The 127,151-nt window shown below is 41.0% G+C and overlaps 1 protein-coding gene across 2 annotated transcripts; it reads left to right on the top strand.

Moving 5' to 3' along the window:
* The first annotated feature begins 39,063 nt into the window (after nt 1-39,063).
* On the top strand, nt 39,064-107,068 carry FAM149A (family with sequence similarity 149 member A). 2 transcript variants are annotated; one of them, XM_063458093.1, is made up of 14 exons: nt 39,064-40,037; nt 88,748-88,858; nt 90,147-90,279; nt 90,635-90,777; nt 91,691-91,816; nt 93,452-93,625; nt 94,201-94,388; nt 94,843-94,997; nt 95,438-95,532; nt 98,598-98,825; nt 103,754-103,874; nt 104,879-105,007; nt 105,126-105,204; nt 106,688-107,068. In XM_063458093.1, exons 1-14 carry the CDS (start codon nt 39,421-39,423, stop codon nt 106,759-106,761), a joined length of 2,373 nt encoding a protein of 790 aa, XP_063314163.1. In that variant the 5' UTR covers nt 39,064-39,420; the 3' UTR covers nt 106,762-107,068. The 2 variants fall into 2 exon arrangements, with proteins under 2 accessions (XP_063314163.1, XP_063314164.1); XM_063458094.1 differs by lacking the exon at nt 39,064-40,037 and adding an exon at nt 79,942-80,206.
* Nucleotides 107,069-127,151: the final 20,083 nt, after the last annotated feature.

Here is a 127,151-nt window from a genome sequence, read left to right as displayed (position 1 = left end):
AATGCTTGAAATCTCTCTGAGCAGTGTAAGTGCTTGCAAGCTCGCCTCATCAAAACAACCTAAAGCTAGGAACTTAAAAAAAAAAAGGAAAAATCTAACAATCTGTAAATGGATTCAATGGAAACACATTTTTTATTTTTTTTGTATTTTTTTTTCCAAATAAAAATTTGTGTTTTAACAGAAACATTTTAAAGGAACTCTTCATTGAAAATGTTTAAACAGTTTACTAGATATACCGCAAATGAAACCATGCAAGCAATTATTTATCCAGATTTTAATTGGGGGTCACAGGCTGTTGTGGGTATAGTTCTTGGCGTGTTCCTTTAAACGTAACACCTGAAAAAATTATATTTGGCGATTTTATTAAACATATTGTTACTACACAATATGATTTTTAGGTTTTTATTTAATATTTTTGGAAAAACTTTTTAAATTGAATATTTTAGATAGATATTTAAAATGTTTAAACTATAGTGTGTGTGTGTATATATATATATATATATATATATATATATATATATAATGTCAAAGTATTTAATATCTTCAAATTATTAAACCATTTTAAAATTGTATCCATAAATATTAAATCATTTGAAAAGCTTATACAAAAATATTAAATCAAAGCCTAAATCATATAGACGTCCATCAAATCTCAGTCTATATTGAAATATTCATTTTTTTTTATTTTAACAGTGAATGTAAAGGAACATATGCAGATAATGATAATGCTATGACATTGATAGATAATGCTACAAAATAGTTTGCATGTACATAACAGGTCACGTTGAGACTTGCACTTTTTATATAAATCAATCAATAGGCAAGAAATCCTTACATGAGCCAGACATTGAACAAATATAATAGTAAGCGTGTGTTATGCCTGTCACGTGGGGTACACATTTTGATAGTATAGTATACTAAACCAGGCTTAATTGTGGCTTAGACTGAGGTCATCATAAGGGAATTACATGGTAATCTAAGAAATACTACAAGATCACCAATGGCCTGGCTAGGGATGTTGTCCATATGACTGTATATTGACATGTGCTTATATCTATGTTAGGCCTGCAACTTAGCTAGATAATAATAGGCGAAAACTGAGGTAATCAGACCTGAATGTTTTAAAATTTATTTTAAAACAGCGAATAATAATGGACTGTAAGCAGTATGGTAGCTGTTAAAAGGGACTAAATAGCCAAAATATACAGCTACCATCGTTTAACGTTCTACTTTTAAGTTTTTTACATTTGTATACTATATTTATTTGAGGTATCCTATGTGGGGTAGGATATATGGGAGAATAAGATGTGAGTGTCAGTAGATGACTTGTTATTTGTATCAGCCTTGTGTTTTGGCCCTGGTTTATGGGTAATAGTGATGACACAGTAGCAAGATTGGCTTGGACTGACTCTAGCTTTTAGTAAGGTTGTCATGGGAGAGGGGTTGGTTAGTTGTAAAGCCATACCCCTATCATATGGAGCATTGCCGTTCATTTCAAGGCCTCATATTGAGGACCTCTATCTTTCAGCTCCTGCCTAAGAAGCCAATTACCGCCTCTGCTCTTCGGGATCTGAGATTGTCATTTCTTGGTGCTCGAGGACAGCTGGTCCCATGGGGTGAAGGGGACTACAGTTGTTGGGTGCCAAGTGTGTGTTCCTCTTTGGTCTCTTGTCACCTTGCCAAGGATGGGCAAGACCTATTGTAGGTTACCATGAGGAGCAGTCCATCGGTAAGTTATTCCTGCATTTCTCAGTTGGCTTGTTGTTGGAAGAAGCATTCCATTGCAAGATGGACCTCGATAGGTCTTGGTAAATGGTACCTTTAAATGAGTAAGGTGTTTGGTTTTGTAGAGCTGAGAGGAGTATCCTTTAACTTGAGCGAGGAAGCAGCGTACTATATCACTCACAGCATTCGATGAAGCCCTAGGTGATTTTGGCAGGCGGAACATGCCATCAAAAGCAAGCTTTTTTAGTCTTGTGTCGGTGGCAGTAGCGATGCCACTAGTCACCTCAGGTAGTGGGGCAATTCTTCCATAGTGATGGACTCAAATACTCATCTTTTTTTCAGATTATTATGTCTGGACCGGTCCTCCAGCTTAGCAAGGTGCGTGGAGAATGCTTGTTGTATTTTTTTGGACATTTTGCAGGCAGTCCTTTACATTGGACTCTTCCCTCCTCACATCAATGATGTCCTCTTCAGCAACTCTCACCATGTCTGTTATCACCTGTAAGTCAACCTGGATAGCTGCTCTGTCTGTAGCTAGTGTTTGGCGGAACTCAGTTAGGAGATTTTTAATATCATGCTTGATGTCCAGAGTTGATCAATCAGGGAAGCCTGAAGCTGCTTGTTCTGGTGCCTGTGGCAGGGTGTGAGGGTGTGAGCATGAGGGTAGTCAGGTGTGTGGGTCTAAGGTGTGGGTTGCCATTTTGGGCAAAGCCTGGCTTTGTAATTGTCATACCTCGATATGCTACGCGGCACATGTGGCTTCCAGAGGTTGCCACGCAGCAGTCATGAAGTCTCTGGTCCCACGCTGTCCTGTCCACAGTGAATGCCATGCGTTTGGTTGCTCCTCATGCAGAGCAGCCCCTGAACGATCTGTCTTCTATCAAGGCTTCCTGATCATTTTGGCAGCCTTGAGCCACCTACAGGAGTCCTTGGAAATTACAGGACCCTGTAGGTGCAGGCTTTTATAGCATTAAAGTGACAGGTCATATTGTTGGGACACATCATCTGCCCTTCGCACATCACACCCCGTTGTGGGTGATCTTCGTTATCTACCTTTTGTTACCAACCTGCTCCATTACCATTCTGAACTGCTTTACAACCCTGCTTTATCCAGCCAACCTGCTCCAAACCAGCCTAACCGACGCTACCATCCTGCTTTATCCTGCCATCCTGATTCATACCAACCTGCATAACACCAATCTGGACTTTGCCTCTCAGTAACATTGCAAGATCTTATTTTCATACTCTATCAGTACTCCTTTCAAGAGGGAGCTGATTCACAAAAAGTACTGCTTTTCCTATAATCCTGAAACCTTATTGTTCTATCATGTTTTACATATCCCTCTATATTCAACCTATACTTCTATCTATAGGTTCTCTTTTTATCTACCTCCATCCTGTTTATAATCTATATAGCGCGCATTGCCTAAACCTCTGTTTCTCTTATTCTCCTTCTCCCTATAATTTCATTTTATAGGATTCCCTGTTTCTTTATGTCTAAAATCACAAATACAGCCTCTAATGTTAACTCTGGCCAAAGTCTCTTAACTGACCTGCTCAAGATCGTGACAGTATTACTCTTATAATGTGAAAAATAAAAGCTTTGGCCTCCTTGGATTGCATGTTTTATGCTCCTGTAAAATATAATTGCCTTGTAGATATGCCAGTGAAACTTGAAGAATCTTTAAACACAGTTGTCATGTACTTAAAAATACATTTTCAAGGAAGTAACGGAAAAGGAAATTAGAGTGGGTAACGTTAGTAAAGAGAACAGAAAGAGTGCCACTTCTCTTAACAGACGTGCTTGATTTGATGTAAGAACCTTACATAGCAGAACTAACCACTTTCATTTTATAGGCTAGATCATGTGGCAAAAATATAGAATGCTGAATAAGGGTAACAACTAGTGATGTCCCGAACGGTTCGCTGGCGAATAGTTCCTGGCGAACATAGCTTGTCCGCAATCGCCACGGATGGCGAACATATGCGATGTTCGGCCCGCCCCCTATTCATCATCATTGAGTAAACTTTGACCCTGTACCTCACAGTCAGCAGACACATTCCAGCCAATCGGCAGCAGACCCTCCCTCCTAGACCCTCCCACCTCCTAGACAGCATACAATTTAGATTAATTCTGAAGCTGCATTCTTTTTATTTTTTTTTTATTTTTTTTGTATTTATTTTTTTTAGACAGAAGTGTGTTATATTTGAGCATGCTAGGCTGAACGTGCGTATATCATGGCTAGTTGCACTGAGGGTATGAGTATATAGCAGTACATTGTTGTGAAAGATGGCTGTCATGTTTAGGGTGTAGCTTGCACGGCACTTTATCAACTGTGTATTTATATCAGCAGCTCCACCACTAGTTATAAATCAAGTGTGAGTCGCCCCATGAGATGAGACTAGTGAATAACATAATACATGAACGGTTAAGCTAAAGGCATGTAAGGAACTAAGACAATAAACTGTTTAGGAGGTGAAATAATGACATGTTTAAACGCTTGCTACTTTACGATTAGTTAATGTGCAGAGAGCAGTTCATGTGATCAAAGGCATGGTGTGGAGGATCGGCAATAGTGGGACATGCTTGGCAGGCTGCTGTTTACTGCTTGTACTCATCCGATCCCTTCTGGGCGCCAGGTGCAGACCCTGGGAGTCCCTGATACCTGGAACAACAAAGGCAAGTCTCTTGCTGAGTGCCGGGTTCGCGGCTTGAGGTGGTGGAAGCTTGTTTTGTCGGGTGGTCGGATCTGTCCCGGTGGTGCTTCACGTCCGCTGCGGGATTGTGGTGGCTTAAGGTGGAGGCGAGTCCTTGACGTGGGGCAGGCTCTGCATTTCTGTTTGTGCCTCCGGTTCCGTCTTCGACACCTTTTGCGTTGGTGGATTTTAATGGGGACTGCTTCGCTCAGGTGTGGTGGAGCTTGTTGGGGCTGTGGTGGAGTTTGTTGGGGCTTCCTGCTTGTTATTTGCTTCCAAAATTGATTAAAGAGTCTGTCCAGCTTAGACTCAATATCCAGCCATGCTTTGCTGGTACCAGGCGGACACACGGCTGCCGCCATATTGGGAGAGTCGCAGATGAGTATGTCAGCCTGGGCGGCTGTGCTCTGTGCGTCCATTAGCTCCAGATAGCCTCTTAGGGGTGGACCGGGATAACCCCCACCGGTCCGAGGGGGCGGGGGGGGGTAACGTAGCTCCTGCCGGGAAGTAGCTGCTCCTGGGCATCCCAGTATCGGGAGATCGGCCACCTCTCCCGCCCGGTGAGCACCAGGCCACACTTGCCACGCAGAGGTAAGTAAGACTCTGTCGAGTTGCTGACCGCTATTAAGCATGTCGGGTCGGTCAGGTAGGAGCAACCTTGCTGGGTCATCCCCTTCTGGGGTGAAATTCGCTTGTTGATAGCTGCTTAAAGTGAGATATTGAGGGAGCTCACACGAAGTGCGTCTTTCCTCCATGACAGCTAGGCCCCACCCCCCGGAAGCTGCATTCTTAGTGAGAGGAGGGACAGTGTAGCTGCTGCTGATTTAATAGGGAAATCGATAGCTAGGCTAGTGTATTCAGTGTACACTACAGTCCTGAAGGACTCATCTGATCTCTGCTGTAAGGACAGCACCATAAAAAGCCCTTTTTAGGGCTAGAACATCAGTCTGCTTTTTTTTTTGTTTTTCCTGTGTAATCTAATTGCAGTTGCCCGCCTGCCAGCGTGTGTGTCAGGCTCACAGCGTATACTGTGCCCACTTTCCCAGTGCCACCACTCATATCTGGTGTCACCAGGGGCGTACCTGGAGTATTTGGCACCCGGGGCGGAACCTTTATTTGGCACCCCCCTCCCCCCCACTTTGAAATGTAGAAAACAACTGCAATTTTTTTTATGTATTTGGCACTGAACACCGAAACAGACACACACACAGACACACACAAACAAACACACAGACACACAGACAGACACACACACACACAGACAGAAAGACATACAGACAGACATACAAACAGACACACATACAGACACACAGATACACATGTATAAGTGTGTGTTTGCGTAGTGAATGCAGTGTGTTTGTGTAGTGGATGCAGTATGTGTATAGTGTATGCAGTGTGTGTGTATGCAGTGTGTGTGTATAGTGTATGCAGTGTGTGTATAGTGTGTGCAGTGGATAATGTATGCAGTGTGTGTGTATAGTGTGTGCAGTGTATAGTGTATGCAGTGTGTGTGTATAGTGTATGCAGTGTATAGTGTGTATAGTGTGTGCAGTGTGTGTGTGTGTGTATAGTGTATATTGTGTGCAGTGTATAGGGTATGCAGTGTGTGTGTATAGTTTATGCAGTGTATAGTGTATGCAGTGTGTGTATAGTGTGTGCAGTGTATAGTGTGTGCAGTGTATGAATGCAGTGTGTGTGTATAGTGTATTCAGTGTGTGTGTATAGTGTATGCAGTGTATAGTGTGTGCAGTGTGTGTATAGTGTATGCAGTGTATAGTGTTTGCAGTGTGTGTATAGTGTGTGCAGTGTGCATGTTGTGTGGAATAAGTGCTGCCACTTACCTGCCTGTCCTGTCCTCCTCGACTGGTGGTCCGGTGGCAGTGAAGAGGGGCCCAGTACTTTGCATCCTCGTTTCCCATACAGCAGCAGCAGCAGGGTCCTCTGTTCTCGCGATCCGCGAGAGCGTTGCCGCGGGTTGCTAAGGCAACGCTGTCGCGGATCGCGAGAACAGGACCTACTGCTGCTTGATGGGAAATCGCGTTGATACACGAACTCGCGGCACACCAGTCCCTTTTCATAAGACACAGGGGTGGCGAAATGCCGCCCCTGTGAAAGTGCGTCCCGGGCACCCCCTTAGTGAGTGGTACCCGGGGCGGACCGCCCCCCCCCCCCCCCCCTTAGTACGCCACTGGGTGTCACAATAGCTTGCATTTAAAAAAAAACAAAAAACTTTTTTGACTGTAATATAATAGCAGTCAGTTTCCTTCACACGTGTGCGTTTCAGGGCCTGCCAGGGCACCGTGTCACAGCAGTGCAACTCATATCTGGTGTTACATTAGTGTACATTAAAAAAATAACTAAAAATTTGACAGTGAAATAATAGCAGTCAGTTTCCTTCACACGTGTGCGTTTCAGGGCCTGCCAGGGCACAGTGTCACACCAGTGCAACTCATATCTGGTGTAACAGTAGTGTACGTTTAAAAAAAAATACAGGGGGCTTGTTGTCACCTTTCGGGGACCCTTGGTGTTGTACGTGGCTGGGTGGAGGAAGAGACCTTCAATGACATCAGTGAGGACAAGGAACGGGACATGGCTATCTTAGTATCCAACCTTGTGCAAATGGGGAGTTTGCGGTTGTGCAAATGGACGGTTTGATGTTGTTTGCGGTGCGTTAAACTGGAAGTTTGGTCTGTCACTGTGAAGCGGGCGTAACCCTTACACTACCTGATCGATACAACATCATACCTGATGTTTTAAAGCACGTTATTCCAAACAATTTAGGAATGTTAGGTGATGTATGCCCTTTATGGAATAAAACCAGACTCTGCATCAACTATGTAATTTTCCATGGGAGTTTTGCCATGGACCCCCCTCCGGCATGCCACAGTCCAGGTGTTAGTCCCCTTGAAACAACTTTTCCATCACTATTGTGGCCAGAAAGAGTCCCTGTGGGTTTTAAAATTCGCCTGCCTATTGAAGTAGAAAACCATAGAAACATAGAATGTGACGGCAGATAAGAACCATTCGGCCCATCTAGTCTGCCCAAGTCTATGGCGGTTCGCCCGGTTCGCCCGTTCGCGAACATTTGCGGAAGTTCGCGTTCGCCGATTGCGAACGGAAAATTTTATGTTCGCAACATCACTAGTAACAACTGTTTGTAATCTTAATGGACACTCACACTTGAAACAAGGTAGCAGCTGCCAGTTTACTGAAAATTATATGTTTAAAGTTTTCCAATATTTATTTTATTTTAATGCATATTTAGTATCCGGGTGATAGCAGTGTTTGTAGTTTTAGTGACCATTTCACTGCACATTGCTCAGCACTCAGTAGCAGTTGGATTTAAATAACCTTGGAATGCAACATAATCCTAGTCAGGTATAGAAGTTGCAGCTCAGCTATATTAAAAGAGTATAAAAATAAAATGTAAATTGCAATGCATTAAATATTCAAATTTAATGTTAGTAAAATATTTCAATAAAACAATTTATATTGGCAATTAGATCAATTCAATACTTTAATGTATTTGAATATATATCTAGCCCTTTTTAGAGATAAAATAAATTAGAATATCAGAATTTGCATAAAGCATGCACACGTTTCCAAATTTCAACTGGACCTTGTTACGAGATTGTCCTAATGAAGTCGAAAAATACTGACAATCACCTTGCTGTGGCTCTTGTCTTCCCCTAGAAGAAACTACCAGACCAAGCACTCTGAAAGCTGACCACCCGATAACCTATATGTGCAGGATAAGTTCTCCAGAGTAACCAACTCAGGCCCATTGCATGGCTCAGAACTCAGCCATGGGCAGTCAAACATCTAACCGGGTGGCAATCCTACATCGTGTTATGGATCAGGGCACCATTCAAAACTGTATACAGCTGTCAGGGATACCTTACAAGTGGGTTTACTGAAAGAGAAAAATCACTGAATAAGCAATTAGTCATTAATAAATAAAGTGACCATTAAAGAATTGACATAGGCAAAAAGGGCCTAACCTAAATCAGTTCCCAAACCAGTCCTCAAGGCTGTGACAAACGCTCCTTCCCATGAACGTTTGCCGCGGACTCCTGGAGGAGTGTGGAAGCCAGCATTCTGCCTAGCGACTATGGTCCAGGTCTGAGACACCGTTTGCAATTTACCATGCCCAGCCCCCATTAGCAGCCTTCCCTGGGTGCCCCTGGTTCGACACCTTCCGTTCTTACGAATGGAACCAAACGCTAGCTCCCTGGCAGCCTTTCGCAGGAACCAAACCCACGAATGGCCCTCAACTGTACTTAACCGCGACCGCTATGGAACTAATTTCAGCATGAGGACTTTGTGGGTCCCCAATCACCTCAGCGTTACTTAACTGCGAATGTTAAGTGAACTGTTTTCGACATGAGGTGACCGTGTGGTTCCCGGACAACCTGATCTAGGATTTTGAACCACTTTGAAATCCGCCAGGAGAGCACTGTTTGGAGGGAAGGTACCTGAGACTAAGGGGAACAAATGCTACCTAAGAGCAAGGCAGAGATGCCCATATTGCGGCTGCAGGAGCTCCCAAAAGTTGACCGGCAAAAGCACCAAATGCCCTGGAACTATTTTTGGCATAGGACCACGTGTGCAGCCAATCAGAACATGGTGGCATTTCCCCTACACTGCATGGATCTGAGTGTTTTTTGGAGAACTTGGGTGCTCAGATCAGGGCTATTTTGGGATGTATAATATGTGTGTTATTATTTGTTTTATGATGTTTTGGGGTATTTTTATGTTTTATGTGTTTGCCTCTCTGTTCCTGGGAGATAATTAACCAGTCTTTAACACAATTATTTCTAAGGCCCAGAGATTCCTTGGAGGGGCTTGTGTTCAGTATAGTGGAGATCCCCTGCTGGGATCTGTGCATAAAAGGAGAGTTTGGCTTATTAAAATCAGATGTACTCCGAGAACTATGTGTCATCTAGTTACTGGGAGGAGAAAGGGCTAATCACTGCTCAGCACCTTGTTCCAGCTCGTAGAGGATTCAGCGGGGAAAGTCCTTTTATGGTCCAGTCCCTGGGAGGAAATAGAGCTAGTCCTGCTCCCAGACAGAAAAGCTCCAGGAGGACCATAGTCAAGTAACGGCGACTCGGGGACAAAAGCGCTGAGGTTTTTCCCCAGGTTCCAGCTAGGAAGCGATCCTTGGCAGAGGTATCTAACTGGGGTACAGGGAGCTCAGCTAAAAGTTGTGCTCCCAGAACTGTGTGTCGTCCAGTTATTGGGGGGAATAGAGCTATTCACATTTCAGCACCTTGTTCCAGAGTTCCTATCTTCATGGATCCAACGGAGGAAAAGTCCTTGTCAAGGCTAGCGTTCCACTACAAAGGCACCCCCACCAGTCCAAGATTTAGGGATTACCCAGTTGTGTTTATGTAGTTTTTAGAAAAACAAAAAAACACCTTAGGCACAGCTGGGTAAGCCCTATATCCTGGACTGGAATAAAACTACAAAAAGTTGCCTTTAAAGTATAATCTTTTTTGAGAATAACCTATAAAAACATCCACCAAAGCACAAAGATAAATATATGCAAAATGAGTGTGATGTGCTGACTGACATTTAGGAGATATTTACATGAGGAGGGGGGGATTAGTTTTTCTATTAAGACAGCTCCAGTATAGTATATGGAGTGTACATGCATGTCTACAGGCTTTGCAGCAATAAAGCCATGCTAGGGCTTGTAACGGATCACCTGGCACCCCGACTGGGTACCTCCGTTGAAGGATGCTCCTAGCGCTTCCTGGGGACTCCAAGCACTGCAGCAGACACCACAACCACCGAACCGGAGAAGCAAACGAATGCTCTCAAGCATATGAATGCTGTAAACAGCTGAACAGGAAAAGCATACAATCAGCTTACACTCCTGGCAATCAGCATACAATCCAATTCCCCCTATAACGAGACAACACTTCGTTTTGAGGTCAAGCAGAACAGATTTACTGGGACTACCTGCCCGGCTTTTATGCAGGTCTCCCACCTGGGGGACACTCCCCTAGGGGACCAGATGGAAAACTGGGAAACATATTGGACACTAACCAATCACAAGCTTACAATCCCACAATGCATCACAATCCCTCTATGTCCAGGAGATAATTGGGAAGTAATCCAATTATCTCCAAGGACAGAGGCAAAACTCCATTAACCACATGGCAGACAAAGGACAATAAAAGACATAAAAATACATACTGTTACATTTATCACATAGAACATACACATTCTACCTATCCCCAGATAGCTTAGATCTGAGCGCACATTATTACCAGATGGCACTCAGATCACATACATACAGTTCAATCGCCATGGAGCCAAAGTCTTTCATACAGTCTTTCAGTATACAGCTGGGCTCCATGGCATTGCTATCTGGGGTAGCATGGCTTTAACAGTCCGCAGAAAGGCACGAACCACCCTTTCTGCAGGGAAAAAGAACAGTGTTAAACATGGGGCCATAGTCCAGTGGCAGGAGGCGGGTGACCAGGCTCCTCCAGTGGCCAGTGGCGAGGTTGGTTCCGCCACAGTGCTTATACAGAAAGCTCTGCTTTATTGTTTGTATATGCTCAATTGAATTCCTAATTAGAGGATGTGAAAACCTCCAACATATAAAGCTAAGATACAGCTGCAGAGTTTGAAAGTGAGTTCCCAACAATAGGGGTCCCTGCCTCAGAAGAAACTACGGAACTCTATAGAGAGGAAATAGTGGTCTACAACTTAACTGCAAAATGTATGATATAACCTTCTCATGTAGTAAACTAAAAGATTATTATACGTGCAATAGCAGAGCAGGCAAACAGTGATCTGCAACTTAATTGCAGAGGTAAAGTATAATATTTTCACATAGTGAGACTGCTATATGAAAATTGTTGATTGCAACCTGAACTCAGGTTATGCAGTAAATAATCATCAAGTAATAAATACCAAGCACAATCCAGAGGGCATGCTGAGAGTGGAGAAAACTTGTCATTAGTATTAGTAATTAATCTTCACTGATTGAAAGATATGTCCCTTCTCGGTCTCTCCGCTCTGCCGGTGACCTTCTCCTGTCCGCTGCTCGAACCCTTACTGTTAAATCGCACTTGCAGGACTTCTTGTGGGTGTCTCCCTTCCTTTGGAAAAGCCTGCCTAACCCCATCAGACTCTCCCCCAGTCTTCAATTGTTTAAGAAGTCCCGATACTCCCCTGGGTTATAATCACTTGCTTGTAAGCGCACCCTGCTCTACTCTCTGGCTTAGGAGAGGTCTACCCACTGGAAGCTGGATCCTGGTCTTGGGTCCAGGGTGGGTGGAAGACAGCGAGACCTCAACCAAGCTGTAACATTGAAAGTGGGGACTACGGTGCCGATGGTGTCTGGTGGAGTGCTTAGGAGTACACGCAGGTACAGCAATTGGAAGAGGCACCAGGTTGGGGTGCCAGGCGGTCTGCCACATCCCTCAAAACACATCTTTCCAGAAATGCTTATGGACTCCCAGAGTAACTTCTTTATACTTATCCATAACTTATCTCTCTCCTAAAGAGCCAAACTCAACTCTGCTACTTTTCCACCTTGTTTGGTGGCTTTCACCCTTGCTGCGTATAGGCTGTAAGTTCGTTTGAGCAGGGCCCTCATCTACCTATTGTTCCTGTGTCACTTTGTAAATGTATAATTTATTGTAAATTCCCCCCCTTTCATAATATTGTAAAGCGCTGCGGAATTAGTTGGCGCTATATAAGTACTACCTCCAAATACCGCCCACAGGAATACACACACAGACACAAACACACACACTGATACAAAAGGACACAGATACATACTAACAGACACACATACTGAAACAGACATACACACATACTGAGACGTACACACAAGCATACATAGTGACAGACAGACACATACATACAGACACACATGCATGAGGACATAAAGACACATACATACAGACACCGACATACATACATACATACATACATACAGACACTGACATCCATACACACATACATTCATAATGGCATACAGACATACACAGACATACACACATACATATATACATTCAGACTGACATACATGCATACAGACATCCATACACACAGACATACGTTCGTAATGATATGCAGACATACATTCATACTGACATACACACATACATAAATAATGACATACAGACATACATATATACATACATAGACATACATGCAAACATACATACATACAGATATACACATACATACATACACAGACATACATACAGACAGACATACAGGCATGCATGCATACAGACAGATATACATACATACATAGACAGACATACAGACAGACAGACATACAGACAGACTTACAGGCATACACATACATACATACACAGACATACATACGTGCATGCATACAGACATACACATACATACATAGACATACATGCATGCATACAGTCAGACAGACAGACATACATACATACATACATGCATACAGACAGACATACATATACATACATACATACATAGACAGACATACAGACAGACTTACAGGCATACACATACATACATACACAGACATACATACGTGCATGCATACAGACATACACATACATACATATATATATACAGACATATATGCATGCAGACATACATACATGCAGACGTACATGCAGACATAGACAGACATGCAGACAGACAGACATGCAGACAGACAGACAGACATACATGCAGACATAGACAGACATGCAGACAGACAGACAGACATGCAGACAGACAGACATGCATACATACATGCATACATACAGACAGACATACATGCATGCATACAGACATACACATACAGACAGACAGACACACACAAACAGCTCATTTTCCAGCCACCCTCCTGTCTCTTACATTTTCTTTGCAGGAGGGTGGCTGGGGATGATGGGAGAAGGTGTGGCTCCCTCTTCACTGCCTGGCTCTCCCTCTTCACTGGCGTGCGCGCTCCTCCCGCGCGGAGTGAGCTGGGAGGAAGTGACCACTTCCTCCCAGCAGCACTTGCGGCTGCTTTTTTTTTTTTTAAAGGGGCCCGCTAGCGCTATACCACAGCCACAGCGCTGACCGGGCCCCTGAAGATATAGGGCACATAGGGTGGCCCTAAGTGTGTGGGCCACCCGATGGGCCCCACATGTGGGGCCCGGGCGGCCGGGCCCCCCAGGGCCGCCGGGCCCGTGACAACCGTTATGGTTGTCACCCCCTGATGGCGGCCCTAAGTACTACTACTACTAATAATAATAATCTTATTTCCTTTTTTCCTGTCCTGATCTCTCCTGTTTCCTCTGACCTTTGGCTTCATTCAGATTGGTCATATGTATTACATTATTATGGTGAAGGCCAACCAATACTTCATTTGACTTCTATGTTTACAGAATTTTGGCAATTTTTAGCATAACTGTCTTTAAATTTTTAGGCAATTTTTAGCATAACTGTCTTTAAATTTTTAGGAAATTTTTAGCATAACTGTTTTTAACACAGTAAAGAAATTAAATCTTGCAGTAGAATATTTCTGTGTGAATCAGCACACTCACTTTACACAACCAAATCCTAACTCCCCTATTTCCTAACTTTATTAAGTGTGAAGGTATAGACAGCTTGCTTCTGGGACCCTGAGAGCTGCTCAGCCAGCCAGTGACAATGAATACTGTTGTCTGGCTGAGTATTGTGAGAGTTGGGTAGCCTAACTGGTTGCCTGAGAGTTAGTAAGGCCTATTAGTTTTCACCTCCCTGTTTTTTTGTGCTTCTTTTTTAAAACTCTCAGCCAGCCATGGATACCTTGGCTAAGTGTTCGGGAGTTGGGGTGGTTCTTCATAACAGCTGGAGTATCCTATGTTACTCAGCACTGACCGATTGGCAAAGGTTACTCATAATTAATTATTGTGGTTATTAATGAGCAACATGAGGTATGTTGATAATATTTATTTATTTGATTGTTTTTGGTATAAGCAGAGCGTGCTTTTCCTGTGTAAAAAAGAAAATACGCTATAATACACGTAAACGAAGCAGTAAATAATAAAATACGCTAAAATACACTTTTACCCCGAAATGTACAATACTGATATGGCAGACTGCTGCCATCTACCATATAATAATTGCTGATTCTTTCTCTGTAGAGTCAGAACTTATCCTGGGCACTCGCTTCCTGTGTGCATTCGTTCCATGTACTCAGGCACACTGAGAGGAGTTTCTGACAGTTGGACTGTTAGATGAACAATTGAGGTCAATGGGAGCAGCCGTGATGAGTCGTTTAGGGTGTGTTTCCGCTTCTCTATAAGTAGTCTTAATATTATTAGACAGTGAAATCAATTATGTACGCTCGCTTCACCAATCCAATGAAAAACATGTATGTTATATCACTTCTTTAAAGGACTTAAAATGATTTACAAGACTCAGTCACCAAGTCGAGTGGTTGCCAAACATGGCATAATAACCTACAAGTATGAGAACAGGAAATGTGAATAATAGATAGATAGAGAGAGAGAGAGAGAGAGAGAGAGAGAGAGAGAGAGAGATAGATAGATAGAAAAAGTAATTTAAAGGAACACTATAGTCACCCAGTCACACTTCTCAATGAAGTGGTTTGGGTGCAGTGTTCCTGTCCTTTTAACTCTGCAATTTAAAACAATTACATACTTCAGTATTAATATTGCAGGTCTAAGTCCACCTTCAGTGGCTCTCAGTAATATTATTATATTATTATTAATAAACATATTGGGCAGCACTGTACACTGTACAAGTATTTGTAATGATTGACTAGAGGCACTTTTGTGGCACTGAAAGAATGAAACTCGGTCACATGATGTGGAGGCCCCTATAGGGAAGTATTGATTCAATACCTTTCCTATGGGGAACCTTGGATGCACTCGCCTCACATACACATTGGCTCTCAATGCTCCTCTATAAGGATCATTGGATTGGACCATCGGCGGAGGAGGCCATGCCGACTCCTTGACTTCCCTTGGTAAGGAGAGCTTGCAAAAAGGTAAGTAAAAAAGGGTTTTAACCCTTTATATGCTGAATTGAGGGGACCTAATACCTCTCAGATTTGTATTCCTCGCTCTATAATGTTCCTTTAACAATGCCGTACTCTATGCCCCATCATGTTTAGTACTTTTTCTATGGTCCTTTCTCTTAATGCATTAATAGTGGAAAACCTCAACCTTTTCCTTATGACCCATTAATGCCTTACTAAAGACTAATCTTTTTTTAGAGTCTTCTTGTGGAGTGTTGATTGCAAAGTCTCACTTCTTGTTGTGGTTTCGGGTAGAGTTGGAAGCCACCGTCTTCATTTCCTTATTTTTGAAACATGGGAAGGGGAAAGAGAGCTTCTGCAGACTAATTAATAAATTTACTCTAATCTGTCACATGCAGCAATACATTCTTTTATGTTTCAAATATCTTTTATTGAGGAATTTGCAATAAAGACTTAGTATAACGTAATGTAAGGAGTATGGAGCATATGTAACATCATATATAGCGGTAGCATGTGTTATACCTCGCTTCAAGATACAAATTAGGTCCTTAGGTTATAAGTGCAACTCATATAATAACAGAGATATTAGCATTTGGTTATCTTTTTCTTCCTTTTCCCCCCTCTCTTTAGTGTATGTGTTTCGGTTATTTTTGAGGGTGGGGCGTATAGATCCCGCGTTATCAGGTGTTTTCAGTCGTTGTGCATCAGTTGTTTGCAGTGGGTGGTTATGTAAGCCATTTAGAGATTGTTAACTTAAGCTAGTTCGACTTTGTCCCAATTGTGTATCTCATGTGTCTGTCGTTGTTCCCCTGAGTCCTTACAGCTTCTGTTGGCGTTAAGCGTGTATGTTAATCAGTGGGTGCCCAGGGGTCCCGATTTTATGGGGGTGGTTGGTGCTGTTAAGAATATCTTCTAGTGTCTAGGAGTTCCTGTCATGAGGAGCTGGAGCATCAGTGTGCCTTATAATGTTGGTATCGGGTAGGTGTTTATCGTGAGTTCCAGTCAGTGACTAGAGTCGGGGGTGGTGGATCATCGGTCGTCCTATGTGAACGGTCTAGATGTAAGCGTCTAATCACTTACATCGTTCTGAGTGTGGTTCATGGGAGGGCAGAAGAGGTAGGGTGTAGGAGGGGGGGGGGGGGGGTGGTTTGGGAAGGGAGGGGGAGGGGGGAGGGAGGGTGAGGTTAGGAGGCTGTGGAGGGGTGGGCCCGGCCATCAGGTTGTAGCCCTCGGAGTCCAGTGATTCTCCAGGGTGCGTTTTTCTGGTTGCTATGGCATATCTGTTGTTATGATCATGAGTGTCTTCCTGTCTGTGCAGATTGTTCTGCCACGTATACCAGCCACGGGCGCCACCTCTCTGTATGTTTTTCTACGGTGCCCAGGAGGGATGCCTGTATTGATTCTGTCATGTATATTTCCTCAATTCTTTCCAGCCATTGTCTTATTGTAGGTATTGCAGCTTGTTTCCAGTATACTGGGATTAGGGCTTTGGCTGCGTTTAGGAGGTGTCGGAGGATCGATTTCCTGTAGGTTCCGATGGGGGCTGGCGTGGAGTGTAGTATGGCTAGTTCCTTATCGAAGGTCCCTTCGTCCCCCAGTATCTCCTTAGTTTTTTGTTGTATCTCGTTCCAGAATGTTGCGATGTGTGGGCAGTCCCACCAGATATGTAGCAGCGTTCCCTGGTTTGCGCCACATCTCCAACACTTATCAGGTACCTCTGGGAATATGCTATGCAGTTGGTCTGGCGTCTTGTACCAGGATGCCAGTATTTTGTAGCTGGCCTCCTGGTATTTAGAGCTCGATGAGCATTTATGATGTAAAATGAGTATTTTTTCCCATTGGGAATCAGTGAATGTTTTGGCGAGCATCTGTTCCCATCTGCGTCTGTAGGCGTGCTTGGTGTTGAGATGTCCCACTAGGAGATGTTGGTATAGCAGGGAGATGGCCTGATCTATGGATGTTTTGTTATCGCAGAGGCCTTCGTACCATGTTAGGTCTCGGTGTATAGCGTCTCTATTTGGGAGTGATCGATAGAAGTGCTTGAGTTGTGTGTATCGAAGCATTTGCAGACTTGTCGGTGGTCTGCCTTCGGTCATTTCCCGTAGCGGTTTTAGGTCCGCGTTCCGGAGTTTTTTTGTGTATGGGGAGGATATCTCCCTCACCTACGAAGGACCAGCTTTTTGGGGGCGCTCCGCAATACATTCTTTTAGCATATTTTGAGCTCTACAATTTTCATCTCAATGATCCAGGTAAACACAGGTTAAGTGTGTAGCGGTTTTTGTCAATCTCTTTTCTTCCATATGTAAAGAAGAGGATGTGCAACCAAAATGTCAATAGGTGAATTCTGCGTGAAGCCAGAACTGCAAAGAGCTGTATGTTAATAGCGAGTGGTAAAAGAGGTGAATTGCTTGTTGTAAGAATAATATAGAAAAGTAAAATGTACATAGAGAAAAAAAAGTCTGCCTGCTACACAATTGCAAAATTAAAGGGACACTGTAGGCACCCGGACCACTTCAGCTCATTGTAAAACATTGCAGTTCCAGAGACCTACAATATTTGCAGCTCTAAGTCTGCCCTCAGTGGCTGTCTAATAGACAGCCACTGGGGGCACTTCTGGAATCGGAACAGACTTTTTGTCCGTTATCTGATGCTGCACGTCCTCATGCCGTCCAGCATCAGATTTTTCCCCATAGGAAAGCATTGATTTAATGCTTTCTTATAGGGAGGTCTAATGTGAGTGCGGCGTTTGATTAGACCCTGCTCGTTGCGGGATGTAGGAGGGGGCTCAGCTTCGACCCAGCACTGAGGGAAAACAGCTCTGGGATAAGGTAAGTAAATAAAGGATTTTTCATTACTGGGGATGGGGGGCGCGAGGGAGGGGGGAGGCAGAGGGATTGGTAGTGCCAGTTTTGTATTCCTGGCACTACAGTACCCCTTTAAGATTTCTATCTTATATAATACATTAATAACAATACTTAAATGGACACAAAATGTTAGTGGTAGAGGCTACTGAATTATATGGATAACTGTAAAACACAGATAAAAATTGTGCGTGGCATCCTGCATCACTGGGCGGCATTGCTATGATACTAGTAAACACATGCTCATTTTATATGGACATTTATTAAAGTGGTTAATGCTGTAAATTAGCAAAAGTTTAAACAGCAGCATATCACAAATAATTAGAGTGTACAACATTTAACTATACATTAAGGAAGTATGGAGTAATACAGTAAAGAGCAGAACTGCATTTTGAACATTCTTCAAGGGGGACTAGCACTTACAATTCTGGCACATGATACCATGAAGACAGAATCAGTAAGGACCAATTACAGTATATTGAAGGGGGAGAAAACTAGAAAATAAAAGAGACTAAATAATCAGTGCATAAGGTGATAGGAAATATAACACATTAAGATGCTAGATACAGCCCCATCCATACCTTGTCAGGTAAGCAGGGTTTAATGAATACCACGAGTACTGGGGGTTTCAGTTGTCCTTACTTTCTGTATGGACAACTCTAAGTGGTGGTTTCAAATCCTCACCAATTGTACTTTGGACCTCAACATTTTTTGCAGTATGGTGAGGTGCACGTTCCTGCTAAAAGAAGCTACTGCAACGTGGGAACAGCATAGCAATGAAGGAGTGTATGCGGTCTGCAACAATCTCAAGGTAGGTGGTATGTGTCAAAGTAACATCCACATGAATACCAGGACTCAAGGTTTCCCAGCAGAACATTTCCCAGAGCATAACACTACCTCCACCGGCCTGCCTTCTTCTCATCCTGCTACCATCTCTTCCCCAAGACGCACATGTACCTATCCATCTACCTGATATAAAAGAAAACATGATTCATCAGACCAGGCAACCTTCCTCCATTGCTCAATGGTCCAGGTCTGATGCTCATATCCCCATTTAAGGCGCATTCGGCGATGGACAGGAGTCATCATGGACACTCTGACTGGTCTGCAGCTACACAGCCCCATACACAGGAAACTGTGATGTACTGTGTAACGGATCACCTGGCACCCCGACTTGGTACCTCCGTTAAAGGATGCTCCTAGTGCTTCCTGAGGACTCCAAGCACTCTGGCAGACACCATAATCACCGAATCCAAGAAACCTTTAAATTCTCCCAAGCGTATGAATGCTGTAGACCATTGAATAGGAACCATACGAATAGGCTTGTACCCCTAGCAGTCAACTGGAACAGCATACAATAAATCCTTCCCCCAATAATGAGACGACACATCACTTTGAGGTTAAAACAGGAACTCTCGACTGGCTCATCCAGCCTGGCTTTTATTACACTAATCCACATACAGGCCACACCCAGGGGGAGGCATAAAATAACCAATCACATACATGGTTCAGCCCACACATCCCCTCCCCTCAGATAACATTAAACTCAATTATCCGGTACACTTTTTCAGCCAAGTTCTGGATGTACCCCAAAACCCGGGGGTACACCTTTAAATCCAGCATCGCTGGATAGCCCTTATTCAGGGGGACAACATATCCAAAATTCAAGTCATTCGGATGAATGGTTCGTGAGATATGGGGTTCCAAAGATTTGACCGACCGCATGGGTAAAGTATCCGAAAACAGTTCCATGCATTTTGGCCCTGCGGTCGGTCACAAACAAGGGAATGAAAACAGGCGAATTGCCTGTGTTATAGAGCCTGGAGAGGGTTTGAATGAATTCCCTTGTTTATGGGGTTCTTTCTACCGAACGGCGGGTCATTCGGTAGTTTCCATACGAATTTCTGGAAGTATGGAGGTCTCAGCGGTGTTTGCCTAGTCAAGTGTCCGATTTTAGTTCCAGACACTCGACGGCAAAACACCGCTGTTCGGTAGTTTAAGATGGCCGCCGCCACGTGTTTGTTTCCCGAATGGCGGCCACCCAGAGGACAAAGAATACATTACACTGATTGCCAATTACCCGTTTGCAACATTGTTGCAAACTGTAATTGGAGGCACACTTATTCCTGGGTGGTCTGGTTGTTCGGTAGTTTCACTCAATATAATAAATGGAGTGATTCTACCGAACAATCAGTTGAATGCTGCATACATATCCCAGGTTAAACTTAATACACATATAATATTACAGGCAGTACACTAGAATATGTATCACAGTCTTAAAGGGACAGTAGTCCCAAAAGTCCCAATATGTCCATAGATGCTGTTAAAAGGGCCAGTAGCAGCAATATACAGTACAATATGCCCCAAATAACCCAGGGGCCATAGTCAGCAGGTAGGAGGCTAGCAAACAGGCTTCTCCAGGGCCCAGTGGCGAGGTTGGTTTCGCCACATTTCTCCCCTTTTCCAAACAGACTAACAGGGTACCTGACCTCTTGCCGGTCAGTGCCCTTGTTAGTCCAGAAGCCCACCCACAAAACAGAAACAGCAGTACAGCCCACCCACAATAAATGGTTACTACACCTGAGTAAGAGAAAAACTTGTCCAGGTCCAGGTGCCTCACCATGGCTGTGTGGGGGACTGGTAGGCTGTTTTGGTGGGTTGCTGAGTGGGCAGAGACCAGCGGTACTCTGCCCTGGTGCCAGCACTACTACAGGAGTAGTCTGGTTGGAGCCTGGTTGCTGGAGACCGACTGTCTCCCCTTTAGCTGCGCAGCTCTGCTGCTGGAGACCGACTGTCTCCCCTTGAGTTACACCGCTCTGCTGCTGGAGACCGACTGTCTCCCCTTGAGTTACACAGCTCTGCTGCTGGAGACCGACTGTCTCCCCTTTAGTTACACAGCTCTGCTGCTGGAGACAGACTGTCTCCCCTTTGGCTAAACAGCCCTGTTGTGGGGGGGCAGGACCGACCGTCCCTACCCCCTGTGCTGGAAGTGCAGAGACCACGGTCCCATCTGCACAGGTGTGGGGCTTACAGTCTCCCCCTGGTACATTAAGCTGCCGCTGGGGAGAGGTGGTAACCAGCTCCTCTCCCATTAGAACACTCTGCCCATTGATGATCTGCCGCTGGGGAGAGGTGGTAACAATCTCCTCTCCCATTAGAACACTCTGCCCATTGATGATCTGCCGCTGGGGAGAGGAGGTAACAATCTCCTCTCCCATGCCTACTTTCAGTCTTTGTGGAGGGAGACCGACTGTCTCTCCTCCCAATTCAGTGTCCTGCTGCTGGGGAATAGAGACTGGGCTCTCTATTCCCAAAAAATCACGCTGCTGCTGGGGGGTAGGACCAACTACCTCTGCCCCCTGTAACTCAGCCTTCCGCTGGGGAGGGAGGACGCTGCTCTCCTCTCCCTGCACTTCACACTGCCTTCCCGGCATATCACTCTGCTGCTGGGGGGTAGGACCAACTACCTCTGCCCCCTGTAACTCAGCCTGCCGCTGGGGAATGGAGACTGGGCTCCCAATTCCCAACAAATCACACTGCCGCTGGGGAGGGAGGACGGCCCCTTCAGCTCCCTGTAGCTTGGGCGCAGAGACCACGGTCCCATCTGCGCTGGTGTGGGGCTTACTGTCTCCCCTTGGTGTGCTAAGCTGCCGCTGGGGAGAGGGGGTAACAAACTCCTCTCCCTTACACACTTTCAGCCGCTGGGGAGCAGGGCTGACCCTCTGTACTCCCTGTAGGCAGGGCGCAGAGACCACGGTCCCATCTGCGCTGGTGAGGGGCTTACTGTCTCCCCTTGGTGAGCTGTGCTGCCGCTGGGGAGAGGGAATAACAAACTCCTCTCCCTTACACACCTTCAACCGCTGGGGAGAGGGAATAACAGGCTCCTCTCCCTGCACCGTAGACTGCCGCTGGGGAGCAAGAACGGCACCTTCAGCTCCCTGTAACGCACACTGCCGCTGGGGATCTGGGCCGACTGCCCAGCATCCCTGTAGGGCCGGTAGAGAGACCGCAGTCCCATCTCCACCTGCCATCGGTGGGTCTTCCCAGGACCAATCCGTGAGGCCCCTCAACATTTGTGAGTAAGGGCCACCTGCTTCCCCACCTGGCAACTCTGGCTGCTGCTGGGGATCTGGGCCGGCTGCCCAGCATCCCGGTGGAGTGACCTTGGTCCCATCTCTACCTGCCTGTTGTGGTTCCTCACATGACCAGTCTATGAGGACCCCCACTTCAGGTTCCTCCCGCCGCCTCAGGGAAAGACGGCTAACCTCCTCGGATGCAGCCTCTACCCGGCTGCTGTAACGCTCCTGCTGCTGAGCATACTTCCTCTCTTTTGTCAACCGGAATTCTCGGTCCAGCCTTGTGTTTCGCTCGGCCATGACCTGGTTCCAGATCACCCGGCGTGTCTCCATGGGTATATCATCCCCATACTCAGCCACTCGCTGCCTCACCTCGGCCAGCCAATCATCTCCAGAGCCAGAACCTTCCATACTTGTCTGCTCCCAGGGGCGCTGCACGACTGCTAGCGTTGCCCTCAATTTGTAAATCCAAACGAACTGTGTCTCCGAGCTGCTTTACCTCACACTAGGACGCCATCCCACCGCTGCCACCAATGTAACGGATCACCTGGCACCCCGACTTGGTACCTCCGTTAAAGGATGCTCCTAGTGCTTCCTGAGGACTCCAAGCACTCTGGCAGACACCATAATCACCGAATCCAAGAAACCTTTAAATTCTCCCAAGCGTATGAATGCTGTAGACCATTGAATAGGAACCATACGAATAGGCTTGTACCCCTAGCAGTCAACTGGAACAGCATACAATAAATCCTTCCCCCAATAATGAGACGACACATCACTTTGAGGTTAAAACAGGAACTCTCGACTGGCTCATCCAGCCTGGCTTTTATTACACTAATCCACATACAGGCCACACCCAGGGGGAGGCATAAAATAACCAATCACATACATGGTTCAGCCCACACATCCCCTCCCCTCAGATAACATTAAACTCAATTATCCGGTACACTTTTTCAGCCAAGTTCTGGATGTACCCCAAAACCCGGGGGTACACCTTTAAATCCAGCATCGCTGGATAGCCCTTATTCAGGGGGACAACATATCCAAAATTCAAGTCATTCGGATGAATGGTTCGTGAGATATGGGGTTCCAAAGATTTGACCGACCGCATGGGTAAAGTATCCGAAAACAGTTCCATGCATTTTGGCCCTGCGGTCGGTCACAAACAAGGGAATGAAAACAGGCGAATTGCCTGTGTTATAGAGCCTGGAGAGGGTTTGAATGAATTCCCTTGTTTATGGGGTTCTTTCTACCGAACGGCGGGTCATTCGGTAGTTTCCATACGAATTTCTGGAAGTATGGAGGTCTCAGCGGTGTTTGCCTAGTCAAGTGTCCGATTTTAGTTCCAGACACTCGACGGCAAAACACCGCTGTTCGGTAGTTTAAGATGGCCGCCGCCACGTGTTTGTTTCCCGAATGGCGGCCACCCAGAGGACAAAGAATACATTACACTGATTGCCAATTACCCGTTTGCAACATTGTTGCAAACTGTAATTGGAGGCACACTTATTCCTGGGTGGTCTGGTTGTTCGGTAGTTTCACTCAATATAATAAATGGAGTGATTCTACCGAACAATCAGTTGAATGCTGCATACATATCCCAGGTTAAACTTAATACACATATAATATTACAGGCAGTACACTAGAATATGTATCACAGTCTTAAAGGGACAGTAGTCCCAAAAGTCCCAATATGTCCATAGATGCTGTTAAAAGGGCCAGTAGCAGCAATATACAGTACAATATGCCCCAAATAACCCAGGGGCCATAGTCAGCAGGTAGGAGGCTAGCAAACAGGCTTCTCCAGGGCCCAGTGGCGAGGTTGGTTTCGCCACATACTGTGTGTTTTGACATCTTTCTATCATGGCCAGCATTACGTTTTTCACCAATTTGAGATACAGAGGGGAAGCCTGAAGTCTATTTTTACTGTTATAATAAACTCTAAGGTTAAATATATACTTATTATTTATTGTTGGAGTGTTCCTTTAATGAATAACCAGTTGTGTTATCCTGCCTTATTAATTGCTTTTCACCAGCCGTGTCCTCACTTTACTTGTGTATTTGATTACAGATAATCTGCTTTGACACTGGTTTTAATTACTGATGAGTTAATATGTGATGATTTTCCAATTAGTGGGATTGGATTAACCTTTATCTGATACCCTGATATCATATTTCCTTTATATCTTGGTGGAATTTCTTTTTCTATTTTTAGTAAGCAAATTTACAACATCTGCCATTAATTTCTGTGTCTTCTGATACATATTAGGTCAAGGTAAAAGTATTAGCAACCATATTAAAAAAAAAAAAAATATATATATATATATATATATATATATATCACCATTCTCACTTTAGTAAATTACCCTGATAGAAAAAAAATTACAAAATAACTAAATCCAAACACAAGGTAAAATGTGAGTTTACTCTTAAAAGGTATTTCACAAGTGTGGATATCTGATTTTTTTTTTTAATTGCCCAGCATTGTTGAAGCACTCCCTGCATGGTCCTAGTGATGATGCCTGTGACAAAAGCTCCCATGTCAGGGCCTTTTGGAGAGGCTTGAAGGCCAGCCTCTTACCCACAGACTATGGACCTGGTCCCAAGAGTTCCTGAAAGAGGTTTACAACTATATGTTGTCTGTCAACGTAGAAACTCTACATTGTAACTTTGATAAATCTTCAGTGCCCTCTACTGACTGACTAGAAGTGTGCATATTTGCATAATGTTAGTGTGCAAACGAGGGCAACCTAATAAGTAGAAATGTATATATTGTTGCTTTTTATTGTGTTTGGAAATGTTACTTGCATTATATAGTTCATGTAATTCATTATAATTGCTCATTTTGTAATGTTTTATATATTTTTCTTTTTATGGTTGTCACCACATTTATAAAGACTAGTCCAAAGGCTACTCCTTGTTCAGCATACAGTTTGGTATGTTTGTTCCTTTTAGAACTGTGCGTTCTGTGTGGATTTTTAGGGATCCCGGTAACAGAGTATTTGGACCTGTTGGCTTGCTTCACGATCCCTCTAGCCCAGGGGCAAAAAGAGAGCAAGGCCTAAAAGCTGCAAGTGTCTTTATAAAGAAAGGAGCTATCACATTTCAGGCAGAGGTGCATACCTGCCTTGAAGAAGGACTGCAGAGGAATAGGCAGAGGGGACAATACCTGCCTGGAAGGAAAGAGCTTCAGATACACACCAGTCAAGCTTTGGCGACTGGGACTGAAACATTCCTGGCAAGTGGCTAGGAAGTGAACTGGGTAGAGGCAGTGGTGGCATTTTGGAATTGTGCTGCCCTAGGCACAACTAAATTCGGGCACCCCAAAATCTAAATTTTGCCCCCCCAATTTGTGTAAAGGCCACTTTTTTGACTGACAGACACATGCCCTCATTGATACATGCACTGATATACACTCACTGACAGATACACAGTCATTGGCACACACTGTTTAACCAACACACACTTTCACTGACAGACACACACTGACACACCCACTCACTGACAGGCACACACTCTCAGATACACATAAAATTACATACACATACTGACACACACTCACAGGCACACCCATTCTCACTCACAGACACACACTGACAGCTACACTCACTCACTCACAATGAGGTGGACAGCCCCAGAACACGAGGCAAACAAGGCATTTGTCTGGGAGCTTGGGTGGCATTTTTTGGCGCCCCCCCCCTGAAAGTACCGCCCTAGGCAAATGCCTTGTTTGGCTTGTGGTAAATACATCCCCGAGTAGATGTACTCGGTCAGAGTACAAGAGCTCTGTAACAGTCGCTCATACTGTGCGGCTTGGAGACAGTTCCCTGGTTTCCCCAGATGCAGGGCACCGGGGGAACTAAAGAGGGATGGAGGGATAATACCCCGAAAAAAGGACTGTCCTGCTTAAAGCAGGACCATTGGGAGGCATAAGAAACCAGCACTGTCTGCCTGTTCTGCTTTGAGAGGTGCAAAACTAAGGTTCTTGTTAGCCTGTCCGACAAACATTCACACAAGGTTGTTGTGCAACTTCTTTGGATGGCCCTGCCCCTTTCCAGATAGGATTATCTAATTTGGATGTTGCTAGTGATGCATCGTTGGCATGCCCCTTTAAGTAAAAAGAAAACAAACAAAGTTATAAGAATGAGAAGTTGTTTTCTATGTGTTTAACCCCTTCAGGACGGAGTCAATAGTGCACGTTCTGATCAAAACAAAACGTAAACAAAAACTGGAATTTGCGCTATATGTCTGTTCACCCGTAGTTCCCCTCTTTCATATTATATGCACCCACACTTATTATATATCATTTTGTTCAAGAGAAACAGGGCTTTAATTTATCATTAACTATTCATATATGGAACATAATTCATTATGAATCAAATTTAAAAAAATTTGAGAAAATAAGATTTTTTTTTAATTATGTATTTCCGTCTGACATTTTAGCTGTGAATGTCATAATACTGTTAGGTTTTACTGCACAAAAATGCACATATTTGTAATCAGCGATGTCTCACGAGTACAACAGTATCCCCCATTAACAGGTTTTATGGTGTTTTGGAAAGTTACAGGGTCAAATATAGAACGTTTGACCCCAGATTTGTAATGTTACCTTTGAGACGGTGTGGTAGCCCAGCAATGAGAATTACCCCCATAATGGCATACCATTTGAAAAAGTAGACAACCAAAGGTATTGAAAGTGGGGTATGTTTAGTCTTTTTTAGTAGCCACTTAGTCACAAACACTGGCCAAAGTTAGCGTTCATATTTGTTTTTGTGTTAAAAAAGCAAAAAACAAATATTTGGCCAGTGTTTGTGACTAAGTGGCTACTAAGAAAGACTGGACATACCCCACTTGCAATACCTTGGGTTGTCTACTTTTGCAAATGGTATGCCATCATGGGGGTAATTCTCATTCCTGGGCTACCATACGCTCTCAAAGGCAACATAACCAATCTGGCAAATTTCAATGTCAAAAAAATGAAATGTAAGCCTTATATGTGACTCTCTAACTTTCCAAAACACCATGAAACCTGTACATGGGGGGGTACTGTTATTCTCGGGAGACTTCACTAAACACAAATATTAGTGTTTTACAACAGTAAAACATATTACAACAATAATATAGTCCATAAAAGTGCAGTTCGTTTGTAAAAAATGCAAAAAACTTCACTTTTACTTAAAATATCATCATTGTAATACAATTTACCAATTTGAAACACTAATATTTGAGTTCAGCGAAGTCCCCTGAGTAAAACAGTACCCCCTATGTACAGGTTTTATGTTGTCTTGGAGAGTTACAGGCTCAAATATAGTGCTTGCGAATTAAATTCTCAGCACTTTCTCCCTGTGTTGTCAGGTATGTCAATCAAATTTTAATTAATCAAATCACCTAATTATGTTAAAAGATTACTTAAATATACACGTAGAATTTTAATATATATGCATTTATAGGTATTTAAATTCTACGTGTATACTAATGTAATCTTTTATGTAATTATATGTATTTATCTATATATATATATATATATTTGCCGTTATTTGCATTTTATATATAGATAGATATATATAGAATGTCATTCTAAGTGTATTTTGTTACAAATATATATATATTAATAACAAAATACATTTAGAATAAAATTACATATGTATATATAATTTATATTAAATTTTGCTTCAATATTTTATTTATTAATTTTATTATTTTATTTATTTATTATTGTAATTATACGTATTTATATATATAATATATGTGTATATATCTATTATATATATAATATATGTATATTATATATATGTAACGTCATTCTAAGTGTATTTTAATACTAATATATGTACTTATATTAGTATTAAAATACACTATGTATGACGTTAAATATATAATATACATATATATTATATATATAATATATATACATATATTATATATATATATATATAAATATATTTATTTTATTTTTAAACATGTTTAATATTTTTTTTTACACTACCTACCAGCAGGGGGACTGTCTAATATTTTAGACAGTCTTCTGCTGGCAGATCCACAGACAGCTACAGGGGGCCATGTGATTGCTCTTTGAGAGCGATCACATGGCCCCCGGGGGCCTGATTTACCGTGGGAGGGCTGCCTGGGCTGTGAGGCAGTCCTCCCGAAGCGGAGCGCCGGGAAGGTAAGTATCCCGGGCGCTCCAGGGCTCAAAGCCGTTACGGCGTTCTATGCCGTCACAACGGCTTTAAAGCCCACTTAAACCGTGACGGCATAGAACGTCGTAACGGCGGGAAGAGGTTAAGAAGTTTTGAAAGTTTAAAAAGAGTGAAAGTTCCAGTTGCTTTTTTTATACAATACAAGCAGCTGGCACACCCAGCTGTCCAGTGGAGATTTATTAAATATGTATGCAATATGTTTTTGAATATACACGAGATATGTATTTTATCACAACTGAGTGGAACAAATCAATAAGTTGAAAGCAGCCATACTCTTAACCCCTTAAGGACCAAACTTCTGGAATAAAAGGGAATCATGACATTTCCCACATGTCATGTGTCCTTAAGGGGTTAAAAAGGGATCAGTTCACAGAAAATATGATGAAAAGTTGTAATGGTGATTACAGTGACCCTTTAGTAGCTAAAGCATAAAAAGTATTTATGTTGTATTAATATTTTTAAAACGGATTAGGGCATAATATATTTTCATAATTGAATTCAGGCTTGCCCTATGGCATCAGCACTGTTATATTTGCATTAATAACTGCTTCAATATTTTCCCTTTCTGACATTAGCAAATACAGCATAGTGGAGTATTTATTTGTATGTCATTTTTCGTAGTATTAATTTTAGTTGTCATCCCTCCACAACTCTACCTTTAACCCCTTAAGGACACATGACATGTGTGACATGTTATGATTCCCTTTTATTCCAGAAGTTTGGTCCTTAAGGGGTTAAAGGGATGGTTTAGGCTGCTTATGGCATCATAACAATTTCACCTAATTTAAGTTGTTATGATGCCAGGAGGCTGCCTGGACGCACTCTCACCTTCTGGGGTTAAATCATTATCGAACGGTTTAATCCCAAAGTTTCCTCCGCTGTCGTGCTTCACTTCCTCCCTGGCATCATCCGCCTTCCTAAATTTTGCTTACTTGGTCAGCTAACACTCTCTGCCAGTCAGTGACTCCCCGTTCACAAAACTGGCTTGCAAAAGGTATCTTTCTTTGCAGGCCAGTTTTGGCTGAGAGCATCAACTGATCGTTCTCAGCCAATTAGCGGGGCACCTGCCCAACGGCACTCTGTCCTTCTTGAAAGTGACATTTCAGAAGCCAGATGCCGCCTAGTGGGGAGTGGAGTAAAGTAAAATACTTACCTTGTGCTTGCCTCCTTCAAGCTGCATATTTCCTGGCCCTATATGACACATGAGGCATCCAACCATGTAGCTACTTGCCTCATTTGTGTGAAGGCAGAGAAGATAATTTAGGCCTTATTTATAGTTTCTCACCCAGTAGCATACCTGCCAACATTTCAAATTTACAATGAGGGAAACACTTGGGAATATTCACTAAAGTGAGAAGTCAAAGTAAATTCAAAGTGAACTTTAAATTTAAGACCAAAGAAGTCGAGCTGAAGGCATTGACAACTTAGAGAATGTTTCTGGTTAGACTATTTCAACCTTAAATATGAAATTTACATTGATTTCTCACTTAAAGGGATACTATATGCAACAATACCACTTCATCTCATTGTCCCCTTTAGTCCTGCAATGTGAAACATTGAGAAACTGCAATGATTACTTTGCAGGACTAAGACTGCCTCTAGTGACTGTCTATCAGTCAGTCAGTAGAGGAGCTTCCTGGATTCTAACGAAGTTTGACTCCAACGTTAAACAGCACTAGACAACCTCATGCTCTGTATGAGGACATCCACTGTCAGTGTAAACTGCTTTTCCTGTGGGGAAAGACAAATGCTCTCGCAACGCAGGTGCGTTAGCCTACCCGTCAAATGATGTTGAATGAGGCGCTATGCGACCAGGGCCGGCACGTCCATAAGGCGGTACAGGCGGCCGCCTTAGGGCGCACCGGCTCTGGGGGCGCAAAATTCCAGTGACCGGCAGGAGGGAAGTGCTCCCTCCTGCCTGGTCACCTCCTGGATCCCCGGAGCGGCGCGGCATGCGGCTGAACTGAATTAGGAGGCGGCGAGGGACCTCTGATCTCTCTGACCGGCTCCCTCGCGCGCCTTTTGCTGATGCCGCGGGAGCCGGAATATGACGTCATATTCCGGCTCCCGCGGCATCAGAAAACAGCCTGCGAGGGAGCCGGTCAGAGAGATCAGAGCTCCCTCGCCGCCTCCTAATTCAGTTCAGCCGCACGCCTCCCAGCAGCCCCACTGGACCACCAATGAGAGACCCACGCCAGCTCTCCAGGTAGGGAGGCTGGGTGGGACATTTAAATTTAATTTAGATTATTAATTACTGTGTGTGTATGTGTGTGTGCATGTGAGTGTGAGTGTGTATGTCAGTGTGTATGTGTGTCTGTGAGTTTGTGTGTGAGTGAGTGTGTCTGTCAGTGTGTGTGTCTGTCAGTGTGTGTGTGTGTAAGTGTGTCTATGAGTTTGTGTGTGAGTGAGTGTGTCTGTCGGTGTGTGTGAGTGTGTATGTCAGTGTGTGTGTGCGTGTCAGGGTACCTGAAGCCTCTACCTCCGAAAGAGGTAGAGACTTAGTAGTTTACTCCTCCAGCAGGTCGGCTTCCTCCATCCCTCGCGGCTCTCCTAGACACTCTCACGCCGGCCGCGAGGGATCCGTCTCATTTTATGACGTCACGCACGCTGCCCGACGTCATGACGTCAGTCCGGACCGATCTGTCACTCAAGTGACTGGAAGCCACTCAGGACTCGTCGGAGGCGGGTATACTCACTGTAACCAGGGTATTTAAACCTGTTTTTCCCATTCACTCATTGCCCTGTCGTGGTTCTAGCCTGTCTAGTCACACAGTGCTCTGGCGATTTCAGTTATTCCTTTGGTTCCGACCCGGCTAGTTTGACTTACTCTGTTTCCCTCTGGTATCCTTGACCCGGCTTGTTCCTCGCTCACCTGTCCTCTCGTTCCCTCGACCTCGGCTTGTTTCTGACCATTCTCTTTACTCTCCGTACGTTAGTCCGGCCATTCTAAGGTCCGGTATACGTACCCTGTCCTGTTTGTACTTTGCGTGTTGGATCCCTGTCCCGATCCTGACATTACGACAGGGCCAATGGATCCTGCAGGTACAAACAGTCAGGTTGGTCCCTCTGATTCCAGGTTTGACGCCATGGAGCACAGAATGGACCAGATGGCACTAGCACTACAGGCGCTATTATCTCGTGCCAATAACCCACCTGAGGAGATCCGTACTACTTCCATCTCTCCTGTAAGTTCTGGTCTAGAGGTAGCCACTGTAGGTGCCTCTTCCCGTATTACCCCACCTGTACGTTATGGTGGTTCACCGGAGAAGTGTCGTGGTTTTTTGAACCAGATTAGTATCCACTTCGAACTACAACCTCGCTCCTATCCCACAGATAGGGCGAAAGTTGGATTTATTATCACCCTACTCATTGAGAAAGCTCTGAGATGGGCCAACCCACTATGGGAGAATGATAACCCATTGGTATATAATTATAATGCCTTTGTAGCTGCATTTAGAAGAACTTTTGACCCTCCTGGTAGGAAGGTTAATGCAGCCAAATTACTGTTGCGCCTGAGACTGGAGAACCGAACACTTGTGGATTATGCACTAGAGTTCAGGTCTCTGGCTGCAGAAGTCAAGTGGAATGAGCAGGCTTATATAGATGTATTTTTGAACGGGCTATCAGATATTATCCTTGATGAGGTTGCTACTAGGGAGCTTCCTGAGAATTTAGAGGACTTAATTTCGTTCATTTCTCGTATTGATGAGCGTTTAAGAGAGAGACAGAATACTAGAGAGAGGAACTTCAGACCTGCCTTTAAATTAGCCCCTACATTTCAAAGTCCTGATTCCAATACCTCACTGTATCCTGAACCTATGCAGATAGGCAATACTCGCCTCTCTGAAGAGGAGAGGCAGTACAGGAGAAGGGAGGGTTTATGTATGTATTGTGGAGTCAGAGGTCATTTGCGTCTGAATTGTCCTACTCGCTCGGGAAACGCCCGCACCTAAGTTTCTCTAGAGGACAGGCCTTGGGTGTTTCTATTTTGTCCTCTACGCATAATTACAAAGACCACAGGCTCCTGCTACCAATTTCTTTAACGTGGGAGAAGGGAATGCTAAAGACCATGGCCTTGATAGATTCCGGAGCTGCTGAGAATTTTATCGACCAAGTCTTTGCTACTAAACACACTATCCCATCCCAGTTAAGGGATACACCCTTGGCCGTTGAGGCCATAGATGGTAGACCTTTACTTGAGCCTGTTATCTCTCGTGAGACTATACCCATTAACTTAACTATTGGTATCTTACACGAGGAGAACTTATCACTTATGCTCATTTCATCTCCTTCTGTTCCCATAGTCCTGGGCTACCCATGGTTAAAGAGACATAACCCTATTATCGATTGGGAATTAGGGGAGATAATCTCATGGGGCCAGGGGTGTCAGGAGAGGTGTTTACGCAGGGTGTCTCCATTGGCTATGATTAACACACCCGATAGTTCTACCCAGTCTACAGGGAGACAGATACCTCTTCTGTACATAGACTTGAAAGCAGTGTTCGATAAGAAGAACGCTGATACACTACCCCCACACAGGACCTTTGATTGTAAAATTAATCTTTTGCCCGGCACCATGCCCCCCAGGGGTAATGTATATCCTCTATCCATTAAAGAGAATTCTGTTTTAGAGGAATATATTCAGGAGAATTTAGACAAGGGATTCATTAGGAGATCCTCTTCTCGCGCCGGGGCTGGATTTTTTTTTGTTAAAAAGAAGGATGGCTCACTCAGACCATGTATTGATTACCGAGGTTTGAATAAAATAACCATTAGGAATGCCTATCCGATCCCCTTGATTACCGAGCTCTTTGATCGGCTAAAAGGTTCTAAGATTTTCACCAAGTTGGACCTCAGAGGGGCATATAGCTTGGTGAGAATTCAACAAGGTCACGAGTGGAAGACGGCGTTTAATACCCGCTACGGGCATTATGAGTACACGGTCATGCCTTTTGGCCTTTGTAACGCACCGGCAGTATTCCAGGATCTAATTAACGAAGTTCTTAGGGAATTTCAACAGGATTGTGTTATTGTATACCTGGATGACATTCTCATACACTCTAGAGAGATTGAGACCCACCATAGACAAGTCAGAAAGGTATTACACAAACTTCTACAACACGGCTTATACTGCAAATTGGAGAAATGCAGCTTTGACCAGACCCAGATAGATTTTCTTGGATACGTGATTTCTGGGGAAGGCTTTAAGATGGATCCTGACAAACTCCAGTCTATTCTAGATTGGCCATTGCCTAAGGGACTCAAGGCTATCCAGAGGTTTATTGGGTTCTCCAATTATTATAGGCGCTTCATTAAGGGTTACTCTTCTATTATTGCACCTATTACCAATATGACCAAACAAGGGGCTGATACTAAGACTTGGTCTACTGAAGCTCTCGTTGCTTTCAAAAATCTCAAAGAACTTTTTGCTTCTGCTCCAATATTAGTCCATCCTGATACATCCTTGCCGTTCCTACTTGAGGTCGATGCCTCTGAGACAGGAGTAGGTGCCGTTTTCTCACAAAGGTTGGGGGTGGATAAACCGTTACATCCTTGTGGTTTTTTTTCCAAGAAACTTTCTGGGCCTGAGAGCAGGTATGACATCGGAGACAGGGAATTGTTAGCAGTCATTAAAGCCTTGAAAGAGTGGAGACATCTATTGGAGGGCACCTTACATCCGGTTACTATTTTGACGGACCACAAGAACTTGTCCTATATTGGGGAGGCTAAGCGTTTGTCCTCTAGGCAAGCTCGTTGGTCCTTATTCCTGACTCATTTCAATTATGTACTTACTTACAGACCTGGCTCTAAGAACTCTAAGGCCGATGCTTTGTCTCGACAATATGAACCTTTCACTGTATCTGAACCGATTCTTTCTTCTATAGTTCCTAAATGCAAGATTGTTGCTAATACGAATCTCAGGAATCTTTCCCCGTTACTGGCCGAGATCATTAAGCTGCAACATCTAGCACCTAAACAGACTCCTGAGGGTCGACATTTCGTTCCTCCTACTCTTCAACTGGAGCTGTTGCAATGTTTCCATAACAGCAAGATGGCGGGACATCCTGGTATCCGCAAGACGTATGCTTTGATTTCTAAAGACTTCTGGTGGCCTGCTTTACGTAAAGATACTAAAGATTTCATCGCTGCATGTGAAGTGTGTACTAAGACCAAACAACCTCATACGCTCCCAAGTGGATTCCTGCATCCCTTAGAGGTACCAGAGAAACCATGGTCTTGTTTGGCCATGGACTTTATTGTCGATCTACCTATCTCTAAAAAACAGACTGTTATCCTCACCGTGGTTGACAGATTCACCAAGATGGCCCACTTCATTCCCTTGCCTAAACTTCCATCCTCCCAAGAGTTGGCAGAGATATTCGCGAGGGAGATTTTTCGCTTACATGGGATACCTTCCCAAATCGTATCTGACAGAGGGTCCCAATTTGTTTCCCGTTTTTGGAGATCCTTTTGTTCTCAACTAGGTATTAAATTAAATTTCTCCTCTGCCTATCATCCCCAGTCTAACGGAGCTGCTGAACGTACTAACCAAAAGATTGAGCAATATCTACGTTGTTTTGTTTCCGAACACCAGGACGATTGGGTCGGTTTGATTCCTTGGGCGGAGTTTGCGCACAACAATCTCGTTTGTGACTCTACTCATTCAAGCCCCTTCTTCATGAACTATGGCTTTCATCCATCTATTCTTCCCTCAGTTTCTCCTTCCCAAGGTGTACCGTCGGTTGATGTACATGTTGCCAATTTGAGGAAGTTGTGGGATCAGACTCGACAAATTCTTCTACACAATTCTATGCTGGTTAAGAAACACGCCGATAAACGTAGAAGGGCGGCTCCGATTTTCGTTCCAGGCGATAGAGTATGGTTAAGCACTAGGAATATTCGGCTTAAAGTTCCTTCCATGAAATTCGCTCCTCGATATATATTGGCCCTTACAGGATCTTGACTCGAATTAACCCAGTGGCGTATCGTCTAGCTCTCCCAGCTGCCTTACGCATCCCTAACTCCTTTCACGTTTCATTGTTGAAACCCCTAGTTTGTAACAGATTCTCCTCCACGATCGCCCCTCCTCGCTCTGTTCAGGTGGAGGGTCAGGAGGAGTATGAGGTTAACTCCATCATTGATTCTCGTATCTCTCGGGGGAGAGTACAATATTTGGTCGACTGGAAGGGATATGGTCCTGAGGAGAGAAGTTGGGTACCACAAGAGGATGTTCATGCTCCTCGCCTTCGCAGGGCGTTTCACTCACGCTTTCCGTCTCGTCCCGGTTCCTTCCGCCCGGTGGGCGTATCTGAGAGGGGGGGTACTGTCAGGGTACCTGAAGCCTCTACCTCCGAAAGAGGTAGAGACTTAGTAGTTTACTCCTCCAGCAGGTCGGCTTCCTCCATCCCTCGCGGTTCTCCTAGACACTCTCACGCCGGCCGCGAGGGATCCGTCTCATTTTATGACGTCACGCACGCTGCCCGACGTCATGACGTCAGTCCGGACCGATCTGTCACTCAAGTGACTGGAAGCCACTCAGGACTCGTCGGAGGCGGGTATACTCACTGTAACCAGGGTATTTAAACCTGTTTTTCCCATTCACTCATTGCCCTGTCGTGGTTCTAGCCTGTCTAGTCACACAGTGCTCTGGCGATTTCAGTTATTCCTTTGGTTCCGACCCGGCTAGTTTGACTTACTCTGTTTCCCTCTGGTATCCTTGACCCGGCTTGTTCCTCGCTCACCTGTCCTCTCGTTCCCTCGACCTCGGCTTGTTTCTGACCATTCTCTTTACTCTCCGTACGTTAGTCCGGCCATTCTAAGGTCCGGTATACGTACCCTGTCCTGTTTGTACTTTGCGTGTTGGATCCCTGTCCCGATCCTGACAGTGCGCATGTGAGTATGTGTGTCTGTCAGTGTGTGTGTGTTCGAGTATGTGTCTGTGAGTTTGTGTGTGTGTGTGTGTGAGTATGTATTTTTCTGTATGCCTGTCTGTATGTATGTATCTGTATGACGGTATGCCTCTGTATGTATGTATGTGTCCATATGCCTGTATGTCTTGTACGTATGTTTCTGTATGTCTCTGTATGCATGTATGTAACTGGATGTATGTTTGTCTCTGAATGTCTGTATATATGTCTCTGTATGCATGTATGTAACTGTTTGACTTTATGTCTCTGTATGTACGTATGTGTGTGTCTGTGTGTCTCTGTATGCCTGTATGTCTTTGTATGCATGTTTCTGTATGTATGTATGTGTCTGCATGCCTGTATGTCTCTGTATGTATGTTTCTTTATGCCTGTATGTCTGTATGTATGTGCTTGAATGTCTTTGTATGTATGTTTCTGTATGCCTGTCTGTATGTATGTGTCTGTATGACGGTATGCCTCTGTATGCATGTATGTCTTTATATGCCTGCATGTCTCTGTATGCATGTATATCTCTGCTTGTATGTCTCTGACTGTATGTGTCTGTATGTCTCTGTATGATTATTGCTGTCTTTGTATGACAGTGTACCTGTATGACTTTGACTGTGTGACTGAAAAATGATGCCTGTGTGCCTGTGGCTTGGGAGGAAAGACATACAGGTGAAGATGCATTTTTATTTTTTTTTAATGAGGGTTGGGGGGCGCCAAAATGCATCTTCGCCTGTGTAACTAAAAATCCTAGCACCGGCCCTGTATGCAACCAAGAGCCGAGGGACTTTCAAGCTGGAATCAGGTAAGTGAATAAAAGTTTTTATTGCGACCCATTTTTTACTCTCCACAAGTTTAAAGGGATAATCCAGACGTGGACCCCTTGCTCACGGTGCTTAGGGAGATATCAGCTATGCCTCACTGATGATGCCTAACAAAGCTGGGGTTGCTGTGTTCTCGTGCAGAGGGAACTTGCTGGCATTTCGGATCTGGACTGTCCGTATGGGTGGGACCAGTCTGATATGTTTCAGAGAAGTTCTCTCTGTAATGGCACAAGATGAGCAAAAAACAGCTTGAGAACTGAGCGGGGACCGACTGGAGGGCAGGCTATTTCAGCTGCTGCCCGTTCTCAGTATTCTCTTGCGACCCATTTTTTACTCTCCACAAGTTTAAGGGATAATCCAGACGTGGACCCCTTGCTCACGGTGCCTAGGGAGATATCAGCTATGCCTCACTAATGATGCCTAACAAAGCTGAAACGATCGTCTGGGGTTGCTGTGTCTCTCGTGAAGAGGGAACTTGCTGGCATTTCGGATCTGGACTGCCCGTATGGGTGGGACCAGTCTGATATGTTTCAGAGAAGTTCTCTCTGTAATGGCACAAGATGAGCAAAAAACAGCTTGAGAACTGAGCAGGGACCGACCGAAGGGCAAGCTATTTCAGCTGCTGCCCGTTCTCAGTATTCTCTTGCGACCCTTTTTTTACTCTCTAAAAGTTTTTATTAACCCTTTATGGGCTATGAGGAGGGGTGACTTACTAATAACAATTTATGCAACTAACATCATAATAGTAATTTAGAACAAGCACAATGTATCTTTTCTAGACAGACTCTTTACACATTTATTGTAGTTTAAAGAGGCTCTTTCACTGAAATTACAACACAGTCAAAAACACAAGACAAGATAGGAACTACATTGTCATGTATTTTTCCTACACTTGACAAAGCTGGACAAAAATGTCTAGCTACCATTTTTTACTCAATTGTGGAATCCTTAATAGACAAGAGGGGGCGCTTGCGTAATATATGTGCAGTCCCATTCATGAATCTGGGTCATTGAACATCAGATAGGCGGGCTAACCTGCAGATAGACATCGGCAATTACTAAATGCCGATAGTCTGTCTGCCAAGGAGGGATGGGGAGGCAATATTTTACATTAAATATTGGAAAATCTATACATTTGCTAGAAATATTGCTAGCAGCATGTATAGATAATTTTGCCTGGAGAATCTAATTTTTGTAATATGAAAATTAAAGTACAGGTATGCTTTAAATACACATTACTATAAGCCGTGGAGTTCTAGTATAAAAATTCAGACAAACCAAGGTTTCTGCTACTAACAAAATAAATCTATATGCACACATGCCCTGGGTACTTTGTTCACTTCATCTATAGATTAAATTGTGACCACAATATTTTTGACAGATTTGCCATAAATCCTTTTAAATTTCAAGGCATAAATAAACAGATGAGGGACACTGTACAAGTAAAGTTGTCTGGATGAAATTACTAAATAGAGTTCTTTTAGAATCGATTAAGAAAGTTTTCACAATCAGAGCTAGGTTACAAGCTGTGAACCTCTCCCTCTGTCTGTTCCCTGCTTGGATTTTTCTGCTATGTGAGTACAATGCTGCGTGCCTGTGACTAAATCTGTTTTCTTTTTCTGTCTCTCAGGGTGAAAGCTTTGTCTTAAAGGCCCTAGAGCTAGACTTGCCCAATAACAAGTCTATCCTTTTTGTTTATCTTAGCAACCACCCGCCCCTCTACTCCTGTGTCAGCTGCTACAAGCCACTGAATATAGAAATAAACAGACTGCTTTCTCTCTCTCTCTTCCAGGATCCCAGACACACTATTTCTTTGAAAGGAAACATATATTTATACTCTTTTTGTTTGGACTTTATGGATTTTTAACTTTTGTGCATCATTTAGAAGATAATGACCGCAACATATTTAATAGAAAACTATACTGAGGAAAGAAAAGTGTCTTTTATTTTCCATTTTTATTACCGATACAATATTTTGCATGTTGTATGTTAAATTCTCACCGAATAAGCCTAAACTACTATATTTTAAAAGGACGATTTTGGACGACAAGTTTAAGGGATGCACTCTTGGCCTTCCTTCCCTATCACTACTAAATTATATCTGGATTGTATATTTTTGTAAGGATTTTTTTTTTTTTTAAACTGTAAGGACATGAAGGTTGCTGTGTTGGACTTGGGCACTATATTTGCTAAGATATTCAAATCTTCTGTGTCCCCTATAAATCCTGCTCCTTCTAGCAACTCTTTCTCTCAAAGTTCTGGTCCAGTAGCTTCTCCAGGACCTCCAAACTCCTCTGTGATCCATAAAACACCTTTTATATTGCTACCTCCCCCTCCATCTCCCCTAAATATCATCAGCTCAGCCACTTACTCCTCTTCTTCCTTGCCTCGTGTTTCATCTGGAAAGGCTTTATCTCATGTTGGTGGACTTTCTGCACCTAGTAGCCCTTCTCATTCAAGTAAACCCCATATTCCGCATTCTGCAGTGAATACACCTGATATTGTTCTTCAACAACCATATGAAGAATCATGGGCAGCTCCAGAAATTACAGTTACAACTACAATGCCATCAACTGCAATTCTGGTACGCCCAGCTCTTACAACCACCAGCCTAATCCTACCCACGACACAGCCTGCACATTCCAGTCGCTCTTCAAGGCATCCTCAGGATTCTTTAACTTCTGGCTGGAACACCAAGTCCATGCTCCTCACCCTCCCAGATATTGGGGAGGAAAGTGCAGATTATGAAGAAAGCCACCACAGCCAAGGGTAAGAATTAAGTAAGAAAATATCAGCTATAGTGGAGGTTCCCAACCCAGTCATCTAAGCACACCAGTGGTCCAGGGTTTCTCAGTATCCCTAGAACAGAATTCCTGAAACAGAATTGGGGAATGTTTAAATCCTGGACTGATGGTGTGTCTTGAGAACCATTGGAGAAACACCAGAATATAAAAATCAGCTAATCCTGTGAACATGAGGTCAACATTCTTGTTTGTTAGTATTATTTTTTTAATAGCCAGTTTTATAGTATGCTATTTGCTATATGCAAGCTGTAATTACAATGCCTAAAAATGCCATATCTATCGCTTTCTGTATTCGATTAACACGACTATTATGTGTGCACATGTATTTTCTTTTTTTTTTTTTTTCTTTTTTGCAGTGCATAAAGTAATTACATACACGCCTGAGGTACCCCAACGGCAATCCTCTGGCCCCATAATAACCGTTACGTTTGGGGTATTAGAGTGAGCTTGCACTTTTTTTTTATTTTTTATATTGCGAGAAACACGAGTGCATACAACAATCATTCTGAACTTTGCTTAAACTTAAATATAGGTGTGTCAATCAAGAATTTGTTAATGAGATTTGTTTAAACGTAGCCTCCTATAAGTAATATAAAACTTGGTAATATTTAAACATCTGGTACATATTAGAACCTTACACATGCTGAACCTGGACATAGGTATATCTCTACGTTTAAGGGTGTGTTAGCCCGAGTCTTCCAGACCAGGCGTGTCTGGAATGGGGTTCTTAGGGTTAGGCTGTGGCAAGTTAAGTGAGACATACACAGTCCGTGCAGAAGCAAGACAAAAACCTTGTTTAATTGCATGTTATATACAGTATAATGTATGAGTGCTATCTAGGTAGGTCCTCTTGGCTGCTATTTAAGGCACAGGCTAGTTATAATAAGCATATTCTGTGTCAGCACCATGTCAAGCGACTGATCTGCCAAACATTATAGGCCACATGTACGTTTCAGTTATCAAAGGAGACTTAACTTGTCTACATTAGTTCAGCATCTAAAACACCATAAATACACACATTAAGCTAGTCAGCGTTTGTTGCCTCTAGTAGGTGGAGAGAGTCCTCACTGTCAGAGTCGGGTCAAAAGCTGTGGGCCACATAACGAGACAGTCCATGCCGTTTTAGCCAATGCTCACTCTGGAGGTCTTGTTGGTGTGCCTGGAAAGGATGACGGCGTGCCCCTTCAGCTGCGCCCTGATATCCTGTGCCTCCGCTTGAGCTTCACAGCGCAGTGCCGGTGAAGCACCCCTCCTGCTCGGGGACTTTCTGTGAGCCTTTACCACTAGTCCACAGACTTGCCTCTTTACTGGGGCTGAGTCCTTCCCCGGTGTGGGGCTGCGTGGGGCTGCATATTTCTGCTGGCGTCGCGCTCTCCTTTGCAGGTGTGGGTGGTGATTGGGGGTTGCCCCCCGGGTGGCTCTAGTCCCCGATCGGCCATCATGGTGAGAGTAGGTAGCTCCGTTGGATGCTTTGCCCGGTCGGTGCCCCTCCGGCTGCGCCTCGGTCTTTAGCCATACTGAGGACAGCTTCTTGGCTGGCTGTTGTGCCTGTGTTGCTCTGGTCATAAAGCAGACCTGTGTTGGGGCTGGTGGCTGGCGCCTGTTCTCCAAGCGTTCCCAGAATCGCTGGCATTCAGCGTCAAATCGTGCTTGGAAATCTGCTGCCCAGTCGCTGGGTGTGGATGGCATCGTGTTGGAAGTGGTGCCGTCGGCCATCTTGGTTCGGCTTCGTGGCTTCCACCTATCTGATATGTGCCCTGGAGTCGGTTGTCGGTGAGTGCTCTCCTCCAAAAGGCAGACCGGGATGACCCCCACCGGTCCAAAGGGGGGGGGGACGAGGGCACAGGCGCAGAGATCCATGCTGTTTTGGCAGCAGGAGAGCAGCCGCCTCTCCTGCGCCTGCCCTGCTTGTAGGCCTCAGTCTCCTGTTGGGCGAGGGTTGCCCCCACTGCTGCTCTGGTGATATCATTTTATGCTGCTTGAAGTCACCCCTCATTTGATGATCTTTCTGCTTCGCTGAATTGTCATTAGGGTAGTTAAATTCTACAGTAATCATTGTACTCAGGAGGAGCTGCTGAGGTTTGCTTCCTCTCAGCTCTGCAGTCAGGCCCCACCCCCCCACATGTATTTTCTTATTGCAATCACTCATTTTAATTTTTAATATAGGGACTTTCTATTTTCAGTTCACTAGCAGTTAATTACATAGGCTTGTACCTAGGTATAAAAGTGTTGATATATTAAATAAATAGGATTATTCAATGAGAATTGCTGGGAATTTAAAGTGAATTCAAAGTCAATTTCCAATTTAAGGTCAAAGTAGCCAATCTGGAAGCATAGCTGATTTCGATAATTTAATAATTTTACAAGTTTTAATGTTTTGGTCTTAGATTTGGAAATCACTCTGAATTCCTGACAATTCTCTGTTTAGCGAATTACTCTGAAAGTTGCTTCAATATTTTCATTTGGAAGCCTGATAGCTAATATAAGTAAATATCAGTTTGCTGAATATGTTGTTGATACTTAGAATAACTTTCTAGTGGATAGTAAAGGCTAACATCATTACGGAATTCTTGAAAACGTAGCATGTCTTATATTATAATAAGAGGTGTTTTTTCTTGCAGGCTACCAGTAAGACAATAATGGTACAAACAGTCCCTATTGTGTGTGCTTCTCCTCTGCATATAACCCCCCCCCCCCCCCTAAAAAAAAAACCCAGAAACAATACTAAAAGAGAACAAATTCCACTCTACTTTAATCTATTAGTCTTGATAAGTTAAATATTAAAAAAATGAATAACTTTATCACCTCTCTGGGTGGTATTTTTGTGTATTCCTTGCTCTCGGGTCTTCTACCAGATAGCTGAGAGTCTGAGGGTTCCGCGGAGTATCTTAGCTGTTCCTAGGACTGCACTCTTCTGGACATATATTTCTTAAATTGCACCTGGAGTCTGTTAAAGCCAAACTCCGAGCTTGGGGGTTACAGCTTCTTTTACAGTTGGGAGTTAGAGAGAGACCGAGAGAGAGAGTGTGTGTGTGTGTGTGCATATAGATAGCAGCACTTGTTGGACTTCCAAACTGTGTACTTAATGTGTGCATTTAGAGCCTATTGTATGATTGTCAAGAATATATAGGGTACTGGATGATTATATAGAATGTCTCTTTAATTATAAAGTGCCAAACAGGCAAATTAAACAAACAAACAAAGTAAAAGTGACAATGCAAGTTAAATGTATCTAGCAGAACAAGCTGATAAGCTACAATAGTAGAATTCAAGTAGTTTGTCTTATGTATATGTTTTAATTATGCTGGGATATCAGTGAACCACTCTTTATGAAAAACTAAAATTTGACAAGTCTGATTTACGTGAATTTCATTTTGTCAATGTCATTGAATGTTAAAGTGCACGTAATGCGTATGTATTCTTCATCTACTTACTGATCAATGTACTGCACACAACTGACATGGGAATTGCAAACATTATACCAAATGGCCAATATTGGACAGCTCTGTATTCCAACTTGGTTATGTTGACCTATAATCTGCAATCATCTTGTTGTTTCTCCAAAGCTCTCTTTGTAATTCTCCAAATCTCCTAGGTTGGTAAATTAACCCCTTAGGCTGTCTACAAATGGTTTACAGAAGGAACCTATTCAAGCCTCCTAAGGTATAGATAAGGTATAGAGAAGATTAAATTTTACCTTGCTGCCTGTAGTATGCTGTGCTAAAGATTGGTCTTTTCTTTTTGTCTCAATTGAACATGTTTTGCAAGTGGAACAATTACTGCTGCTGCTTTAAAACTTGTGCATATATTAAGAATAGGAATGTAATATATTGTACTTGAATTATTTATTTTGTTAAAGGAACACTATAGTGTTAAGAATAGAATGCGTTATTCCTAACACTATAGTGTCCCTCTGGTCTTGCAGCATTCAAAGAGTTAAACACTCTTTTAACACTTACCTGATTCCCGTGCCAAGGTTAACTCTGCACTGGCTCCATCTCCAACTCCTCCAACGTCAGCCTGAGCAGAAACCTTAAGCACATGCAAGACAATCGCCAAGTGCATATTAGTCATTACCCATAAAAAAGTATTGAATCAATGCTTCCGTTTGTAGATTTTCAAGGACGCTGCCCGTCCTCATGCAAAGTGTGAGGACATCCAGTACAACCCATTGTGATGTGCCTTTAAACTGCAGGAAACCTTGTTCTTTATTACATTTACATTTTACATTTTAGTTTCATAAAACGTCACCTAAAAATGTTCAGAACAGTCGCTCCCCAGGCCACACCCCCACTCACACCTCTAAAATTAAAATGTCCATTTGAAATGTTGGGTGTCAATCATGCAGACTCCTTGCACCAAAACAAGTTTAAAACACTGAAGTGGTCATGATGCTTGGAGTAATTATTTAAAAGTTTTTAATAGAACAAATATATTACTTTACATTGTCATGAAATATTGTTATTTTTTTTACTGTATACATTGCTTGTGTTTAGAATTCAAATCTATTTCACTGTGGCACAAAAACAAACAACCAAAAAACCATATTCAGAATATCATCTTACTGCTTTTTCTGAAAACAACGGAACCCATGCAGCTATTTATGTTGAGAGACATTGCTATGGTAATTTTGTTGAAGCTCTGAAATAAAATGGGATTTCAGTAAGCAGAAAGATAAGATGAATACAGACTTGTCATGTTATACAACGTTCTCGCATGGCACTCAGGGCCGTCTATAATATGATTAGGACCCTGGGCAATGCATTTTCTTGGGCCCCCTGTGCCCTGCTCCTCCCACCGCCTCACCCCCCAATTACGCCCAACCCGCAATCACACTGACAGACGTACTGGCACATACACACACAGACAGACATTAAAACATTCACAGATACATACTGACACACACAGTCACTGACACACAAATATATACTGGCAGACATACATACATACACAGACATACACTAACAGATATACTGACACACACACACAAACACATACGCTGACAGATATACTGACACACACACACAGGCATACTGACATACACACTGACACACACACAAAGGCATACTGACATACACACGTACTGGCAGATACACACAGACAGACATTAAAACATTCACAGATACATACTGACACACACATACACTGACACACAAATATATCCTGACAGACATACTGACACACACACAGGCCTACTGACACACACATACACACACAGACATACTTACATACACACACACACAGACATACTGACACACACAGACATGCTGACACACACACACACAGACATACTGACATACACACAGACAGACGTACTGGCACATACACACAGACAGACATTAAAACATTCACAGATACATACTGACACACACATACACTGACACACAAATATATCCTGGCAGACATACTGACACACACACACAGACTTACATACATACACACACAGACACATACACGGACAGACATAGTGACACACACACAGGCCTACTGACACACACACAGACATACTGACACACACACACAGACATACTGACACACAGACATACTGACACACACACATACTGACACACAGACATACTGACATACACACACACACACACACACACACAGACCTACTGACATACATTTAGCCACCCTCCAGGTTCTTACCTTTTCCTGGAGGGTGGCTTCCCTGGTCCAGTGGCAGGCTGAGGCAGATGGGAGTTCTCCTCTGGAACTCCCCTCCTCCCTGCCTTCCTCCTCCCGCGCGGCTATTATCTCCGGTGGGAGGAAGTGACGTCACTTCCTCCCAGCTGGCTGCAGAACAGGAAGGAGCCCGGTCGCCAGGGGCGGACTGAGCACTCGGGCAAATCGGTCATGGACCGAGGGCCCGAGGCTCTAGGGGGCCCGCCCGCCTGCCATGCAGTAAAGTAATAGCTGTGCTGGGGAGTCAAACAATCTCCCCAGCCTGCATGCAGTCAGTCAGGGGCCCCGCACGGCACTCCGCGGGCCCCTGTTACAAAATACATATCCCCCATGTTCGGGCAGGCACAGTAAGAGACAGCTAAAGGGCCCTCCTAAAGACCCACTATGCTGTCTCTCACTGTGCCTGACTGGTGAGCAGAGCAGGAGAGCTGTCTGTAGTGCTGATCAGGCAGCTCCGTGCGGCTCCTGATAGAGGAAATGACATCATGTGTCAAAAGGTCAGGGAGCCGTGCGGAGCTGCCTGATCTGTGTTAGAGGCAGCACTTCAGGGAGAGACAGCATGCTCCAGTGCTGCTGGGAGAAGGATTAACCCCTCTGGCCAAAGGTAAGGCTCCTCTTCATCCAGCAGCTCCTCTTCCTTCTACTCCCTACTACCCTACCCCTACAGCCCCTCTACCCTCTGCTGCCCCCTACTCCCTGCTGCCCCTCTACCCCCAGTAGACCCTCTGCTGCTTCTCACCCCATACTGCCCCTCTACCCCCTGCTGCCTCCCACCCTCTGCCTCCCTACTGCCTCTCCACCCCCAGTAGACCCTCTGCTGCCCCCCACCCCTCTATCCCCTGCTGCCCCCCACCCCTCTACCCCCTGCTGCCTCCCTACTGCCCCTCTACCCCCAGTAGACCCTCTGCTGTCCCCATGCTGCTGCTCCTCACCCCATACTGCCCCTCTACCCTCTGCTGCCCCCCAACCCTCTACCTCCTGCTGCCTCCCTACTGCCCCTCTACCCCCTGCTACTCCTCTACCCCCAGCAGCCCACTACAACCCCTATACCTACCTTTGCCCCCTACTCCCTGCTGGCCCCCCTACCTCCTGCTGGCCCCTCTGCCCCTTTTCCCCCTACTCCCTGCTGGCCCCTCTGCCCCTTTGCCCCCTACCTCCTGCTGGCCCCCCTACCCCCTTCTGCCCCTCTACCCACTTACTCCCTGCTGGCCCCCTACTCCCTGCTGCCCCCCTACACCCTGCTACTCCTCTACCCCCAGCAGCCCTTACACCTTCGGCCCTTCTACCTACTACAACCCCTATACCCACCACAGCCCCTCTACCCTCTGCTGCACCAGCAGACCCCCTGCCGACCCTCTAGCCCCAGCAGACCCCCTGCTGTCCCCCTACCCCCTGCTGCCCCTCTAGCCCCAGCAAACCCCCTGCTGCTCTCCTACACCATGCTGCCCCTCTACTGCCCTGCTGCCCCCCTACTCCCTTCTTCCCCCTACTCCCTGCAAACTCTACAGACCCTGTACCCCATGCAGTCCCTATACCCACTACAGCCCCTTTACCGCATGCACAAACCGCATGCCTATATATTCCTTACAGCCCTTATCCATTATTATATTATTTATATAGCGCCATCAGATTCCGTAGCGCTGTACAATACCCCACTACACCTCCGATAGTCCCTATACCCACTACAGTCTCTATATACCATGCACCCACTACAGCCCCTATATCCCATAAAACCACTAGAACCCCTGCAGCCTCTACACCCACTACAGCTGATATACCAACTACAGCCCCTAAACACCTGCATCCACTACAACCCTATATCCATGAAAGGTCACATGCCCACTACTGCCCTTTTTCCCTGCTCCCACTACTGCCTTTATTGCTGTCTGCACTTACTATAGCCCCTATCCCCCTGAAACAACCACAGTCCCTATGCCTCCCCTGCAACTACCACAGTCCCTATCACTCCCCTGCACCCACTGTAGCTTCTATTACCCCTTGTCTCCACTGTAGCTTCTATTACCCCTTGTCCCCACTATAGCTTCTATTACCCCCACCCCCTCCATAGTCACTATTTTGCCTTACCCCCACTATAGCCCCTATTATTTGCTGCCCCCACTATAGCATCTATACCCAATACAGCCTCTGCCCCCACTACAGCCCCTATAACCACTACAGTTTCTATGCCCCAGCACCCACTTCAGCCTTTATTCCCATGCCCCCACAGCAGCCCCATGTCCCCTACACCCACTACAACACCCCACAGTTTTTATCTACTTAAAGGGAAACTATAGTGCCAGGAAAGATTTTTTATTTTTCCCTAGCACTATAGCTTCCTAAAGTGCCCCCCTCTTTTACAGGGTTAAGGGACCTGGGACACTGTACCTAGACCACTTCAATGAGCGGAGGTGGTCTGGGTGCCTATAGTGTCCCTTCATAGAAACTCTGTATTTCGTGTTAGGATATGAGGATTCAAAGGCATACATATATTCACTTACAGTAAATATACACAGAAACATACATTCACTTTACATGCACATACAATCAAATATATTTTGAATCCTAATATCCCAACACAACTTACAGTAAGTATACACAGAAACATACATTCACTTTACATGCACATACAATCAAATATATTTTGAATCCTAATATCCCAACACGACTTACAGTAAGTATACACAGAAACATACATTCACTTTACATGCACATACAATCAAATATATTTTGAATCCTAATACCTCACACAAAGACATACATATATTCACTTACAGTGAATATACACAGAAACATACATTCACTTTACATGCAAATACAAGGTATATCTACAACAGTATATATATATATCTGGAGGGGGCCCAGGTCCTAATTTTGCCCGAGGGCCCAGGACTCTCTCAGTCCGCCCCTGCCGGTCGCGCTGTTTAAGTGCCACAGCGCCCGACCGGGCCCCTGCTGACACATGCTCCCCAGGTGGCCCTTAGTGCCCGGTCCATAGGGGCTTCGCAAATTGCGGGGCCCACAGAGCAGCTGCTCTGGGCCCCCCAGTAGCAGCTGGGCCTGGGGCAGCTGCCCCATTTGCCCCATGTTAAAGACGGCCCTGATGGCACTCAAACAATTCTAATCACCAACAAATTAGCTCTTTCACATGGTGTCAGTACTACTGAAATCAAGTGCAGCATGAGTTCACGTTTAAAAGTGTACACTCTGGATTTTTGGTTCAATTTATGAGATATGTTTGGTTATACCATCCATTGCTTCTTTTGCACCATGACCATGATTTTTGAGTATATTTATATTTTTTGTACAGCAACACAACACTGTTATGAACGTTTCCAACACTTTTTTTCCGGACAGAAACGTGTTCTGTTCACTAAAATGGAAATTCTGTGAAAACTGGTGGAATTTATTATGAAGAAAACTAACTTCTGCGATCACTTTTGGAACAATTTAATAAATACAATCAAAATAGTGACAAGATTTAACCATCACTTTTCAGAACCCTCTACATAATATTTAAGGTGACAGCTACATTTGCATGAATTTTCATGAATTTCAAGTTAATTCAAAGTAAATTTTACTTTTTAAAGCCAAATTGAAAACATCTGAATTGGAGGTTTTTTTAAAACTCCATTTTGGTTTAAAATCTGAAATTTGAATTCCCAACTATTCACACTTCACACAGTCAATATTGTAGTTAAAGTTCCTCATAGAAGCATATGGATTTTAAAACGTATTACTATTTAAAATAGTCAAGAGCCTTTGACATTCTCATTCAAAGTATTGGTATTTTGGAGAGCCTGTTACTGAAATATGCTATAGTACAGACATCTTGACATCCAACTATAAATTCATGTTTGCAGTAAAGGGATCTTTTGTAATATAGCAAATTGCTTTGTAATGGCTAATAAATGTACTTTCACGGTAATTTGTTTTCTTGTAATATGCTCATCAAAACGGGTGACCTTTAGATCTACTCTCCACATAAGAAGAATTTGAAGAGTGAAATGGATATCACCTTGGAATAGACTTAAGACTAAGCCAAGTCAGAGACAATAGCTTTCAATATTTAATTATTTTGCTTCTTCGAAATGGAAAAAGCTAATTAAAAAAATGCAAAAGGAATGGTATAAGCTTTCCTTTGGCTATATCAGATCTTATTGCCTCTTCAGTGTCTTTTACTTTTCGAGGAAAACAATACAGGCACTTGCGGAATGAATAAAACATTTGTCGCGAAAAGACAAAAAGAAAATTAGTACAGGCTAATGATCTGTCAAACGTAAAACAAACACATACACTAACAACCCAATAAAAGTAAATGCGCAGTTTGTTCGTTAGGTAACTCTTTATGGTTTACTATAATTTATCACCAAGTGCTAATAGTTGTTTGATGTGGTTCTATAACTCCAGCTGTTGTTGAGCAATAACTCCTATATTGCTTAGCCTAATGCGCATTTGCAGCAAGTGTTGCAAGCACATTAAGCACTCCCCGTAGGAAAGCGTTGTTTAAGGGCCCAGAGTCTGGTAAACTCCTAGAAGTAGAGACAGTCTAAGCCAGGCTCCCCCAAACTCTGGCCCTCTAGATGTTGCTGAACTACAACTCCCATGATTCTCAGCCTACTTCATGCATGGAATCATGGGAGTTGTAGTTCAGCAACATCTGGAGGGACGGAGTTTGGGGAAGCCTGTTCTCAGCACTGCAATGTACACTTTGTCATTTTTAAGAAAACATTGCAAAACTAAGGGGACAGAGACATTGCATCCTGACCACTTCAATGAGCTGAAATAGTTTGGGTGCCTATAATGTCACTTAAATAAACTTTCCAGATGATTAAATTCTGTTTCCAGTCTAAAGAAGTTACTATTATAGTCTATGGGATTTTTTATAGGTAAATCAACCTGTGTCACTCCAGATGTTGCGGACTACATCTCCCCTGATGCTTTGCCAGCATTATGGCTGTGAGAGCATTAGAGGAGATGTCGTTCACAACATCTGGAGTGCTGAAAGTTGCCCACACCGGGGCCTTAGGCCGTTAAGGAAGTTATGTTATTTACTCACTTTCCTTGAGTGTGATGAAAAATAACTCTCTGCTATTTCAAATTGTAAAGCTCTGTTGTTGCCTTCTGCTTACAGACATTAGATTGCTTGCAACGAAAAAAGAATAATTTAATACATTCACGTTTTGATTTGGGGTATATCTACTAAACCGTGATTTTTTAATTTATTTTGCGTTTGGGAAATGGAGTTTCCCTTTAAGTCTAAGGTCAAATGAAAACCTGAGAACTGAGCTACATATCTTGTAAACCGGTAAGTGTTTGGGGGATATGAACAGCAGTACTTCTTCATATAGTATAGCTAATAATATTAAAGTGAATTTATTTTACATTTTTACTCAATAATATATGAAAACGGTGTGCTATTAGAACCTAGTCCATGTTAAAGGAAAACTTGAATAAAAACAAAACAAAACATTGTTTCAATGAATGGCTTCCAGTTGTTTTTTTTTTGTTTTTTTTATTATTATTAAAAATACTATTAAACTTATCATTATTCCAACTTTTTAATAAACATGGGGATCTTTCAGCATAAACAAATTTCTTCTAAAATTAGACAGCTGGAATTTCAGATACACATCTTGACTCTTTTTTTTTACCCACCAGTTAAACAGTGTGGACAGTGTGGTTTGCAGAGGGCACAGTGATCACAAAACAATAGTTTACGTGAGCTGGTTAAGACATGAATCAATACAGGACACTTAGATAACAATGTTACCTCTGGTTCCCGTTCATTGAAACTAATTTGTCATTTCTGTTTTTATACATACTAGGCATGCATGGTGCAGTCGTGATGACTAGGAAGGAAGGGTTAGAAAGAAAAGTACAGCTGAGCTGGTGGTCTGATGGTAATACAAGCTGAAAAGAACAGATAGGTGTAAGGGCAGAGGAGGCTAAGAAATGTTTCAGAAAATGATGTATCACTTTGAGTACCAATTATCTTACAGCCAGACAGGGCCTTTTGTTGTGTAGTGACCTGTGTCTCTTCATGTTATATGTAGACACTGAAGGAGGAAGAAGAGAGCTGACTCCTCTGTCACTCCGATTCACTCCCTAATAATTCTGACTTGTCTGTGAAGGATGGGCAGCACCCAGCCTGTTTTACCTCGCTCTCATTAGTAGATGATCGGACTTAACTGCAGATTTGTGGATTCTCAATACTCAAATCACAAATATATATCTCTTGAAGAGTGTGACTGTTAGATAGCCGGAGTACACATTCCTTTTCCCATACTTTCCAACTGTCCTTATTTTTAGACCCACATCCGTCTGTCCCACTTTTCTATGCTAATGTCCCTCTTTTCTAGGATCTCCATATTGTTGCTGTGTCTGAGTGTATAACAGAACTTCCCAGTGATAATACTCACGCTTATGTGTCGTTAAACTAAAATAAATGTACTTAGAAATCAGTCTGTTTAATTTTTTTTTGGAATGGATACATTGGTCTTGTTATAAATTACATTTTAATTATAAGAAATGTTTCTAGTAAGTCACCTAAATTGTCAACAGCCCCAGCCCTTGTTATGTGAACCAGGCTGTACGTAATGTACATAATGAATCGCCATATATAAACAAAAGAATGCACACCAACTACTATATTGCTACCGGAAAAAATGTTCTTTATTGCTTACAAAATAAAGTATACACATTCCTCATACTTCACCTATATATTAAAAAGCGAATAGGCTTAGACAGAAAATCAACAATAATACTGTATACACAGAGCCAACCAGAGCTGGACACGTGCCAATAAGCCCCCAATGTTTCAGCACAAAACAGTGCCTTTCTCAAGGGCCAGCTTCACATCATGAGCACATGTAGGCACAGAACTCTCAAGTGCTTCCCAATCCTTCCCCCTTCCAGACGAATGAAAAAAATATTGACCGTTTAAATATGATAATATGATTTGATATGATAGTCATGTGTGTGTTGTGACTGTGTATGGATGGCTTTGTATTTGAGGTGACAACATGTGTTGTGTATGTGTGGGATGACAGTGTGTTGCCCGTGGTGCAGACCCTAAGCTCCCTCGTAGGAACAAGGCAATGGTGGGCTGCTGGGAGACCTTTCGATCTTACTTCTAGCTTGTGCAGCATCTGGGATGTCATCTAAGAGTTGTTGCTCCAGCTGCATTAGTGTGTGCCGAGATACATCTGGCATAACCCATGTGCAAGCCTTTGGTTATAGCACTCCACCTTTGACACTCCTCCCTTCATAACTTTGCTCCATCTATTCTTTTTATGACACACAACGTTCACATACCTCATAGTGTAAACACACCTTTCAATCCATTCTTCTGGACAGTTTGTCTATCCTGTAAACTCAGTAGAGCAGAGTCACATTCACCATTTGTTCCATTCGGAAACCTGTTTGGTTGCAATTATTGCATGTCTCTTTTACACACGGTAGAGTGCTCCAGAAAATGCTGCCACTTTTATAATAATAGCAGTGTAAGAGTTAATAATAACAATAATAAACACCCAATGATTACAATTATTTATATAACGCCAACAATTTCAGCAGCGCTGTACGATAGGTAAACAAAACGGATAAAACAGACACTAAATTCTAACAACATATGAATGACATACTGGAACAGTAGGTGAGGAGGGCTCTGCCCAAACGACCTTGCAATATAAAAACATGACCACAGGTAACTCACAGGTAAACCACCATAGTCAGTCCCGGCTGTCTCTTACAAGACCTAAGATAAAACAGCCTACATTGGTGCATAGGGCCCGTGTTAACGTACCTGTCACAAACCAAAAAAAAAAAAAGGACAAGCTAGTGCTAGCATAATAGTCGAATAACCACCATGTTCAGCAAAGAGTTTTATTGATCGTGGGAAGCAACTTTGAACATAGTGAGACCTTAGCAAGCAAAGTCTGACATGGTAATAAAAGGCTCTTTATACATTAAAATGTGGATCAATGACCCATTTGAATTTCTCCTGTAATGACCATTGTTCTTCCAAATCAAGTTTAAATATAAGCTACTGTTAAAAGCTACAACATCTCCCCTGCCCTTGCACAGGAAGCTACTGAACAATAGGTCTAAAGATTTAACCCCTTCAAGTCTATTCTGAACTTTTGAACTAAGGAATTCCCTAATCTGCCCATTCTCCAGTACCCCCTCCCCTCCTGAGGCCATTACTGTATACACAACATAATTAACACACATCATTTACTCAATCACACACCTGTCCCTGGGTCTGCTAACATTTATCATCTCTCTGGATAACTCTGCAAAATGGAAAAACATTTTTACAAAATATTTAATACTTATACATAGTTCATTTTAAAAAAAAAAGTATTTTAAAAAGCAGAAGAAAAAACAGTTTATACTCCATAGGTTAATTTCCATAATATGGCTGATAGTAGCAATATGGCTGACAGCAAGGCACTAGCAGGTTCCACATGTTATCACTACAATAGATTATGTATTTAGGTTTCTCACAGCTGTGCACTGAGCCCTTCACCATTTGTTGCAGGGACCTATAATACAGCAATATTGTTTTCTAAAGAAACACTCCATGCACCATAACCACTACAGTCTATACAGTGGTTATGATGCCAGGAGTGCTTTGGGGGCCCCTTAAACGGAGTCCGCAGGGCGCAGAACCCCTCCTATACTACAACTTTCAGAGAGCCAGAAAATACTGTTTAGGAGTTTCTGTTACCTCTCCACAGTGTCACGATTCGGGGAACCAAACACGCTAACACACACACAGAAAAGGCGCTGTATCGGACCTTAGAGTGGCCGGGCTAAGCACACAAAGAATAGTCAGGAGACAAGCCGAGTAAGGGGAACCAGAAGACAGAATAACGAGAAACAAGCCGAGGTCAAAGGGTAGGAGAAAGTCACAAAGTCAGATAAACGAGCCAGAGAGTACGTAACCAGAAGCACAAGTTTCAGTAGCAATACTAGCAAGCAAATACCACAACAGGGCACTGAGAGACAGGAAAGGTAAGTATATAAACCCTGTGTTTAATTCTGATTGGATAATTTCCAATCAGAATTAACAATCACACGTGGGAGATATCTATACCTCCCACTGGGATTGTAGTGCTGTGACTTTAACGCCGGGTCACATGGTTGCAAAATGGAAAAACATTTTTACAAAATATTTAATACTTATACATAGTTCATTTTAAAAAAAAAAGTATTTTAAAAAGCAGAAGAAAAAACAGTTTATACTCCATAGGTTAATTTCCATAATATGGCTGATAGTAGCAATATGGCTGACAGCAAGGCACTAGCAGGTTCCACATGTTATCACTACAATAGATTATGTATTTAGGTTTCTCACAGCTGTGCACTGAGCCCTTCACCATTTGTTGCAGGGACCTATAATACAGCAATATTGTTTTCTAAAGAAACACTCCATGCACCATAACCACTACAGTCTATACAGTGGTTATGATGCCAGGAGTGCTTTGGGGGCCCCTTAAACGGAGTCCGCAGGGCGCAGAACCCCTCCTATACTACAACTTTCAGAGAGCCAGAAAATACTGTTTAGGAGTTTCTGTTACCTCTCCACAGTGTCACGATTCGGGGAACCAAACACGCTAACACACACACAGAAAAGGCGCTGTATCGGACCTTAGAGTGGCCGGGCTAAGCACACAAAGAATAGTCAGGAGACAAGCCGAGTAAGGGGAACCAGAAGACAGAATAACGAGAAACAAGCCGAGGTCAAAGGGTAGGAGAAAGTCACAAAGTCAGATAAACGAGCCAGAGAGTACGTAACCAGAAGCACAAGTTTCAGTAGCAATACTAGCAAGCAAATACCACAACAGGGCACTGAGAGACAGGAAAGGTAAGTATATAAACCCTGTGTTTAATTCTGATTGGATAATTTCCAATCAGAATTAACAATCACACGTGGGAGATATCTATACCTCCCACTGGGATTGTAGTGCTGTGACTTTAACGCCGGGTCACATGGTTGACCCCGGCGTTTGTATGAATGCGTGGTCTCCCAGCTTGCAGCGTTATACATGCTGCCGCTGGGAGACGAGAAGGAGGATGCGAGCGCCTTCCGGGGCTGAGGACGCCGCTCGCCAACAGGTAGGGGAAGGGGAGACCACGAACTGAGGGTGAGTGCTGCAAGCGGATTGCAGCCTCCCCTAACAGCCGCCCGCGGGATCCTGACACACAGTAAGCCTTATATTGCAGGGTTAGCTCGTTGAGCGTCAGGTGATTTCTCTCAGCCAGTGAGCTAAGCATTGCAGTGCTTCTGTCTGCCCGAAGACTGTAGTGAAAAAGTCACTAGGCAGTTTAACTACTTGCATTTTGGAAAGGGAGGACACCAGAGCATTTGTGTTTAGACATCTCCAGGACTGTGATACAAAATTGAGCACCTGTATTTATTGCTGGCACAAAAAAAAACAAAAGCGTTGCCCAATTGCAATGTAATGACGGCTAAAACAGAATTTAAAGAAACACCCAAGCACCATAATCACTACACTGCACTGTAGTAGTTATGCTGCCCATGATGCATGCCTGTCAAGATTCCCAATTTCAGTAGGACTTTATCCAGCCCAATGTTGTACCTCTTCTAGGGGCTCTGATGTTGGGGGTATACTCTTAGACATCATAACTACTACAGCCACTGTAGTGGTTATGGTGCTTGGAGTGTACCATTGATGTATGTTTTAGCTTGTATTTCCTTGCAACTTTGAAACTAAAATGTGTGGCACGGTCCTGGAGATCTCCAAACTTAAATGAACAATACATGCTAATTATACCATGTACCACATTCTTTAATAACAACGGCCTGTCATCATAGTGATTTTGTAAATAAACTGTGTAAAGGGGGTAATTTGAATCTTTGTCTCAGACTGAGGTATGGTTGTTATTTACGTAATTTGGTTGTAATTAGTAACTGTGTTGTATGTTGTGAAAAAACACTACTTGTCTAAAGTGTTTATTTTATACCTCACAATACAATTAGCATTTCCTGGTCTTACCTCCCCAACATACTTGTATGCAATATTTTCCTAAGAAAGGATCCATAATGTGAAGTCTTTCCATGTGGCATATTTCTTGAACCATAAGAACGACGTGTAGCTAGATTAATACTATTAATACTACATTTTGTCTTAAAGGGAAAAATATGTTTTTCTTCAAGACAATCAATTTTCCCATCATTGTGCAAGATATAATTGTTAAAACCAAGTAATCTGACAGTCATTTCCCTGTTTCATGTTGATAAAACCTTCTAAAAGAATAAAAATCTGTAATATAAACCAATATAAACTCAGCAAAGCCCCTTTATTATACTCTCCCACTGGCAGAGGGTTCTATTAATTGTAGGCAGTTGCCTAGGAAACGGTGAATGTAGATGTCTCTGTTCTAACCATTGTGGACCTACTAATATTGCATGGGGATACAGTTCTGGGTCTTGACCCAGAAGTTAACACATGCATAAAAAGATATGGAGGGGTATATTTATTTTGCATGTTTTCCCAGATATGCTGATTGGTGAATCCACTTCAGCAATGAAATGACCAAGGGCTCAAAGCAAATCCCTTGTTTGTTATTACTCCTTGCAGAGAAATGTCTGAGCTTGCATAGCTGTCATCAGGAATGGATTATATTTGTCAAAACTATCCTGGTTTGGGGACAATCTTAATTTTAGAGCTCCTGCTTTTGGTCTTTGCCTGGTTTTGAGAACACTAGAGATCAAGTCCTCTAAAGAATAGCACAAGTGCGTACATCATTCAATGTGCTCATACTACACAAACCATGTACTCTGTATATTAAACTCATGCAAGCATGTTTAAGCAGCAGTGGCTGCATGGGTAGCCCATAGTAGGGCCACCTCTGAAGTGTAGGACACAGCCAGCTGCTGGTCCACACACCTGTGCCCCAATTTTGTACCTCCCAATGTTAAAAGTATGTAGATACATTTTAGATGATGTAAATCAGATGCATTATTCTTACCCATTTCCTCCACAGTGGAGTCTCTTTAAAGAGGAACTGTAACTTTGGAGTTGGTTATTTTTGTTCAATTCCCATGGTAAAACATTCTGATGCATGTAACGGTTGAGTTGTGTAGTAGAGGGAAGTATAAAAAAAAAACACATGAAAACACCTATCTTCCCAAGACGCACAGTGAGTATAATTGCCTAGATGTACACTATGAAATTATGGGCTAGGTAGTCATGGACTGTTCACCGGAATCGTATAACAGTACAAAAAATGTATAAATTTTATTTTTATACACAATCGTGAAAATGTTTACAACCAATTCTGGTATTAACAGGGTAAAAGCACAATTAATGGCATTTAATTAGAAGACAGAATGCACCTTCCCCTCTGATGTGATGGTTTATAGCTAAGTGACAGTAATGTAAAATGATATGTTTTAATATTTCTCCATGCTCTGTTGTGGATGCTCTGTGAATGAGGTGTTACTATGCTTTTCCCCATGTTACCTGAATCTGCAATCCTTTGTTTGCATTCCCCTGTGTGTAATACCATTCTATGATATTTATCGAGTGATTTATGCAATCCTCCTATCAATAAGAAGAAGCAAAACAATCTTGTTGAGTAAAGCTTGAATAAACAATATTATCTCGTTCCCTAGGAGTGAGTCTAAATAGTGGGATATCTTAAAGAATGCTTATTTAATGATGTGGCATATGTTTAAAAGGTATTATTATTAGTCCAGGCTTCGTTGTTGGGAAATCTTTGGGCCACACTGACAACAGTTTCATAACAAACAGCATATGTTATCCAGAGCAATTTTGCTAAGAACTTTTAAGAACCTGCTTACGTCTACTACTAGAACCTTTTGCCAGGCCTCTGCCAAAGTATAATCTGTAATATGGTTTTTAGTTTGAAGGCATTCTTTGCAGTTTGTTAAGTGACTCAGAAGAATCTTTTACTTCCTGTGTTAATGCTATAAGAAAAACTCTACACATCTACCTGTACAGTATATAAGCATTCATTGTAGCAAACAGATCAATTGGTAGAAAAACTGATATTAGCACTCATTATTTCAGAAGTAAACTGAGCTGAATACAATCCCTAATGATTGACAAATACAGTATATTATAAATAATATGAAGATCCAAATTCACAACTCACCAGTGATTGGTAAACTGTAATTTAATGTCGGACAGTGTATAATTTTCAGTAGTACGTTAAAGGTATACTATAGTGCCAGGAATACAAAGCTGTATTCCTTGCACTATTGCTCCCCCTGCCTCCCCCCTCCATCGCATGCCCCCCAACCCGGTAAATAAAGGTTTAAAAACCCTTTATTTACTTATTTGCTCCAGGCACCGATGTCCCAAAGCTCCTCATCCTCCGATGGGTTGAAGCTCCTCCTCCTCCGTCCCGTGATGAGCGTGCTCTAATGCGCATAAGCGGCAAATGCCATGAGCATATTAGACCTCCCCATAGGAAAGCACTGAATCAATGCTTTCCTCTGGAGAAAAATCTGACGCGTGAGGACATCCAGCTACATTTCAAACCAGTGGCTGACTTAGTGCTGCAATGTAAACATTGCAGTTTCTCTGGGACTGCAATGTTTAACCCCTTAAGGACCGCTGACGGTTCAGGACCGTCAGCGGCAAAACGTGCGTTTGGACCGCTGACGGTCCTGAACCGTCATAACGGTTTTGGGCAACTTACCTGATCGCCGTCGGTCCCACGGCGGCGATCAGCTCTCCTCCCGGTCCAGGGGGACTGCCTGTCTGCCCGGGCAGTCCCCCCTCGGCAGATCAGGACCCCACGGCCATGTGATCACTCGATCACATGACCGCAATAGGGGGTCTTTGTATCTGCCTGCAGGGGGACTGTCTGTGCTGACAGGCAGTCTCCCTGCATCTGTAAAATCAAAAATAAAGTGTAAAAAAAAAATCTGTGTAAAAAAATAATAATATGTGTATATATATATATGCTATATATACATGTATTATATCTATATATACCTATATATAATATATGTATATATATCATATATATAATGTCACACTAAGTGTATTTTTATATTTATATATACGTATATTAATATAAAAATACACTTATATTTAAATTACACACGAATATATACAATATATATAATAACTATATATATGGTATATATATATTATTATAAAATACAAATAATATGTTAATAAAAATAAATAACAAAAAATAAAAATAATTTTTAATAATTAAAAAAAAATTATATATATATATTCAATTTTATTCTAACAGTATTTTGATATTGATATATATATATTTATATCAAAATACACTTAGAATGTAATGATATATATATCTATGTATAAATAAATAAATAAAAATAATACGAAATATACATATGTCCACATACAAAATTACATTAATAATTTCATAAATATACACGTAGACGTCAAATATATAAATATGTATATATATTAAAATTCTACGTGCATATTTATGTAATATTTTTACCTAATGAAGTAATTTTAATGATTGCAATTTGAGGGACCTGCCTGCCAACCCAGGCCAAAAGTCCAGATAATTTAATTTGCTAGCACTGTGCTTAACCCTGTAACTTTCTATGACACCCTAAATCCTGTACATGGGGGTACTGTTTTACTCTGGAGACTTCGCTGAACACAAATATTAGTGTTTCAAAACAGTAAAACATATCACAGCGATGATATTGTCAGTGAAAGTGAAGTTTTTTGCATTTTTCACACACAAACAGCTCTTTCACTGAGGATATTATTGCTGTGATATATTTTACTGTTCTGATACACTAATATTTGTGTTCAGCGAAGTCTCCTGAGTATAACAGTACCCCACATGTAGAGGTTTTATAGTGTTTGTGAAAGTTACAGGGTCAAATATAAGGCTTGATTTTACTTTTTTTTTTTTTTATTGAAATTTGTCAGATTGGTTAGGTTGCCTTTGAGAGCGTATGGTAGCCAAGGAATGAGAATTAGCCCCATGATGGCATACCATTTGCAAAAGAAGACAACCCAAGGTATTGCAAATGGGGTATGTTCAGCCTTTTTTAGTAGCCACTTAGTCACAAACACCGGCCAAAGTTAGCGTTTTTTGCATTTTTAACACACAAACAAATATAAATGCTAACTTTGGCCAGTGTTTGTGACTAGGTGGCTACTAAAAAAGACTGGACATACCCCATTATAAATACCCTGGGTTGTCTACTTTAAAAAATATGTACATGTTAGGTGTGTTTCGGGGATTTATGACAGATAACGGTGTAACAATGTCACTATTGATACATTTAAAATATATATATATTGAAACAGCAATTTCCTACTTGTATTTATAGGCCTATAACTTGCAAAAAAAAGCAATAAAGCATGTAAACACTGGGTGTTTTTAAACTCGGGACAAAATTTTGAATCTATTTAGCAGTTTTTTTCATTAGCTTTTGTAGATAAGTAAAAGATTTTTCAAGTAAAAGTCCAAAAACATGTTTGTTTTTTTTTTCACCATATTTTATTATTTTTTTTAAATACAATATATGACATAATATAAATACTGGTATGTAAAGAAAGCCCTTCTTGTCGTGAAAAAAACAATATATAACTTGTATGGGAACCGTAAATGAGAGAGCGGAAAATTACAGCTAAACACAAACACCACAAAAGTGTTAAAACTGCTCTGGTCCTTAACGTACAAACATCGCAAAAACAGGCCGGTCCTGAAGGGGTTAACATTGTAGCACTAAGGGCACTTCAATGAGCTGAAGTGGTTTGGGTGCCTACAGTGTCCCTTTAATTGAATGGAGATTATCATGTGCTAGGACCACCTAGGATAGTGTATACATTCAACAAATTAGGGCAAGGTGGTATACGATGCTATAACAAGTTGAAAACATAACTTGCATAAGGCAGTATAATATCATACATCATACTTTATATTATGTAATTTGCCAACATATTATATAATGTTCTGAAATCCAACTACACAGGGCATTCTCCAGCATATCTTAGCATGAATTTATTATCAGTAGTAGTTCTTATATTCCAAATAATGACTGACAGGTCATCCAACTGATATAACTCTTTAATATTAAGGTAGAGAGCCATGCAGGATGCAGAAATATTTAATAACAGATTTAGCCAATATGTCTGACAAGGAAACCAATCAAATGAAAACGCTGTTTCAGCATGTGTGTGAATTTTCTGTATTCACTAACATGTACATTTATGGTGTTTACAAATTAATGTGGGAAGCAAAATAGAACAATATGCAGATTTGTTCTATTTTGTGTCACTATACAGATCTACTGTTAATGGAAATCACTCTCCCCCCAGCTATTCTGTAGGCAATGATAGAGCTAGAAGTTCTTTTTTAAACTATGATAGATTTACACTACATCTAAATATGTCCCTAATGCCTGGCAATGAGTTGTGTCGGATTTGGTTGGGGAATTCTGTGAATCTTTCAGTAACAGGTGATAATTATGTTTGGCATAATTCGAATTGGTATTTGGGAGAGTCTATAGTTATATTTTATAAACTCCCTGTTGTCTTACAGTGCACCATGATAACTGATTTGTCATGGGTCCAGAATAAGCATTATTTTGGCATTCCTACAGCTATGGTGTGATTAATGATTAATTAGCCAATCAATTATTAGACATTATACAATGGTTTGACATTTGGAAATTGTAATCTGTATTGGACTCAGCTTTACACATTGCAGACCTACACACTTTATATGTGTTAAAAATAGAAACATAGAATGTGACGGCAGAGAAGACCATTCGGCCCATCTAGTCTGCCCAATTTTCTAAATACTTGTATTAGTTTTTTATAGTTAGGATAGCCTTATGCCTATCCTACGCCTGCTTAAACTCCCTCACTTTGTTAACATCTACCACTTCAGCTGGAAGGCAATTCCATGCATCAACTACCCTCTCAGTAAAGTAATACTTCCTGATATCATTTCTAAACCTTTGCCCCTCTAATTTAAGACTATGTCTTCTTGTTGTGTTATTTACTAATATGGCAATGTGGTAGGCCATATCACTACTCCAGGACAAAACTAAAAGGTAAACTCTAAATGGAGAAATATGGCACACAGGTAGTAAATGTGAAAGAGTATGTAGTATTGTTGGACGTGTATATTTTGTTTTTGCACTAGCACAACACTAGGATGTAGAAATCATATGGAGCTGTATGAATTACCTAATCATTATAAAGAAATTCTGCTTGATTTATTGATTTCACATAGGGATGCTAAATACAGGCTGATAACCCGTATATTTCACACACATCTAGCAAATATATATTTAGGAAAATACAAAATACTTTTGAAAGAATAATAATGCTCTAAACATTTACAGTAGGCCTCTGTGTTGACATCTTCCACTGACACAAATGCACCAATAAACGTACAATGTCTGGCAGTGACATCTACTGTCTGTAAAAGAGATTGTTTGCTTTCTAATTTTCCTTTTGAGCTGATCAAAAGGAACTCGCAGAGATGGTATTACATTTTAGACTGCCCTAGGCTGAGCTGTACTGAGGTTGCTCTCCCCTCCCTGCTTCAGGCACACACATGCACAGACACCTACCTAACAAAATATAAACAGGGTCTACAGTTAAAGAAGAATAAGACTCTTATTATTACTCTGATAACACCAATATACTAGTGTTCAAGCTAGCACTCACAAAAGTGTATTGATTGTAGGCGTATCCCTCCCAAAAGTCCAACCCCTCCCCCACCCCCATGGTGCAGAAGGCGTTAAAAAAGGCTTCTATCACTTACCTGATCCTGGTGCCGATGTCCCTCCAGCTTTTTCCTCTGCTCCTCCCTTGCCGACATCAGCAGGTGGATGGACCTAATGCGTATGCGCTGCCATCGCCGTGCTCGCATTAGGACTTCCCCCATAGGAAAGCAATGGTTTCCTATGAGGTTTACAATGACGCTCGACGTCCCCATAGCGTAAGGATGTCCAGTGTCAGTTAGGCGGATGAGGAAAAGAAGGAGATTCCATGGCAAGACAAACCTTTCCATGGGGTGAACCACCTGCAGATAGTTTATGTGGCTCACATGAATAAATCCCACCAGTGGTTGGAAAAGACAGGACAGAAAGACAGCACTGAGGCATTAATCTTAGCAGCACAGGAACAGGCACTCAACACAGATCAATAGAAGTGGGGGTCTACCAACCAGCCAGGACCCAGGTGCAGACTGTGCAAAGAGGTCTCTGAGACAATCCAGCATTGCTGGTTGCAAGATGTTAGAAGGAACAGAATACACTGCGATTGCTGGGACATCTGCACAGAACATGGGCTGGACCTGCCTAAGTACAGATGGGAGATATCACAAAGGGTAGTTGAGAGTTTGGGAGTTGCTTCAACAGATTCCAAGTGGATCATCTAAGATTGCTGTCTAGAAGAGTGCAGTTATAGGAACAGCTAAGATACTGCGCAAAACCCCGAGACACCCAGGCCTTGAGAATGAGGAATAAGTGACCACCCATGTATAAAGACACTTTTAATATTACGTATTTAATATTTTAATATTAATTTCATATTTTAGATATTGTTTTTAATGTGTTTTTTTTTTCAGCTGACTTATTAATTAGCTAGGAAGACCTTTCACTAGTACAAATGACTATGTTACACGTTTAATCATTTAAATATATCCTATCTTTTTTAATGTTTCAGTTTAATTTTGAGATTCTTTCTTTTTTATTATTTTCTTCAGCTGACTAGCTAATAAATTGAGAAAATGTCTCCTCAAGTTAGATTACATTTCCACTCATTTAACTATTTGCCCCTTTACTACTTAGATGCACGGTATTTGAGTTCTGTGAAGTACGAAATCAAAATTAAATGTAGAAAACAGAACACAAAATTATAGTGAGTGATGAACTACATATCCAATAGATTCCTGCTTACCAAGTGTTCATGGGTTTTTTGCAATTATAACACTCAAAACAGTGGAACGCTCATTGTTAATCACTCCAAACAATAAAACTTCTACAGCAGGCTGTAGTGGTTATGGTGCCAGTAGTGCCCTAACATCCTTCTTGTGTAATTTGTTATACTGCTTTAGTGTAAAAAGAAAAAGATTCAGGACATTTGACTGGGTAAGTACAAATATGCCCAACTACATTAAGAGTACAGGGAAAAGCAGGAACATTATTTTTAAAGTTGCTTTTAGTGCCAAAGGACAGTAATTCTCAGCACTAAAAAGAAACCAGACAAGTATTGAACACAGCCAGAGGGTGGACAGTCCCAGCAATGTACTATTTGTGTATATCCAGGTTATTGATGATGTACGCTTCTGCCTACAGGTGTTGGTGGTTAGAGTTTGTTTGATTTAATTTGTATGACTCTTATCCCTTCTTAGTTACATAGAGGGGTATATGCCAAGGCAATATATGGAAAACATAAAGAGAAAAAGTACATAATGCAGATGGTATTTAAATGTACAGGGGAGTTGAATGATAAATAGAACCACTCACATATTTTTGACCCTTACAATGCTGGCTCAGTAAATTACACCTTAGTGCTCTTTCCACAGCATCACACATTCCCCGAATGGCAGTGTAGATCTCCATATATGTAGAAAGAAATGGACAAAAATATTGGTGTAGCATGTATGGAGCTTATTGACTTAATGGTGAATTAAAAGTTAAGCTCACCTTGAATAGAGCCTTACAATCCTGGCTCTGAGCTTGGAAGGCTTGGTGTCAACTTATGGGATGACACAACCCCTTTGGATGAATGCAGAACCAGCAGAACCAGGTTGGACACAAAAGTGAATCTAATAAAAACAATTTATTAAATAAATAGAACAAATATTTAAAAAGTAAATCAAGTGTTTGCACTTAGATGGTTATAATCAATTGCCAAAATGCGTTTTGCTTATATAAAGCTTCCTCAGTCGGCTGTATGTGTTCTGAGCTTTTGTCCTGTATTTAAACCAATGCGCCTTTCCACCCAGACACATAGCCCTGATTGGGCTTTCTCTATCTTTAATCACTTCCTACTCTATGCTCTTGCTGGCGGCCTGTGACTTTGGGGATAGCCGCGATATGTCACTTTCCGTTTGAGCCGTCCAGCTTACCATACCTGTCTTCTCTGTTTATCTTTCGGGCGGAAGTGACAATGCGGTCCTCCGTAATACATCACTTCTGTCCATTCGTGGGGGGATCTCCCTCTTTTTCCCAAATGTTCATGATTAACTATAAAGAGCGTGAGAACGCTCATATGACATCACGGGAATTCATTTTGGATATGGGAAAGAAGGGGGATAAAAGGAAAAAACGGAGGGAAAGAATTATATATAATTCAAAAAATCTCTAAAAATGAAATACTGAATAAACATATACCTGTATATGCAATATTATTCAAATTGTATGTGAATCTATATATATGTCGTCAAAATAAATTAAAACAATTTAAATAAAAAAAATGGCTATATTTAACATTGCACATAAATATATTGTAAGAAATAGATAATACATCATTAAAGGACCACTATAGACACCCAGACCACTTCAGCTTAATGAAGTGGTCTGGGTGCCAGGTCCCTCTAGTTTTAACCCTGCAGCTGAAAACATAGCACTTTCAGAGAAACTGAGTTTACACTGAGGGTTAATGTCAGGGAGACAGTCACTAGAGGCCGCTTCCGCGATTCTCACTGTGAAAATCACAGTGGGAAAATGCTGGACGTCCATAGGAAAGCATTGAGTAATGCCTTACTATGGGCGGTTTGAATGAGCGCGCGGCTCTTGCCGCACATGCACATTCGGCGCTGACGTCAGCAGGAGGAGGAGAGGTCACCCGCGCCGAGGGACCCCGGCACTGGAGAAAGGTAAGTGGCTGAAGGGGTTTTAACCCCTTCAGCCAAGTGGGAGGGGGGCCATGAGGGTGGGGGGTCCTAATGACTCTATAGTGCCAGGAAAACTAGTTTGTTTTCCTGGCACTATAGTGCTCCTTTAACAAAAAGACATACATATAGTGGAATAAACCATAAATAAATTGAATTTCACAGAAGAAAGATTTGCAAGGAACAATATATATATAGATTTGTGGGGGAGAAAAGTATGCAGTTTTTGGGGTTCATAGGAAATGACATAATTTAAAATCTATATTATCTATATTTAGACCTGATAATATCTCCTCCTTGCCAATATATCCCCTATATATTTTGTATTTCCAGGAATTGTAGATCTCCCTTGGGTCTCCATTGTGTTTTAATTTAAAGTGTTAGGGCACAATATGTCCGTCATAGTATGTAAATTGCGCTTTGTGCTTCCAACATATTTAAGTCTGCATATCAATAAATAAATATTTAAGGGGCATATCAATAAATAAACAACATTCATGGAGTGGCATGTAATTAAATCTTGTATGAAAAATTCTTCAGTCTCTTGTGCCTTTTTAAACTTTTTAATATGTCTCTTCTTGTTTTGAGTGTTTCTACAAGCTAAACAAGTGCCACATCCAAATAAGTCCTTTCCTTTATTTAAAAAAAGAATATTTTTGGGAGTCATTTGTATATGTTTTTTTTTTTTTTGAATTTTGTCTTGAATTGGTGCCCCTCTAAAAATTATCTTAGGTTTGTTAGGCAGAATAGGGATCTTCTCTTAAAATTGGCCAATGTTTATTTATAATATTTCTTAATTGTCTATAGTTTTGGTTGTAATTATATATAATTGGTATATTGTTACATAAATCATCCTGCTTTTCTTCCTTTTTCTCTCAATAAAATGTCTCTTTGCATATTTAAAACCTGTTCTGAACATGTATCTAAATCTGATTCTCTATAGCCTTTTAAAATAAAATAATTTTTCAGTTTTAAAGCCTGTTCCAGAAATGTATCTATTTCTGTACAATTTTTCCCTAGCTTAATAAATTGAAATTTTAGAATTCCTTAGCCAAGGAGAAAAATTACAGTTTGAAGTTTGTATGTAGATATTAACGTCTACAGATTTGAATTGTGTACTGGTATTAATTATTCCATCTTTACAAAAAAATTTAAAATCTAAAAAAATTACCAAAATATTACTAAAATTGACTATAAAATGATACCCAAGTCATTAGAATTTAAATAGCCAATACAATTGTCCAAATCATCAATTGTGCCCTTCTAAATAAAGAATAAATCATCTATTTACCGGCGATAAGTAACGAGGCTTGTCGTCCAGCCATGCCCCTGGTATATATATTTCTATTCCCAAAATGTTATAATTAGGTTGGCGTAACTGGGAGTGAACCTCATCCCCATCGCCATTCCACAGGTCTGGAGATAATAATCCCCATTAAACCAAAAATATGTATTAGTTAAAATTAGCTCTATTCCTTCTACTATAAAATCTGCTTGCTCCAATAAAAACAGACCCTTTCATGCTTTATAAAGGTGTACAAGATGCTGTAACTAAAAACAAATGCATTTTGGCAATTCATTATAATCATCTGGTACTAAGTGCCAATACTGGATTGACTTTTTAAATATTTGTAGAGCTACATTACAGGGAAGGTGTGATGCTGTCGAAAGAGCACAAAGGTGTAATTTACTGAGCCAGTATTGTCAGGCTCAGAACTATTTGAGTGGTTCTATTTATCATCCAATTCTCCAGTACATTTAAATACTATCTGAACTATACTCTTTCTCTTTGTGTTTTCCATATATTGCCTTAGCATATACCCCTCTATGTAGTATATACCCCTCTATGTAGTATATACCCCTCTATGTAGTATATACCCCTCTATGTAGTATATACCCCTCTATGTAACTAACAGGTAAGCTAATTGCATGCTTTTTATGTATTGTATTAAATAAGTCTTTAAACTATTAGTCCATTATAAAATCAATAAATCATGTTTCAGTTTATGTAATACATTTTTTAATCTATCTCTAATATTTTTTTCTGTAGTATCTTAAAACAATTTCTCTACACTTTCATTTTTTTAGAATGTAGTTTTTTTCAGTTTGATAGCACACATTGTGATTATAAGGGCAGTACAAACTCAGTGTTTTGAGCTTGCATCGGTTCGTATTATCCCTATGGAAAACTAGAACATATTACAATTAGTCATTTCCGTATAGGCAGTCTCTGGAGGCATTTTGTACTCTCCCATGTATGGTTGATGTCAGCATTTTAGGAAATCATATCTAATGATAACTGGATAACAGAAGATTTCTGTACCAATCTGTAATATTATTTTTCTCTAACTATGATTGAGATAAACATATCATAAGCATGATTAAGATAAGCATACCAGCACAAATATGAATAAATATATAACATTTTGTATCTAGTATTATTCCCTCTAAATTTTCTTAGTTGGTGTGCACAGAAATTTTCTCTTGTGCAAAATTTCTTCCTGATCCAAAATTTACATTTATACATTCTTGCACAAACACACACACACACACACACACACACACACACATTCATTTTATTTCTTAGGCCCATTCAGCCTGGCTACCTATAGTAGATCTTCTCCATGGGGTCCAGTGGAAATTTTCTTCTCTGGGTCCTGTGAGGGTATTTTCTTCCGGGAGTCCAATGGGGGGATTTTCTTCCCAGTGTCCACTAGGGGACTTTTTCCATGGGGTCCAGTAGAGAATGAATCTTCCATTTCCTCTCTGCTCCCTTGCATGTCATATTCCGAAGTGACGTCATATTGCGGCTCCCAGCATCACTACAGAGGGCCTGCGAGGGAGCAGAGAGGGACTAGAAACATGTCAGAGTTCCCTTACAAACCCCCCCCCCCCCTTCGACTTCTTACTCTCTTCCTTAAGCTTCGGGGGTGCCCTAAGGTGGCAAACCGGCCACCTCCTGGGCCCCCTTGGACAGTTATTGATCTGCTTCTCGCTGCACCCACCCACCTTCTGGCAGGCGACATTGAGATCTGTGTGCAGAGTCAAAACCTCTGTGTGCTCCCTCGAAAGTGGGCACGCACACCTTAGCGGTAACAGTGATTATATAATTCAATATTTTTTAAGACTGACTATTACTTTAAAATGTTTACCTATGGCTAGCCATACAGCTGAATATTGGGAGAAAGTTCGCCTTTCAGCATTACAATGATTCCAAGCACAAGGCAAAAGCAACTTCAACACAAGAACAAAGACAGGGACATTCAACAGAATCCGTGGTACTATTTGAAGATTGCAGTCCACAAGCACCACCCAACAAACTTGAACCACACAGAACAAATTGACCAAGAATAACAAGCAAAAATGACATACAGTCAGTGTGCAAAGCTGGTAGAATCGAATCCCAAAAATAATTAAAGTTGTTATTATAGCAAAAAGTAGATTGACGGAATAATATGCAGGGTTTAATATTTATGCAGCAGGTTTTCTTTTTACATAGTTACATAGGCTGAAAAGAGACATGCTGTCATGGGGCTGACCCCCTACTTACAGGAATGGCAAATCCCACAAACAGAAGTACTAGATAGACGTATTACAGAAGCTTAGAGAGGCCGGACTTAACATAAGAAAGATACAGACAAGCTCAGGAATATAGAAATATGGATAAATGGAATAACAAGCCGGGTCAGGATACCAGAAATATACGAAATAAAGAGAAGCCGAGGTCAATATCAAAATATCAAGAGAGAGTTAATATAAGCACTAATATGTATCAAGGCAGAATCTACGATAGGACACTGACTAAGGCCCAAGTTAGCATTATATAGGCTCATGATCTGATTGGTCAACGTCAGGGGTCAAGTCCTGGGGAAAAAAGTGTGGGAACTCACCCAGGATTCCGCCTCCTTCCCCCCCCCGCCTTAAAAAAAATTGCACTCCTATGCATATAGTGCAGTGCAGGGTGTGTATAATGAATGTAGTGTGTTTGTAGTGAATGCAGAGTATGGATAATGAATGTAGTGTGTTTGTAGTGAGTGCAGTGTGTATAATGAATGTAGTGTGTTTGTAGTGAGTGCAGTGTGTATAATAAATTTAGTGTGTTTGTAGTGAGTGCAGAGTGTGTATAATGAATGTAGTGTGTTTGTTGTGAGTGCAGTGTGTGTATAATTAATGTAGTGTGTTTGTAGTAAGTGTAGAGTGTGTATAATGAATGTAGTGTATTTGTAGTAAGTGTAGAGTGTGTATAATGAATGCAGTGTGTTTGTAGTGAGTGCGGATTGTGTATAATAAATGTAGTGTGTTTGTGGTGAGAGCAGAGTATGTATAATGAAGTGTTTGTAGTGAGTGCAGTGTGTATAATAAATGTAGTGTGTTTGTAGTGAGTGCAGAATGTGTATAATGAATGTAGTGTGTGTGTAGTGAGTGCAGTGTGTATAATGAATATAGTGTGTAGTGAGTGCAAAGTGTGTATAGTGAATGTAGTGTGTTTGTAGTGAGTGCAGTGTGTATAATGAATGTAGTGTGTTTGTAGTGAGTGCAGAGTGTGTATAATGAATGTAGTGTGTTTGTAGTGAGTGCAGAGTGTGTATAATGAATGTAGTGTGTTTGTAGTGAGTGCAGATTGTGTATAATGAATGTAGTGTGTTTGTAGTGAGTGCAGATTGTGTATAATGAATGCAGTGTATGTAGTGTGTTTGTAGTGAATGCAGTGTATGTAGTGTGTTTGTAGTGAATGCAGAGTGTGTATAGTGAATGTAGTGTGTAGTGAGTGCAGAGTGTGTATAGTGAATGTAGTGTGTAGTGAGTGCAGAGTGTGTATAATGAATGCAGAGTCTATATAATGAATGCAGAGTGTGTATAGTGAATGTAGTGTGTTTGTAGTGAGTGCAGAGTGTGTATAATGAATGCAGTGTATGTAGTGTGTGTGTAGTGAATGCAGAGTGTGTATAATGAATGCAGAGTGTGTATAGTGAATGTAGTGTGTGTAGTGAGTGCAGTGTGTACAGTGAATTTAGTGTGTTTGTAATGAGTGCAGAGTGTGTATAATGAATGTAGTGTGTTTGTAGTAAGTGCAGATTGTGTATAATGAATGCAGTGTGTGTGCTGGATTATGTGTGTGTGTGTGTGTGTGGGTGCTGGATGATTGTGTGTGTGTGTGTGCTGGATGATGTGTGTGTGTGCTGGATGATGTGTGTGTGTGCTGGATTATGTGTGTGTGTGCTGGATTATGTGTGTGTGTGCTGGATTATGTGTGTGTGTGCGCTGGATGATGTGTGTGTGTGTGTGTGTGTGCTGGATGATGTGTGTGTGTGTGCTGGATGATGTGTGTGTGTGCTGGATTATGTGTGTGTGTGTTGGATGATGTGTGTGTGTGTGTTGGATGATGTGTGTGTGTGTGTACTGGATTATGTGTGTGTGTGTGCTGGATTATGTGTGTGTGTGCTGGATTATGTGTGTGTGTGTACTGGATTATGTGTGTGTGTGTGCTGGATTATGTGTGTGTGTGTGCTGGATTATGTGTGTGTGTGCTGGATTATGTGTGTGTGTGCTGGATTATGTGTGTGTGTACTGGATTATGTGTGTGTGTGTGTGCTGGATGATGTGTGTGTGTGTGTGTACTGGATTATGTGTGTGTGTGTGTGCTGGATGATGTGTGTGTGTGTACTGGATTATGTGTGTGTGTACTGGATTATGTGTGTGTGTGTGCTGGATTATGTGTGTGTGTGCTGGATTATGTGTGTGTGTGCTGGATTATGTGTGTGTGTACTGGATTATGTGTGTGTGTGTACTGGATTATGTGTGTGTGTGTGCTGGATTATGTGTGTGTGTGTTGGATTATGTGTGTGTGTGTGCTGGATTATGTGTGTGTGTGTTGGATTATGTGTGTGTGTGTGTGTGTGTGTGTGTGTACTGGATTATGTGTGTGTGTGTGTGTGTGTACTGGATTATGTGTGTGTGTGTGTGTACTGGATTGTGTATGTGTGTGTGCTGGATTATGTGTGTGTGCTGGATTATGTGTGTGTGTGCTGGATTATGTGTGTGCTGGATTATGTGTGTGTGTGTACTGGATTATGTGTGTGTGTGTGTGCTGGATTATGTGTGTGCTGGATTATGTGTGTGTGTGTGTGTGTGCTGGATTATGTGTGTGTGTGCTGGATGATGGGGGGGATGCATTTGCTTTTTAACTTTTATGTGTTTTTTTTTTTTTTTACTTTACTCCCCCCTCCCTGCTTCTTACCTTGTCAGGGAGGGGGGAGATCGCCTGGTGGTCCGGTGGAGGGTAGCAGCCGCTGCACACAGGGGCCATCACACGCGGCGTTCTTCTCCAGCTCTCTCAGCTTCAACTCTCGCGAGACTCGCCTGTGCGGAGCGTTGCCATGGTAACCCGTGGCAACGCTCTTACAGCTGCGGGTCTCGCGAGATTTGAAGCTGAGAGAGCTGGAGAAGAACGCCGCGTGTGATGGGTTCCTGTGTGCAGTTAGCAGGGCAGGTCCTGCAGGACTGGGAACGGCGTTCCTGCTTTGGAAAAAGTGCAGGAACGCCGTTCCCATGCGTTCCTGCAGGACTCGAGCCCTGGTCAACGTCATCTCTGCAACTCCCAAATGATTAACAATGTGGTCACCTAGATGATGTAGTCACTCTGAGGGCAGGTGTGATGTTACTATACCATTCAAGTGGGCAGCGTCCAAGGGAATGCAAGAAAGCAACTTCTGAGTGGTTTTAAGCCCGCACAAACCAGGAGAGGGAGATGTCTACTGGGTCGAATGGTAAGCATAAAGATTTCATTGTTCAGGATGCACGGCCGCTTGTTGCGTTCTGGCTGCGCGACCTGAGGTGAGGAGCAGCACGGCCTCAGACAGTGCGACAAGGAAAGCAGCGCGCACCAGGAGCAGGTTTGTTTTTGCTGTTAAACCAAAATGAACGAAGCGATTTCCAATTTTGCAATAGGAAAAAAATAATTCTTGACCTCAGAATGGAAGTCAGATCTCTTCTTGGATCAAGAAGCTGTTACCCCATATATAACAAATTATATCCCTGAATATTATGTTTTGCAAGTATACAGGTGCAACGTGTCTAGAGGGACAAGAGCAGTTTTCTATAAAGTACTGTATTTTAACTTATTTGTTTTTATTTATTTTTGTGTTTTTTTTTAAATAAATTTAATTTTTATTTTAATAAGTTAGTACACTGCTTCCTGGCATGCTAATACTTTTTGATCAAGGACCAGTACATCAGAGTACTGTACTCAATGAAACAGTGGATCCCTGGAGACAGATACAATTTACAAATTATTATTTTGTTGTGTATCCATCATGACGCCAGTATGTAGAAACCATTGAATCTGTGATGTACATTTTCTCAATGGAATGTGGCAATTTTGTGGTGACGTGGTATGTCAACATATATTGTTTTGGAAGCAATTATCAATGTGTGCCTTGGTTTATATTATGCTGATTCAATTATGATAGACGTGCCAGGACTGACTGACTCATTGCTAGAGGATTTGGCAACCCTTCCATGTTAATCTTTAAAACCATTGCTAATGTGGGGTTAGTTAGTGTGCATATCTCAAGTTGGACTTTGAGAAGTCCTTCGTGGGCATAGAAACTCGAGAAATAACAATAATATTAGTATTTGCACTCTGGGAAGTTTTATTGTGTTTGATCTCACCACAATGTTTATAGTAAATAAACCAAGAAAAAAAAACATGTTTTTAAACGCTGACCATTTTATGGGAAATACTCAAATGTTGCTGCATTCATTTTACATATCACTATGTTGCGGCATCCATATCAGGTATCACTACATGTTACAGTTTAAAAGGATGGTACTAGGGCAGTGATGGTGAACATTTTTGAGCCTGAGTGCCCAAACCGCAATACAAACCAATTTTTTTTTCCTTCAAAGTGCCAACATGGCGAACACACACACACACACACACACACACACACAGTGCTCTTCCATTCCCCTCAAGTCCTTAGTGCTCTTCCATCCCCGCCCGGCCACGCTAATCAGAGTGACTGGCAGGAGGGAGCACTGTGTGCTTCCCTCCTACCGGTCACTCAAATCTGGCGACCTATGGCTGCAGCTGCGTGCCCACAGAGAGGGCTCAGCGTGCCAGCTGTGGCACACGTGCCATAGGTTCGCCATCGTTGTACTAGGGTAAGGTTAGGGTGGACTGTGATTAGTGACCATTGGGAAGCTTTGAGAGATCCTTCTCCCATGCTTGAATCAGTTGTTATACAACTCCATAGTGGTGCACACTTTGTTACAGGTCACTGCAAAACATGAGTGGGTAGATGGCTGAATGCTGTTAAGTTACTGATGCCCAGATTTTTATAGAACCTCCTCATAATATCTGGGTAAAGAGGCTACAATTGTACACGGATCCAAAATATAATTATATAATTAAAGGGGCTTAATGTGTTAGAGGAACACTCCGAGCACAATAGTCAATACCTGTTGCTGTAGTGTTTATGGTGCCACGAGTGCCAGGGCGACCCTACATTGTAACCTGTTTTTGAACACTGACTTCTTACATGCAGTCTGCCTGGCTCCCTCCCTGCCTCCACTACTGACACTGGACAGTCAGAAGCTCCTAAGCAGTAGCTTCCAATGGCTCTCCTCGGCTAAGTTCTGCAATTCAAGTTTAGCTCATTGGCTAAGAGCACCAGCTGATCAATCTTAGCCAATGAGAACTGCATGGCTCAGCTCTGAAGAGCTAACAGAGGTTTCTGCTAAGGAGCTTCTGACTGCCGTGCAATAGTAGTGGAGGTGGGGAGCTGCACCCGGCAGACGCCTGGTAAGAAGCCAAACTGTTCAAAAATAGTTTGACTAGTTACACTGGGGAATGCCAGAGCATTCCAGAGTGCATTCAATAGTGCTCTAGGATAGTGGTTATGGTGTTTGAGTGCTCCTTTAATTTTGCATTATTATTATTATTATATTATTATTTATAGAGCGCCTTCAAATTCCGCAGCGCTTTACAATGGGTGGACGAACAGACATGTAGTTGTAACCAGACAAGTTGGACACACAGGAACAGAGGGGTTGAGGGCCCTGCTCAATGAGCTTACATGCTAGAGGGAGTGGGGTAAAATGACAGAAAAGGTAAGGATAGTATTAGACTAGTGACAGTTGCAGAAGAGGAATTAGTTGGGAGCTATTAAGAGTTTAATTGATATGCTTTTATGAAGAAGTGGGTTTTTAATGATTTTTTGAAGGAGTGGAGACTGGGTGAGCATCTAACGGAGGAGGGAAGCGAGTTCCACAGGAACGGTGCAGCCCTCGAGAAGTCTTGAAGGTGAGCATCAGAGGTGGGAGTACGGACAGAAGATAGACGTAAGTCTTCAGCAGATTGTAAGGGCCTAGACGGGACATACTTGTGTATAAGGGAGGATAGATAGATGGGAGCAGCATTATGTAGACATTTGAAAGCAAGAACCAGAATTTTAAATTGAGCTCTATATTTTATAGGAAGCCAATGTAGGGACTGACAGAAGGGTGAGGCATGGGAGGTGCGGGCGGACAGGAAGATAAGCCTCACCGCCGCATTCATTATGGACTGTAACGGTGCAAGTTGGGAGCACGTAAGACCACTGAGAAGCGGATTACAGTAGTCAAGGCGAGAAAGTACAGTGGAATGGACCAACACCTTAGTCGCATCTGGCGTTATGTAGGGGCGGATGCGCGCAATATTTTTGAGATGGAAATGACAGGATTTGGCGATAGAGTGAACATGAGGCTTGAAGGAGAGGTCGGAGTCAAAGAGAACACCTAGGCAGCGAGCCTGCGTGGTGGAGCTGATGGTAGCACCATTGACTTGGAGGGAGACAGACACAGGAGTAACAACACTTGAGGGAGGAAAGACCAGAATTTCAGTTTTGGTCAAGTTTAGTTTAAGGAAGTGGGCAGCCATCCAGTTAGAAACAGCAGAGAGGCAGTCAGAGACACTAGTCAAGAGGGACGGGGAGAGATCAGGAGAGGACAGGTAGATTTGCGTGTCATCTGCATAGAAATGATATTGGAAGCCAAAGGAGCTAATGAGTTTACCAAGGGAGGCAGTATAGATGGAGAACAGTAGCGGACCAAGGACTGAACCTTGAGGGACACCAACAGAGAGGAGTTGGGGAGAAGAAGCAGAGCCAGAGAAAGAAACACTGAAAGAGCGCTGGGTGAGGTAGGAGGAGCACCAGGAGAGAGCAATATCTTGTAGACCGATATTGCTAAGGATGAGAAGAAGCTGTTGATGATCAACAGTGTCAAAAGCACAAGATTTTGCAGCGAGTAGATCATTGGATACTTTGGTCAGTGCCGTTTCCACAGAGTGCTTAGCGCGGCAACCAGACTGAAGCTGGTCTAGCAGAGAGTTTGATTCAAGGAAGTCTGTCAATCTCGCATACACAATTCTATCAAGGATCTTAGATGCAAAAGGCAGTAGCGAGATAGGACGATAGTTGGATGGGGAGTTAGGGTCAAGATTGGGCTTCTTTAGGGTTACAGTTGCATGTTTGAAGGGCGATGGAAATATACCAGAGGAGAGAGAGAGATTGAGAATTTTAGTGAGAGGTGGAGAAAGAGAAGAAGACAGAGTACGGATGAGATGCGAGGGAATTGGATCTAGGGAGCAGGTGGTGGGGCGGGAGGACTGGAGCAGAGCAGAAACCTCTTCCAATGTAGCGGGTGCGAATGAACATAGAACAGCAGAGGGAGTGAAGTTAGGGGAAGTATTGCAAGGGGGAGGAGAAAGATGAGAGATCTCTTCTCTGATTGTAGCGATCTTGTCAGTGAAGTGAGTTGCAAAGTCTGAGGCAGTCAAGTTAGTAGGTGGAGGAGGTACAGCAGGGCGAAGAAGAGAGTTAAATGTGTGAAATAGTCGTTTGGGTTCGCGGGAGAGTGTGGTTATGAGGGTATTGAAGTAATTAACTTTTGCAGAGGAAAGAGCCAAGCTGTATGAGCTCAGCATAAATTTATAGTGGAGAAAGTCAGAAGCACAGTGAGACTTTCTCCAACAGCGTTCAGCAGTTCTGGAGCATTTTTGGAGGTATCGAGTGAGCTTGGTGTGCCAGGGTTGTTGTTGGGGGGGCCTGCGGCATTTAAATGTACAAGGTGCCATGATGTCTAGTTGAGAGGAGAGGGTGGAATTGTAGAAGGAGGTTGCAGAACTAGGACAGGTGAGGTTTGAGATAAGTAAAAGGAGAGTTTGGAGATTAGTGGAGAAATGCTCTAGGTCAAGACATTGGAGGTTTCTGTGAGAGTGATGTTCAGATGGTGGTGTCAATTGGGTCTTAGGTATGCCAATGTCAAAAGTCAGCAGATGGTGGTCAGATAGAGGAAAAGGAATATTGGAGAGATTAGAGGCAGTACAGAAGTTGGTGAAGGCAAGATCAAGAGTGTTTCCTGCTGTATGGGTTGCTAAATTGGACCATTGCGTAAGGCCAAAGGAGGAGGTTACAGAGAGCAGACGAGAGGCATCAGTGCAATTAGGGTTATTGATTGGGATATTGAAATCCCCAAGTATAAGGGAAGGAGTGCTAGATGAGAGGAAGTGGGGAAGCCAGAAGAAAAGTGCTCAATGAATTGTCTAGGATAACCGGGAGGAGGGGGAGGGGGGGCAGTAGATGATAGCAATTCTTAAAGGAGTGGGTTTAAATAGGCGGACAGTGTGAACTTCAAAAGAAGAAAAGGATAGGGCAGGGGGAGTTATGATTGGTTGAAAGGTACATTGAGGGGAGAGAAGGATGCCTACGCCGCCTCCTTTACAGTTGAGTCTGGGAGTGTGAGAGAATTGTAGCCCACAAAACATAAAGAGGCAGGAGTAGCGCTATCAGAGGGGGACAGCCAGGTCTCTGTAGTGTGAGTGAGTTTGAGATTAAAAAGTCGTGTATGGTTGTTGATTTTAAATTACTGCAGATGGAGTGGGCATTCCAGAGTGCACAATTAATTTTGGTAAGTGAGGGTAAAGGGCAGGGTATTGTGATGAGGTTTGTGGGGTTTCTGGTTGTCTTAGTGTGTGTAGAGAAGGTGAAGGGCCCTGGATTGGGAGAGACATCACCAGCTGCTAGAAGTAGGATGAGAGAAAGTGACAGGAGGTGTGAATGGGTTTTGTATGCATAGGGTCTAGGATGAGATCGATTGTGGGTTGGAGTGAGAGAGTAGAAAAATGAGTGTAAGGCATGAGATGAGAGAAGGGGGGAGTGTAGCAGAGAAGGGCATATGTAAATGTGGATGGGGGGATGAGTGAAGTGGGTGTAAGGAGAGATTTTTATACTGAGGGAGACTGAGGAAGTAAAGAGGAGGAGAAAACAGATCATTGCTAAATTGTGAAAAATGAAAATTGGAGATAATTGGAATGTCAAGAGCAGGTGAAGGTAGGAAAAATGTGTTTTATGGTTTAAAAAAGTGCAGGAGTGTACTAATAAGAGGCAGGTTTTTTTTTTTTTTTAACCTAACTAAAATGTAGGTGTGACAGACAATCTATAAATGTAATAATGAGCATGGGGTAGGATGGTGTGGGGAGGGGAGGGTGGGCATCAGGCTTGCTCACTGAAGGAATGGGGTTGCAAAGTTGGGGAATCAGGCTGTTGAATAATGCTCCCAAGGAGCAAGTGGATTCTGGGTGCAGATGTGTTAACCTAAGTTTCACAATTGAGTTTTCAGCTCATTCTAGTTTTGTTTACATGGTGTTATTCACTAAAGTGTAAATTGTCTGGAATGGAAGAGGGAATTTCAAAATTTGGGACCAAAACTGCAAACCAGGAAAGAAATGTCTTACAGCTATATTTACATCTTGGCTTACGTCTAGAGCTCGTCTAGTTTGGTTAGTGAAAAATCCAGACATTATGTATTTTAAAAATCTACTAGAGATTCCCCATTCCTAGAGAGCTCCCATATGACAGACAGCCTGTGTTTACTTCCATAGCATGGATTGGATGGGCTGGGCTACAAATAGCAGAGCGGGGGAGGGGGTGTCATATTTATAGCAGAAGGGATGCAGAGCTAATGGTGTTAGTGCTTTGTGCTTCTGATGTGATAAAACACTGCTCACAACAAAGCAGTCAGCACTTGATGTGCAGTAGTTTAGCATTGCCTGCAGGAAATAAGCAGTCAGGTAAATCACAAAGCACATGCTGTGATGTTTTACCCAGCTCACCACACTGCACGCTGCAGAAATGCTTCAGCCCACTGCACACACATCTGCCCCGGATCTCCTCCTCTCTGTACACTGGGCGGTACAGCTGCCAGTGTGCCATTAACCTACTCACTCCACGAAACATTTACCTGTGCACCCTATTTCCCTCCTGACCAAAACAGGATCAGGCGCCTTAGCAGTGCAGAGAGCAAGGACAGAAAGGGCTTGGTGGTCTCATAACAACAAATACAGGGGTATGCCCAGCTGGGGTGCACAGCTAACGCCTGCAGTGTGAGCTTAGGATGCTGGCTGAGACCATCAATGCATATAGCTCCCCAAACCTCATCTTTGTGTAGAATAAAAGCTGCTCGCCAGCAACATTCGAATCTCCTCCCAGAGCCTGGATCTCAGCATTCTATTAGCAATCCGGCCTCTGACCTTGTGATCATCGGGTGAGTGCAGCTCGGGATTTATTACAGGCATGCTACTTTATCATATGTATCTGTTATCACTGCATGGCGCTAATACTGATGGACTTGGGACTTTGCCTGTGTGAGCGGCGATAGATCGCTGTGCTAGGGATTTCAATCACTCTCCCTGGGTGGCTGGCTCTGTGTTGTTGTGTATGGTGCTTTACCACTGTAAAAGCATTATTGACACACTGCATGAATTTTATCACTTATCTCGATCCAGGGGGTCATCGCTTTGTCTGTCTTGGTGTTTATTTAATTGTACCCATAGTGCTATCACTGTGACGGGGACTTTGAGATTGTACAGTTGTTGTTTATGATGTGGTGTGTGGGAAGATTTAAATGTATCTGAGCATCAAATACGAACATTCACTCCCTTTGACAGGGGTTGGTTATTGTGATTGGGGTGTTATCTGGGGTCTGATCACAGCACCTGGGGTTATATAACTGCACCTGTCCTCATATTCCTAATCTCACTCAAACTCTAAATTCCCTTTAACTACAAGAACTCCCTCACCCTATCGGTGACATTTAAAAGTATAATTTCATGAATAGATATGAGAGAAGTCATAGACAGATTTGACACTAGGAAGTTGCCTATAGGCACCTCACTTCAAAAACGTTGCCTCTGATTTATCCAATAGCTGTAGATATCTTCACTCCCTACACTTTGAATAGCACCCTGCATTCAGACCCTGCACACAGCATTCATATGCTTCGTTGAGAATTCACACCCTGCATACAGTATTGGCAACCACCACATAGCATATTGCAAATTAACTGTTTGAGAAATGCTGAAGTGACTTCTTCCTTTAATAAAGTAAAAGTTCTGGTTACAATGGGATGTAGTGGGTGTGCACTGTATATTAATGCCACCTGTAGTGTTTGTATCAGAGACAGTCAGTCAGCCTATCCAGAGAATTCAACAACACAACATTAGGGGTAGTGCTTTAGAAAATGTCAACATTATTATTTGCATGATGCTTTTTTTCCCCTCTTGTTCAGAACAATTATTATATAATCTATCTTTTTTTTAAAAAGAAACATTTTATTACATGCACATTGTTGCAAATTGTAAAAAAAAAATACAAAATATGCAAAGAAAGATACATTTGTGCTAGAAAACTTTGTAAAAGGATAAGCTGTTGGGACCCTTTGTTGGTGGATTTTGAAAATAGAAAAAGAAACCTGGAAATATTTAAAAAGGGAAAGTTTCGGGTGGAATGGGCTCCAGTGTGATTAGACACATGGCAGAAAACACATCAGGAAGACAAATCAAAGACAAATCAATGACAAACGTTCTAGGGTCATTTCGATAATCAGGTGCAGATTTGATATCTTCATCATCATCAAGTCCATTCCAATGATCAAGCAGGGACACCAGAATAGTCCTGTTTGGTGTTCATCTGGGGAAGTTGCAAGTTGGTTACGGGTGTGCATGGGGACACCACAAAAGAAAATCCTGTATTGCATAGGCAAGGAAGGATTTATCTAGATATTGCATATGGCCTCAGGTTTCTAACGGTACATGCACTGGTTATTTGTGTACAAAGTCATGGAATTGATGCGTGCACCATGCATATTTGCCAACATTCCTTAATCCAGTGGAAGAACCCTAATGTTGGATCCCTATCTCACTGTCCTAAGTTTGTCTTCAGAGTCCACATGAAGCACAGACAGAAACTTTTGACCTATATGTGACCCAGCTTCTCGCCAAGGTTTACATTTATTAGCAAGTATGGTGGCAGTATGTGGGTCAGTTTTATGATTATGTCAAAACCATACAAATTCTTAAACTATACAAATTCTTAAACTAAAAATCTCTGGGGATAATTACACACGGGCTCCATGGCAACAGGTATGATGCAATGTGGCTGTGACAAAATTGTCAGTTTTGACAAGTATGAAGCCAGGTAGGATGGAGGTAGGTAGTGTGTACCATTGATGCAAATTGTATGATTAGTGTTACTCCTAGATGTAACTAGTGTGCATCATCCTCACATAAATGCAAATAGAAGCTCATGAGCAGTGTAGGAACATAGCATGTATATTGTGATTGAAATTACTGTGGATTTATTCTTGCAAAAACATAATATTCAGGGATGTAATGTTTAATATTTAAGGTAACTGCTTCTTGATCCAATGAGAGATCTGATTGCTTTTCTGGGGTCGAGAAGGAATTTTTTTTTCTAGTTTGTAGGAAAGCACCCCAACCTGTTTTTTTTTTTTTTTGCCTTCTTTTGGATCAACAACAGAAATAGATTTGGAAAAAGGTTGAATTTGATGGGTTCAAGTTGTTTTTCCGCCTATTAAACTAGTATAAATCCTTATTTTCTACAACCGGATGGATGTTAACCATTGCAATCCACACAGTTCAACCACTTGATGAGGATCATTAAATAAATGACTAACCCCTACCTCACATACCTGTCTCTTGTCCTCTCCTAAAGGGCAGCCCACCTTATTTGATTGCAAATTCCTGTCCTAATGTGTTTTACACCCTACCTCCTATAGAATGTAAGCTCGATTGAGCAGGGTCCTCTTCAACCTATTGTTCCTGTAAGTTTATTTGTAATTGTCCTATTTATAGTTAAATCCCCTCTCATTCTCATAATATTGTAAAGCGCTACGGAATCTGTTGGCGCTATATAAATGTCAATAATAATAATAAAATGACAGAAGCCATTTTGCAGGGGCATAGTGTCATGTGACTTCTCGTGTATGGTGGTGCCTTGGCTAAGGAGATAAGAGGGAGAGTTACTTACCTGATTGTTTTCTTCCCAGAGATGGAAAAGCCTGTAAAAGAAAAATTGTCAGGGGGTGAGGGGGGTTGGGGGGGGGGGGGGGGGGGTGGGGGTGGAGGAAGGGAGCTCTTTTTTTGTTATTTTCCTAAGCCGTTTATAAACTATGTAACATGAAGATTTTTATGAAATAAATATGGGACTTTATGTAAAAAATCTATGCAATTCAAATACCCTGAAGACAAGAAAATCCTATAATACAATTACTGTACATACTGTTTTTTGTAAAGATTCTACTGACAGTGAACATACGTGTCAGTACATACTCTGTGCATTAGGGCGTGCCAACCTACTACATTTATAATCATTACAAAGTAACAGATAGACATTAAATTAACATAGATCATTTTGTTATGGGCAGAATTTTATTAAAATAATATTTATGTTTAGGTATTTGCATAACCTTAACAAAAACATTGTTACTGTTTAGTTCATTAGAAACCGTGTAAAGTAAGACTGAATAAAGGAGTAAATAACGGTTATTTGATACCAATTCAAACTTGGAAATAGACAAGGTGTGGTTCCAACAGCTGCTCAAATGATTAGATCAAGGAGCATATTCTTCATATAAACTCATTCATTTTCCATCGCTATAGAATATTGCATTTCATTGCGAAGGTGATATATAATACCGTTTTATTGTAGAAAGCAAAATGGAACATCTGGACATCTTAAGCTTGTTTAGTTCTCACCTTATTCATATGTCCTAAAACATCTCAAACATTCGTATGTCCTAAAAGGATACTCTAGGTACCGTAACCACTACAGTGTATGCAATGAGGTGCCGTCTCTCTGATTTTTGTCAAAACATTTTAAGACAATTTATCTATCAAGTGGGGAATTTGAAGTTTACTACATTCACCCCTCGGCCTTCATGTTATAGCTAGGAATTTTACTTATTACATTGCTAAAATATGGACAGTGTAAGAATCCATTGCCCTTTAGTCAATGGCATTTTGGCATTGGAAAAAGGGATACAGTGATTTGGTGCAGTTGAACCTTGCGGTAGCCCTGCACTTACAACTTTTAATTGAGCTTTTATGCAGACTGCATTTTGTACACATAATTGGGAAATTAAATTCCCCATAATGATATCAGAGACAGAAGGTGGGTTTAGGATACCAGGAAGGCCCCTGATTTTATGTTAAGCTACTTGAAAATACTGTGACAAAAGCCCAACACCCATAGTATAATTTCACTCTATTACAATAAGCTTTAGTGTTTGGTAGGTCCATTCAATTAAAATAGTCTCTATTTATACGACAAGCAATGCTTCAAAATTCTTTAACTATGCGTCAACGTTCTGATCCTTGAACAAGAATAACCTTACAATGTAATCTTTCTTTTTTTTCACCTGCAACATTTGTGATCAAAGTACAGTAGCTCTCTGTTTGGTGTGTTTATTATACATTAAGTAATGCTATCTTGTAAAATTCCAAGGACATTCTAATATAGAAAAAAAAAAAACAGATAGTGGGAGAGTCAGAATTAATAATTACATATTCTGATGATTTCTTCAAAGCTTGCTTGAAATAATAATAAACCCCAAACTTAAAAGAGGAAGGGTGACATTCTATCCAAAATCTGCACTCTTTGAAAACAATTCAATAAAGTATTATAATTTAATATTTGAGTATTATTTCAATGAATAATAAAAACAAACTAAAGTTGACATCACATTTATTTCCATTGCCTTCGAAACCAAGGCTCTCAGGTAGGCCCTTTTTGCATCAGATTGTCCCTTTTTGTATACCTTGAATACCTACCAACTTTTGGATGTTTGAGTGATACAGAGTAGGTGGGCCTGGAGGAGGTATGCCAGTGACACAATTTACATCATAGGCATTGCCCAAAATGGATTGTCCCATTCCAAAAAGTGATGAAGCCCACCTCACAGATGAAGTGTGCCAGCCTGACTGACAGCCTCCTGACTGTCTTTAAACAGGCCACACAGTTCTGAGAGTTCAGATGAACTGCTCTCTGCATGATCCTATGCCCTTAGCACAAAGCGAGTGCTTCCAATGATGTATAATTGCATCCCACATCTAAGAACACCAAGGAACAAAATTGGGACTGGTCTATCTATCCTAAATGTTGACTGTTGGGATGCCTGCCACTGTGTGGGTGATGCATTGTGCTTTGTGGAGCTGCCTTCAGACTGCACAAGTGGGAAAGGAAATTACAGCTGTCCTAAACATAGGAAAACCAGAACGACAAAACAAATCAGGCCCTTAAAGGGCTTTACACAGAACCAAAGGGCCACTATAGCAGGCTGAATATCTGCTTATCTACTAGAAGAAATAAGTGAATGATCCTTAATTTGTAAAGTAAATTTGTTTTCTGCCAACTTTGGAAGGTCTGATCAGGGCCAGTGCAATTACTTTTGGCTATACTGATGAAGATGCATTTTGCTGCCCCCTCACCCGTAAAACAAAAATGCATGTTCACCTGTGTATCTCTCAACCCCCCCTTTTGAATTTCTTACCTCCTTTTGTGTTTCTTATGATTGAATAGTGAATGTGACTAGGTTAATGGGTGAATGATAAGTGGGAGAGGGCTGGAAGAGCGTGTGCGTGTGTGGAGTCTGCTTGTATGGTTCTATGTTTGTGAGAATGCTACTTATAGGTGTGATAATGGGTAAGGGAGTGGGCGCATGAGGTGTAGCCTGCTAGTCTGTGTCTCTGTGAAGCACTTAGTGTCATGGATAGTATGCTCACCTACAAAGGGGACACATGCACACTAGGATGGAAGGCAGAACAGCAGTCCCATAAAATATCGTTTTGGTATGCCCAGCTCTTGCATCTGATGTCAGGAATTGTGGATGGTCTTGTTTACTTCCATGGCATTCCGTCAAATAAATGTTGTGTCTTGCCAAAAAGGGCAATCAAGATGGCTGTCCCCACAAGGACAAGAACAAGGACATGTACCAATATAAACGAGGTATTTACTCATATGTATGTAGTACAAAATAATATACACAGAGGCTATAATACTAGCATTCTTTTATTTTTTATTTTTTGTAAATATCATTTTATTGAGATTTTAGCAAGAAAGGATGAAATGCTAAGAAACGCGCAGGTTTCAGGTGAACAAAATAACAATTAGTCAGTCGAGATTCGCAGATCTCATGTGTAACAACTGAAAGGGAGACACGCAGGTCTCAAGGCAAACTGAGTGTTCATCATACAGCATGCATATGTCTTGCATTGATTAACAGTAACAATTTAAATGCCCTCCTAACATGACCTGGCAATGTGCTGCTGGTGTTAAGACGTTTTTTATGGTTGAAAAAGCATGTATACCGCAATAAACTGAGCTAACAAAAGGATGTGCAGGTCTCAGGTATGTTTTCATGCATCAATGCCTATTGTATGACTACATGTTGCAGGTTCTCAGGCACCCCTAGTAGTGGGTTCCCTTTCGTGTCTCTTGCCCCATCTGGACCCATCTCTGGGTTATTATCCTATCCAGTCTCGCTGAATCTTGTGAATACCCGTGACTCTCTGGCTACGAGTCGTCTAGCTAGGGTAGGTTGTGTCGTCGGTTGGCAAGCTAGGGCCCTCTATGAGGGCCTCCGTAGGGGATTTGCGGTCGTAGTGTTGTTTCCACGTGTGATATATGGTCCCTATGCCGGGTCCTGGGTTCGTGTCATATTATGGGTCGTCACTGACTCTTCGGGGAAGCGTCACGTCTGAGACCTGTCTAATGTGTCCGTTGTGCATCTGTTAGTTGTGAAGCGTTACTCGAGTGTTGTGTGTTCAGTCCTCCATAGTTTTTTTTTTTTTTTTCGTCTCCTCTTTCCAGGGTACTCTTCCCTTACGTATCTGCCTGCTAGTAGGTCATGTTAGCTGTTATCGTCTTCTAGGTTGTACTGTCATTGCTGGTCTCCCTTTGGGCAAAGCCCAGTGTTGTCATGTGTGGTCGTGATCAACGTTTGTGTGATTGCTCATTGGGGTTCCAAGTGTAGCTATGAGGTCATTAGGTTAAGTGTGGGTAGTCGATGTGTCCCTTGGGTGTAATGTCGGTCTTCTAGCGGTCCGCCCTTGTGTTGGTCAATGTGTGTCTGTGGTTGTCCTCAACCCCTGTCTCGTGCTTGGTGATGGTATATCGTGTGTTCCTTAGTTGTACTTTGTAGCCTAAGCTCCATTTGGCGTGTTGGGGCGTCGTGTCCCTATGTGTCAGTGATGGGCCGATCTAGACCATGAGGTGATTCCCTGTCGTGTCTCAAGTCTCCTCTCCAGTCACCTTCTGGGCGACGTCGGTGTCGTATGTTTTGTGTTCTGTTGTGTCGTGAGTGCAGGTGCTCGTGTGCGGGTCCTATGTGGGCCGGGATGTGGGGAACAATTAGAGGTTGAGGGGTGGGGGGTGGGGGGGGGGTGGGGGTAAGGCCGTGTGGTCTCAGGTGTGCGTTCCACCTCCTCGGCGCGCCCAGGTCGTTCCTCGTTTCATTCAGTGGGGTCTGTTTCGTCGACCCCTGTGTGTCGTCTCCTACGTTATGTGCATTCTTTTATTTTAATTAATAATAAACCATGCCAATTTCCCTTTAAATTGGACTTATTATGACATCAGATTGTTAAACAGGAGTTATTTCTATCCCTTCTCCTGTGTGAAAACATAACAGGATTGTGGTTTATCTTGGAAGGCAGCTGGCTTGTAATGATGACTATGCAGCTTTATGTGGAAATTCTCACTCACATCACACTAATTGAGGTGCGAAAACAATAGCTTTAGTTTTATTTATTTGCATTTCAACATAACAAAATGGAAATCATAGTATTATTATTATAATTATTATTATTACTATAATTAAAGCTTTCCGCTTTTAGCTTTGCATCTCATATTGATCAAGGAATTCAGTGCTATTAATAATTTCTCTATATCAGTGTGTCAGTCTAAGTGAAAAGTGATTTATTTAATTAATGATTTAGCCACAATGCTTTGCGGCTTAATATGAACACAGTGTTTGGGGCTTCTGCCAGCGCAACTATTTCAGTGCTCTAACGTAGTATATAACAAAATATTATATATTTAGATCCAGAAAGCTGATTGGGGTTGCTCCATGTATCAAAACCACTACAGCCCACTGAAGTGATTATGGTGCCAGGAGTGGCCAGGTCGCGTTTGCCGGTAACGGGGCAAGCCATTCTGCAACAGTTTGTTCCCTTACCTTGGTCCCTGCGATGCATCGAGGGTCCTCCAGTGGCCAGTGACAACATCGATCTTGCCAGCCATTCATTGGCTGAGAGTGACACCTGCTGAAGTGGCCATGGTGCTTGGAGTAACCCTTTAATCAGATATATGCTACAATTTTAAGGCACTATTTTGTTACGTCTCCTTTCCTCATGTTCTGGGATTGTTATCAATATATGTAGATCTGCTGAAATGTTTTAGTTTTACTTCCTGCTCTTAAATAATTTTATAGTTATTTGTGTGATTCACTTAAAAATCTTTGTATGTGTGTTGAAATTCTGAGAACACCAGTGGGTAGATTAAAATAGGTCAGATGTGAAGATGGAATGCAGTTTACCTACATGGGTAAATATTAACAGGTGCACAGGCTGCTTTGTAGTGTAACTATTTTGTTAAAACGCACATGATGATTATTGCATTAATGAATACATACTGTTTGTAGATTTGCCTTGAAGCTCTGATTGTGTATGTGTATGTGTAAATGCTTAACCTGGTTTTGATTACCGGTAATTGCTACTGTATTACGTTCTAGGAAAGGTTTATCACGAGGAAGGAATGAGTCTTGTCTTTCTGAAAATGAAGGAAGCATTCTCCCAGCACATTTTACAAGACCTGTACAGGAAGCAATCCATAACTACACCTGGTATGTTATATATCACGCTCTAGCCCACCCTAGAGATAACATCAGATATATAGTACTCTTGTTCTATAACTGAATTCCGCTACTGGGATTGTAATCTTGGAAGTTAAAAATGTATACGTAAATAATACTGTCTCATGCACATGCTTATGTTGGGGGGGGTGGGGGAGGAGTGGGGGGGGGGGGGGGGGAACAAGCATAGGGCACATTACCTCTTTATTATTATTATTATTAGCTAAACTGATTCAAAATATTCTAAGTTTCAGTAGTATGTAAGATACAAGTAGTGATCCAGGACCTACAACAAGAGGATATTAGCAAAAATCCTAGTAAGATGTGAGGTATGTGAGGTGTTACTGTTTATAGATCAGTAATTTGATGGCTTACCCTGGGATGGCGCTTGGGACTCCTGGCACCATAATCACTATTTTGTGTTGTAGTGGTTATGGTGCTTAGACTGTTCCTTATAGGTTTACTCAAAGCATCATAACCATTAAATGCTGCTGTGGTAATTATGATGCCAGGAGTTCCCTGGTAATGGGGCAAATGCTTTAGCCCCCTTATGTAAATCCCTGCCGGGGTCCGATGCTCCCTTGTGATACAGTGACGCGCTTCTAGCTTCTGCAGAGTTGCAGAAGCTGGAAGCCATGGTGGACATCATTAATTGGTTGAGAGATTCAACTGACCTCTTTAAGTCAATGTCTGTCATTCTGAGCTACAAAGGTTGCACAGAATTGACATTAGCCAGCCTGGAGCTCTAGCGCTACTGGAAGGTGGAGTTACACCTCTAGCAGCAGATTAGTTAATCTCTGTATGTGCAGTGTTTCAAAGCAAAATGCTGCAAAAACAGACTTTAGGCATCATGACCACATCAGATCACTGAAGTGTTCATGGTGTTTGGAGAAACCATCTAAAAAATAAACAGTCAATGAGACTAATGATTTTTGCAAATTACCAGAGCTAGTTTTGCTCTAACAAATCCATTACCTACTAGCTACTCTCTTATGAGATTAACCCACTTATTTGGGAAATCCTTCCTCCTGGGACTCTATGTAGTGCAAGGTTAAATAGGGCCCTGGAATGAGGATTCTGTGACACGGAAGAGGTGCAAAACCAGGGAGTTGGCCTGGACTGTAACTAAACCCCCCATTGTTTTTGCCTAGTGTAGGTGTTTAAAAAAAAAAAAAAAAACCACAACAAAAAAAAACTATTAAAATATGTGAGCTTTACTACTTTATTATGTATCTGTATTATTTAAGTTATTATGTACCTTTTATGTTTCTTTCTGTAGTGAATCAATTTCATCTATATCATCCAGTGGACAGAGTACTCCAACTGACTTAAACAACTCCTGGTCAGGAATTCAGAGCTACACCACGGGTCTGTCCACCGAAAGGAGTTCTGTCTACTCCTGGAGGGATGATGTAAGCCACACTCTTTAAATTTCCTTGGAGATTTTACATAGCTGTAAAAAATATAAACATTTTGGTAAAAATCCAATAGTTTTCCTTATACATTTTTTTTAAACTGATGGTCAGGTAACAGTTACCGCAATACATGTCATTGATAAATTCTCCCTTTGTTTGTTTGAGAAGAAGTGGAGATGGCTCACTCTAGAGGGTAAAATAAAATGTAAATAGAATTCTGTATATCTTATTGCAAAACAATCATCTGACTCATGTGTGAACATAGACCAAATCATATTTCTTAAGCACAAACAATTGAACATGCACATTGTATGCTGTAATCACTGTGAGTCTCCTGTGCCTTAATTGCTAGGAATTTGATAAAGTCAACACACAGCGAGTACATCAGTTATTCTGGGATGTGGACGAAATGCTTTTTGAAGGGAACGTGAATTGTCAAACCAAGAATCTACAAACAGAATGCAAGGAGTGGACAAAACGATCTCTGCATCTCAGGTAGCATGAAAAGAGCTGTGCATCTTAACATAACAGATCAAGCCATTTTGTTGTTTAATTTTGTGCCATATGATTAATTTATGATGGTATCTGAGTTCATTTCATGTCAACCAAAAATTAATCTATATTGTTTGTGTTGTCTGAAATCCCCCATAAATACCATGGCGATAAGCATTCTAAACAGTTTTTTTACTAACATTACCATTTTACTAAAATATGGATTCAGAAACATATTTAAAAAATGCATGTACCTTCCACGACACAGCGAGAGTACTGCAAAACTGTAACTGGAGTGTGCACACCACAGTGCTCTAAAACAAGTGAACATTAAACCAGTCAAAAATCTCTGCATCTGTGTACCCACATACTGCACAATATGTGAAGTCACACACTTAAGCTGTTCATGCTATAGACCAGTGGTTCCCAACCCAGTCCTCAAGTACCCCCTAACAGTCCAGGATTTAAGGATTACTCAATTGTGTCTAAGGTGTTTTTGGGAACTGTAGGGGGTACTTGATGACTGGGTTGGGAACCCCTGCTATAGACTGAACCTCCTAGGTGACCTGTACAGATTCTACAGCACACGTGCATGCATGGCCATGAGTAGTTTCATTCTTACAAAAACAAGAATACAAGCCAACAGAAGTTGTGCAGTGGTTACTATTAGCTTTTTGAATAGTTACACTCCAATTCTAATTAGTATTATTTGTATTACGTATTAAATATTAAGTATTAGTATAATATATATATAAAAATTGAAGTGAAAATGATGAACAGTGAATGCCATATATTTATTGCTGGCTTCATACTCATATATGGATATATTAAAACATGGTATTTGGGTTTCAGTCACAAAATAAGCATATTACTCAATATATGAATGTTTTCTTTGCTTCATACATGTGTCTTTCAGAATACTAGGAACGCAACTTATCTTTCCTAAGGATGAAGGCTTCCAACACTTTCAAAGTAGGACTTCCAGCTCCGTGTACACAGATTCCTTAGCGAGCTTGACAGAGACAAGCCGGGACCCGGGACAGTAAGTCGTATATGGACTGGCCCAGACCATTGTGCTGCCTGGGTCCAAGAATGCAATACTGCACAAACACAAACCAAAAGTCAACCTTCCAAAGTAAAGCATATGCACCACACTTACTATACTCATTAAAATATAAAATTAAACTTTCCTCATCCCCCAGTTCATGATTCACTTTGCTTCTTTCCAAAGCTGATATCCCTCTTCCACTTCACTTGTAGTTTATAGTACTCTGTGTCCTCCCATCACAGTATTATTCATCAAATGTGTTCCCTTATGATATTCCCTCAGTTTCTTTCTCCTAGACCCTATAATTTTACCCTATTTTATTCATGGCCCTCACTCATGATGCCAGCGCTTTAGCTGGCAGAGTGGTGTTCTCCCCAAGCTCTGACGTCACTAGAAGACTGTCCTCCCACACTCAACTCCTGGAATCACTGCAAGTTGAGGGCAGAGGCCAGTGATCCTCTGCCGCTGGGGAGGGAGTCCAACTGACTCTACTTCTGCTCACGTTGTCAGCTGCTGCTGGGGAGGGAGGCCAACTGCCTCTTGTCCCTGGGTTGTGATCCACTACTCTGGAGGTCAGATCCCCAATGTGTACCCATTCTGCCTGTGCATGCAGGCAAGCAGTCACCTCAGCCATAGTGTGCTGTATGATCTCCTCTGAGGGATTGGGCCCATAGAAGGCCAGTTGCATCTTCATCTCCTTAAACTCTGAGTCACTGTTGATGGATGCCTTGGCTGGGGAGCAAAGACCCCCAACATCTGAATCTAGTGGTCCACCTTCGCTTGCAGCCTTTGTTCTCTGGATGGTCTCCACAGAAGGATGAGGGTCGTACAAGTCCAGCCTCCACCGCACATCCTTATCAAACTGAGTCATCATTGCTGAATGCCATGCTTGTTTTGCCCAACTCTGTGGTCACCTCCTCCCAAATCAGCTGCACCAACTCTGCTGATGGATTGGCTCTTTTAAATTAACATAAATTAAGGTACTTTATTATTGACATCAGCTTAGAAGACAGCAGCAATACAAAAGAAACAACATAACAGAAATCCCTGCAAACAAAATCCTAGCTTGTCTGAGCTCTTACTAACATTCAGATCCCCATTTATCAAGGGTTAAACTTAAACAAAATACAGGTTTGACCAACCGTGTTTCTTGACAACTCTCTGCACTCCACTGCTCAGTCACAAGTCAGCCTGCTGCTTCCAGCCCTCAAAGGAGAAATAAGTCTCTCCTACCTGTCTACCAGAGAGTGTTTTATTTTCCCTTCTGCAGCTAATTACCTGTAATGAGCAATGGGTGGGAGACCGTCCAAAACCCTGGCCTGGACCTTATTTCTCACAGTTTGTATATAAACTGAGGAGTGGAACACCAGCCCACCCTAATGCTCCACCCCAGGGGCCCATATTTAAACATTAATTTATGTTTCTTACAACACATACTCCCCCTGGGATTAAAAGTCATATGCTGCTCTGAAGAAATTAGCAGAAATATAAACACCCTCACAAACAACACCTTTCACAGTGCATAGAATAATATATTGTACTCACATAGAACGTAGGTAATATCCATGCCAAGACCAATCTTAAAATGACATAATTCTCAATATCTTTCTTTCTTTGCTTTTCTTTTAGACTTTGCATTTCAGGATCAAAGCTATCTCCTACTGCATCCCCTTTGCAAAAAGAGGCTACTTATAGTGGAAGTTCCTTGACATCGGACTCATCTGTATATTCATTTCTCGAGGAGGAGATCTATGATGTTGATGGCAGTATAGAGGAGTACCTAGCTTACGACAGCCGAGAACAGTAAATAAAACATTTTGCTATACATTATTATTCTAAATGTGTCAATCATAATATACTATAGGTGAATTAACTCTATTTATATCACTATATATGTATCTGCATTCTGCATCTTTATATCACTACACATGTATATGCATTAACATACATGGATACTCTTACAGTAACATTTCATACAATATTTACAATTTATAAAATGGTACATGTGCATTTGTGGTGGCACGTAATACATATGTCTGCATGCACCAATAGGTTTCTTCCCTCCCAGTCTATGCGGCTGATGTTATTTATCGTTAAAATAATTTGTGAGAGACATATGATGAAAATGGACAAAAGCTTAATGACTTTCCAAAGAGTCACGAGCTTATCTAATTTGCTTCATTTTGAGTGCAACATATGCCATTATCCTATATAACTAGTCTTGTGAGTTGGAATTTTTCGAACTTTGATATAAACTCACCGCAATTCAAAGTTTAGACTTCAGAATAAATCTCTATGTTTCTGTCTGTATTTTAATGATGTTATTCAAATTAATTTTGTTTGGGGTGGTAAAAAGATAAATCTGCTTTGATCATTAGTGATGATGAGGGTTTGGATCAAACGAAAGCTCAGCTTCACCGAAAGAGGAATAAACGTGGCATTCCTCCTGTTTCTCCTAATGCCTGTATCAAAGACACTGTGGGTGCGGAAGTGTTTGATGATGTCTGGAGAAACATTGTGAAGTCAATGGAGGAACTCATTTTGAGATCATGGGAAACTGCGTCTGGTATGTATCTGGAATATGCCTAGATGGATATATTTTTAATTAGGTTGTGTATCCCATAGATCAATATACATGTAATTACAGCCTTCATTATAGTCACATTGCTATGTAAGATACTGAAAGCTGTTTAGGTTGTTCCATTCTAAAGCCTTAGCATGGCATATGAGGAGATCTCCGTTCCTTACATCCATACTGTTGATGTCCACTTTACTTAGTGTATCTATCATGGTGGCATTTGTTGGCATCATGTAGCTTTTGCTATGTACAGGTAAGAAAACAGTAATTCATAACAGATTTTGAATAAAGAGTCATTACACATTTAGGACTGTTGAGGCTTGTGAAGGACTTCCATCTAAAACAAATATTTTATATATATTTTATGTGTGGACTCTACATAATTGCTTTTTTTAGTTTATGTTTGGTTTATATAGTATATGTGTTTTTTGCTTTCCTTCAGAAGACATAAAACAAGTAGCGAAGATTCAGTCAGCTGGGATTAAATATCTTCAGATTCCAGTTCCACGAATAATTTCAGATGTATCCAGTGTACCTCCATCAAGAGGCTCAGATGTTCGAAGAATGTCCTTTGGCTCCTACCTTTTCACATCTCAGGTACGACTAGGTTGCTCAAGTGCACAGTAATGGTTATGGTGTGTGGAGTACCCAGTGTTCCCCCTTCAAGAGGCTCAGATGCATGAAGAGTTTCATTTGGTTCCTACCTTTTAGCATCTCTGTTACAACTATATCCCACTACTGTACTTTATCCTTAAGTATGGCACTGACGTGGTTATGGTGCATGGAGTGTTCCTTTAAGCAGTGCTTGTGGTAAATGTGGCTACATCTCTTTTAGCTTAGTTATTTTGTTATTGTTGCATTGTATGCTGTTACTGTTGATTAAATTGATCATGTGATTTGTTTTAATTTTTCTTTAAAACTTGTATATTGTATATTATTTTTTTCTTTACAACTTGTGTATTGAATAATTGTATATAGGAAGTCTGTCTGTCTATATTTATATTACACTCATATATATTCACTGGCATTTGTTGCAGGCCAGTCGTAATTTCCACAGTGATTTAAATGGAGTTATGACCATTCAAGCTAAACCTCTACAGCATCGAACTGGTGGATCGACTGAGAAGGCACTGTAAGTATCAGCCAATATTAACTTTAGCAACATATGAACATACCAATTGTGGATCAATACAGGAGTCCTCTATATACTGGGGAATTAGGCATTACTGTTGTCAGTGGGCTATTCATACAGTTTTTGTATTTTTTCTTTTTTTTTTTACTTGTTTCACTTGCATGTACAATTATACATTTACTTATCTGAAATACATTTCAAATGAATTGTTCAGTACTGGCACGTCTATTCTAAAATAAAATAATATTCTAAAATAATCATAAACCAGTCAAGAAAGGCATTTGGCAGGCCTCATACAATATGTTTGTATCTTACTGTAGATAATGATTTCATCTGTGTACAGTTGAACAGGTAAATATCGTAGGTATTTCATTTATAAATAGAGAGAGTAATAGGCGCCTTGCCATGCTGGCTCTTCTATAGCTTGTAGTTATAGTTTCAGAAACAGAACGTTTGGTGAGATCGTGGATGTCTCTTAGCAGTCTAATCAAAATTATAGAGAAAACAGACATCCTAATGTCATATTAATAAAGGACTGAATCTTCTTACGTTTTGCAATACAATATTTGTTGGGATAAAATAGGAAGCAGAAGAAAGTTAAATATACTATTCCATATTCATATTGCAGGTATGGGCAATGCATTTCTGTTGAGGAAGTTATATTACAGATATTGGGATTTTGATAAGGTAAATAAAGGAAAACAAGGCACCATCAGGAAGCCTTACATAGATCCCAATAAAACACCACCCAGTCCCCTCAGGCCAGCCTTAGCATGTATAGTGCTACGTATATTGACCCGATTAGCTGGTTTAGCATGTATAACACTCTTGGAGAAAAGCTTAGCCTTCACTGTGGACATATTTCCTGTCTTGAGTACATAGATTAACAACGATCTAGCATATGCCACTAGACAGACCTTTTCTTAGATTGACAGGCTAGTCAACGTGCCCTAGCTGATCTACGAACGCCGCCTACCAGATAGATGTATACTACATTGCCAGCTTGCCTTAGCAATTCAATGGTACTTTTTATGTTTTATTATCAATACTATGCGCCTTTCGGTAACCAAGATGCAACGCTTCAGCCTGTCTAACATTTAAACACTACTTAGCCAATAACCTAGTGTTGTATATTCCCTAAGTCTGTATAACTCAATGATTCATGGCTTGTACTTTAAACCTATAGATTAGCAACAAATACTATTATACGTGTTATTAATTTTCTGGAAAGCTTGCTTAATATAAAATGAGGCTGCCATTCGTGGGAGATGTACTGCTGTGTTAACGTGATCCCATCCTGTACAAATACCATGCATCCCCTCTTCTTTATTCTGTACCCCATTGAACTCCTGCCTCAATAAAAGAAAGATTGACAAAAAATAAAAGGAAAACAACAGAGGACAGAAGGACATAGTTGAAAAACATTGCAATCTTAGAATCTCAGCTGCAGCATCTTGACTTAGACAAGCTTATGCTTCAGCTAAGCTATCACGGCATATTGCAATTTGTGATGCCTCGATATTTGTGTTGTCTCCCAGTATCTAGATCATTAGATGGAGACAGAAAGAGGGGTAGACAGAGAGAGATAGAAAGAGAGGAGACATTACTGTTGGGGAGAATGAGTAGAGACACACTACAGCACTCATCAACTAACACACTGTAAATGGAAAATAAGTAAGATCTGCTAACAGCTCTCGCTATGAGCTCCCAATGCACAAAAATCTAAACACGATATTTAAAAAAATTGAAAAGAGTCAACATGAGTAGAAAGTTCAAATGAGATTAGAAGTGAGAGAGAGAAACCAAACAAGTCTTTAGCAGAGAGAGGGAAAAGAGGAAATTGAAACATAAATACAGGTGTGTGGAATGTACAGCTGCACAGAACAAGTATGGGGACACTTCTTATTTCTGAATACTTTAATTTATGTAGAATTATATGTCAAATAGTACTGACAAACTGAGGCCAAAATAGGCCTGTTGGAAAATTAGGTTGAGGGTGGAAATTTTTCCTTCTTTGGATGCAGAGTACCAGCTAGTTATCACATGGGCTATAAGGTATCTTCCAACCTTGGGGATGGAGGGGGAGGAATACCCAATATGCAATGCTTTAGCATGCTTTACCCTCTCTAGCTCCACTTCTAGAATTCCTAGTTCTGTTTCTGCGTCTCATGAAGGAAGGTGGATCACTGAAGCTCTGACTAAAGTGAGAATATTTTTGTATATCTAACAAGCTTGACTTAGAGGATGTGTTTACTTATATGGGACACCTGGTCCCCCTGATAAGTTCTGTGTGGTTCAGGCGGTTGACTGAGGAGTGCATGGGGTTGGCAATGTTCCCCTAGTGGGTTTGACTGTACAGGCAACATGCAGAGCTCTCTTCCTTTGAGTGGCTCCCACAGCAGATGTCTAGGCTTGACCTCCATATGAGATATATCCAAGTGCCATATTCTTTCTCATTGTGCTCACCTATATCACCCTAGGGTGTGAAGATGTGACCTTGGATGCTCCGTCCTATGTTTTCCATTTTCTTCAGTCTTACAGCAATATATTTTCTAGGTGGGTCCCCTTAAAGTTCCTGCAGCAGCATGTTTGCTTGCTTGCCAGTGTGGCTGATCTGAGGTCTGCATAACAGAACCATAAAGCCCCTTTTATGAAGCTCATAGTTCGCGATGGAACATCTGTGTTTGCCTGACTGTCATTTTGGCTGATCTCAGACCTGCAAAAGAAAAACAGTTAGCCATGCTCTTTTGTGCTAATATGGAAGATGTATTTTTAAAGCTATTTAAATATGGAAGATATATTTTTAACATGGAAGATGTATTCCAGAGGAGGCAGGAATGACCTAATAGGTTGGGTTCTCTGAAGACTCAGTTATGAAATATTGATATTTGGGCATATGACCATTACATATACCCAATCATACAAAAAATCCTAAAATTGAGCGCTCATCATGTATAGTGTTTATGGATCAATGAAGTTCACTAGTGCACTGATTAATAATGAACTATAACACCTATTATGGGTACATAATTGATTCTGTTTAACTTATTTTTTTCTTCTTTCAGTAGTGAGCAAGAAGATAAAACCTTCAATGCTGTGTCTAGTGTACTAACCTCGGCACGGAACCGACTAGGCCGGCTGAGTGAGAACAGTATCCTTCCGTCCTCTCGAATACTGCAAACTCCTTCAAGGAAAACACCAACACAGCGTAGACTGCCTTCTCTTGCTTTGGAACCTCTACGATCTAAAACACCCAATGTTTACAGTGATGAAGTTCTCAGGGGCACAAAACTGTGAGTATGTTAAAATGCATCACACTTGCTTGGCTGCATGAAATTGTATATTTGATGTGATTCTACTGACATGGTTTGTCATGTGCATTTTCTTATGTGCTCAAAGGCTACCCTTCACTTCTCTGAAAATTAACCATAAAAAAAACTGTTGTACATCACCTATATCCTGTGTTAAACATTTTTTTAATCAGTCTCTTTTAAATGTGAATGGTTACTTCCCAGGTTTTTTTTTCTTTTTTAATATTATGAGATATAAACACAAGGGCAAAAACTATGTAAAAATCAATCAAGCACCTGAAATATAAGATGATTATCCCAACAATCCAAACATAAAATAAAAAAATTAATTAAAAAATGTCAGCACTAAATAAATATTCTACTACAAATGTTGATCCAACAAATCTAAAATTGCACCAATAATTGGATCAGCCACTACATAAAAACATTTCAATTTGCCAATCCTTTGACACAGGCTCTTGAAGTGTTCTGTCTCCAATAAACAGATGCAACATTGTATCTGGCTGTGTGTACATTTGTATCCACTCCAATATGAAACAAAGAGTCACCTTAAGTAAAGAAAAGCAGTGCATAGTGTAATACGGTAAATTTACTAAGCAAGTATAAAAACGCTAATTAAAATCTTTACACAAAAGAAATGTGCGACTTATTCCTAAACTCGCAGGATAACAGTTTTCATGATATGTGCCAAATGCCTGTTACCACTCTCCACTGTACAGTCCCTGTGTCTGGAGATAAAAGATGCAATTTCAGCTAATCTTTATCTGATCAAGCCCTTAGAACCTGTGCAAGCACTACACAACCATGTTTTGTCTGTAAAATCAGGCTTTGTCAAGATGATTGCGCTGCGATTCTATACCCTATTTAAGGGGACCACCCACGCTTGCTTAAAAAGGCACTCCAGGCATCATACCAACTTCATCTAATAGTTTAACCCCAAAGTTGGCTGAGCACCGATTTCAACTCTTAGTTTCAGGAAGCATGCCGATGGGCAGGGGCACTTCTGATTGGCTGAGAGCGTTTAGCTGCCACTCAGTGAGTCCCAATTCACCAAACTGTCTTGAAAAAGGTAAAGATGCACATTGGTTTCCAATGGTACTTTATGAATTGCATTGGATTGAACATCAGCTCGAGAGCCAGTTGAAGTCGCTGGAGGCAGAGTGGTCTGCAGTACAGAGGGAGTCTAAGTGCTGGAGAAAAGGTTAGTAAATCCTTATATTGAGGATTTCACTGAAAAACCGATATATCTTAAACGACTTTAACATTTTTGCACTGTAGTGTTATGAATACAGGTTTAGTGTAACAAATACAGCTATAGTGTTCGTTTAAAATACATATAAAAGAAAACAGAGCATCTCATAAAAAAAAAAAAAAAAAAGGTTAAAGTTATAAGAGATTTTCAATGTTTTACTCAGTGGTTCAAATTTCACTGACAGTTAAGGATTTAGCAATTGGCATTACAACCCTGTTCAGTCTAGACAGAGCAGGGCAATATTTTAGTAATGAAGGTCAAGACCCCCTTTAGGGAAGGAAGCAGGCCTTTCTATCTCATGAGATTTTGATCAGCTGTTGACTCAGAAATCAGAAGCAAAATATTTTGGAGAAAGGGAAGAGGAAGTTTGCTTACCATCTAAAATAGAGTGAAACATAAAACAACCCATGGGTTCATATGACCAAGCAAGTCATAAATATATGACTAAAAGCATATATTGATGTTAGTTACTGCAACCACCACAATCAATTCAGTGATTAAGAGGTGAAGGTGGTAGGAGTCTGCTTGAAACACTACACATCCAGAGACATTAAAAATATGTACAAAGGATCAGCACTAATATACTAGACCTTACAGAGATAAATATAAGGCAGCACACCTGAAAAATAGGGCTCCCTCACAGGCCCTATAGAGTAGACAAAGCAAAAAAAAAAGGTGGAGGGGGAGGCGGCGCCACAGGTGAAAAAAACCTGATTATAAACTATACAAGACACTACATAAGACAGAATACATATAAGATAAAAAAAAACAAAAGCAGGTCAAATATAGATAACGAATAATAATCAGGAGTCCAAAAAGTAAGTCCAAAAGAGTCTATGCCTGATAAATACAGCAAAAAGTCCAAATAAAACCTTGTATAAGAAGTCAATCACAATCTTGTAAGGGGAAATATTCCTCAGTAAGGTATGGGCATGGGATATTCATGAGAGTGCTTACATCCAGAGACATATAACCTTTTGTGCCTGGGGCTTGTTACACCCATGGCACATGTGACTTTGGCAGACAGGAGCTCTGTTCCTGCATGCCTAATGTCAATTATGTGCATATTTTAAATCTGCTGTCAATGTTCACAGACATAAGTATACTATCCCCTTGCAGATATGCTCCCTTTTGCTCACCCCTTCCTCCCTGTGTGCGGTCCTTCCACCTCCCTCTGTTACAGCTATTTATTTATTTTTTTAACAAAAATCCCTCCTGCCAAAAAACCCTCTCTGCCTTCCTACTCCCAACCCTTTCCCCTCTTCAAGTCAGAGTGAATGCTCTGAGCAGGCAAAACGGTCCAATCACATGAGAAGCCTGTGATTGGAGGACCCAAGGGCTGACCTGTAACCTTGGATGTAGAAGAGAGATCAGTGTATGTAAGGTATGTAAAAAAACCTTTTTAACATACCTTTAATGAACAGTGTGGCTTTTGATTTTGAAAACATCTTGCAGTTAGACTTAAGCAGGTTGGGAGGTGATAGAGGCTCACACCTCTCTCATCCCAAAATGTGTGCACTGCAGACAGCCACTGGAGGCGCTTCCTGAATGTTAACAGACTTGGTCCGCTAACTGACACTGGACGTCCTCAAGCTCTGCATGAGCACATCCAGCATTAGTTATTTCCTCATATTAAAGCATTGATTGCATTATTTCCTATGGGGAGCACCTAATGTGCATGGGGCACTCACTGTGCATGCGCGTTATCGCCCCCTAGTCAATAATGTCAGAGGGGTAAAGCACGACCCAGTGCCGAGGGACATCGGCTATGGGATCAGGTAAGTAATTAAAGGATTTTTAGCCCTTTTATATCTATATTTATATCACCGGGGGAGGGAGAGGCAAAGGGAGCTAGAGTATATTAAACAAAACTGTATTCCTGGCACTATAGCATCCCTCTTGAAATGTCTGGTTAAAAAAGACAAAAATAGTAAATAAACAAAAACAAAGAAATAAATGAATGCCTTGTGTTATCAAAAAATATTGGTCAAGTTCCCGAATGTGACCCTTATACTCTTCAGTAATAATTGACATTCACAGAAAACACAGCAAGTGTAATTGAAATGATGCCAGGAAAAATTACTCACTGTCACAGGACACTCTTTGATCTCTGAAAGGACTTGGATATATAACTGCTGACATTTCACAAGAGAATGATGATTTCATCTTTTGTGCAATTTAGTAGAATAATAAAGGTCTTTATTTTATTATTAGAACCAAAATTAATCAGTGAGTAAATGTTGAAATAATAGCATCATTTGAATGAAACATTTTTGCCTATGTCAAGTAATAAATATCAGGTCTTTTCAAAGGCAGCTGAACTCAAGAGGCAGCACTTGCCCAGAGCGCCTGCCTTCCAAAGACTTCCTATTGAGCTGCCGTGGAAAGTCTGTGATTGGACAGCCTCAGAAAGCCTGGGCAGGGTTAGAAGTGGAGGGCTTGCAAAGACATCAGACAAGATCTACAACTTTACAAGCTGTTTTTTTAGATATACCCCAGTTCAGAAATGCAATTTTAAATGCATACATGTTTTCATCTGTGTATATCTAATCAACAAGTTGTCTTTTTGTCTTGTTTTTTTTGGGGGGGGAGCAGAAGGGGGAGGGGGGTAGGCAGCGGGAGAGAGTTGTTGGATAGTGGAGTGTTCCTTTAATCCCTTAAGGATGACGCTTAATTTTTAATTCACTTAAGGACCAAAGTAATTTTTACCATGTTTGTGTTCATATGCAATTTCCATCTTTCTCGTTTATTTTCAGTCTGAGATTTTTTAAATTGTAAAGTAATAATCAAATAAAGAGAAAGAATGTAGAACAAATACAATTATTACGGAAAAAAAAAATAAATAAATGTAATATTAGTTACAAGTATTCCCCTATTATTGCACTTAGTAATTTTATTATTATTATTATTGTGTTATTATTGAAAATGTATTAATACAAACAAGAGAAGAAACTGTCTGTACTGTGGAATTTACATGTATAATTACTGCTATAGGGAAAATTAAGAAAAAATATAATTTGAAAGCATTGTTCCCTCCTGCATGTACATTGAAAAAAAAAAGACATTATTCCTTTTTTTATTACATTTTATTAGGAGTCAAAGTACTTTAAAAGCATCAGAAAATGAGGAAGAATATGGAGTAACAGTAGGAAATAGATACAGATTAATATGTGAAAAGATGCAAATAGTACCATCTCCTAAGCCACAATACCATTATAGCAACATAGAGTACCACAATGCCTTTAACACTAAATAGAGCATTGTAGTTCATATGCTAGAATTAATATGTACAAGAAACAATACGTTAATACAACAAAGATGATTACAGATATGGATAATAAACCTTGAAGAAACAGACAGAATTCTAAAGTAACCATGCAACAAAATATAAATAACATTCTTTAATAAAGTTCCTCAATGTCAATGTGCAAACATCAAAGTGCATAACAAAAAGAGTGCAAAATGAATATAAATTTCTGTGAAGCAGTATATCCACACAATATACCATATATCTCATAACTTGCAGAGATGACTTGCGTGAATACAATGACAATACAATTCATTGACACATGTTAATAACATTTTGTATACATGATTCCTTTGTGTTATATGCTTATTTATTTGATGCTTTTTAATATATTGTCAATTCACTTTTTAGATACACTGGTCTAGATCGATTGTCCTCTCCATCCATTCAAACAAACAGAAATAAATTGCCACCTATAAATTCTGAAAGTGTTGAGCATCATCTGTCAGTACCTGGATCACGACATTCAGCTGTAAGGTTTTTTTTAATTAAATCAATCAAGAATGAAAAATCTGTATTTTTCAATACAACAGATGTAGCTTTACTAGAATAATAATAATGCTTGCAAATATTGACAGTCGTTAACATTTATGTAGCCACTATACATGAATGATAAAATACTACATGTAACAACCCCTATGATGTCAAGAGCGACATAGATATGGATATAGTTTATAAATAAGATACAGAGAAACAGTGTGTCTATTAATCACTGTTTTACGTGGAAATAGAACCTACGCAATTAAACATGCCATAGTTTGTGCCATAAACACAACTCATCCTTTTTGGATCATTAAAGGCATATCCTTACACATAACCTTCTATTGTCATTACAAACTTAACAACATCAAGGATTGTCCTCTTACAAGGAAATGTTGTTTGAAGTGATATGTTTCAATCAAATTGTATGTATTACTTTACTTTTTTATTAAAAAGGTTGTTTTCAGATTTAATAATTTTCAGCTCCCAGAGCGGTCAAGGTTTAGGTGGCTTAGCAAGTTGGTGCCGCCGTGCCCTAACATTAGAACTTTTCCTGGCAATAGGGGACCCACATGTATGAGAATAACCAGAAGAGTGAAATGGGGGTGTCAAATGTTTCATAAGGAGTCAATTTTGGCAGTTTAAGTTCAGAGACATGGAGTACAGAATTGTAAACAATGCCATTAAGCAAAATGATTAAACAGCATGCTATTCACCAGGGTGCTAGACCAGGAGCCAGACACATGACATCAGAACTGGGAAGTATGCAGCTTTATATAACATATTAACAGAAAGCAGAGGCTTGAGAATAATGTCACGAAGCAGTGCTACCAGCACTAGAGACAGTCAGGAAGAATGGTATAATCATTCTGCTGGTAGAATGATAAGATATACACACAAATAACCTGAATGCATGCAGTCACACTGGGCATTCCAATGGACTGGTACAAGGATCAGACAACTGTATAATAATGTCGCAATATTTTTTTATCACAGAACAGAGGGCGATACATTCACAGCCGGGTAGCAAGCGCAGTTCCTGACACAACAGGACGACGACCTCTGAGAGAGAGAACTATAGCTGGAGAACAATTTTCTAGACCCAGCACTACTCATACTTTCAGGGTGAGTTATATTTACACGGCCTAAACAAGGTTGTACAGTACAGAGTGCAGTATGTGTCAATCAATATAAAAAGCAGTCCATATGGTTTCCTGAAAAACATTGTTTTGTCATATTTCAGTCAGAAGCATTGCACAGAAGGTCTTTTACCCCACTGGAATTTGCCAACAATACATGGACTGGACAGACTTTCCTAACAAGTATGAAAATAATACCTACTTTTATTTTAAATAAAGCATTTGCAATGGTCACGTTTGTTTGATTGATCAACTGTGTTTCAACTGTGTTTTGAAGATCAGATGCATCTCCATGTGTTCAGTCCATCAAAAACAGTTCAGACAAGGCAAGACCAAGTAAAACGTTGCAAATGTAGAGGAGAAATAGAAACCTTATTTAATTTCTCCTCTTCTCTCTATTCATTCTCTGTACTGACAGCCAGGTGCAAAGGACAGGCCTTATAACAACGATTGAGAAGGAACTAAGCTAGAGATGCGGGGTTCTACATTTAAGTTTATTTTTCACACCTTACAAATACATCATAAAGGGTTAAATAGTTACTACAACTAAAAACAAGCATGCAAGCATGGAGACATTAGCCATCCAGGAACTATAGTTCTGACTAATGTCCGTTCCTTGTATAAAAGGCATGACACCTCCAGCAACACAATTGTCTATCTCTGTATGTACTGTGTTTCTTAGTAAAGCCAATGATGGCTCCTGAATAGAGAGGCCACTAGCATGCCTACACTCATGGGCAACTGGCTCTGCTGCCCAAATAGCAACCCAACGGTAAAGCTCTGAATTTCCTTCTTAAAGGAGACTAGGCAAAACCTGCTATAACAGGACAGACTTAATTCTGTCCCATATTTTGATATACATAATTGCTCTCAAGGAATCTGATTGAGTTACAAACGAAGGTCGGCCTGCAGAACTAGAACCTATTACAGAGTTAAAGGAACACTATAGGCTCCCATGCCACATCATCGTAATGAAGTGGTCTGGGTGCCATGTCCCCCCATTTTAACACTGATAGTCACTATAGATTATTCCATCAAATTTTCTCTCATACTATCTCTGGGAAAACATCCGATTGGCACATTTTGCCACACACGAGCACCAGCCTCCAAATTCTTTCCAATGGGAAAGTATTAGATTGACTTAGACCACCGATCTCAATGATCTCGGCCAAAGAGGAGTGGAATGCCGGACACCTGCACTGCGGAGGAGAAAAGGTAAGTAAATTAATGTTTTTAACCCTTGCAACAGGGGACTGGTCTCATAAGGGGTTACTAAGGCACTATAGCATTAGGAATACGTATTTGTTTTGCTAATGCTATAGTGTTACTTTAAGCTGCACAGATTTTTTTCATTTTATTTTGACACACACATAGGCAATGGGTGGAATATGTTGATCTATTTTTCCCCATATTTTTTAGTTCGCCCACCTCCCTCTTAAAATAGAATCTTAGTGTTTCTAAACTACTGCCATAAGTGTCCCTATGGACAGGCCATCACTGATGCTTGGGGTAACCACTTAAATAAAAGGATAAGTAAACATGATATAAAAATAGCTGGAAAGTGAGTGCTCCCCTTGCAAGTGTAAACTGCTGTCAAAAAATGATTAGATTTGAAATGTTTGTAAAACATATTGCATCACTTCATGGTATATTTTCACTTTTTAAGGTTCACAGTATCCACCCAAATCAATTCAGAGGAATCCACACAACTCGAGAAAAAAATTTCAAGTTGCCTCTTAAAAGAAGTCAATAACAGAGACAGTAATTATTCAGAAGTGCCAGTGGAAAGTCAAGAGTATTTCAAAATATCCATTAAAGTTTTTCATATTGTTTTTCTGTTATATAAATTGGGACACCATCCAGCAAGACTCGCCAAATTCAACGTATTTAGTACTGTATGGTTTGGCACCCGTTAATCGCCACAGTATTTAAACATCTGCGACTGTCAACGGCACACATTTCAATCAGTTCAGAGAACAACAACATGTCTACGCATATTATGCAGAAAATTATATAAGGCATCAATTGTGGTTTTCTTCTACAAAAAAAAAAAGAAATAACAAATTATTGTATTTAAACTGAGATAAAAAAAAAAAGCTGTGTGGGAGAACTAAAATTGCAAACTGTTTGTTAAAATTGAGTAAATGTATTTTCCAATATTATAAAAAACAAGAAATTTAATTATCGCACAATTATTATGCAGTTATATAATCCTTATTTAACCCCTTAAGCACCAAACTTCTGGAATAAAAGGGAATCATGACATGTCACACATGTCATGTGTCCTTAAGGGGTTAAACCCTTCATTACTAAGTGCTTTACAGGGGAAAGCTTCCAAGAGCAGTGTTCCTTCTAATATAATATGTTTGTGCAACCCAGCAGTTAACACTTAAATCCTTCATGACATATGATGTACCAGGGCTGTTACCAAATCACATGATTTGCATGACTCTTTATCCTGAAGGTGTGAAGAAAGAAGCCTCACCCTAGGTTTAACATTTGAAAAGAGCGGGTTTAAGTTCCTTGTTTTTAAATGCTTAATATTTGGACCATATCCGAACAGTGTTCAAGGCAGAACAATTATTATAATATGAGTGTTGTGTTTTGGAAAATAATTTGAAACCGTTACTTTCAAATACAGCATACATTAAGATTTTTGCTTATGAATAACAGAAAACCACACTCATATTTCTACGATAACACTTTGACATTATCAGAGTTATTTAATAAAGTAGAATTCCATGTGAATTCTAAGTGACTTTAAAACGTAAAGGGGCATGCATCACTTGACAATTATATATTTAACCAGCAAGCAAACACTTTCAAATAAATGTACAAACCAAAATAAAGCAAGAACATTTTTGAAAAGTATGTGATTAGCATTTATAAAAGTACTATAAACTTGGTCAGATTGCGGTATAGCGCACTTTTCTAAAATAGAAGAGTTTCTTCAGTCTCTTCCCCCCCCCCCCCCCCCTCCCTCCCTCCATACCTCTTACCTACTCACCTCAGTTTCAGGTCATCCCGCTAATGACAGAAGCAGGGCATCATTGTGCAGAAAAAGGAGAATGATCAGACTCCCTTTCTTTTTCTTGCACGATGTTGCAAGGTGAAGAGATCTTCCAACTGCGCACATCTGTCTGCATCTGTCAGGCATGGTCAATGTACTTTTCCAACATTCCTCGGGATAGGAAACGGATTGAACTGGTTAGTGCAGTGGGTGTGGAAAGCATAAAGAAGAAGCAGGTAAATATAAAAAAAAAAAAATTATATATATAATATATTTGTACCTGCTTTTGAATGAGACAGTTGTCTCAAAGTGATGCATGTCCCTTTAATGTCACAGCAGCCAAACTGAAAGCATAGCATGACTTAGAGAATTTAAATTTAAACTTCAGCTATTTTGACCTTAGACTTGAAATTCACATAGAATTCTCACTTTTGTGAATAACCCTGTAAATGTTTGGCTTTCTGATGCTTGCTGTTGCATTTGTTAGACGTTTCTTTCAACATTTCATAATTTTTTTCCTGGCTATTAATTAAATTTTATGGGGCTGTAGTTGTTAGCTTCACATGGGATCAAGAAAGACATACATGTGGATGTAAGCAAGGCTTCTGGTGAACAGGATTTGTGCAGCCCAGCACTGAAACGTTTAAGAATGGTTAAGAGCCTTTTTCAAATATGTGCAGTGTTTGACTTGTTCCTTAGCTGTTGTAACAATGGGCCACACATAAATGTGGTCTTAGAGCAGGGGCGCCCACAAGGTAGATCTCCAGATTCTTTAAAACTACAGCTTTCATGATGGTTTGTAATACTAAAGGCATGCAATGTATCATGGGAGATGTAGTTCTACACCATATGGGGAATTGGGGATCTACCTTTTGGGCACACTTGTCCTAGAGGGTACACTGGTTTGTATATGACAGTAAATGTCTGTCACTCATGTTTACAATAAGTTTATAGTAAAGGGATTAACAAACCCTCGGCATTGTTTGGCTGCTCAAGCACTTCTTTATATTGAGACAATAAAATGCAAACTATTGTTTTTTGTTTTTTTTAATACTGAGCTATAGCTAAATACAGAGAAATATTAAAATGTACCATCAAAGACTGTCCAGTTTGGAATGGGTTTAAACACTTCTGTGTAATGAACTTTGATAAATCTAAGACACTTTCTATAATTGTATAATCTCTTTTCAAGCAATTTTTTTTTGTAATATATACAGATTACTTACTATTATGATGTAACATGTCTTGAAATGTTATCTAATTTGGCAAAATGGCAACTGTTTTATATGTTTCTTAAAATATAAAGTGTTTTTTTTTCCAACCTTTTTCTTTTATAGTAAAAGTAAAAATAAAAAGCTGGTTCCGTACAATCTGAATGATGGTCACACTGAAATATGGTTTGGTTGATCACATGTTGCTTGGGATAAACATGTATTGCTCTGGCAACTCAGACAAGCACTTCAAAAGGGTTTAATTACTAACTAGTGTATTCTGGTTACCTGATGTGAAGTTAGGACAAAATACATGTGCTGTCAAAGGGAAAGAAGTGCAGTGCCTGTGTCAAGCTCCCTGTGCATCAGCTTTGTATATGACAAGACTATATATATATATATATATATATATATATATATATATATATATATATACTCACTCAAGGATGCACTCACATAAAAAGAAATGTGATTTAATGTAAGACCCGCCAGGGTCGAAACATCGATTATTTTGGTGAATGTAATTATATTACTTTAAGTCCTGTGAGTGCATCCTTGATTATTATTTTTATATACTGAATGGGGATAGCACCCAGCAAGTACATTGAATATTCTAACAAAGGAGAGTGCTAAGCTTCTACTATTTTGTATGTCTACAACAGCAGACCCAATGAGAGGAGCTACATGAAATGTATGTGGGAACTATGGATGAATAACGGACCTTCATATACCAAAACAACTCGTTACACATTGTCCAGAGGAATTCTGGTAGTGCATAAGTATTCATTATCAGGGTTATGTACCAAAGTCTGAATTTCATATTTAGAAGTTAGATGTAGCCAAACTGAAAGCATAGCTGACATGGAGATTTTCTCTGATTTACTTTGTATTTTCACTTTAGTGAATAACCATGTATATGTTACAGAATCCTCACTATATATGATTCCTTGGTCAAAGCCACAGCTGCTTGAGCCGGAAAGAGTAAAATAACATAATGATAAAATGACATATCAAACACAGCACAACATGACTTTGTAAACATATTGAGGCATTGTGATATTTATGGTATTGACCTTGGATTTGTTCATGACCCTGAGTTTATCTGTAACCCTTTCCTGTCTGGTTTACCTGTTTGATTGAAATACCATGTAGCTGCTATTGGCTAGTTCTTATTTTCACTGTCTCTCTGTTATCCTGACCCAGGTTTGTATTTGACCTTGCTTCCTCTCTACATCACATAAGTCCCACCATGCTAAGGCCTGGTAATACATTTATTTCAGTCAAGTTTATTACTGCTACCCTAAAACTCTGTGTGTTGGTGTTATACCTCGTGACATTACGATAAGGTCATGGACCCTGCAGGTTTAACACAGCAGATGGCCTCCTTTGAGGCGGATCAGTGTCTGTACCTGCTCAACCTATTTCTCCTGTTATGGATGCATCTAACTATAAGAACACTGATGTGCACCTGACCCCTCCTCCTATGTATGTAGGGGATTCTAAAACTTGCAGAAGTTGAATTAATCAGGTGGAATTTCACTTTGAGATATCTCCCTGGTCCTTTTCCACAGATAGATCCAGAGAGGGGTAGATCATGAATCAGCTAACTGACAAGGTATGTGAGTGAACTAATCCCCTATGGCAGTCGAATAGACCATTGGTTAATGATAATTAGGGTTTTCTCAGGGCTTTTCACAGGACCGTTGAAACTTATGGTAGGGTTAAAAATGCTGCTAAAGCATTAATGAGGATTAAACAAGGGTCCAGGTCCATTGCTGATTATGCCATACAATTTCGTACTTTGGCTTCTGAGGTAGATTGAACTAACAATGGACTTGTTTCGGCACTTATGGAAGGGTTTTCAGGCATTATATTGGATGAAGTAGCTGCCAGAGAACTATCTGAGAGACTAGATGATATTATTGACTACCTTATTGATATAAATAATAGAATCAGAGAGAGACAGTATACGAAAACAGGAATAGATGCCCTGCTGTTGCCGTTATGCCCAGAGTTAGCAATCTTGATACCTCTAATGTACCAGAGGTAGAACTCATGCAATTAAGTGTAGTAAAGATAACCAAGGCAAACAACAATATAGGAGAAAGGAGGGGCTCTGCCTTTACTGAAGTAAAAAAGGTCATATGTGTAGAGAGTGCCCAGTTGGTACGGAAAACTCTGGCACCAAAGTCCGTACAGGGGTCCGGCTTTGAGTGTGACATCAGAGTTCTCTCACTTGCCTCTAATTAGACTGTATCTCCCTGTTACCTTGCATTGATAGGAGTCTACTGATATTAAGAATTTTTAAGCCTTGGTTGACTCTTGGTTGAATTTCATAGATTCTACCTTTGTTAAACAATATAAAGTATCCTTAAGGGAGAAAGAAATACCATTGGTTGTTGAGACCATAGATGGTAGACCTTCATGTTCTCCAATGATCACTCATAAAACCATGTCTATAATAATTGTGATAATATTACCCTGGTGTCTCTGCTATGGAAGATGTAGCAATTCAGGCACGTTATCATCTGTTTGGTTCTCTTGCTTACCGCTAAACTAAAAACTACGACGGGTACTTTGAGTTGTGTATCCACCGGCAATGCGGGATATAATGCATGGCTTTGTCTGGTTCATATATGATATTTTATCTATCCAGTCCACTGGCAATTCTCTATGAGTAACTACTCTATAGTGGACAAATAGAAAATTTACCTGGATGCCTTTAAAATTATGCTTTGTACATAAAGCAATAGAGGAACATGGTTATTGTACCTGACATCTTTGCAAAACAAGGGACAACATAGGTCTGACATGATGACAGACCAGTAATAAAACTATTGTTCTGTCACAATCATGTCTACAGGGTTCTTACATAGAAAATATATGATTTTAGTTCATTTCTTCTCCATCTTCTCTGCTTGTACTGGGTTATCCGTGGCCACAAGATCACTCGTCTAAATTCGACCAATGTACTATAGCTCCTCCATTGTATACAGACATACCTAAAAAAAAAAAATGAGGTAAAAAAACAAACAAAAATAAATGTCCACTAATCCACACACAAAAGTGTTGGGTGAAAATACAGGTAAAATAAAAATGTACTTAACTTATAAAATAAGCAGCTTCAAAGCTGAATATATATATATATATATATATATATATATATATATATATATATATATATATATATATATACAAACAGTAAATATTGGCTTGCACTCACGGTCTTGTAGAAAAATGGTACTTTATTGAAAAATCATAAAATCAACGTTTCAGCCCACGACCGGGGCTTTCCTCAGGATCAACAAGCAGTAACAATGTGAACAGCATAATGTACAAGAATACATAACCTCAGAAAAAAGAGAAACTCACCACAGGTGATTCCAGCTAATTGATCGGCGTTCTCCAAAACCTATTGCGCATACCCGGAAGTGTAATGCGTAACGCGATGACGTCATCGCTGACACTTCGCATACACGGGTTGCTATGGACACCGATAAATATAAACTGAAACTGCAGAAATACAGAGAAGTAAAGAGTGAAAAATAGTATATAAAGGGTAAATCACACCTTAATACAGTGAAGATTAATCACTAACTTTACATGAGAGATGAATAAAAATAGGCTGCAAGTAAGCAGCTCTCCTGTATTATTCTAATGAGAACCCACAGTGAAAAATATATAATAAGAAAAAATAAATAAAAACAGGAAAACTCTGAGAAAAAAAGGAAATATACTTCATAGTAGTTGGTATTATAAGAGATATGGCAGATATCTTAAACCCATATGGTGTAACTAAACCCAACATGCAGACAGCAATATTAATTTGTAAAGAAGTATGTACACAATAGGTGCAATATAATGCATAGAACCAATGAACTTTACAAAAGATGTTATATTCTACCACTAAGACTAAATCTCATAAAAATATGACAAGAAAAAATCCTAACTACTTGAATATATTAAAAAATATATATATATGTAAAGAATATGGGTAACAGTTGAAAATAAATCAATAGGATAATATTACAAAAATGGATGGTATGTGATCATTTCATTCAATCCATATGGGGCAACTGTATTTAACTCCAAAATCCAAAAGGTTTCCTTTCTTAATAACAAATTGCTACTAATGTCACATACAAAGACATATATTTTGTATTGCTTAAACTGCATAAAAACGCATTGATTTAGATCTCCATGGTATGTTCCTTTCGGACTATTACAAAGCCAAAGAAATACCTAGAGGCTTTCGCATCATGAATATTCCTATAATAGGGAGATCTAAGCCAAAAATTTGTAAGGACTGGACTTCAGTTCTGAATAAAGCTTCACTGGATTTAATGCTGATTATTATTCAAGACGTCAAATCTGATCTAGATGACATTCTACGTAAGATTGTTGAAAAGGAGACAGAATATGCAACCATTTTATTATCTCCAGAGGGCAAAAATGTACAGGATAAACTCAAGGAAGAATTACTTAAATACAAGAATGAGTTAGTTAAATTCAAAAAACAAAAATTTGAACGTGTTTCCCAAGACTATAAAGACCATCAAGTTTATAAATGGCTCATGGGTACACAGCAACGAAAACCCAGGCGCCCTAGGAAGAGGATTATACGCCCAGATATACCTACGGTGGATTTCACGTCGGGTGAGTCAGCATCCGATACGGAACTCACTATTGATGATAATAATACTTTTTTAGGAGTTTCCACTATGGGCACTACAACAAGGAGCCGTGGCAGAGACATAAGAGGAGGATTTCGAGAAGAAGCAGGAAAGGGAAGACCAATCATCCGTGGAAAACCACCTCTCAAACGTTGATTCCTGTATTCAACCTCTCTCAACGACAGCTAATACCGCAAGAATTAAAGATCTTGAGTTTAGGATTATCCTTTGTCCCTACAGCATTCCCTAACAATTTAGTATGGAATGTAGAGTTATACCAGTTTGGGAGATCAATACGGTTACGAGAATTTTTCCACAAGGATAATTCAAATACTCAACAATATCAGCCTAAGTCTATCAACTTTAAACCTAAATCCAAATTTGATCCCCAAACACACAAAGCGAGCATCAAAACTTTTTTGTCAACTACTCAGCAGCAATCTCTAAATGAGATACAACAACTTAACCATAAATGACACAACATTACGAGGAAAGAACGCCTTTTAATCAACAATTTAGCCAAGGACCCCAAGATAGTTATCCGCTCAGCAGATAAGGGGGGTGGCATCGTTATTATGGATTACAAAATGTATGCGGATGACATTCTACAACAACTAGGAGATTCTGACACATACCAAATTCTATCGGAGGATCCAACTATCAAAATACAACAGAAATTGGATTTAATTTTAAGTATGGGACTTAGGGCAAACTATATTGATCAGGATATGTATCTATACCTTACTCAACTTCATCCTCGTACTCCCATTATGTATTCAATTCCAAAAATCCATAAGAATGCTTCAAAGCCCCCCGGGCGTCCAATCGTTTCGGCAGTTGGTGGTGTATTGGAGCCAGTGGCACAATGGTTGGATAATTTGTTTAAGAACCCAGTGGAAGCTTTACCTACATGTGTCAAAGACACCCCTTCTTTGTTGACTAAGTTACAGTCTTTGAATATTGATTTTCCACATCCAGTTCTTATCACTATGGATGTCAGTAGCCTCTATACCATCATCCCGCATGATGTTGGTATAGAGGCTATGAGACAAGTTTTGTCACAGTCTTCTGCCTATCATGGTCCTCCTAATGAGTTTGTTTTGGAAATATTGGAATTTACATTAAAGTTTAATTATTTTCGTTTTGAACAAACGTGGTATATGCAGCTTAAAGGAACGTCCATGGGTGCTGCAATGGCGCCCATGTACACTAATGCTTTCATGTACATTTATGAAATTAACCATATTATTTCCATTTATCAACAACACATTTGTAGCTACTTTCGCTACATTGATGACTTGCTTATTGTTTGGAGGGGAACTGAATCACAAGCTCAAGATATGGTCGAGCATCTGAATTCATTGCCATCCCCAGTCAGGATGACAGCGGATATTAGTTCCAAGCTGGTACATTTCTTAGATTTAAAATTGGAATTTGTTGACAATCAGCTGACATATTGCTTATATTCCAAACCAACTGACCGTAATACGATACTTCACCATAATAGTTCCCACCCTCCAGCATTAATTAAATCTATACCTTATGCACAATATCGATGAGTCATACAAAACAACTCAGAGGACGATGTGAGAGACCAACAGATATCAGACATGACACAAAAGTTTAGGGAACATGGCTATGATGGGCATACTCTGATGACAGCGCTATCTAGGGCACAGAATGTAGATGCCCCAATGAAGGTCTCTTCCACTTCTAGGATGGTATTCCCTATGACCTACCACAATAAATCCTTACAGATTTCCAACATTGTCAAACAAAACTGGAAGATGTTATCTTCAGGACGACACCTTACCTAAAGTCTTTAAAGAGCCTCCAATGATTTGTCACAGAAGAAATAAGAATTTACGTGATTTACTCGTTAAAACTGATCCAGTTTCCAGTTACCAACTGACACCAAACACCCAAGTAAGGGGTAGTGTAAGATGTCTAAGTTGCGTTACTTGTGGCCATATGGTCCCTTCTCGGACATTTCACCATCCACATACAAACAATCGTTACAATATCAAGTTTACTATCACTTGTAAGACATCATACGTCATTTATAAAATTTCTTGCCCATGCAGGCTTTTTTATATCAGTAAAACCATTACTCCCCTCTGTGATCGTATCCGAGGGCACAGATCTAATATCAGAACGGCTTACCGAGATGGCCATTTGGACAAGCCCGCGGCGAAGCATTTTTTGGAGAAAGGACATCCACTTGCTACTTTAAAATTTGTGGTAATTGACCACATTTTACCACCCTTAAGAGGAGGAGACCACGGCAATTTGTTATTAAGAAAGGAAACCTTTTGGATTTTGGAGTTAAATACAGTTGCCCCATATGGATTGAATGAAATGATCACATACCATCCATTTTTGTAATATTATCCTATTGATTTATTTTCAACTGTTCCATATTCTTTACATATACATTTTTAAATATATTCAAGTAGTTAGGATTTTTTCTTGTCATATTTTATGAGATTTAGTCTTAGTGGTAGAATATAACATCTTTTGTAAAGTTCATTGGTTCTATGCATTATATTGCACCTATTGTGTACATACTTCTTTACAAATTAATATTGCTGTCTGCATGTTGGGTTTAGTTACACCATATGATATCTGCCATATCTCTTATTATACCAACTACTATGAAGTATATTTCCTTTTTTTCTCATAGTTTTCCTGTTTTTATTTATTTTTTCTTATTATATATTTATATTTTTCAAAAGTGAAGGAGTGTAAAATTAAGTGTGTCCCCTTATACACCTCTAATGATTAATAAAGGTAAATGAAAGGATACAACCAAACAATTATATACATCCCTGGGATGGGGAAGTATATAATGCAGCAGGGGGTGCCTTTGGGACTTTTATATTTGTATTTATATTATTTATTCACTTGTTTCATTTTTTGCAGTGCCATCCATTTTATTGTATTTGATGCCCCTGTTGGCACTGCTTACTATCCTTGTCCCTTACTGTGTTCCAATTAATTTTACTTTAAATTTATCCTTTGGACCATCGATCTCTTCTCTATTTACCTCGTAGCCTGTAGCCTGTACGGGCACCCTGGAGCCTCTCTTGTAGAGCCTGATACGGCTCTCTGCTGTGCGATTTTTATTCCACCTATTTTTCTGTATGGTTTATTTTTACAGTGAGCAGTGTGTGTTTTCTTATTCTCTTTTTGTAGATTGTTCTACTAGACTTGTATTCATCATACTGTGCTAAGTATTTTATGTGTGATCACTTTTTTTGTGGTGTATTATCTTTTTATTTACCTTTAAGGCATTATCGTGCTGATGTGCTCCAAATGGGTCTCTCGGAATACCCCACAGATCTCGGTGTTGTACTCTCATACATCTGCCAGAGTATAGCACTGTCGTGGCACCTAGCAGATGAAGAAGGTATCTGTTAGAAGATGGTGGTGGCCGTGAGGGGCAACTTCACATAAGTAAACCTACCTATTACTGCATCCTGCTACCACTCCTGACATAATCCATATCTACTATTATTGGTGTTTCAGTAGATGCAGGCATAGTTTTGTACAAGTAGCATGCACAGTGTGCCCAGAAACACATTAATGGTGATATTTATTTACTCTATGTGGCTAGTTAGTTCCCCCTACCTGCTCTTTTGGTCGACTTTTGTGTATCATTATTTTATTGAAAACAAAAAGCATTAAAGGAACACTATAGGGTAAGGGATACAGGGATCCCTGTCCGTATAGTGTTAGAAGTACTATTTAGGTGGCAACCTTCCCCATTTCCCCTAAATATAGCAAAAACTCACCTTTATTCTTGCGCCGCATGGGTCCACCAATGCTGGCTCCACCCACGTCCTACCAACTTGGCTGAGATCATCTGAATTGACTATCTCAGCCAATCCAATGCTTTCCCATAGGAATCCATTGGGTCAAATCTGATGATCTCAGCCAAGGAGGTGGGTCAGGGTGCAGACCCAAATGCTCCACTGGTCAATCAGCATCTCCTCTTAGAGATGAATTGAATCAATGCATCACTATGGGGAAAGTTCAGCGTCTCCAAGCAGCACTGACCCAGGAAGCATCTCTAGTGGCTGTCTGAGTGACTTACACTGGAGGTGCCCCTCCAGTGGCAGTCACTTTTTCTCTGAAAAGGCAATGTTTACATGAACATACATGCAGGGACATACTATACTTGCCAGAACAAATACATTAAGCTGTACTATAGTGTCCCTTTAACAATAACCGTTACTTCATAAAGTCATGCTTATTACTGAGCATACATCTATTCATTGACTATGTCAAAAGCTGGAATGCCTCTCAAACAAATAGAGATGCTAAAGAAATGCACTCACCCCCGTAACAAATATAATTTGTGATTAGGGTGGGAGTGCTCTTTTAAAGTATGCTAAGTAGTATGTGATTTCCATGACTGACAGTAAAATGTACCACTTGTCATTATTTGACTAAAAGTGACATTTCTCTTGAGACGGACCGCCTGGCACCACGATCAGGTGCCTCCGCCAATCGATGCTCACCACCTAAAAATGTGGGATAATCCCTAAAGTTACATACTGAAAAGTAAAATGGTAGAAAAATGCAATAATTAAAAAATAACCTTTAATCATTCCTATTTGTAAAATACAATGTATCCTGGGATATATAAGTACAAATCCTAAGGCATTTCTCTTGAAGTATACAGATGCCAATATCACTATTTAATGTATGTTAAACTATAAAATATAGAAAAATATATATTTTTTAAAATAAATACATGATGATCATCTCTACTAGTAACTGGAAGCAAGGTGTGTCAGTATAGCCGTGTCTTTACAGAAGTTATACCAGAGAGGAAAAAGAAAAAATATGTAACAAAAATGAAATACAGGTAGGCTGCAACATTGTAATCATTCCCGGCAATCAGCTCCAGAAAAGCAATCACACTGTATAGGAGATTCTGCATTTAATAGATATGTCTGCTTCTGTGTTAACTAGTAATCCTCGTAGATGAGGAAAAGTATATGTATAAATATATATGTGACGGACCGCCTAGCACCCCGACCGGGTACCTCTGTCAATCGCTGCTTCCTAGTACTTGCGAGCACCATAAGCACTGTACTGGAACACCATAACCATCGTAAACCCCACGAACCGGCGCAAGCTTGGTTGGGGTCTCACCGTCCTTCACCCACCCTGGACCCAAGACCAGGATCCAGCTTCCAGTGGGTAGACCTCTCCTAGTCCAGAGAGCGTAGCAGGAACAGCTCTTATAAGAGCTAGTGATTATACTCAGGGGAGTATTGTGATATAGCAATCCCCAGAGTGAATGTAGTTCTCCAATCCCCCAAACATGAGCCAAGATTCCATGAATGGGTAAACAAATCTCTGTTTAATGGGAGCCACACTTGGCCTTATATGACAATCCCCATGCAAGTTGTACACCCACAGAGACCTTGTGGGGGACTGATTTGCAACTTCACAGAGCAATAACAATAAGGTTACAAGGCACGACACTCCCACACACACCACACAATCACTCCCCTCTGCTTGGGAGATAATTGGATTAGTAACAATTATCTCCAAGCACAGAAAAAAACAAAAAACAAAAAAAACACTCCAAAAGTACCCTAAATAGCCCTGATCTGGGTGACAAACATATTCAAAAATCACCCAGATCAGTTCAAGGATTCAGGAATTTCCTGGAAGTCATTTATTTGACCGACTGCAGGTATGGTCCCATAGCCGGAAATAGTTCCATAGAATCACGGCTAAGTGCCGCTGGAGGACCCACCGGGAATCACAAAGTTTTCATGCCGAAAATAGTTCCAGGGCATTCGTGGCTAAGACTCCCTGAAGTCTATTCGCAGTTTTGGTCCATGCGAACAAGATGTTCACCACCTCGTGGTCGTCCATAGGAATTGTGGCCACCCAGACGAACACTTAGACCACTGAGGTGGAAATTGTAACAATGTATCAATTAAGCTTAACAAGCTCCAGGGTTGTCTCCGGTTCGTGCGGCTGTTCGGTAAACGAACCATATAGACCGAATTGCACGAACAGAGCCTGTTCAAAGTATTTTAGCCAGGTCAATTGCAGGGGCCATAGTCACAGGGTAGGAGGCTGGCAAACAGGCCCCTCCACAAACCAGTGATGAAGTTACTTTCGTCACAATAGACAACCACTAAAATGGCATATGGCATCCACGCTGTCTCCCTCAATGCTAGGGGACTTAAAGTAGCACTGTCACTCAGAACTTACCTTTCTTCTATTGTTCCTCTTCTCTTCTTCTCTCAGAATCTGTTCTTCTTATTTTTATTAATATTTTATTAATTATATAGCGCCAGCTAAATTCCATAGCGCTGTACAATGGGGTTATGTTGTTTATTTCTGAACTAGTTTCTTTAAAACATAAGACAAAGTAGGGACTACTTTATCTTATGTATTTTTCCTACGCTTAACTTTTTTTGATCAAAGGAGAAGTTTCAATCCGTTCCATTTACACTCAAAGAAATGTTCCCACAATACAATACATTGACACAGGAAATTGAGCTGACTTAAGCTTCTCCTTTGGTCAAAGAAAGTCAAGCATGGAAAAATACACAAGAGAAAATAGTCCCTACTTTGTCTTATGTTTTAAAGAGAACTAGATAGGAAATAGAGAAAAGAAGAACAGATTCTGAGAGAGGAAGAGAAGAGGAAGTAAAGGAGAAAGGTAAGTTTGCCGTGACAGTGCCTCTTTAATACACCACATAAACAATTGTTAACTGTAACGGATTCCCTATACTCCGACTGAGTATATCCGCTGCAGTTATCCCAAATCCCAAGTGAAGCACTGATTAAAGCTCTGAGCTACCCAAACATCAGACAAGACTTGATGAAGCATACAAGAAGATTGATTTATTATGAGTCAGTTGCCAGCTTATATGCACAGACACCTCCAGTGGGTCTCCAGCAGTAACATAGGAAACCACTCCCACAACACGCCCATGACACTCCCACATGCCCAGGAGTCTCTGTGTCTGGGAGATAATTTTGTGTACTTTGCTTAATCGTGGAAAGAAGCAGGCGTTCGTGTGATTTTACCGAACACGAAGTCGAGTGTCCGACTTATAGTTCCAGACACTCGATGACCAAGTCCCGCTGCCTGCGTTGGTGAAACAAGATGGCCGCTGTTTTCTCCAGCACATGTTGTTCTGTTATACAATGGCGGCCACATAGGCTGAGCACTTAAGTCTGTGGTTTCTTTGTAGTTAATGAACCAGGGGGTTGTCGGTGTTTGGCAGATTGTAACTGCTGAACTGAGGAAATCTATGTGTGTTCAAGAAACTATATACTACGAACTAGGAGGAAAACGTCTTGCGAACACAGGAGAAAAAGTGAGTTTGTCACATTGTATATTGCCCATAGTCGGTGGGCAAGAGGCCAGCTTCCACACTCCTCCAGGAGTTTGTGACAAATGTCCAGGGTAAGGAGTGTTTGTCACATTAACCTTCATAGAGGTCAGAAGCCTCCATCCTTCTATAATCTGTAATTGCAGGAAATCCATTTCTGAAAAAGAAAGCCCCCGAAATTCTCAGCCGGACTCTATCGCACAACATATCATGCTTTTGCAGACTTCACAGTGTCCATTCTAATTCACAAGGGCTTTGTTTTTGACATTCCCTTGGAACACATGGATTCTAAAGGGAGGATGCTATCTATCGTAGGAACGCTCAACACTGAACCAATAACCATTATGAATATTTATGATCCCAACCAAAACCAGACATACTTCCTTAGAAAATGCTTTCAGAAAATACACAAAATCAGGACGGGCCATACCATATAGTGTGTAGAGATTTTAATTGCATCCAAGATCCAATGCTAGATATACAGGACCTCCAAAAAGCGCCTCCATCAAACAACGCAGAAACTGATAGCTCCTCTCTTCGTACACTTCTGCATACACTTAATCTGGAGGAAAGCGTACCCGAGCCAGAAAGACTACTCATACTTCTTTCCACAACATCAAAGGTACTCCCATTCTGACTTATGCTTAGTAGACAGTATGACTCTACAAAAAGTTAATACCGTACACATAGGACTAAGTACATTGTCCGACTATACCCTAGTTGGTTTCTCCATAGCATTCTCTCAACTGTTAATGGGTAGAAGTGCATAGCGCCTAAACATTTTGCTTCTGTCCAACCCGTCCATTGTCCAAATAGGCTTGATTGTTTTTCAGACTCAATCAATATGATGAAACATCAGCAGCACACACATCGTTAGCCCATAAAGCTGTCATGAGAGGCACATTTATACAACAAGGAGCAGGGATTATCGGTTTTACTGATATTATAGGCCCATATTCGGTATTTTCGGCAATATCGGTATCGGACAATATAGATACCGATATTGCCGATAATACATACCAGGACCGCCGGGCTCATTACAAGCCCGGCGGTCCTGGGGGGCCGGTAGCAAGCTGTTACTCACCTCCCAGCAGCTCCTCCAGCTCCCCAGTGCAAATCTTGCGAGTCCCGCGGCCGCAGAGCGTTGCCACGGGTTACCATGCTAACGCTCCGCGCGGCCCACAGACCGCAAGATTTGAACTGGGGAGCTGGAGGAGCTGCTGGGAGGTGAGTAGCAGCTTGCTGCCGGCCCCCCCAGTACTTAACAAGCCACTGGACCAGGAATACTATATCCCCCCCTCCCTGGTAAGAAGCAGGGAGAGGGGACTAAAAAAAATAAAATTAAAAAAATATTAAAATTAAAATAAAAAAGGCCCCCTACTACTCCCCCATTTTCCACAAATCACATTCCTTCAGAAACACACACTACACAAACGCACACACACTCTGCATTCATTATATACACACACTACACAAACACACACACTCTGCATTCATTATATACACACACTATACAAACACACACACACACTGCATTCATTATATACACACACTATACAAACACACACACACACACACACACACTGCATTTATTATATACACACACGATACAAACACACGCACACACTGCATTCATTATACACACACTATACAAACACACGCACACACTGCATTCATTATACACACACTATATAAACACACACACACTACACAAACACACACTCTGCATTATATACACACACTACACACACACTCTGCATTATACACACACACACACTACTCACACACTCTGCATTATATACACACCACACACACACTCTGCATTATATACACACACTACACACACACTCTGAATTATATACACACACTACACACACACACACACACACACACTCTGCATTCATTATATACAGACTATACAAACACAAACACTGTGCATTCATTATATACACACACTATACTGTTACGGTTGCCTCCAGGCTGGCTGGAAGTTGGACCGTAGAAAGGATGCTCCTAGCGCTTTCCAAAGGACCATCAGCACCGTAGCCACCATAAGCACTGCGAACTCCACGAACCACCGCTGCTGGGCTGGTATCTCGCTGTCTGCTCTGCGCCCTGGACCTACGACCAGGCTCCAGGTTCCAATAGGTGAACCTCTCCCTTCTGTAGAGCGAAGCAGGATCAGGAACAAGAGCTCTTACAAGAGCTCAACAGCTAAGGGAGTATGACGAGCATAGCAATCCCTGTAGTGATTATAGCTGTCCCCTACAAACATGAGTCGAGGCTACAAGTTAGAGGGTCAGAAGAGGTCTGAGGTGCTGGAACACCCAGCCTGGTTTTTATTACCATTTTGAAAATACAGGACCACCCACAGGGCGGGACAAAACAACCAATCATACACGTACATCATTAAAACCACTCCCAGTAATTACACACAAAATCCTCCCCTATGTCTGTGATATAATTATGCTACACAAGGGATTAACATAATTATCACAGACAGTAAAAATACAGTTTTTACACAACATTCATAACTCCCAAAATATACATCACATTCGCATAAAAATACATATTCACAATCAATCCATTCAGGGGAACAACATACTCAAAAATCATACGAATTGGACCAGGGGTTCAGAAGTTAGTAAAAATGTGCATTTGACCTTCTGGAAGCATGGTTTTACAGGGCCCTCTATCCTGGAGACAATGGGGGGAAGTAATTCAATTATCCAGGACTAGAGGCAGACTCCATTAACCACATGGTTGCAAAACAACATAAAACACTTTAAAATACATAAAGTCACATTTTACACATAACACACAGACATTTCACATATCCCCAGATAGCTAGGATCTGAGCGCACAAAACTACCGAATAGCGCGCAGATCCTATTCACACAGTTCAATTGCCACGGAGCTAAAGTCTTTCCCATCGTCTTTCATTATATGAATAGGCTCCATGGCATAGCCATCTGGGGTATCACCGCTCACACAGGGCCATAGTCATAAGGAAGGAGGCTGGCAAATAGGCTTCTCCACAATCCAGGGAAGCAGGGCAATTTTTCATTTAAAGGGCCAGTTACAAATAGCGATTTGTAACATATACAAACACACACTGCATTCATTATATACACACACTATACAATCACACACACACCATTCATTAAACACACACTTTACAAACACACACACTGCATTCATTATATACACACACTATACAAACACACACACACACACACCATTCATAATACACACACACTATACAAACACACACACACACCATTCATGATACACACACACTATACAAACACACACCCCATTCATTATATACACACACACACCATTCATTATACACACACACTATACAAACACACACACACACACTCTGCATTATATACACACTACACACACACACACACACACACACACACTCTCTGCGTTATATACACAAACACTACACACACACACACACACTCTCTGCATTATATACACAAACACTACACACACACACTCTGCATTATATACACACACTACACACACACTCTGCATTAGATACACACACTACACACACACTCTGCATTATATACACACACTACACACACACACACAGACACACACAATCTGCATTCATTATATACACACACTATACAAACACACACTCTGCATTCATTATATACACACACTATACAAACACACACACACACACTCTGCATTATTTACACACACTCCACAAACACACACACACACACACACTCTGCATTATATACACACACACTTTGCATTCATGATATACACACTACACACACTGCATTCACTTCACGCACACTGCATTCACTTTACGCACACTGCACAAACACACACTCTGCATTCACTATACACACTACATGAACAAATCCAGCATTCATTATATACACAGTGCATCCACTACACAAACACACACAGCTCCCCTGTCTAAACACACTGCATCCACTACATGTGGCATGTATATTTTGTGCATTTACCTTTAGAAATAGTTGTATTTTTTCAAAATGGTAAATGTACAGTATATCGGCAAGTTATCGGCTATCGGCCTGAAAGTTCACAGATTATCGGTATCGGTATCGGTATCGGCTCTAAAAAAATCTATATCGGTCGATCCCTAACAAGGAGCACAAAAACCGAACCAATACACTCAAAAGAAGACGAACCTACTTTCTCAACTCCATACACTGGAATCATTTAACACACCATGTACAGCAAAATATACAAACTTAGAAATGATCTGCAGACATTAGAACTAGAGACAATAGAATGCATTGAAAAATATAGGAATATTATAGCCAGGACAATAAAGCTGGAAAATTACTAGTGAATAAATGAATACACATACTACAACAAACTAAAATGCCTTATCTTCTGGACAAACACAGTCAAAATATAGTCAATCCACAAAAAAATGTCAATAAACTAGCAGCCTTCTATAGGACCCTATACAACTTAGAACTGACCCACATATCACACAGTCAGACAATACTGCCATTAACAACTTCTTTTCGGACATATACCTACCCTGACTCCTCCCTGCCCAACATACTTTACTAGAAGCTTCAATCACAGAGATGGAAGTAACAAAAGCAGTGAGGTCCCTACCTCCAACGAACTTAAATATTTATTGTAGATACAAGTTTGATACATTTCAATAATGGCATCATTCAGCAAAATATATTTACCATGTCACTTCCCAGATCAAAATATTTGTATTTTGCATAATAAAAGCTAGTAAATAAAGTCTAACTCACCCTTATTTGTACTCTAGTCTTGATTACCAGTCTGTACAGAAAATAATTATCTGCCAGAAGTCATGGATATAAATTTGCTGAAAAGGTAAGCTCACCCCTGCTTTAAAACAGTACAGGAACTTCTAACTGATCATATTATTCTTACAGTCAGGATAGGGGAAGGGGTGAAAACTCAATCTCACTGTTAGCATTACTTTTGCAGTCCAGAGTCTAATAAAGATTGCTATTGCAGTTTTAAATACCTTTTGAAATTCTTGGTAAGCTGTACTCAGGGCCGGCGCCACCTCTAAGGCGACCTAGGCAGCCGCCTAGGGCGCCCCTTAGCAGGGGGCACCGGATCCCTGCACCCGGAGTTCCCGCTGCGGCTCCTCATGCTGCGCCGCCTGAGCGCTTTAGCAAGCCCCACGCGGCGCGGCATTGCTGTGTGGAGGGCGGCCGGGTTTGTGACCGGCAGGAGGGAGGCGCAGAGCGCGCCCTCCTGCCGGTCTCTCAATGTAGCGTGGCCGGGCGGCGCGGAACGCGGGACAGGAAATCCTTGCACCGGCCCTGGCTGTACTGCTAGTAATGCCTACATACAAGCAAGGTATTTACCATTTTTATTTAAATATTTTTGTCACACTTACAAATGTGAGATAATTGAATTTTTACTTTTAGAATATTTTAGACCCTGTGTGAAATATCCCAAGGTACAGAATACTGTATACCCCCTAAAGCTTTTAAATTCTCAAATCTGTGTACATTATTTAATTTACATTTTTATATTTGTCTGCAAAGCAAGATATACACAGAATAGTTAGTTGTGTTATGTTTGCATCCTTACATATGCACCCTTTATCAATCAAAAAGTATTTGGTATTGAAGTTACCACTTAGTTAGGATAAAAGATCATTTACATATTATGAGCTTGCAATATAAATGTACTAATTTCTATACTCCAATACTATACTACAAAAAAAATGAAAGCCCCATATAAATAATAATAATAATAATAATAATAATAATAATAATAATAATAATATATCAGATTTACCTGAAAACCTGCACAATATGAGACACTCTAAAAAATGTATTATATAACAAGT

Source organism: Pelobates fuscus, chromosome 6 (genome assembly GCF_036172605.1).
Source record: "Pelobates fuscus isolate aPelFus1 chromosome 6, aPelFus1.pri, whole genome shotgun sequence".
NCBI lineage: Eukaryota > Metazoa > Chordata > Amphibia > Anura > Pelobatidae > Pelobates > Pelobates fuscus.
This window is presented reverse-complemented; position numbering and strand designations above follow the sequence as displayed.

Bases quoted from the DNA above. Each gene is read 5' to 3' on its own strand.
- FAM149A (XM_063458093.1), top strand. From the start codon at position 39,421: ATGAAGGTTGCTGTGTTGGACTTGGGCACTATATTTGCTAAGATATTC. The intron at 94,389-94,842 runs GTATGTATCTGG...GCTTTCCTTCAG, and splicing joins ATCATGGGAAACTGCGTCTG to AAGACATAAAACAAGTAGCG. The intron at 105,008-105,125 runs GTGAGTTATATT...GTCATATTTCAG, and splicing joins GCACTACTCATACTTTCAGG to TCAGAAGCATTGCACAGAAG.